The 144,179-nt window shown below is 42.7% G+C and overlaps 3 protein-coding genes across 4 annotated transcripts; 2 read left to right on the top strand and 1 right to left on the bottom strand.

The window, feature by feature from the left end:
• The first annotated feature begins 13,791 nt into the window (after positions 1-13,791).
• On the top strand, positions 13,792-45,667 carry LOC115139883 (nuclear receptor subfamily 6 group A member 1-A-like). 2 transcript variants are annotated; one of them, XM_029677725.2, is made up of 9 exons: positions 13,792-14,762; positions 32,364-32,594; positions 33,257-33,312; positions 35,546-35,715; positions 36,249-36,482; positions 36,757-37,011; positions 38,265-38,386; positions 38,603-38,755; positions 38,890-45,667. In XM_029677725.2, the coding sequence occupies exons 1-9, from the start codon at positions 14,747-14,749 to the stop codon at positions 39,027-39,029; spliced, it is 1,377 nt and encodes a 458-aa protein (XP_029533585.1). In that variant the 5' UTR covers positions 13,792-14,746; the 3' UTR covers positions 39,030-45,667. The 2 variants fall into 2 exon arrangements, with proteins under 2 accessions (XP_029533585.1, XP_064882627.1); XM_065026555.1 differs by having other exon boundaries at positions 38,603-38,981.
• A 10,049-nt stretch (positions 45,668-55,716) lies between these two features.
• On the top strand, positions 55,717-85,658 carry LOC115139882 (nuclear receptor subfamily 5 group A member 2-like). The gene is given in 8 exon segments (XM_029677722.2): positions 55,717-55,906; positions 57,939-58,057; positions 58,158-58,299; positions 63,329-63,783; positions 63,786-63,986; positions 68,610-68,729; positions 69,698-69,845; positions 83,114-85,658. Coding segments are annotated over 8 exon segments (1,461 nt in total). The 5' UTR covers positions 55,717-55,884; the 3' UTR covers positions 83,368-85,658.
• Positions 85,603-110,517, bottom strand: LOC115140556 (adhesion G-protein coupled receptor D2-like). Its single transcript, XM_029678886.2, has 25 exons — positions 110,473-110,517; positions 110,150-110,210; positions 109,710-109,955; positions 108,669-109,298; positions 107,507-107,632; positions 107,161-107,255; positions 106,647-106,946; positions 105,477-105,588; positions 104,932-105,066; positions 101,791-101,899; positions 101,429-101,534; positions 101,204-101,259; positions 100,730-100,856; positions 99,210-99,313; positions 98,859-98,961; positions 98,402-98,555; positions 97,793-97,926; positions 97,422-97,537; positions 91,845-91,965; positions 90,997-91,038; positions 90,801-90,854; positions 90,504-90,651; positions 89,621-89,682; positions 89,456-89,486; positions 85,603-87,705 (listed from the first exon to the last, which is right to left on the bottom strand). Exons 1-25 carry the CDS (start codon positions 110,515-110,517, stop codon positions 87,698-87,700), a joined length of 3,225 nt encoding a protein of 1,074 aa, XP_029534746.2. The 3' UTR covers positions 85,603-87,697.
• Between the last annotated feature and the right edge of the window lie 33,662 nt (positions 110,518-144,179).

The raw sequence follows: 144,179 nt of genomic DNA, 5'->3' as shown, positions 1-144,179 counted from the left end.
TTACTGTAACAGGATATGAATGTCTCTCACTCAGTACTGTTCAGTATTGCAGTGTACCCAAAGCCAGGGTGTTACCACTTTACTTGCGTTAGCTAGAATTACACTGATAAATAATGTGCGAGTTTCACCACCCTGGACTGACTGCCAGCTGGAGACTGTGGAATGTGTGTGTGTGTGTGTCTGTGTGTGTCTCTCTCTCTACAAGACAAGCCTTCTACTGTATGTTCTATGAGGGCCCAGTTGGCTAGGAAGTTAGGGGTAGTGTATCTTCATCCAGTACTTGTGTGACACCAAATGGTTGTGTCCTGTGACTTTACAGGTAGAAACAGAGAAAGAGTTACAGTATGTTGGCAGTGGTGTATGAACTCACAAAGTCCTGTTTTGTCAAATGCCCTGTGTTCTGTCATTGGTTTGATGTTTTTGCTTGGGATGAAAAACAGAATATATTGGAGATATTAGCATAAGTCTTGTCAAATGGATCACAAATGGATTCTAAAGATTCTCTGTTTTTACTGTTCAGTCACGTTGACACTGGCCAGTTCAGTTTTACAGTGTCTTCATGTAAGATACTGTACATCTTCATGTAAGACACTGCAAATATTCATGTAAGACACTGTAAATCGTCATGTAAGACACTGTAAATCGTCATGTAAGACACTGTAAATCGTCATGTAAGACACTGTAAATCTTCATGTAAGACACTGTAAATATTCATGTAAGACACTGTAAATCTTCATGTAAGACACTGTAAATCTTCATGTAAGATACTGTAAATCGTCATGTAAGACACTGTAAATCTTCATGTAAGACACTGTAAATCTTCATGTAAGACACTGTAAATCTTCATGTAAGACACTGTAAATCGTCATGTAAGACACTGTAAATCTTCATGTAAGACACTGTAAATCGTCATGTAAGACACTGTAAATCTTCATGTAAGATACTGTAAATCTTCATGTAAGACACTGTAAATCGTCATGTAAGACACTGTAAATCTTCATGTAAGGCACTGTAAATCTTCATGTAAGACACTGTAAATCGTCATGTAAGACACTGTAAATCTTCATGTAAGACACTGTAAATCTTCATGTAAGACACTGTAAATCGTCATGTAAGACACTGTAAATCTTCATGTAAGACACTGTAAATCTTCATGTAAGACACTGTAAATCTTCATGTAAGACACTGCAAAAGTTCAGTGACTTTTTCCACATTTTGTTGTGTTACAGCCTGAATTTCAAATGGATTAAATTGAGATTTTGTGTCACTCGCCTACACACAATACCCCATAATGTCAAAGTGGAATTATGTTTTTAGACATTTTAACAAATTAATAAAAAATGAACGCTGAAATGTATTGCGTCAATAAATATTCAACCCTTTTTTTATTGCAAGCCTAAATAGGTTCAGGAGTAAAATGTACTTAATAAGTAGCATGGACTCAATAGTTAGTGTTTGAGATGATTTTTTAATGACTACTTAATCTCTGTACCCCACATATACAAGTATCTGTAAGGTCTGTAAGGTCTGAATTTCAAGCACAGATTCAACCACAAAGACTGGGGAGGTTTTCCAATGCCTCGTAAAGAAGGGCACCTATTGGTAGATGGGTCAAAAAATAGAAGCAGACATTGAATATCCCTTTGGGCATGATGAAGTTATTAATTACACCATGGATGGTGTATCAATTACACCCAGTCACTACAAAGATACAGGCATCCTTCTTAACCTCTTGAAGCTAGGGGGCACTAAGTCACCAGCAATTTTAATTCTGTGTCGTTAACACACCTGATGCCCAACTTCCATCATGTCTCCTTCACCACTAGGGGCAATAGAGTCCTAGACCATTGTTACTCTACCCCATAAGCAAGCATACAAGGCCCTCCCTCGACCGCCTTTCGGAAAATGAGATCATGACTCTGTACTCCTGCTTCCTGTTTACAAGCAGAAGCTCAAACAAGAAGTACCCGTGACTCTCTCTGTTGAGAAATGATCATCAGAATCAGAGATCATGCTACAGGACTGCTTTGCTAGCACTGATTGGAATATGTTCCAAGACTCCGCCGATAACATCGACTAGTTAACCACCTCCGTCACTGGTTTCATAAGGAAATTCATCGGCGACATTGTTCCCACAGTGAAGGTTTTCTGCTTCCCCAATCAAAAGCCCTGGATTAACAGAGGTTGGCGCTAAACTTAAGCACAGGGCTACCGCACTCAGGGCTATCGCAGACAACCCTGAGGCTACGGCTGAGGACAGGAACAAGTACAAGAAGTCCCACTACGACCTCTGCGGAGTCATCAAATTAGAAAAAAGACAATATAGGAATACATTGAAATCATATTACACATGCTCCAAAACGTGGCAGGGCAGTCCATTATGGATTACAAAGGAAGGACCCAGCCATGATCTGCCCAGTGCTGCCTCTCTACCAGACCAACTTAACGTATTATATGCACGCTTCGACAATAACAACACCATACCGTGCGTTAGGGCCCTCACCGAACCAAAGGACTGGATGTGAGGCCAACGTGTGTAAGGTCTTTAACTCGCAAGGCCGTGAGGCCGGCCGGAATTCCAGGGCGTGTTTTCAGAGTATGCGCAGATCACCTGGCAGTCAGCTGGCAGTCATTTTCAACCTCTCCTTGTCCCAGTCTGTAATCCCCACATGTTTTAAGATGACCACCATCATTCCTGTTCCCAAGAACTCTTAAGGCTTCATGCCACAATGACTACCGCCCTGGAGCACTCACATCTGTATTCATGAAGTGCTTTGAGAGGCTGGTTATGGCACACATTAACTCCATCATCCCAGACACCCTAGACCCACTCCAATTTGCATTCCGTCCCACAGATCCATAGAAAAAAACGCAATCTCAATTGCACTCCACACTGCCCTCCGACCTGTATAAGAGGAATACCTATGTGAAAATGTTGTTCATTGACTATAGCTCAGGGTTCAACACCATAGTGCCCTCCAACTCATCACTAAGCACAGGACCCTGGGACTGAACACCTCCCTCTGCAACTGGATCCTGGACTTCCTGACGAGCCGACCCCAGGTAGTGAGGGTAGGCAACATCCTCTCCCCCACACTGACCCTCCGCACGGCGGCCCCACAGGGTTGTGTGTTTAGTCCCCTCCTGTTCACCCACTGTTGTGGGCCATGCACGAATCTAACACAATCATCAAGTTTGCTGACGAAACGACAGTAGTAGGCCTGATCACCTGCGATGATGAGACAGGTCAGTGACCTGGCAGTGTGGTGGCGGGACAACAACCTCTCCCTTAACGTCAGTAAGACCAACGATCTGAATGTGGACTATATGAAATTGGGGGCGAGCACACCCCCATCCACATCGACAGGGCTGCAGTGGAGTGGGTCGAGAGCTTCAAGTTCCTCATTGTCCACATCACTTAAAATGGTCCTCACACACACACACACAGTCGTGTCAGGAGGTTGTCATGGGCCATCAAATCCTTAAAAAGTTCTACAGCTGCACCATTGAGAGCTTCTTGACTGGCTGCATCACTGATTGGTATGGCAACAGCACCACCCTCGATTACATGGTGCTACAGAGGGTGGTGCAGACAGCCCAGTACATCCCTGGGGACGAGCTACCTGCCATCCATGACCTTTATATCAGGTGGTGTGATAGGAATTCCCTGAAAATCATTAAAGACTCTATCCACCCAAGCCATAGACTGTTCTCTCTGCTTCCGCACGACAAGAGCTACCGGTGCATCAGTTCTGACACCAACAGGCTCCTGACCAGTTTCTATGCTAAGACTGCTAAATGCACAATTCCAAGCGGCTGGAGTGGTATGAAGCTCGCCACCGTTGGACTCTGGAGCAGTGGAAATGCATTCTCTGGAGTGATGCTTCACGCTTCACCATCTGGCAGTCCAACAGACTAATATTTGTTTGGCAGATGCCAGGAGAATGCTACCTGCCCCAATGCATAGTGCCAACTGTAAAGTTTGGTGGAGGAGGAATAATTGTCTGGGTCTGTTTTTCATCGTTCAGGCTAGGCCCCTTAGTTCCAGTGAAGAGAAATCTTAATGCTACAGCATACAATGATATTCTAGATGATTCTGTGCTTCCAACTTTGTGGCAATAGTTTGGGGAAGGCCCTTTCCTGTTTCAGCATGACAATTCCCTCGTGCACAAAGCGAGGTCTGTACAGAAATGTTTTTTTTGAGATCGGTGTGGAAGAACTTGACTGGCCTGCACAGAGCCCTGACTTCAACCTCATCGAACACCTTTAGGATGAATTGGATCGCCGACTTCATGCCAGGCCTAATCACCCAACATCAGTGCCCGACCTCACTAACACTCTTGTGGCTGAATGGAAGCAATTCCCTGCAGCAATGTTCCAACATCTAGTGGAAAGCCTTCCCAGAAGAGTGGCGGCTGTTATAGCATCAATGGGGGGACCAACTCCATATTAATGTCCATGATTTTGGAATGAAATGTTCGATGAGCAGGTGTCCACATACTTTTGGCCATGTGGTGCATCTACCTCTGTCATGCACATTGTGAATAAGGTATTGGAACTGACCCTGTATATCACTTTTTACTTTCTCGTGTTCTTCTTATTTCTTATTTTTATTTATCGTGTTTTTGTTCTACCTCGTGTAATTTTTTTGTACTACAAAAAGGCATTTCACTGTACTTGTGCATGTGACATTAAAACTGGAAACTAATCTTTGGGGGTGGACGTGACCCCGGAGCCTGTTGGAGAGTGAGGACAACACTCATTAAGGCAAGCTCACTTCACACCCCTATCTTTCACCATCTATCTTACTGACTCACAATTTATATCACCATTATGCTGTATGCCATTGCTTAGAGAAGAAACATATTTGTTGTGTGTTTTAAAAGAGAGAGATTAACTGTAGATGTGTTTGCGGTGTAGAGTGGGTTATGTCTCATTGGTTGTGTCAACTTGCTCTATTAAAATGGGCTGTGACTTTTTGTGATACAGAATCTATAGTCTTCTCCATATGAATGTGGTTTGAAGTTGTGAATATTTTACATTGGGTGTTTGTGGTTTATGTGTAGATGTATGGGTTATTGAGAAAGAAAAGGGGGTATGTCTATTCCTGTTATACAGGATAGTCATTGCCTCCCAACTCAAAAGGAATTTGCCAGTATGCTTGGCCAAACAGGAAAGGGAGGGGGAGGGGAGGGAGGAGCAACAAACTAAATACTACCCGTTGTTACTCTGTTTAAGGAAATGCAAAAAAACGAACAATAAGCTCTTTCCAATTGACATTTGATTCAATTAACATTTCAGAAAACAGCTCTACATGATCACTATTGCTGTGTCCTGGCCTTTGTCTAGTGGGATCACCCCTAATGAATACACTTCTCATATATGTCTTGTGGTTATTTCTATTCATCTTAGATAAAGTTGTGAACATTCCCTCAAACATTTTAATCGTTTTTAAGAAATAAGCAAAAAAATGACACAAGTAGTCAACTGGGATTCAACTGATGTTTTGTGACAGAAAGCGCTGATGTCCCCCAGCCAGTGTTCTCTCTCTGTGTGCTCAGCCTGTTGTGCAAGAGCAGACAGTGGGCCACATATATAACCTCCCTCATTGTTTAACCAGATAAAGCAGGGCTGTTTGGGATTTAGATTAGCAGCGATACAGGGAACAGAAGCCATAAAGCAGGCCTGGGACATCCATGAGACATGTGGAGATAGCCTCTACCTGACCTGACCTGACCTGTTGAGGAACAGTCATACTGCCTCTCCACATCGCCCTAATAACTAGCCAAGTAAATTGCAGGCAACATTATCCCCGCCGTCTCCTGTGACTTCAAAGTTAAAGGCAAAATTGCTGATTATGCTGTTCATCTTCACCGTGTGCAGGGGGGGGGGGGGGGGGGGGTTGAAGGTACTAAGGTCAAGGGTGACATATGGCCAGTTCCCATGGCCGAGCTCCCCACTCATCATCATCAGGCTTGGTTTCCTACTAGCATTGACAAACTGAGGTTATGCCCTTCAAAACATGTAAACAGAGGACATTTCCTTCAGAAGTACAGATTTGCCAAAAACATGTAGTATGGCATCTGCCTGTGCCAAGTATATCCTATTAAAGTGTAGAATGGTGCATTGACGGCATGACTAACAATCTCTGTATTTCTATCATATGAAATCAAAGTGCAATAACACAAGCAACCAACATTTGACCTAATAGCAGTTGTGAGTAGTGCATATAGACATATATTTAATATACAGTAAAGTCCCTGTGGGGTAACCTTGACATAGTGACATATGGTGTGAGACTCTTTAGGGTATTACTGTAAAGTAATCTTGGAGATGGCGAGACTTGTCTTTGGCTATTGCACTACTAGAGCAGGTCTGTTGATGGATCAGCAATCTGCTATATTACCAATGGTGTAAAGTGCTTAAGTAAGAAGACATTAAAGACGACCAGAATCCATTGGATTCTCAAATGACATTGGATGAGCTACAGGACAAAATACAAACCTTCCAACCCCAAAAGGCCTGCGGTGTTGACGGTATACAAAACAAAATGATACAGACCACAAATTCAAATAGGCTATTCTTAAACTCTTCAACATTATCCTCAGTTCAGGTATACACCCTGCACACCCTTATTGACAAACAAACGAGCCAAAACAAAAACAAAGTCATGTTTTGTTGATTTCAAAAAAGCTTTTGACTCAATTTGGCATGAGGGTCTTCTATACAAATTGATGGAAAGTGGTGTTGGCAACAAATATATACAGTTGAAGTTGGAAGTTTACATACACTTAGGTTGGAGTCTTTAAAACTCGTTTTTCAACTACTCCACAAATTTCTTGTTAACAAACTATAGTTTTGGCAAGTCGGTTAGGAAATCTACTTTGTGCATGACACACAAACAATTGTTTACAGACAGATTATTTCACTTATCATACACTGTATCACAATTCCAGGTGGTCAGAAGTTTACATACACTAAGTTGACTGTGCCTTCAAACAGCTTGGAAAATTCCAGAAAATGATGTCATGGCTTTAGAAGTTTCTGATAGGCTAATTGACATAATTTGAGTGTACCTGTGAATGTATATCAAGGCCTAGTTTCAAACTCAAGGCCTCAAGGCCTTGCTTGACATCATGACAAAATCTAAAGAAATCAGCCAAGACCTCAGAAAAGAAATGTAGACCTGGTTCATCCTTGGGAGCAATTTCCAAATGCCTGAAGGTACCACGTTCATCTGTACAAACAATAGTGCGCCAGTATAAACACCATGGGATCACATAGCCGTCATACCGCTCAGGAAGGAGACAAGTTCTGTCTCCTAGAGGTGAACGTACTTTGGTGCGAAAAGTGCAAATCAATCGCAGAACAACAGCAAAGGACCTTGTGAAAATTCTGGAGTAAACAGATACAAAAGTATATATATCCACAGTAAAACGGGTCCTATATCGACATAACCTGAAAGGACGCTCTACAAAGAAGAAGCCACTGCTCCAAAACCGCCATAAAAAAGCCAGACTACGGTTTGCAACTGCACATGGGGACAAAGATCATACTTTTTGGAGAAATTTCCTCTGGTCTGATGAAACAAAAATAGAACTGTTTGGCCATAATGACCATCGTTATGTTTGGAGGAAAAAGGGGGAGGCTTGCAAGCCAAAGAACAACATCCCAACCGTGAAGCACAGGGGTGGCAGCATCATGTTGTGGGGGTAGTTTGCTGCAGGAGGGACTGGTTCTCTTCAAAAAATAGATGGCATCATGAGGAGGGACAATTATGTGGATATATTGAAGCAACATCTCAAGACATCAGTCAGGAAGTTAAGGCTTGGTCGCAAATGGGTCTTCAAAATGGACAATGACCCCAAGCATACTTCCAAAGTTTTGGAAAAATGGCTTAATTTGTGACTAGGGGGCAGTATTTTCATTTTTGGAGAAAAAAACATTCCCGTAGTAAAACGGGATATTTTGTCAGGACAAGATGCTAGAATATGCATATAATTGACAGCTTAGGATAGAAAACACTCTAAAGTTTCCAAAACTGTAAAAATATTGTCTGTGAGTATAACAGAACTGATGTTGCAGGCGAAAGCCTGAGAAAAATCCAATCCGGAAGTGCCTCATGTTTTGAAAGCGCTGCGTTCCAATGCATTCCTATTGAGCAGTGAATGGGCTATCAACCAGATTACTCTTTTTCCGTATTCCCAAAGGTGTCTACAGCATTGTGACGTAATTTTACGCATTTATGTTGAAGAATACCCGTAGGCGGCTACATTGTACAAGTGGTCACCTGATGGCTCCCAGGGTGACTCTCGCGTAAAATACAGAGGTAGCCATTACTCCAATCGGTCCTACTGAAAAACGAATTGTCCTGATGGATATATTATCGAATAGATATTTGCAAAACACCTTGAGGATTGATTATAAACAACATTTGCCATGTTTCTGTCAATATTATGGAGCTAATTTGGAATATTTTTCACCGTTTTCGTGACTGCAATTTCCGGCGATTTCTCAGCCAAACGTGAAGAACAAACGGAGCTATTTCGCCTACAAAAATAATATTTTTGGAAAAAAGGAACATTTGCTATCTAACTGGGAGTCTCGTGAGTGAAAACATCCGAAGCTCATCAAAGGTAAACGATTTAATTTGATTGCTTTTCTGATTTCCGTGACCAAGTTACCTGCTGCTAGCTGGACAAAATGCTATGCTAGGCTATCGATAAACTTACACAAATGCTTGTCTAGCTTTGGCTGTAAAGCATATTTTGAAAATCTGAGATGACAGGGTGATTAACAAAAGGCTAAGCTGTGTCTCAATATATTTCATTTGTGAGTTTCATGAATAGGAATATTTTCTAGGAATATTTATGTCCGTTGCGTTATGCTAATTAGTGTCAGATGATGACAACGGTCCCGTTCACGGGATGGGGTGTCACTATAGGTTAAGGGCAACAAAGTCAAGCTATTGGAGTGGCCATCACAAAGCCCTGACCTCCATCCTATAGAAAATGATGTGGGCAGAACTGAAAAAGCGGGTGTGAGCGAAGAGGCCTACAAACCTGACTCAGTTACACCAGCTCTGTCAGGAGGAATGGGCCAAAATTCACCCAACTTATTGTTGTGCTCAGTGTCCACAAAATGAGGTGGAAACTGACCTGCACTTCCTAACCTCCTGCCAAAGGTATGACCACATTAGAGACCACATTTCCCACAGATCAAACAGACCCACAAACAATTTGAAAACGAATCCAACATTGATAAACTCCCATATCTATTAGGCGAAATACCACAATGTGCAATCACAGCAGAAAGATTTGTGGCCCATTCCCATGAGAAAAGAGCAACCAGTTGAGCACAAACAACATTGTAAATACCACCAATACTTATCTGTTTATTTATCTTCCCCCACTATTCGTACTACAATTATTTGCATATTGCTTAAACACTGTACATTGCTGATAACATAACACTAGAATGGTTTTTATATTTTTTAAATATTTTTACTCTAATTGTTTCTTGTTGTTGTTCAATTTGTTTGTTTATTTCACTTGCTTTGACAATGTAAACACATTTTCCATTACAATAAAGCCAATAAAGAGACAGAGAGAGAGAGAGAGAGAGAGAGAGAGAGAGAGAGAGAGAGACACACAGCGAGAGCAAGAGAGAGCGAGAGAGAGAGAGCTGTTACAGGCTTTGGTTTTGGTTTTTCCAATTATATTTTGAGGTTGGATGTTAGGTTGGGTGCAACGATTGCTGTCAACTCGTTAGTCAGTATGTGTTACACCTGAGCTGGCTTGTCATCTCATTAGTCAGAAGGTGTTTCACCTATTTAAGAGCGGCTGGCCCAGTGCTCCAGTTGGCTTGAGCTATTTGGAGGGTTAACACCTTTAGTTGGCGTTTTCTATTTTGATTTGTAAAAAACAATCCTTTATCTGATTGTCCTCGTTTTAATTTTGCTCCACTTTTTAGTTTGTTGCCCGTCTTTAAATTTGGTGTTGATTTTATTTTGTTTGCCTTTTCTTTGGCAAATTTAGTGGGCGTTCATGGTGGGTGTTTTTTAGGGCCCAGATATTTGAGTGTTCAAAATACACTTTTATGGTAGAGTTTCTTTCACTGACATCCACCCAAAGGGATTATAAGATTGGTGGAATCATTTTGAAAATTGCATAAACACACAGGCTAATAACATTTTAAAAAGCCATTGACTTTAAGTTGGAAGCGTTTGTGGACACCCCCATTAATGTCTTTCAGAACCCCTCCTAGAATCCCACCCGTTTCATTTTGATTGTTGTTATTTACTCTTTGTTAGTTCCCCCTTCTGTTTGAGTGACAATTTTTGGTTTCTTGCTGAAGAACATAACAGGTGGAATACAAGGACAGAGAAATGTAGATGTTATCATGTGTAGATGGGGTTGTCAGTGACCATTGTTACTCCCTAGTAGTAGTATCAGTCATGGTAGTAGTTCTAGTAGTAGTATAAGTATAGTAATAGTACTAGTATCAGTTATAGTAGTAGTAGTAGTAGTACGTCGTCGTATCAGTCAGTATCAAGAACTTACTTGAATCATCTACCCTGGGCTCTTTCTAAAATTCCGACCCAATTTTCAGGCTACTCAAGTGGAAATGCCGGCGTTACAGAGACAGGCAGGCAGGGAGGGGGGGGAATCCTGGCAAAACCGGCCACCTCTTCCCTCCATTCTACTGACCAACATACAGTCACTTGATAATAAGATGGATAACCTCTGATCGCGGATTTGCTACCTACTAATGGGACTCTAGGAACTGCCATATTCTCTGCTTTTCTGAAACATGGCTTTTGGACAAGATACACATGGCTATCAAACTCGATTAAGTCTTCATTCACCATGCGGACAGGACAGTGGAGTCAGGGAAATCGAGAGGGGGAGGAGTTTGCCTTTTCATCAACAACAACTGCTGTGCTGACTCGAGCGTTGTGGAAGTGTCATTGTTCACCCGTTTTGGAATACCTGATGGTCAAATGCCGACCCTTCTAACCTACCAAGGGAGTTTTCAGCTGTTATCGTGACTGTTGTATACATTCCACCCCAGGACAAGAAAAATAACAAGCTGGCATTAAGAAATGTATTGGCATTGTCTCCACAGTGAAGGGCCGCTGCTTCCCCAATCAAAAGCCCTGGATTAACACTGAGGTTGGCGCTAAACTAAAGCACAGGGCTACCGGACTCAGGGCTATCGCAGACCACCCTGAGGCTACGGCTGAGGACAGGAACAAGCACAAGACGTCCGACTATGACCTCCGCAGAGTCATCAAACGAGCAAAAGGACAATATAGGAATAAGGTGGAATCATATTACACAGGCTCCAACACCCACCGCATGTGGCAGGGGCTGCGGTCTATTACCGATTACAAAGGAAGACCCAGCCGTGATCTGCCCAATGACGCCTCTCTACCAGACGAAATCAATGCATTTATGCACGCTTCGACAATAACAACACTGTGCTGGGTGTGAGGGCCGCCACCGACCCAGAAGACTGGGTGTTCCCGCCCTGTGAGGCCGACATGAGTAAGGTCTTTAATCAGGTCAACAGCCGCAAAGCCCGACGGTCTTCCAGGGCTCGTTCTCAGAGCATGCGCAGAACAGCTGGCAGGCACATTCACTGTAACTTTCAACCTCTCCTTGACCCAGTCTGTAATCCCCACATCTTTTAAGATCACCACCATCTACCACCCTCTAGCACTCACATCCGTAATTATTAAGCCGTAATTATTAAGTGCTTTGAGAGGCTGGTTATGGCACACATCAACTCCATCATCCCAGCCCCCCTAGACCCACTCCAATTTGCATACCGCCCCAACAGATCCATAGACGACGCAATTTCAATTGCACTCCACACTGCCTTCACCCACCTGTATAAAATTCCTTACATCAAGCAAAGCAGTCGGCACCGGTGCATCAATTCTGTCACCAACAGGCTCCTGAACAGCTTCGATCCCCAAAGCCAGAAGTCTGCTAAATAGCTAACAAAATGGCTACACGGACTATCTGAGTTGACCCTTGTATTTTATTTTATCTTTATGCACACTCACTCACGCACACAAACACTCAGTTCATCACTTGCTCACACACACACACACATAATATGCACATACATTGACACTGACTCTACACACAAGCACAACCACAAACATACAGTCATCATATACGCTGCTGCTACTCGGTTCATCATATATCTCGATTCCCAGTCACCATATCTATCTCCATCACTCCAGGATCCCTGCACATTGTAAATATGGTACTGGAACAGACTGACCCTGTATATAGTATGCTTACTTACTTACTTTCTCGTGTTCTTCCTATTTCTTATTTTTATTTCCTGTGTGTTTTAGTTCTACCTTATAAGTTTTATATTACATTGTTATTGATTACTGTATTGTTGGGTTTAGAGCTTGCAAGGCATTTCACTGTACCTGTGCATGTGACATTAAAACTTCAAACTTGAAATCAGTCGTAGTAATAAAATACAGTGGTGGAAAAAGTATACAATTGTTATACTTCAGTAAAAGTATAGATACCTTAGTGGAAAGTTACTCAAGTAAAAGTGAAAGTCAGCTAGTAAAATACTACTTGAGTAAAAGTCTAAAAGTATTTGGTTTTAAATATACTTAAGTATCAAAAGTAAATGTAATTGCTAAAATATACTCAAGTATCAAATGTAAAAATCACTTAAAGTTCCTTATATTAAGCAAAGCAGATGGCACCATTTTCTTGTTTTTAAAATGTACGGATAGCCAGGGGAACACTCCAACACTCAGAGATTATTTACAAAAGATGCATTTGTGCTTAGTGAGTCCGCCAAGCCAGAGGCAGTAGGGATGACCACGAGTTATCTTGATAAGTGTGTGAATTTGACTATTGTCCTGTCCTGCTAAGCACTCAAAATGTAACATTTGGTTGACAGAGAAAATGTATGGAGTAAAAAGTACAATATTCTCTTTAGGAACGTAGTGAAGTAAAAGTAAAAGTTGTCAAAAATATAAATAGCAAAGTACAGATACCCCAAAAAATTACTTAAGTAGTACTTTAATAACTGACTCTCTAAGTTTTGTAAATGATCATGTATTTGTTTTTATTCTTGGTTCTTTGTTATATGGCCGAAAAGGTTTGAGAAGTGGTTTATCCATACATCTCCATTTTGGATAGGTAGCTCTTCATGTTGTTGTTTGTTTAGTGTTTTCCCAGTGATTTGATTCTATGGATTCTTCAATCACATTGAGCACTTTTCTGTCATGCTATTACTTATTTTTTTCTTAGTGTATTTTTGTACTGTTTTAGAGTTTCCACATAGCCAATATTTTCTGTGTCTCTGTGTTTTTGGTTGGATATGTTTCTCAATTTATTTTTAAGGTTTTTGCATTCTTCATTAAAGCATTTCTCATTGTTGTTAGTTTTCTTTTAGGTTTCTACTTGAATTTTAATGTGATATGTTAGCTGATGGGTCAGTTATACTGTTCATTTCTCATTGTTGTTAGTTTTCTTTTAGGTTTCTACTTGAATTTTAATGTGATATGTTAGCTGATGGGTCAGTTATACTGTTCATGCTTCCTACTGCAAAGTTTACACCTTCACTATTGCAGCGCTCTCTCTTGGTCTCTCCCTCTCCTCCATGGCATTTGAATGTGAAAAGCCTCTTATGTGTGACTTACTTAGGTAGGTCATTAGCATTGGCATGGGGGGTGGGCTGTGTGACTGTGGGGCTGTGGGAGAGTGAACAAGTGGCTGCGGCATTAGCAGGGTGGAGCTCAGGAGGGTGGGCTGAGACCTGACTGGACAGGACAAGGGTGATCCTAGGAGAAGAGGGTAATGGGTATAGAATCATTAGGGTAGCAGGGTACAGGGTAGTAGGATAGCAGTAGAGTACGTGGTCCACTGGTTCAGAACTGGATCATTCATAACATGGCTACTTAGAGAGGACACTGGAGGGAATGAAGGAGGAAACCCCAGTGGATTTGTAAGGCACGACCAAAGAATTCACAAAACTACTTCTAGGAGTACACTATACCAAGCAATTCATTGGGGAACTGTATGAGTGGCTGAATGTTGTGATGTTGCTCTGTGGGCTCATTTTCTGGGGTATATCTGTGACATGAAATGTTGGATCATTATTGTGGACGGAAACTTATCTTATCTTGTACTTTTTAAGCCATTTCTAGAGGCTTTGTTTTATTTCTTCCTTTGCACTGTTCCTGGTTTGATACCTAAGCACTGACACATTGGTTAACTCTATTTGTTTCCTATTGACAAAATGACTCAATTAGTTAATGTCTGTGTATGTTGTCAGCTTGAACCTGTTTATGCTTGAACGTGCACTTTGGTCCTCTGTGAAAAGTGCCAGAGGCAGAGGGAGGGGAGGCTAATTTGGTCAGGGAAAGCATTGTTCATCAACAGAGAAAATAGTACTATCAGTTCCACTCAGATAACCCCTAGTCGTCATTGGACCTCAAGCCAAGCCGTGACCCCATGGCTTGAACTCTGTGGTCATGTGACCAGGCAGTAAAGTGGCCAGTGGTGCTGGCTTAAAGACTATGCTCAGAGAGAGGGCAGGCTGTGGAGGGAGGAGGTTGTATGTCAGAGCGAGAGAGAGCAAGAGGGAGAACAAGAGAGAGAGAAGAGTCATGAGGCCAAGGCTCCCATGCCCTGTGGCTTTTTTTTAGCTGAATCTGTGCTTGAATGGCGTCCTGGCAAACTGGGAGAAGCATGAAATGGATACATGGGAAGGTAAGGGAAGATGCGAGAGTGAAAGGGGTTGGGTCTGTTGCCTTTATGGCTCATACTCTATGCACCCCTAAATATGCATGTATGAATGAGAGAACAGGCTAGCATTTGGTCGGTGCGAATCATTTTGGTTTCCTTTTTTTTTGCCATCATCAGATTCGCTAGCATTCTGGCTAAGCACTTTGTTTTCATTCCATATGTTTAGCAATAGATGAGGATCATTCTGGAGTGGAACAAATAATAAATCAATGAAATATGTTGTTGTTCCACGGAGGATTTTAAACAACATGATATTGAGAAAAATACAATGAACATAATGTTTCTTTTGTTAAATGAAATGTAGACAATGGTTGTGTCAAATTATTTTCTTTGTTTGCTATTTTCTTCTTGGAAAAAAGGACTGGTTACAAACCCACTATGTAATTATATTTTGACCAGTTTGTTACTTTTGTTGCAGCTATACTTGCCAAGGTATACATGTGATATATTTGTTATTTCAAATATGTTTTTGTATTTTGTTGAATAATCAATGAATTTCTATGAATTAGTGAATACAATATTGTACAATATTGTTCAAAGTCTTTTCAGAGTATTTCAATATATTTCATTATGTGTGTTAATTTGGGTGTAGTAGAGTATTTGTGTGTATTGGTATGTATATAGTTGATTGTGTTGTTGTGTCCTGCTGAGTGAAGTTACATATGTATTGATCTGTGGTATGTGTCTGTGGCCCATCTGGAAAAGGTTTTGTCCCCAGTCAGCATTGTTTATGTGATAGAGGAGAGGTTAGGATTGCTTCACTGGGCAGTTTTAACCCCCAGGGTTAGCCCAGCTGTGACTACCTTCCCAAACCTAACACAGTTTCACTTTATTTCACTTCATGTCAGGGTATAATAAGTAGCTAATGTACTGCCTCTCACTGACTTTTGGAGTTTTTACAATATTTTAAGTTGATACAAATAAGTTAATGGAAATTGCTCATTTACAGTCAAAACCAATCCACTCAGTCAGTCCTACTAACTATCATGTCCTTAGACTTTGCAGATGACTCAGACCTCTGCAATGTTCTCATGTCTCTTTCCCAGGTAAGTCAATGTAGTGTTTGTTGGGACACAGTGAGGAGATTTTTTTTGGTATGGAACATCTTTTCAATGTGGAATCAGTCATATTATTTCATACATGAGTAGTATATGACTTGTAACTCAGTGTTACCACAGTTTCCACCAGGAGTTGTTCTAGAGACACCATGTTGAATGGACAACCAGATCAAGAGCTCTTTGCTGGGCATTACTTGTTTGATAATGGTTATACATTTTAGCAGACACTCTCATCCAGAGCACAGTAGTGAGCACATACATTTTCATACTTTCTTTCTGTACTGGTCCCCCGTGGGAGTTGAACCCACAACCCTGGCTTTGCAAGCGCCATGCTCGACCAACTGAGCCACATGGGTATGTGATAGTCATTGTAATCATTAATCTAGTGGTTTAACTATCAGCAAGCTTCATCTGAATTGTTCCCTTTACGAATTCTCTGGGAACATTTCTCTCATGTTTCCTATAGTCTCTTAAAGATGCACTATGCAGAAATCGCTCAGCCATTTCCTGGTTGCAACAATTTGAATAGTTCCCCTAATTTCATTTCATGTGACCAAACAAGCAAGTATAGTGTAGAGAATAATTGTGCCATCTAAACCACTGTGAAGCATATTTTCCAAACATTTTGTATTTGAAGCTAGTGCACCAAAATTAAAAGACACAAAAACAAAATTTAAGAACGGGAAGCATAGAAAGTGCACACATAGAACAGATCTACCGCTCCTTAGACTTGCTTTCATTGAGAATGACAGGCTAATAACTCATATTTCCATGTGAATTTGGTCGGATCGCCCAAAAAGTTACATATTGCAGCTTAAAGAGTTGTATTTTCTGGGAAGGGAGGGGTTACTGTATCTGCTCCCTCCCCCATGCTAATCCTATCCAGTCAGCCTTAGAGGTTGTGTTTCTTCTGCAGCTGAAGGAGGGTTAAATCCAATCAGTCTTTTATAATGCTAAGTAGCCCGCTGATGCCTTTCCTGTCTCTCAACACACCACGTCACTCTGGACTTGCCAGGAAGTCCTTTTTCTTACAAATTCTGGTTGGGGGGAGTGTGTGTGTGTGTGGGGATGAGGGGGTAGGGGGATAGAGGCTGTGTGTGTGAAGATCAATAAGAGTGGGGGAGGTCAGGAATCGTGGCTTCTGTAATGCAGGCTAAATATAGCTAATGCCAAAGCCTCTTATTATGGCCGTCTAGGGCCTTTTCGATCATTCCATTCAAACCTTTATGTGAGTTCTGATCCAGACAAACCAAACCATCAAGTCCACCATATCTCAGACTTTTGTCTTCAAGGGAAGTGTTATTTAAACTACCAGTACCCATCCCCCGATGCATACGCACTTTAAATCTAACACAAACACCATCTGATACCCGTTATGAACAAAGGACCTAGTTTGACCTGATAACTTTGTTGATTTTTGAAATCTTACTACAACACACACACACACACACACACACAGAGATAATATAAAGTGCTTGATTGCATTATACAGTGTATTTCCCAATACAGGAAGAGTCTGGTCATAGGAAAGATGGGTGGGAGTTAGCCTGCTGAACCTGTTAGCCTGCTTATTCTGCCTCTAGCAAGCCTCAAGTCATACTGAGGAGTTTTGGGGGAAACAGACTTTTATTAAAGAGGGAGTTTATATGGCCCAGTGTTACAAGGTCCTGTGTTGTTAAATACCACCATGTGGTTCATATTGGGTTGTGCTGACTGTTTAGGCTCCACATTAACAAGCACACTGTCAAACTGCTGCACTGGAGCTCTGCAAGCATACTTATGTTTGACAACAAAGAAATAGATAGTATTTAAATATGCACAATGTCCTACTTTTGTCACCGGTTGGTTGAAACATTACATTTGGACTTTTATTGAACACTATAGTAATTATATAATCGCTCCGACATAGTGTGCTCCATTCTGTGAAGAGAATCAATTAGATATGTGTCAATGGTCATGTTGAATTTAAAGATTGTGATGAGTGGCCTTTTCTTGATGTATTTTAGGGAATGATTTGTAACTGTTGCCACTGCTGAGAACCCAAGGAGCTATGATGCAGAGAAATAGCCAAACATGTCAATGAATATTGATTACATTCCAATAATGAGATCAAAGACCTTCAAATGTACCTTTAGGAAATCAATGGCCCTCTCAAAAGTGGTTATGTTAGGGCAGAATGTAGAAGTTGACAGGAGAAAACATAGTGAGCTCTCTCTTCTATCTGTTGTCTCAAGACTTGTTGCTGTTTAGGACAAAAGAGAATTCAAGACAGCATTACCCTTCATTCTGTTACTGATTCACTTGTGAACTTAATAAATGTTTTGGAATGAGCTGGATTATGGAAATCAGAAACAACATTTACTTTAATGGAATCTCTGAAATATCTAACAAACTAGTGACTAATACAGTATTAATTAGCATATAATTAACATTTACATTTACATTTAAGTCATTTAGCAGACGCTCTTATCCAGAGCGACTTACAAATTGGTGCATTCACCTTATGACATCCAGTGGAGCAGCCACTTTACAATAGTGCATCTAAATCTTTTAAGGGGGGGGAGAAGGATTACTTTATCCTATCCTAGGTATTCCTTAAAGAGGTGGGGTTTCAGGTGTCTCCGGAAGGTGGTGATTGACTCCGCTGTCCTGGCGTCGTGAGGGAGTTTGTTCCACCATTGGGGGGCCAGAGCAGCGAACAGTTTTGACTGGGCTGAGCGGGAACTGTACTTCCTCAGTGGTAGGGAGGCGAGCAGGCCAGAGGTGGATGAACGCAGTGCCCTTGTTTGGGTGTAGGGCCTGATCAGAGCCTGGAGGTACTGAGGTGCCGTTCCCCTCACAGCTCCGTGGTATCTGGCTGGAGTCTAATTACCCAAATGCTAATGGCCCAGGCTATAATCCCTGGTAAAATCTCAGCCCTCCGCCCTGAGACAGTACTGTGTGAGAGGGGTACATTTTATCCAGTATGCGATGTCAACAGGCCAACATTGACATGACAATGAGCCAAATCTTCAACAGCATAGAAGTAAAAAATATTAACATAACACTATGGAGACAGAGAGAGACCAAACAGCATGGTGACTGACTGTTGGAAAGGTGTATCTCTGGCCCATATTGGTTCTATCTTCCTACTATCTCACCACCGGCGGAGAAGAGGTATTCGGAGTGGGCTTCTAGTCCGACTCAGGAGGCGTGCACACCATCCACGCGCTTCCTAGTATATTACTCGCTAATGTAGACAAACTCATGGCGAGGATCTCCTTCCAGAGAAACATCAGGGACTGTTTCACAGAATCATGGCTCTCTCGGGATATACTGTTACCGTCCATACAGGCAGCTGGCTTCTCAGTTTATTGAGCAGACAGAGATAAAGAGTTCTCTGGGAAGAAGAAAAGCGGTGATGTATGTTTCATGATTAACTACTCATGGTGTGATTGTGATAACATACAGAAACTCAAGTAATTTTGTTCACCTGACCTAGAATACCTCACAATCAAATACAGACCATACTACCTCCCAAGAGAATTCTCTTCGATTATAGTCACAGCCGTGTATATTCCCCCTCAAGCCGATACCACGACGGCCCTCAACTACACTGGACTTTATGCAAACTGGAACCCACATATCCTGAGGCCACATTTATTGTAGCTGGGGATTTTAACAAAGCAAATTTGAGGAAAATGCTACAAAAGTTCTATCAACACATTGACTGTAGTACTCACTTAGGAAAAACACTAGACCACTAGTGAGATGCCTACAAGGCCCTTCCCTGCCCTCCCTTCGGGAAATCAGATCACGACTCCCATTTAGCTCATCCCTTCCTATTGGCTAGTCTGACAAATCGGAATCCATGCTCCAAGATTGTTTTGATCACGCGGACTGGGATATGTTCCGGGTAGCCTCTGAGAATAACTTTGACATAAACACGGACCCGGTGACTGAGTTAATCAGGAAGTGTATAGGGGATGCTGTTCCCACGGTGACTATTAAAACCTACCCAAACCAGAAACCGTGGATAGCATTTGTGTAAAACTGAAAGCGCAAACCACCGCATTTAACTATGGCAAGGTGACTGGGAATATGGTTGAATACAAACAGTGTAGTTATTCCCTCCGTAAGGCAATCAAATAGGCAAAACGTCAATACAGAGACAAAGAGTCGCAATTCAACGGCTCAGACACGAGACATATGTGGCAAGGTCTACAGACAATCAGGAGGGTAACACAGTGCCACCGATAAGGCCCGCTCCCAAGGACTGTGAGCTCTCGTTCTCCATGGCCGACGTGAGTAAGACATTTAAGCATGTTAACCCTCACAAGGCTGACGGCCCAGACGGCATCCCTATCCGCGTCCTCAGAGCATGTACAGACCAGCTGGCTGGAGTGTTTACGGACATATTCAATCTCTCCCTATCCCAGTCTGCTGTCCCCACTTGCTTCAAGATGTCCACCATTGTTCCTGTACCCAATAAAGCAAAGGTAACTGAACTAAATAACCATTTCTATGAAATGCTTTGAGTGGCTAGTTAAGGATCATATCACCTCTACCTTACCTGACACCCTAGACCCACTGCACACTTCCCTATCCCATCTGGGCAAGACATCAGAATGCTGTTCATTGAGTATAGCTCAGCCTCCAACACCATAGTACCTTTCAAGCTCATCATTAAGGTCGGGGCTCTGCGTCTGAACCCCGCCCTGTGAAACTGGGTCCTGGACTTCCTGACCGTTCGCCCCCAGGTGGTGAAGGTAGGAAACAACACCTCAACTTCGCTGATCCTCAACACAGGGGCCCTACAAGGGTGTGTGTTCAGCCCCCTCCTGTACTCCCTGTTCACCCATGATTGCGTGGTCATGCATGTCTCCAACTCAATCATCAAGTTTGCAGACAGCACAACAGTAGTAGGCCTTATTACCAACAATGACAAGACAGCCTACAGTGAGGAGGTGAGGGCCCTGGCGGAGTGGTGATATGAAAGTAAACCCTCCCTCAATGTCAACAAAACGAAGGAGCTGATCATGGACTTCAGGAAACAGAAGAGGGAGCACACCCCTATCCACATCAACGGGACCGCAAGTTCCCTGGTGTACACATCTCTGACAATCTGCAATGGTCCACCCACACAGACAGTGTGGTGAAGAACTCGCAACAGGGCCTCTTCAACCTCAGGAGGCTGAAGAAATTTGGCTTGGCCCCTAAGACCTTCACAAACTTTTACAGATGCACAATTGAGAGCATCCTGTCGGGCTGTATCACCGCCTGGTACGGCAACTGCACCACCCGCAACCGCAGGGCTCTCCAGAGGATGGTGCGCTGCCCAACGCATCACCGGGGGCACACTGCCTGCCCTTCAGGGCACCTACAGCACCCGGTGTCACAGGAAGGCCAAAAAGATCAAGGATATCAACAGCCTGAGCCACGGCCTGATCACTGTGTTCTTTCCTCCTGTATTTTAGTCAATGCCACTCCGACATTGCTCGTTCTAATATTTATACAGTTCTTAATTCCATTCTTTTACTTTTAGATTTGCGTATTGTTGTGCATTTTTAGATACCACTGAACTGTTGGAACTAAGAACACAAGCATTTTGCTACATCTGCAATAACATCTGCTAAATATGTGTGTGACCAATTTGATTTGATTTGAGACAGATAGAAAGAGCGGTCGAGAGAGTCATCATGTACTGCACTTAATTAGGAGAAAGTATGCACCCTTTCCTCCCATAAAGGATTGAGTATGGATAGAGAGAGATGTAAAGAAGGGAGGGAGGGAGGAGGGAAATTAATAGTGGAAAAGTACAGCAGATCCCTTCAACCCCCGCTGCCTTTCAGCTGGGGATGATTGTGATGGAAACACAAGACAAAACCGCTGAGTGAAATACCCTTCAGCAGGCCTTGTGGTGAGGTGGAAGAGGGAGGAACCGAGGGAGAGGAGGCAGTCACAGGACCCAGACTATAGAGAGAGAGAGAGGGTAGAGTTCAAGATGAAGCAAAGGCTTGACTTTACAACTCTCCCACATGTCCCGTCACTTTGGATTTATCACCCCCATCACATGATCCATGAGAAGCTGGGGGAGGGGAGGTGACCAGAACCAGGACAGAACCAGTTTGATGGACTGGACCACTGACTGCCATACAGGGAGGGGTTGGTGAGGTGGAGTCAGAGTTTGATGTGACACATTGAGATCAAGTGTTGGTGATTATATGGTGGCCATGCACTTGAAAGAGAGGGTGACAGATTTGGCAAATAAGCCTCTGCCGGTGTGAATGAAGGAAACTAACGATCATTGTGTTTTTCTCATTGAAGGAAGTCAGGCATTTCACATGGGATGCTCAATTAAATATATGGTTTTGATGCCTTCTTTGAATTACCACATGTGCTGAAATAAAACAGACAAATGGCTCAAGGCGTCAGCGTTCTTCAGTTCGGCTGTCGGCTAGCCAAAGTCGGGTAGTCGAACCGAACGAGTGGGCTCGCATGCTTCCGAAAAACACGTTCACTTCAATAATGAAGAAAGGGGGGGAAAGCAGCAATATTACCCCAGGACAGTAGAGGGCGATGAGCTGGTAATAGCCATCTACGCCAAACAAGGAAGTGATGACACACCCAAACACACTCGAGAATAAAATAGTGTACAGAGAGACAGTTGATTGGATGTGTGATTTGCCAGGGATCTACTAAAACCTGATGTACCTAGCAACTCATAGAGATCAGGAGACAGAGAAGATGTCCGCTACAGGTTCACAATGGTTGATATAGAGGCATACGGCTGAGAGAGCTATGGTGGAGTGTTTCAAGAGAGTTATTTTGGGTCCAAACTGCTGAAGAAGACCCTTTACCACCGCCAGCTGTCCTGTCAGGTACCACAACGTCAAGTCCTCATGTTTTCCTGGGTGATGCAGCTTTCCCCCTACATGAGAACCTCATGCGCCCTTATTCGGGTATGAAATAATTCAACTTTTTCTGTTTCTAATTCCCCTTGTTGCTGTATATATGTATGCATCTCTATATGAGAAGTGCAATTTTATCAAAGCTTTTGGAACACGGTTCCTGGAAAATGGTATTGTGTTTTTGTTGACCAAATTTATATATCTGACATTCTCTTGTTACCTCTTATTCACAGGTGTCCGTCTCAATAAACCTGGCTGTACCTGGAACTACCACCACTCGTCGGAGAGTCAGAGAATGCTGAGAACACGGAGTTTCGAGCTGAATTGCATCACCCCTACAGTTGACCAATCATGGACGAAGGGGCGTAGACTTCGCCTTCAGAACTTCGGCTGGCCCTTGAGAATGTATTTTGTGTGCGCGAACAGTCGACAAAACCCCAACCAAACTCCAAAATGAACAAAAACATCACAAAATGTTGTCATAATATATGCACTGAGGAGGAGAGGATCCATAGTGTAAAGCAGGGCTCTCCCATCCTGTTCCTGGACTGCTTTTAAATTATACATTTTTTTATTGAACCTTTATTTTTTTTTGACAAGTCAGTTGAGATCAAATTCTTATTTACACTGACGGCCTACACCGGCCAAATCCACACGACGCTGGGCCAATTGTGCACCGCCCTATGGGACTCCCAATCATGTCCAGTTGTGATACAGCCTGGAATAGAACCGGGGTGTTTGTAGTGATGCCTCAAGCACTGAGATGCAGTGCCTTAGACCACTGCGCCACTATTAATTAGCTGGTTAATCAGGTCAGTTAAAACGGGGGTTGAATTGAAACCCCCCAAGCAGACACATTGACTCACATTTGACTCTTTGCAAACTGGAATCCATACATCCTGAGGCTGCATTCATTGTAGCTGGGGATTTTAACAAGGCTAATCTGAAAACAAGACTCCCTAAATTGTATCAGCATATCGATTGCGCAACCAGGGCGGGAAAAACCTTGGATCATTGTTATTCTAACTTCCGCGACGCATATAAGGCCCTGCCCCGCCCTCCTTTCGGGAAAAGCTGACCACGACTCCATTTTGTTGATCCCTGCCTACAGACAGAAACTAAAACAAGAAGCTCCCACGCTGAGGTCTGTCCAACGCTGGTCCGACCAAGCTGATTCCATACTCCAAGACTGCTTCCATCACGTGGACTGGGATATGTTTCGTATTGCGTCAGATAACAACATTGACGAATACGCTGATTCGGTGTGCGAGTTCATTAGAACGTGCGTTGAAGATGTCATTCCCATAGCAACGATTAAAACATTCCCTAACCAGAAACCGTGGATTGATGGCAGCATTCGCGTGAAACTGAAAGCGCGAACCACTGCTTTTAATCAGGGCAAGGTGACTGGTAACATGACCGAATACAAACAGTGCAGCTATTCCCTCCGCAAGGCTATCAAACAAGCTAAGCGTCAGTATAGAGACAAAGTAGAATCTCAATTCAACGGCTCAGACACAAGAGGTATGTGGCAGGGTCTACAGTCAATCACGGACTACAAGAAGAAAACCAGCCCAGTCACGGACCAGGATGTCTTGCTCCCAGGCAGACTAAATAACTTTTTTGCCTGCTTTGAGGACAATACAGTGCCACTGATACAGCCTGCAACGAAAACATGCGGACTCTCCTTCACTGCAGCCGAGGTGAGTAAAACATTTAAACGTGTTAACCCTCGCAAGGCTGCAGGCCCAGACGGCATCCCCAGCCACGCCCTCAGAGCATGCGCAGACCAGCTGGCCGGTGTGTTTACGGACATATTCAATCAATCCCTATACCAGTCTGCTATTCCCACATGCTTCAAGAGGGCCACCATTGTTCCTGTTCCCAAGAAAGCTAAGGTAACTGAGCTAAACGACTACCGCCCCGTAGCACTCACTTCCGTCATCATGAAGTGCTTTGAGAGACTAGTCAAGGACCATATCACCTCCACCCTACCTGACACCCTAGACCCACTCCAATTTGCTTACCGCCCAAATAGGTCCACAGACGATGCAATCTTAACCACACTGCCCTAACCCATCTGGACAAGAGGAATACCTATGTGAGAATGCTGTTCATTGACTACAGCTCGGCATTCAACACCATAGTACCCTCCAAGCTCGTCATCAAGCTCGAGACCCTGGGTCTCGACCCCGCCCTGTGCAACTGGGTACTGGACTTCCTGACGGGCCGCCCCCAGGTGGTGAGGGTAGGCAACAACATCTCCACCCCGCTGATCCTCAACCCTGGGGCCCCACAAGGGTGCGTTCTGAGCCCTCTCCTGTACTCCCTGTTCACCCACGACTGCGTGGCCACGCACGCCTCCAACTCAATTATCAAGTTTTCGGACGACACAACAGTGGTAGGCTTGATTACCAACAACGACGAGACGGCCTACAGGGAGGAGGTGAGGGCCCTCGGAGTGTGGTGTCAGGAAAATAACCTCACACTCAACGTCAACAAAACTAAGGAGATGATTGTGGACTTCAGGAAACCTCAGGAGGCTGAAGAAATTCGGCTTGTCACCAAAAGCACAAACTTCTACAGAAGCACAATCGAGAGCATCCTGGCGGGCTGTATCACCGCCTGGTACGGCAACTGCTCCGCCCACAACCGTAAGGCTCTCCAGAGGGTAGTGAAGTCTGCACAACGCATCACTGGGGGCAAACTACCTGCCCTCCAGGACACCTACACCACCCGATGTTACAGGAAGGCCATAAAGATCATCAAGGACAACAACCACCCGAGCCACTGCCTGTTCACCCCGCTATCATCCAGAAGGCGAGGTCAGTACAGGTGCATCAAAGCTGGGACCGAGAGACTGAAAAACAGCTTCTATCTCAAGGCCATCAGACTGTTAAACAGCCACCACTAACATTGAGTGGCTGCTGCCAACACACTGACTCAACTCCAGCCACTTTAATAATGGGAATTGATGGGAAATGATGTAAAATATATCACTAGCCACTTTAAACAATGCTACCTAATATAATGTTTACATACCCTACATTATTCATCTCATATGTATACGTATATACTGTACTCTATATCATCTACTGCATCCTTATGTAATACATGTATCACTAGCCACTTTAACTATGCCACTTTGTTTACATACTCATCTCATATGTATATACTGTACTCGATACCATCTACTGTATCTTGCCTATGCTGCTCTGTACCATCACTCATTCATATATCTTTATGTACATACAGTGCCTTGCGAAAGTATTCGGCCCCCTTGAACTTTGCGACCTTTTGCCACATTTCAGGCTTCAAACATAAAGATATAAAACTGTATTTTTTTTGTGAAGAATCAACAACAAGTGGGACACAATCATGAAGTGGAACGACATTTATTTGATATTTCAAACTTTTTTAACAAATCAAAAACTGAAAAATTGGGCGTGGAGAATTATTCAGCCCCTTTACTTTCAGTGCAGCAAACTCTCTCCAGAAGTTCAGTGAGGATCTCTGAATGATCCAATGTTGACCTAAATGACTAATGATGATAAATACAATCCACCTGTGTGTAATCAAGTCTCCGTATAAATGCACCTGCACTGTGATAGTCTCAGAGGTCCGTTAAAAGCGCAGAGAGCATCATGAAGAACAAGGAACACACCAGGCAGGTCCGAGATACTGTTGTGAAGAAGTTTAAAGCCAGATTTGGATACAAAAAGATTTCCCAAGCTTTAAACATCCCAAGGAGCACTGTGCAAGCAATAATATTGAAATGGAAGGAGTATCAGACCACTGCAAATCTACCAAGACCTGGCCGTCCCTCTAAACTTTCAGCTCATACAAGGAGAAGACTGATCAGAGATGCAGCCAAGAGGCCCATGATCACTCTGGATGAACTGCAGAGATCTACAGCTGAGGTGGGAGACTCTGTCCATAGGACAACAATCAGTCGTATATTGCACAAATCTGGCCTTTATGGAAGAGTGGCAAGAAGAAAGCCATTTCTTAAAGATCTCCATAAAAAGTGTTTAAAGTTTGCCACAAGCCACCTGGGAGACACACCAAACATGTGGAAGAAGGTGCTCTGGTCAGATGAAACTAAAATTGAACTTTTTGGCAACAATGCAAAACGTTATGTTTGGCGTAAAAGCAACACAGCTCATCACTCTGAACACACCATCCCCACTGTCAAACATGGTGGTGGCAGCATCATGGTTTGGGCCTGCTTTTCTTCAGCAGGGACAGGGAAGATGGTTAAAGACAGTAGTTTTGGAATTGTTAGTTAGATTACTTGTTGGTTATTACTGCATTGTCGGAACTAGAAGCACAAGCATTTCGCTACACTCGCATTAACATCTGCTACCCATGTGTATGTGACAAATACATTTGATTTGATTTGATTTGGAGGGTAGTTCTCCAGGCTCGCGTGCTCTCACAGCTTGTGTTTGAAGTAAAATATCAAAACAGAGCAGGGTTTTGGGCAGTCTATAACATATGCAAGACAATGCAGAGGGTGGAGCACCTTTTTAGGTGGCCATTTTGAGAAAGAGAATGAGGAGAGCTCTGAGTTCAAATAAAGGGGGAAAGTATGTGGGTCCTGTCCTCTTTTCTGGCAGACTTAATAGAGGTGTTATTCTATTACACACAGAACAGGGGCTTTAATGACCGAAAGGCTTTTGATTTAGACCTTAAGGTGAATCTTCACAGATACCTCCGCCCTTCCTTCAGCATCAAGCTTTGTCCTCATTGTGCTCCGAGAGCCCACTTTAATCGGGCTAAAGTCACTTTATACGGAACCATTATAATAGAGTACTACAGGACATCAAGTTCTTACTGTAGTAGTGTGTGAAAGCATACTGATGACACTTCTATATTTGTTACTGCACTCTGGAGTTGCTTCTGGCAGGACGTTTCTCCATTACGTTGTTAACTGTATGGCAGTGCGAAAGACCCTCGTGACATGAGTGTTCCTTATGGAAGAACAAAAATAGGCCTCGGGGTCAAAACATAATCTATTACAAACCTCAACAAGTTTGTTTTGAGTAAGAGCTCCTCATTGTTCTCAGGCTGGGTGGGATGTTCACGTTAATGACCAAGGATTACATTTGAATCCATTGGCCGGACCCGAGTGAGCCTTTTGTGTGTGTACAGTATGACGACCCCAGAAGAGCGTCCCGAGGAGACAGGACTTAAGCCTCATAGGTAATCCCATTGGGCTTTAGAGGTCTTCCATTCCCCATTCAGTAGATCTGGGAGAGGCTTTATGCTCCTTAACATTTCTCCTGCTCTGGCTAATTGCCTCTAGTAAGAGGAACCATACCCTGGGCTCTGAAAGCTCACTCTGCTCCTTCTAGTAAGAGGAACCATACCCTGGGCTCTGAAAGCCCACTCTGCTCCTTCTAGTAACAGGAACCTTACCCTGTGCTTTGAAAGCACACTGCTGCTTCTAGTATACTTAGAGCAGGGATGGACATATAGGACCTCTGTCATCTCTTTGACAGGATGTCTGATTCGGTTGCAGCTCTATTTAAGTTCTAAAGAAGATGAGATTAGTAGTAGTAGTTTAGTGTTTTATCAGTCCACAAGTGTGCCCTTGTGGATAATACCTGAGGTGTAAAAGTTACTATCTGCCATTTTATTCGCTTTTGGCCAATCTTATACGTTCACGATAATCAGTACTTGGTTTGGACTGAAATAGGTTCCGGGACTCATTTTGGGGGCCTGTACTGTTTATATTTAGGTGCAGGAGCTCCACAAGCTAAGTACATTTGAACAGGAGCTCAAGCGGTAGCCCAAGTCAAGCACTGATGACAGTGAATGTGTAAGGTAAAGGAAGCCTTTGCACAGTATGGGTTGGCATGGGTTTGATGACCTTGTTGCTTTAGATCACTGCACCCATGTCTCCCTCTTATATATCTGATGGGTTAGTCCATGCCTGGATGAGGGGAAAGTTCATGGCTATGTGAACTACTGGTTGACCAAAGGCTGTCAGTAAGAGACATACCTCAGATCAGTTAGGGTTCATTTATGGGTTCAGGAGAAGGTAGCATTAACCATGACCACTATAGCTGAGTTCTCACCAGTCTCCTTCAGGACTGGGTTATGGGACCAACAACCCAGTGGTCATTATTTACTTTTGGTAGAATCCAGTGACAGCAGTTCAGTCTGCTCTCAGTTTGCTCACTAACTATGGGAGCACATCACAGGAGGCTGTTGAGGGGGAGGACGGCTCATAATAATGGCTGGAAGGTAGTGAATGGAATGGCATCAAACACATAGAAACAATGTGTTTGATGTGTTCGATACCATTCCATTTATTCCATTCCAGCCATTACTATGAGCCCATCCTCACCAATCAAGGTGCCACCGGCCACCTGTGGAGAGCACAAACGGCACCGGATCTCCATCTAACGTTCATCTGACATTCGCACCGCCGTTCGTTCGGTGGGGTGTGTTTTCGGGACCACCTGCCGCCGGTGGGCGTCTGACTGCCGACATTTGAGTGTAAATCTACATGTAGAATCGGTTTGAACTCAGTTTGTACCCCAGTTCTAGTCCTGGTGTACTAGGTGAGAATGGAGGTGAAAACCGGGGTTCTGGATGTCTCTCTCTGTATATTAACGAAATCTCCCAATGCAGTCTCCCATGTTGATCTGTAAACCTTCACTGTTTATATTTTCTCAGTTAGTGGTCACCTGTTTTTCAGGATGAACCAGTTCACGGTACTTTATTTTGGGAGTGCTGTTTGAAGCACACTCCCTACTTTAATGTTTGCATATTTTGCATTACTCATTATATATGTATATACTATATTCTACTGTATTTTAGTTTATGCCGCTCCGACATTGGTGTCAGGTATTTATATATTCTTAATTCTATTCCTTTACTTTAGATTTGTGTTTATTGTTTTTGAAATTGTTAGATATAAAATGTTAGATATTACTGCGCTGTTGGAGCTATAAACACAAGCATTTCACTACACCCGCAATAACATCTGCTAAACATGTGTATGTGACCAATAATCGCAGTGCAAGAGGCGTCACTACAGTCCCTGGTTCGAAACCAGGCTGTATCACATCCAGACGGGATTGGGAGTCCCATAGGGCGGCGCACAATTGGCCCAGCGTCGGCCGGGTTTGGCCGGGGTTGGCCGTCATTGTAAAGAAGAATTTGTTCTGACTGATATATCATTTTTTAAAAACATTTTTATTATACTTAGTCATGGATGATGTTGGTAGAGCGGGGACAACAAACCCCATGTAATTGCTGATTGACCAACAGAAACTGGGATGGGATGCCTTGTTAACTGATATCATAATTAGAAAGCTAAGCCAGTAAGGTTGGGGTTGTTCTGTGTTATCTCTTCTTCTGGCAGCCGTTGCTTCACTGGGCTATTCACTGTAACCATGGCGTCAACCCATCTGTTCAGAGCTTTTATGAGGGGGGATGGTGCGGGGGTTGAGGGTGTGTGTGTGTGTGTGTGTGTTTGTGTGTTGGTGGACGGGGTTGATCGATAGGGTAGCACTAACACGGTGGACAGCAGAGAGTAGGGAAATAGGTATTTCCGGTCTAATTCATTCTCTGCCTGCATAGTGTTTTATTATCTAACCTAGAGGTAGATGGGGATTATGCCAGCTAAGATTTTAAACAGCTTTTTTGAAGTTTGGTGTCCTCAAAGTGTGCTGGTCTGCAGATTGTGCCGTTTCTGTGGGGATTAGTAAAGTAACTAAGAATGTCAGGAGTTCACAGAGGATTGTAAGTCTTCAATTTAAATCCTTAGTTGCTTCGTCTCTTTTTGAATTTATAAGTGAATAACCCCTTGATTCTTGAAGAATGTTAACCATAAATGCCGTAATCAAATCAAACTTTATTTGTCACATGCGCCAAATAACAGGTATTTCACCTTACCGTGAAAGGCTTACTTTACAAGCCCTTAACCAACAGTGCAGTTCAAGAAGAGTTAAACAAATATTTAATATATTTAAAAAATAATTGAAGATAGTAACACCTTATGCACTTAGTTCAAGCCAAAAATATAAGATTGGAGTAAAACAATGTTTGTAATCAACATACATCTAAACTGTATAGCCTCAAAACATGGTTAAAACGATACATTTGGGATCATGTTTGGTCAGTCCTGGCATCCGTAGCTCTAGTAGTTACATTTCTCCAGCCCAATCCCTTAGCTTTTTTAGTAAAACAGGAGATAACACATTATTGTTTCCATTGAGGACTCTAGCTTTAAGTACATCTCTCTATGATTCCAAACTCCAACACACGCAATGGAACGTGTGCACACACAGACACATGAAAGCAAGAAATGTCACTCTATAGAGATGAATGTAAAGCCAAAAGCTATTTAGCATCAGCGATATTGTCATTTGGGGATAAGGGCTACCGTAGTAAGCTAGGTGTTTTGAGCTCTATTCTGTTTTCACATCTGGGTCTCTCGTGGCCACCACATGTTGTTAATCTGCTGGCTAACCTTAAACTCAGAGCACTGTGTAATTTAACCAACTATTTTTGAATGTGCTTCATTTGGAACATCCTGTTCCACTACTTCCTCAACGGCAGCCCTTCCCTCGCCTTTACCAAAGGCCCCCGAATATCCCCTAACATGTGTTCCAAGTTACTGCCCCCACTTGCTCTTAACAACATTTCACATTTTGAAACTCTCAGAGGAAAAGCTGCACCATATACCCTTTGAGGAAACGAGGTTTAGGCTACAATGTAAAGACTCTGGTCGGCACTGTGTTTGCCTTCCAAAGAAGATAGCTGTGATATGAACCTACCAGTTGGACACTGGGGGCTGCTGAGGGGAAGACGTCTCATAAGAATGGCCTGATTTGGGTGGATGGAATGGTGTCAAGCATATGGAAACCATGTGTTTGATGTGTTCGATAACATTCCATTTGTTCCATTCCAGCCATTACTATGAGCCCATCCTCCCCAATTAAGGTGTCACTGCACGCCTGTGGAGTTAGAGAATCGTCAACTGTTAGTTAACTGTTAGTTGGTCTGATATATTTTCACAAATATAAATTCCCTTGTCACACCAGCGTGTCATGCTCACAGTGAGAGATTTAGATCTTATGCGGGCTTGCGTTTCAATGTACTCTATATCTATGAAAAGGGGAGTGAATCTAGTCAGGTTTCACCGAGTGGTGTTAGACTATAGTCACACTGAAGAGTTGAAATGATGCTGCCACTGTGTCTAAGGGAAAGGAGAGCCTGTAAACAAATCACCAGGCAGCCCAGCGTGTGTCGTTTAGCCTGGCCCTTTCTCTGCTCAGACCTACTGAATAAAACATTCAAGATGTCTGCTCTCTCTGCCCATTCCTCCTCCTAACATTCAGCTGGTTACACGGGTTGGCTACCCTAAGTTCCACGACGATGGTTAGAGCTGTAGGGTACAAATGCTTGGTGAGGACTTATGGCAACGGGTTTCTTTTCAGATCTGAGAGCAATTTTGATCATGCTGCATTTTCTCCGTAGATATTTGTCTTTATTATGTCCAATTTGTCATTGATGTTACTTGAATGTTGTGATATGTGGCAGGCGTCTCTCGGTTTTCTGTCTCCTGTTCTAACAAGTCATTCTGTCTCTTCTGTCAGATGTTGCAGCTGACCCACGTGTTTGCCTCATCTGTGGAGACCGCGCCACAGGCCTGCACTATGGCATCATCTCCTGCGAGGGCTGCAAGGGCTTCTTCAAGCGCAGCATCTGCAACAAGCGCGTGTACCGCTGCAGCCGCGACAAGAACTGTGAGATGTCGCGCAAGCAGCGCAACCGCTGCCAATACTGCCGCCTGCTCAAGTGTCTACAGATGGGAATGAACCGCAAAGGTAAGAGGAGACCAAAGAGGCAAGAGTGACGAGCAGACAAGAGCCACGTATGCAGAGGCCTAGAATTCTGAGCTGAATATACTGTACTAGAACCATAGTATATTGTTCTAGAATCACAGATTTCATTGGATAAGCTCCATGGGGGTTTCCACTAGATAGCACAGCCACAAAGTCAAAATTGGCTATATATCGTAAAAAATTCTGGAAAACCAAAACAATGTAATTTAAGGTTAGGCATAAGATTATCTGTGTGGTTAGGGTTAATGCTAAGGTTTAACATGTGATTATAAGAAGATAAATGGTATAAATTCTTAGGGGGGGGGGGGCGACTTTGTGGCAGTGTTAACTAGTGATGACCCCACCCTCTTGTCAGCTCGCAGCTAGGCCCAGCTCTGTTGTTATGCAGCTAGTGCTCTCTGCTGGATTGACTGTGTAGATGAAGTTTCACATTTTGCTGTACTCTTTCCTGATGATCTGCTGTGGCACAATCATAGCAGCCACCAGGTGGAGCCATAGTACCAATGTTGCTATCACTACTCCTCTAGGAATTGTTCTGTACTTTTGTGTTTTTTATGTCTTGAAACCCAAACATAGTATTTTTTTAAACCATACAGATTGTTTCTCTTATTGTGGTGCTTATGGCTGTTCTGTGTGTTTTCCAGCAATCAGGGAAGATGGCATGCCAGGAGGGAGAAACAAAAGCATTGGGCCTGTACAGGTAAATATTCACTATGCACTCTACCACCGCTAATTACAGCTAGTTTCCCACAGTGACTTTGACATTGCCGAACTGTCCTGAATTCTTTTAATGTATATTTAAATTGCTTACTAAGAATTGTTATGTAAAATACTGCTAATTTCTAACCCATTGCCCTGAACTGTGATTATTGTAAATTAAATTGAACCCATCCTTGACAGTGATTTCATTAGCTGGCTTTAAACAAGGTAATTGGGCAAATTAGCATCCCTAATTGCTTGCAGCACCAGTCATTATTTACAGTGTTCAATTCAATCTATGTCATTAACTCCTCCCGAGTTGAAGTGATGAGAGAAGATCGAAAATTAGGGGGTAAAAAAACACACACAAAAAAAACAATAAACAAATCTGTCATTAACAATAGATGAAGGATTAGCCATGCTTTTCAAATATAATTTTGGCATGTGGGTCATTCCATGTCATTTCAGCAAGCCATGACACCCACCCTCTCAGATTGTTCTGAAATCGTGTCTGTAGTTAAAAACAGATAAGATATGCCTTCCGGAAGCATTATTTTGTTGAAATACAATTTGATCTCTTAGAAATTAAGCTAATTAATTGCACACAAATTGGATATTTTAATTTATAGGATTCATATAATATTCAATAATTATTGTACCTAACATCCGATTTGGACCAAACTTTTTTGTAACCATGAGTAAGACATGAGGAATCCAAAGAAGCGGTCAAAAGCTACCCACAGACCCCCCTCCCCCACACCCCACATCAATCCCACTCCAAAAATAAGTATATAGTATCGGTTCCCTATGTTTGAGAAATATTATGGAGCTGAGGCTCTGAGTATTGTTTCTTCATCCTTTGTAATGTATTCTCAATGAATTTGGCAAAAATAAAAAATGTTCTCCTGTTCATAGAAATTAGTCATTGAAGTTATTGGGTTTGTGTCCTATCCTATTGTACATCCCAATTAACAAGTTCTGACCACTAGATTGTGCTGTTCCTGCTAATAGGTGATCTTTTTTTAAATATTCCCCCCAACCACCATTATTAAAGTGATAGTTCACCTAAATTACAAATGAAATATTGCTTCTTACTCTGTAAGCAGGATGGGACATAAACACTTCAAAGAATTACACATTTTTCAGAACAGGGGAAAGAAAACATCAACAAATTCACAAATTCATACATTACATAGGATGAAGAAACAATACTCCAAGCCACGGCTCCATACTACTTGTCAAACATAGGGAACTGATACTATATACTCATTGTTGGGGTGGGATTGGTGTGGGGTTTGGGGGGCTTTGACAGTTTCTTTGGATTCCTCATGTCTAACTCATTGTTAGAAAAACGTTTGGTCCAAATCAGATGTTAGGTACTATAGTTATTAAATATATGAATCCTATATATTAAAATGGCCAATTTGGGTGCAATCAATAAGCTTAATATTTTAGAGATCAAGTTATATGTCAACATTATAATGTTGCAGGAATACGTATCTGTTTCTATCAACAAAAACTATTTCAGAACAATTTGAGATGGTGGGTGTTGAAATCCTCTTTCTTGTGTTTTTTTGAAGTGGAACGACCCCTGTATGTGTGGGTGCGTGCGCATGTGCATGATGTGGCCTTGTGCCTCTGTGGAACAAGCTGTCCTAGGATAATTATACCCTGGATAACAGTGCTATGTTAATCCATTCAGATGCTTGAAAACAATGCTGTGGTATTAACAGCTAAAGACTTGAAGTACCCAGGGGAGTGAATTATAATAGTTAATGGGCTTGCCAATGCCATGACTCTTTACATATTCTCTCTCTCTCTCTCTCTCTCTCTCTCTTCTCTTTCTGCTCTCTCTTTCATCTTTCTCTATTCTCTCTCTCTTCTCTCTCACTTCTCTTTCTGCTCTCTCTTTCTTCTCTCTCTCTCTCTCTCTCTCTCTTTCTTCTCTCTCTCTCTCTCTCTCACTTCTCTTTCTGCTCTCTCTTTCTTCTCTCTCTCTCTCTCTCTTTCTTCTCTCTCTCTCTCTCTCTCTCACTTCTCTTTCTGCTCTCTCTTTCATCTTTCTCTCTATCCTCTCTCTCTCTCTCTCTCACTTCTCTTTCTGCTCTCTCTTTCTTCTCTCTCTCTGTCTCTCTCTCTCTTCTCTTTCTGCTCTCTCTTTCATCTTTCTCTCTATCCTCTCTCTTCTCTTCTCTCTCTCTCTCTCTCTCTCTCTCTCTGTCTCTGTGTCACAGATCACAGATGAGGAGATTGAGCGGATCATGTCAGGACAGGAGTTTAAGGAGGAAGCCAGTCTCCCGGAGCACACCTGGAGCAACAATGGTGACAGTAGTGACCACAGTTCCCCTAGCAACGGCGCCTCCGAGGGCAACCAGCCATCACCCGCATCCACTCTGTCATCCAAGTGAGTTAGCAACTCCTCTACATTAGGGAGCATCGTAGCCATTGTCAGCAGTTTGTCCATTTACGAAATAATGAACTGCCTCTGACATCTCATTGCCAAGTTAGTAAGGTGTTTGCCACTAGAAGAATGCCTAAATGCAATCTATTCAGACTTAGCAGTGATATCTGTAGAATGAATTCGTACCAGTGTCTGCTGTTCTGGCTATGGAGACATGCATAGTGTCTATCAACAAGCAGCAAGGCCAAATATAGTCTATGTAGTGTGGTGGTATCTATTTGAATCTCTCTCTGTGTCAACATCCACATATCTATATCAGCCATGTACTCTGATTATGTTAGAAATGCACAGAAATAGTTATTTATCAAATCTCAACAACATGAGCACACTTAACAATTTCTGGCATTTAGTGTAAGTACAGTATGTAGTTGAACCACTACTGTGAGTAAATTATCTCGCGGCAGTGACAGTTCTACTGTGTTTCCCATCATGTCTGAGGTGTGAGTGTGTTTGACCATTGTGTTTTCTCTGTCCAGTCGCTCTGTAGAGATGAATGGCGGCTACACGGCAGCTCTCAGGGACCAGTACATGAACACCCCCATGAACACCCCCTACCAGCTTCTACCTCACCTCTTCAGCTACCATGCCCAGTCAGGCCTGCTGGCCCCACAGCCCCGCAGCCTCTACCCTCAGTCACACCCCCTGGTGCTGCAGCTAGTGGCTGCAGAGGACCTGGCCCCACTGACCACCCCCATGCTGATAGAGGATGGGTGAGTATGCCTGCTTAACCGGAAATATCTGCTGAGCACTCAAACCGTGGCATGTTTTTTTGACATAACAATTCCAGCAGACATCTATCTGCAGCAGACATCTATCTGCAGCAGACATCTATCTGGAAATATGTTTTACAATATGAATTGTTCAACCATGTGACCAGGTCAGCTACAACTCCTGGCCCAATACAATAACATGAACACTTTGCTGTTATGAAGCCTGTCGATGTTCACATCCGCGTCTCTCTGTCTCCCCTGTTATGTGTGTCAGGTACAAGGTGACTCAGGTGGAGTTGTTTGCGCTGCTGTGTCGTCTGGCCGACGAGCTGCTGTTTCGTCAGATCTCGTGGATCAAGAAACTGCCGTTCTTCTGCGAGCTGTCCATCGAGGACTACACCTGTCTGCTCAGCTCCACCTGGCAGGAGCTCATCCTGCTCTCCTGCCTCACCATCTACAGTGCGCAGATCTTTGGAGACCTGGCCGACGTCACCGCCAAGTACACGCCCTCTGAGGACGAGATGCAGGGGTGAGTATTGCCCGACAGTGGGAACACTGTCAGGTTTAAACAATGATACTAGGTTGTGTTCATAGGTTTATTTTGGAATCATTGTATGGAAAGAGACCATTTAGCTGGGACACCCTCCTCTTCTGCCGAGTGGCGCAGCGGTCTAAGACACTGCATTTCAGTGCTTGAGGCGTCACTACAGACACCCTGGTTCGATTCCAGGCTGTATCACAACCGGCCATGATTGGGAGTCCCATAGGGTGGCGCACAATTGGCCCAGTGTCTTCCAGGTTTGGCCGGTGTAGGCCGTCATTTAAAAAATGTAAATAAAATTCTCCTTTTGTGTTGGCATTCAGGCATCAGATGTTAGAAGGCAATAGTGTTTGCTTACCTGGACTACTGTTATTGTAGTATTTTTGGGAGGTGTGGTGGCTGAATACGGCTCTTAAGAGAAGGGATGATGTCAACATTTGAGTTGTGTTTCCTTCTGCAACAACAGTCTCCTACAGAGACCACCGTTCCACTCTGTGAGTTCACCATCTCTAAAGGCTGTGATATTTCGACCATTACATCGGGGTATATTGGTTTTGGAAGTGTGCCAGTGAACTGTCCTGTGAGGTGGATGACTCCTCAGGACTGTGGCTAGCACTGTCTGGGCCATTATGAAATACAGGTCTGTCCCTCTGTCCCAGATTGGCCATAATACTGTGGGGGCTTTTGGCTGTGTGTAAATCAGACCAGAATTATCAGCCCTTTTGGCACACTTCTTCCTCATTTTCTATTGGATTTACGACTGGGTTGTGTTGCAAAGGCCCATTTGCCTGCAGTTTGCACATTCAAGGAGAAGGTGTCTGATTTACTAAGCTAGTGCTAAGCGGTGTGTAGGCACATGTACTAAAGAGATCAAGATTTAAGGGGAGCTGCAGAGACGGGTATAGAGATTGATGAGTACAGTTGTTCAGTTTGCCGTGTTTAAGTACATGCTGCTTCCTTAAAGCTAAAGGAAATGTTTAGTCAGCGAGATGAATGTCCTTAATCACTTCTAGTGGATCAGCCCCCCCCCCTCCTGCTCATCATCTTATTACGGTCATGATTGAATCAACTATTATAAATCTACTCTCCCTTAACTTTGTTATTTCTTTGTGATTTTCCACTTCTGTAGCTGTGTGTACAAGAGCTGGTAGTCTTGTTGATTTTGTGGGTTGTTGGCGAGTGAGCGGGCGTGCGTATCACATTTCACAATCTCACCATGTTTTTGTATGCTTCCTCTCCAGGTTCAGTGAGAATGGCATGGAGGTGATGGAGAGGCTGATCTATCTGTTCCGCAAGTTCCACCAGTTGAAGGTCAGCAACGAGGAGTACGCCTGCATGAAAGCCATCAACTTCTTGAACCAAGGTGACACACACACACACACACACACACACACACACACACACACACACACACACACACACACACACACACACAGTCAGACACAGCACTGATCCTTCAGGGATTTTCTGAACTGCTCTGCTGCTCAGATGCTTTATTGAATAAAAAGAATGCAAATGTCACACATACATGAACAGTAGCTAAGGTCCTCTCCTCAATGTGTCCCTGTCTGTCGTGCAGATATCCGTGGTCTGACCAACGTCTCCCAGTTGGAGCAGCTAAACAAGCGCTACTGGTACGTGTGTCAGGACTACACTGAGTACAAGTACCCTCACCAGCCCAAACGCTTCCCCGAGATCATGATGTGTCTGCCAGAGATCCGTTTCATGGCAGGTAAGTTGGGGCATCTATCAGGGATTGGCATGGCGGGTGGTGTATTACGAAATGCTAATATAAAGGTCCATAACAAGGTAGGCGAAAGGATAATTGCTCTGTACTCACACCCTGTGAAACATGTTTCTTTCCAGGCAAGCTGGTGAATGTTCCCCTGGAACAGCTCCCCCTTTTGTTCAAAGCAGTCTTGCACTCCTGCAAATCCAGCCTAATCAGCTACAGGACAGGAAGTTCCCCCTGTCTGACTTCTACGGGTACCTCCCCTGGGAACTGAGCCCTGCCCTGCTGGCTCTAGGACCGCCCCTTTACTCAGAGCTGGCCTAGGGGGCAGGGCAAGGGACTGGTCCTCCTTCCTGTGAATGTGACAAGCAGCTAGTTTTATCAAGCTTTTTTTTTTCTCTATATATTTATTACATGACAGAGCTGAATGTATGCTGATTTATGCTGTGCACATGCTTCTGTACAAACTAAATGCACATTGATGCATTGGTCTTTGGAGTTTACAAGTGTGTATCCGATTGCTCAATGTGTGGGTGTTGCCATTGTTAGAACTTGATTTTAAACATTTATTTTATTCGGATGGGGCCGGATATAAATGAGTTGACAAGTGTTTTGAGACTACCTCAGGAAGATGTCGTTTCTATTTTCAGGTACCTTTTTCCCGCCGTTTTGAAATGAAGAGTTGCCCAGTCTAAATCCAATCCCTGTAAATGCTTTAAACTCCTGAATCATAGATTGATAAGTAGGCCTTTACCACGAAATTGACCAAAGGCATTTAGTACGTTGAACCAAAGATTTTTAAAAAAAGCGTTCACCCCTGCAATCAACAAATGAATGTTCACTACAGGTGTATTGTCTCCCTTCTTGTCGTATTTTTCTATACTGTGTTACACACACTATCTCTTACAGAACCCACAGACAGACTTCCTGTAAGGGATGGGCTGGTCTGTTTTGAACATTCCTAGACTTTCGGTGAGGTGACACTTAGCTGGATTGTGGGATCTTGGTAGAAAACGAGCATACGGGTATTTTCTACAATCATTGACTGCGGAACAAATGAAAGGGGGACGTTTGCTGTTAGCTGTATTGATTTTTGTTGTTGTTGACCAAAGTGTTATGCAAAGCTTTTTCAAGCAGAACCCATAGATGGGCAATGAGCCGATAGCTCAATGTAATGATTTCTTATCAATGAAGGACCCGAATAAGAAATGAATCAATGTGCGTCGGAGCTGGAGGGGAGACCTTCTGCTGACAGACAGACACACACACAGTGCAGCTGGTTCCCATCCTAACCCCTAACGATGAGACACCACAGACAAAGGCCCCACTGTCTTCCCTCCTAGTCCCTGTAGCACCCATCTGTTGCTCCAGACATACAACTTTTAGCCCTCCACTGGTACTCCCTTGCCCAATCCTTAGCCTCTGCACATGCTCATTGGGTTGGTGGTCCGGTCCGCACAGTTAGGCTAGAAGGAAATGCTGGCCTGCTCATTTTTACTACTACATCTTTAGACAGTGTTGGGTTCGGAATGCTCAGGTGACTACTTTTTGGGCTGTAAAAGAGGAGAGACGGAGGAGACATTAGGGGCTTGTCTATTAATCTGGAAGGACTAGAGGTTACTTCCGGCTTGCACATCATCTAAGACTGATATGCACATTGTTAAAAAGAAAGAGAAAGAAACATACGGAGAAATAGGTTCTTTATTTTCTAAGTATGAGATGATAATTCTTCCCACTTTTTTGATCATTCAAGTTTGATCTGTTTCCTAGTAACCGTTGTTTGAACATTTGGGGCAATGCAGTCCTTAAAATGACTCTCTTTTATGCGTGCTGTGGTGAGGCAGGACACATTCTTTGACCATGAACTTGGCAAAGTCCCCACCCTGCATGCTCCTCTCTCTCAGGTCCTTGTGGACCTGTATTTAAACAGGGTAAAGTGAGTGTTGTGTATTGCATTCAGGAGTTATTCAGTGATCACAATGCTGATGTACTTGTAGGATTCGTAGTCGTAGGATTCAGGACATTGTAGGTCCTTCTTAGAAGGTGTTTTCTTTTTCAAATATTTTCCTGTTTTTATGAAAGTGAATGTGTTGGTTTTAAAGGGCATGTTTTGGAACAGATTGTTTTTGACCAGATTTTAAACGACTGGTGTACCAGTGCTCCCAGTTCAGTGTTGAGATGATTTGGCTGAAGGTGGCCTGAGACAGGGCCGAAATGCCAGGGATGTCCCCTTTCCAAACTGAGCATGCTCAAAATAACCTCAACTATCAGGTAGGCTTACTCTCTCCCTTCATCACTACTGTAAGTCCAGCCTCGTTTGTCTTGCTCAGCCTTAACACTACTACCTACCTGCCTTAAAGGAGTACTCCACCCCCCCCAAAAAAAATCAATGTTTTGTTATTTGTTTCACTTGTCCATTGTTGACATAGTGCCAAAAATGTTTTGCTGGTCAGCGATCAATTTTCAAGATATGTAACTTTTAAAATATAGAAATACTCCCCATATGATGCATCTCTGGGTGGAATGTTCCTTTAACACTGTGCTATCTTATGCCCTGAACCACCCGTTGAATACTTTCTCCAATGGTGTGTTCTTTGTTTCAGTAGTTTTCAAGTAGCCACCTTTCCATCTTTTGTTTTTATACATTTTCAATGTTATTGTTAAAACTAGAATCCTTAATTAGAACAATAACAAAGCGGACACCCCGCCTCTGTTTTGGTAAAAAAGCTTGAGGGATGTGGGCCTGGAGAAATGTAACCACTCTCAAATTCATAGACAGAGCTATGGATGCAAGGACTGACCATCCATGACATGAATTCTAGTTTCAACCATGTTTTGAGGCTATACAGCGTTTGTTTACATTGACATTACAATTCTTTCTGATGGATGTTGGATGTGATTCTATCAACTCTCTGCTGTAATTTAAGTTCCAAAAGAATATAGTGTTTATGGTATTGATATTGCAATTCAAAATTGTTTATGGATTGGTCACTCTTTACTATTACCAAAGACATGTTACAGAGTTGATGAGTAAAATGATATCTGCAGACAGTGAATTAACTCGGCAGAAGACAGGCACCTGTGAAACTGGTAAATATTATGCATGATCCTTCACATGCAAAGCCTTCACTGTATTCCCCAGTGTCATTTGGGCCTGAGGTGTGGAGTTTTCAACTCCGATATTAGAACGGAGTCGCACACCGTGGCTTCCTACTTTTCTTTCAGTTGACCATCTGTGAACAAAGCAGAGAACATTGAGGTGTGCCAGAAGTCACGGTGGAGAGTAACCAGCCACTGGTCTGGGGGGCTCAGTGCATATGGCACTCCTAAACTCAGGGATCAGACATTTTTAGGGTACTTGTGTTTGAGATCCTAGCCCAGTGCTGCTGCTGCCATACAGTGTCACTCTGGCCATCATACATGAATATAGGGACTCTAAGTGGCAGGTTCTTCGTTGCAGTCTCTTTTCAAATCAAACGTCACATTGCTACCTTGCTGCCAACACCTCTCATGTTTTGAAACACATGTAATACAAACTCATTACCATTCTCACTATTTTCTGGAATGTGTTTTTACAGATAATGGATATGTAATTTGCAATTTCTATACTGAAACTACCTCTTTTTGTGTGTCATCACGTTGCTTACTCACACAGGTAATGTTAAAAAAAAAAAATCATATTTATTGGTTTCATTGCACCAATGTTCTGTTATTTTGTGTCTCTTATTTCATCCAGTTACCTCACTGTTACCTATTTTGCATGTAAACGTTTCCTCATATGTTTTTCCGTGGTACCTCAGGACAAACTGCAGCCTCGCCCTTGGTGGATGGGAGTCAGTTTGACCACCGTGCGCCAGTTTACATTTACAACTTTTTTTCTGCGATCGATCATGCAGTTTACAACGTCACACCAAGTGATCAATGAAAACGGATCAGACTGATGACTTATCTACCACGTCATGACCGTACACTACCAATCATTAACACACCTGATTACTATACCTTTCTGTGGGAATCTCGGCATACTGTATGTAATCACGTCATTTGTTCACTTTTCTGCGGTCGTTTTATCAATACTTCCCATTTTACTGGTGAATCAGTGTTTCTTTGTACAGTTCATACAGCAACACAGTGCCTTGCGAAAGTATTCGGCCCCCTTGAACTTTGCGACCTTTTGCCACATTTCAGGCTTCAAACATAAAGATATAAAACTGTATTTTTTTTTGTGAAGAATCAACAAGTGGGACACAATCATGAAGTGGAACGACATTTATTGGACATTTCAAACTTTTTTAACAAATCAAAAACTGAAAAATTGGGCGTGGAGAATTATTCAGCCCCTTTACTTTCAGTGCAGCAAACTCTCCAGAAGTTTAGTGAGGATCTCTGAATGATCCAATGTTGACCTAAATGACTAATGATGATAAATACAATCCACCTGTGTGTAATCAAGTCTCCGTATAAATGCACCTGCACTGTGATAGTCTCAGAGGTCCGTTAAAAGTGCAGAGAGCATCATGAAGAACATGGAACACACCAGGCAGGTCTGAGATACTGTTGTGAAGAAGTTTAAAGCCAGATTTGGATACAAAAAGATTTCCCAAGCTTTAAACATCCCAAGGAGCACTGTGCAAGCGATAATATTGAAACGGAAGGAGTATCAGACCACTGCAAATCTACCAAGACCTGGCCGTCCCTCTAAACTTTCAGCTCATACAAGGAGAAGACTGATCAGAGATGCAGCCAAGAGGCCCAAGATCACTCTGGATGAACTGCAGAGATCTACAGCTGAGGTGGGAGACTCTGTCCATAGGACAACAATCAGTTGTATATTGCACAAATCTGGCCTTTATGGAAGAGTGGCAAGAAGAAAGCCATTTCTTAAAGATATCCATAAAAAGTGTCGTTTAAAAGTTGTCCACAAGCCACCTGGGAGACACACCAAACATGTGGAAGAAGGTGCTCTGGTCAGATGAAACCAAAATTGAACTTTTTGGCAACAATGCAAAACGTTATGTTTTGCGTAAAAGCAACACAGCTCATCACCCTGAACACACCATCCCCACTGTCAAACATGGTGGTGGCAGCATCATGGTTTGGGCCTGCTTTTCTTCAGCAGGGACAGGGAAGATGGTTAAAATTGATGGGAAGATGGATGGAGCCAAATACAGGACCATTCTGGAAGAAAACCTGATGGAGTCTGCAAAAGACCTGAGACTGGGACGGAGATTTGTCTTCCAACAAGACAATGATCCAAAACATAAAGCAAAATCTACAATGGAATGGTTCAAAAATAAACATATCCAGTTGTTAGAATGGCCAAGTCAAAGTCCAGACCTGAATCCAATCGAGAATCTGTGGAAAGAACTGAAAACTGCTGTTCACAAATGCTCTCCATCCAACCTCACTGAGCTCGAGCTGTTTTGCAAGGAGGAATGGGAAAAAATTTCAGTCTCTCGATGTGCAAAACTGATAGAGACATACCCCAAGCGACTTACAGCTGTAATCGCAGCAAAAGGTGGCGCTACAAAGTATTAACTTAAGGGGGCTGAATAATTTTGCACACCCAATTTTTCAGTTTTTGATTTGTTAAAAAAGTTTGAAATATCCAATAAATGTCCTTCCACTTCATGATTGTGTCCCACTTGTTGTTGATTCTTCACAAAGAAATACAGTTTTATATCTTTATGTTTGAAGCCTGAAATGTGGCAAAAGGTCGCAAAGTTCAAGGGGGCCGAATACTTTCGCAAGGCACTGTATCTATATAGTTGTCAAGATGGGGTGTACCAAACAATATATTGTGTTCCTTCACTATATCTATATAGTTGTCAAGATGGGGTGTACCAAACAATGTATTGTGTTCCTTCACTATATTTATATAGTTGTCAAGATGGGGTGTACCAAACAATGTATTGTGTTCCTTCACTATATCTATATAGTTGTCAAGATGGGGTGTACCAAACAATGTTAAGGCAAAGTGTAAAGACTTTAATAGGGTTAAATGATCAGTATCATGTTTGATATTTAGAATGCTGCTTGTGAGTGATTATTCATTGGAATGTAACTTTGGCCCTTTTGCCATTTCCTGTTAACATGCTTTTCTTCACTCATCGCAACAATGAATGGTTTTCTGTCATAACAGTGTTATTACAAGCTTATACATTGTTATTACAAGCTTATTCAGTGTTATTACAATTCATTCGTTGAAGCTCCTTATTAAGGAGCCCACAATGGGGCAACTAGAGCAGATAAAATCACAACATATCTCAGGGAACAACGTCTTAAAGTATTTCCATTGAATCTGCACCACTGGATACGCAGATGAAATGCATGACATTTGTATCTGCCATGTTTGTTTGTTTTCTCCTTAAAGGGATACTTTAAGGGATCCCCAGAGTCAGATGAACTTGTGAATACCATTTTTATGTCTCTGCATCCAGTATGAGGGAAGTTAGAGGTAGTTTCGCGAGCCAATGCTAAGTACCGTTAGCTCAATGAATGGAACTCAATGGCAACAACTAGCATGCTAGCTGTTACCATAGATTTCCAGTCATTGCGCTGATTCAGAGGGGTTGGGTTAAATGCGGAAGACACATTTCAGGTGAAGGCATTCAGTTGTACAACTGACTAATGCTAGTTAGAAGTTGCGCTGACGCTAGTTAGCAACTTCCTTCAAACTGCACACAGAGATATAAAATGGTATCCACAAGTTCATCTGACTCTGGGGAAGTAGATTAAGGGTTTCATTGCCAAAATCCCGAAGTATCCCTTTAAATCTTTTGAAAAACCTCTCTCCTCTGCTTTTCTTACTTGAACTACCTGTGACAAATGTGATCCATATGTGTTAAACGCATGTTTAGAATATGTTAGGACTTGAAACCAAATAAATGTGAACGTTATGCAACTGTGCAATTGTTGTCGTGTCTATTATTATTTAACAGGTAGTGACCGGTGTGAAGAGTCTCTACTCTTCCCTTTTGTTTGGTGCTTATTTAATGTACAAAAAAAGAACCGTTGCGATCTGATCATTCTATCGGATAGTATTACAGTTTTTCTCAATCGCTAAAACACCATTTCTGAAACCTTGCTCCATTTCCTGAAAACATTAAACACAAAACCTCATCTTCAAGCACTATTTACATAACCTCTGACTCCTCTTGCAAAATGAAACATTCGCCTCAAAACAGTTTTACCTGTGTTCAAAGTAATACACCGAAAAATAGAAAACACATTGTTCAAAACATACAATTCTCAGGGAGAAGTACATTTTTTTTTATCTAAATCTTTTTTTTCCCGTCATTGTCTTTTGATGAACGAAAACATGTTCTATCACAGTAGCTCAAAATGTATCAGAAATTACTACTCTGCTTTGCTCTTTGCAATTTAGTTTTTAGTTCTTTTTTTGTTTTGTTTGCTCTCTGAACTGGCTTATATTGGTTGTGTCGCATCATTTGAAACAGGTTAAATCAATTTTGAGTGGTTGTGTTCAATCAATGACATGTCTTCTCTATTTGTATTTGATTGTTGCCACTTGTGTTTACCAGTATGGATGACATGTGCATTAGAGTGCAGAATGTGTTTTGAGAATGAGAATGTGTTTAGAGTTTTGCTGAAAAGTCTAAGTGAGATCTGCAAATTGTGTTTTACCATGTGAAATGGTTTAAGGTATTGACAACAGACTGCATAATTAGCTAAATGAGTCCAGGCAACTGAGAACTTTGTTCAGCCAATGGGTTTTAGTGTTTTAGTCATTGAGAAAAACTGTAAGCTTACCAAGACATGTACATCTAGGGTTTAAGGGACACACTCTTTCTCTGTCATTTGAAGCCCGTCAGCAGATTTTGGATGGGCCTAATCTGTGTGTCCATGACCCATCCAGCCTAATTTGTTTTGCAGACTGAGAAAGCCTATCATTCACACATACACACAAAAACAAACCGTTCCTGCATTCGAGGGAGAAAGATCTGTATCTAGACAACATGAATTATGATCATCTACATTTAGGGTGTAACTAAAACGCAGGACCACAGTATACTGCACCTTTGGTAGAACCCGAATGCTAAATCTGAATGGAACTGCAATGCATATGGAAATGTAAAGCAATGAATGTCAATGTCGTCCTAAATATAGTCAAAGAAGAGGTGGAGATCGAGGCCAAACACACAATCGACAGTAACATTGTCCTGTTTAGGTTATCTGGAGATTGATCAGTGGAGCTGCTGCTTGCATCATGTCTGTGATCCGGCCCAGGAGTGGTCCATTGCCAGAGGGGGGCCTACTTATCTGCTCAAGGCTGAGCGAGGCGAGGGGATTTTGACCTGCTGTACTAACAGCAGCCCCTCTTCTCTCCCCTGACAGGATCCCCTCCTTCCACTGACTGACCTCCACTCTCAGGCCCACTCAAGGCTGGAGGTGGAGTCCCTTTCAATGGAGATGTACGATGCAGGGATAACAAAGGGTATGAAGGGGAAAATATATCTTGTGCATGGATTGTGTTGAATATGATGGTGTATGCCTGACATAATAGCAAAACCTATCAATACCACTATTTACTATCTACCACTCACAATAGAGAAATGGGCCATACCATGACAAATGCAGTATACACAATTCAATGCGTTATGATAACACTATAAAAGTCACAAAATCAATAACATTGTCAAGACCAACATTTTCAAAACCAAACATGGTTATAGTATGTGTTGTGCAGCTCCCAGTCAGGACAGGGTTGAGAGATCTTAATTGCAGGCCCCTGCAGCGTTAGGTTTTAGTTGGCCCACCATAGCAGGAGCTGCCCTTTAGAAATGCCACCCTCTGAGCCAGGTTTTCTTATCAGAACTAAAAGTCCAATATCCTATCTCTTTGATAACACAGAGTTGGAGCTGAGATATAAGAGCACAGTACCACAGACTTAGGGGAGGATTTGCTGCTTTGATTAAGATGTGAAGACAATCTAGAGGAAATGACATCTTTACTTGTCCTGCCAAGGGGTTTCGTCATAACAAGCCTTTGGGATTCACGCACGCATTCCTCCAACTGCACCATCATGTGTTCATTTTGTTCGCTCAATGCCTTGACGATGTATGCTGTAATGTGACTTTGTTGGTAGCAGTGGTGGTGTCGGTGTTTAATTGAACTAGCCCCGTGACACCTGCCTGTGCTTTAGGTTGAGCCCATTTACGTTGCTCTTGGAGACATGTCAAGGCTAGGCCTGACGCCCTCACCAAAATGAGAGAGATACAAGTGAAGAGAGAGAGAGAGAGAGAGAGAGAGGGGGATGGAGAAAGTGAGGTAGGAAAAAATCCTTAGAGAGGGTGGATAAAGACATAGAAGAGAGAGCGGGTGAGAGAAAGAGAGAGAGAGAGATAGAAAGAAAGAGAGAGCATTTCGGGAGCATGTAGCATGGACTGTAGGGAAATGGTGGTGGCATCAGAGAAATGTGAGGGAACAAGGTCAGATCCCTCTGAACGTGTGTCAGTTGGCGGAGGGTGAGGAATGGTGGGACTGTTATCGTAAGGCAGCGGGGCTGGAGTGCGCCAGGGTCAAGGGGAACAACATGATAGGGCTCCCCAAGGAGAGTGGGGAGATGTGGAGAGGGGGAGACAAGAGAGAGAGGGGGAGATGACCACACCTGGAGAAACCACGCTTCAGGAGCGTGGCAGAAAGGACACAGGCCAATAAATCCGAGAGGACACTGATAGCCCTGAACTGTCAAGGCTGAAAGACCCTTGAATCTCCAAAATGATCTTCTGGTTGTTAAAGGAGAAATCTGCAGTTTAAACAATAACACAGTTGGGCCTGGAGAAATGTAACCACTGTCAAATTCATAGACAGAGCAATGAATGCATTGACTGATCATCCATGATATTAAAATTAATAATTTTAACCATGTTTTGGGGCTATGTTGCTTACAAACAATGGAGTAGAGCAAGCTTATATTTTGAGTTCTTACTGTATATGCTATTCTTCAAGAATCAATGGGTATATAATGAATTTAAAAGTTTTAAAAGTAAAAAAAATATATATAATTAAATCAATGTACCAATGCCAGATTGCCCCTTTAAAGATGTACAACAGTGTCACGACTTCCACCGAAGTCGGTCCCTCTCCTTGTTCGGGCAGCGTTCGGCGGTCGAAGTCACCGACCTTCTAGCCATCGATGATCGTCTTCATTTTCCTTTGGTTTTGTCTTGTCTTCCCTCACACCTGGTTCCAATCCCATCAATTACATGTTGTGTATTTAACCCTCTGTTCCCCCTCATGTCCTTGTCAGTGATTGTTTGTTGTAAGAGCTTGTGCACGTCTGTCCTGGTGTGCGGCAGGTTATGTACCCATTATTTTATTGTTCTGTTTTCCGGTGGGGTTTTTGTTATGAAACTGTGCCGTTTGGAAACACTGTTTTTGCTCTCCTGCGTCTGACTTCTCTGCCACCAGTACACACCCCTTACAAACAGGAACAAATGACATGTCTGTTGAGTTTATAAGGAAATAACGATCGAAAATTGATTAAAATGTTTTGCCTTATAAATATACATATATTTTAAACATATATATTTTGTTCTTGTCTCCTCAAATTACCTGTCTGGTGTCAGAGATTTATAATGGACAAAAAGCTATAAATGCTACAATCTTACCTAATGAACAGCTACCAGGCTGTTGTAACCTTGAATGGGCTTCTGGCAGACGCCAACATTTGAACATCTGGTTGTCCAGTTAATCACTTCAATCTGATTCCCTTCACTAGAGCATGCTCATAAATGGAAACAACATTTTAATAAATGCTCATATCAAACATTGAGCGATATAACCCTGATTCTCAGGGCCAGGAAATGAAATTGAGGGAAAACAAATGAGAATTTGTTTAAAGTTTTGTTTTTGCGTCTATAACACTTTGGAGGCAAAAGAGATTGAGGACTTTTAGATCTGTCTCCAAATTTTGAGAGGAGAGTTTTGGTCAAGGACAGCCCCAGGAGGTTTGCCAGGCGGTAACAGTAATATCTGTACTGTACATGTTAAAGTGGCTGTACTGTCCAGAGAGTCCACATTGACAGATCCACCTCAAACGTGTATTATAGTACACTACTCTGTACGAGACAACTGGGTTGCTCCTGTCTTTCTCATTACTGAATGTTTTGCCAAACAAACATTTATAAATGCGGTTTCTGAAGATTTCTGACATGTTAAAATGTGGAGGACAGAGAATTTTTGGACTGAAGTGAAAGCGGAATAATATTCTGAAGAGAGATGTACCACAACAATGGACTATATAGGCCCTTTTGATGCATACCAAGTTGATACTGCATGAAATTACTTTGACTGCTATAATGGATTATCAAACCAAAATATAGTGATATGTTTAAGTGTGTGCAAGGTTTCATTTGAGGATGACCTTGTGAGGGCATGTTTCTATTGTTGTTGAACACAAAGCTGACTTCTCAAAAAAGCACTAACGGAAAGGGCTGTTAAATTTCAGTAATAAGTCAAGGCCAAGGAATGGTGTTAATGTATTGAGGTGCTCCATCTATGCTGTAGGCCTTGTCTTGCATCTCCCAGCTCTGAGCATCAATAAGGCTAAGCACAAATACTGAAAGGGCTGTATTGTTTTATTGGTTTCTCACAATTATTATTCAATACCGTCTCCTACTACCTTATTATTACTACTTACTTACTTACTACTTACTTACTTACTTACTTACTTACCTACTTACTTACTAATTACTTACTTACTTACTTACTAATTACTTACTTACTTACTAATTACTTACTTACTTACTTACTTACTTACTAATTACTTACTTACTTACTACTTACTTACTTACTTACTTACTTACTTACTTACCTACTTACTTACTAATTACTTACTTACTTACTTACTTATTTACTTACTTACTTACTTACTTACTAATTACTTACTTACTTACTAATTACTTACTTACTTACCTACTTACTTACTAATTACTTACTTACTTACTACTTACTTACTTACTTACTTACTTACATACTTACTTACTAATTACTTACTTACTTACTTACTAATTACTTACTTACTTACTAATTACTTACTTACTTACTCAGTGGTGTAAAGTACTTAAGTAAAAAATACTTTAAAGTACTACATAAGGAGCTTTTGGGGGTATCTGTATTTGACTATTTCTATGTTTGACAACTTTTACTTTTGCTTCACAACATTCCTAATAAAAATAAAGTACTTTTTACTCTATACATTTTCCCTGACACCCAAAAGTTCTTGTTACATTTTGAAATGCTTAGCAGGACAGAAAATGGTCCAATTCACACACTGATCAAGAGAACATCCCCAGTCATCCCTACGGACTCTTATCTGGCGGACTCACTAAGCACCAATGTTGTGTTTGTTAATTATGTCTGAGTGTTGGAGTGTGCCCCTGGCTGTCTGTGAATTTCAAAAATCAAGACAATTGTGCAGTCTGGTTTTAATATAAGTCATTTGAAATTATTTATACTTAAGTATACATACTTTTGACTTTTACTCAAGTAAAAAAAATTCTGGGTGACTATTAAAGTATCTTTACTTTAATAGTTTAAACACAAGTATGACATTTGGATACTTTTTCAACCACTGTACTTACTACTACTACTTACTTAGTACTTACTTCCTATGACAATGAATAGCTAATACAATCCCCAATGCTCACAGTAGGCCTGCTGTGCATGCTTCAACCACTACTGAAAGAGTGTTTGCTTTTGTCGTCCTTGGTAGTTTATATGCATTACGATGGTAGTCCATATACATAGAGTAGACCACCAGAGGGCATAACTCCAAAATAGTCATAACAGATACACATGTTCATCTTGTCCATCACATTTCATCAAACCCCATGGTCTATTGTAAATGTGACTAATATGGATATATGAAACTCTTTGAGGGGGAAAAAAAAATTTGAGTTCCAAAGTAATTCTAGCTCTTAGTTAAGAGTTTGTGGTTTTAATCTTTGACCTTGTGGGAAGACACTGGCGGAAACCCCTTGCACGTTTGCTTTCTTAAGATGCTATTGTAGTTTGACCATCTTTGCTCCTCCTCCAAGTGTTTTGTTTGGTTTAGTTTGTGCAGTACCCTTACCCAAAGGATAAACGGAAGACACTGACATGTGTATTGAGCCAGGGGTTATCGTATTGTTCATGCTTGCTTTGTGATTTGTTATTGACAAGTAGAAATGTAGTCTCTCCATATGCGTATACTCTTCTTCGAATGCAGTCTCCACTTTCTTCTGAGAAAGCAGTGTCCTTACACTTTCTTCTGAGAAAGCAGTGTCCTTACACTTTCTTCTGAGAAAGCAGTGTCCTTACACTTTCTTCTGAGAAAGCAGTGTCCTTACACTTTCTTCTGTATCATTTTGATAGCTCTTCTTTGAGGCACGATTGATCCAATCAATAACTGGTAAACGGTTGTTACACCTGGGTGAGATGGCTACACATAAACTGGCGGTCTAGATGTTGCATCCAGTCAGTCTGTTCTACTGTAATTCCATCCTTGTCTGAACCATCAGCATGTATTTTCTATTGCATAATTATATAATGAATGCATTCAATTAAATGTTCATAGAAAATAATAGGTACTTTTTGAATTACTTTTTTTGCGTGACATATTTACTCTTCTTTTTTGTTTTGTTGATGTGTCACATGTAAAAGAGATTAGCATAAATGCACTTTCACCTATAAAACAATTGTTTTCCGATAAAAAAAATGATCCCAGAGATTCTGCTGTTTTAGCAGAAAATAGCTGCAGAGGGCACAATGAGCAAAATATAAATGATGAAGTCAAAACAACATCGAAGCCCCAATCCTGCTCTTTATTTATTGTCTTAATATATCTCAGAGACAGAGACAGAGTGCTTCTGATGCTGGGGTACCATTGACCTGTAGCCACAGCACACTCGCAAAACAAAAGAGTGCTGGAAACAAACATTAGATAGGCCATATTTCTGGGATTCATTGACAAGAGGCCTAGCCTGGTGTCTGCCTCTGCAGGCCCTCTTCCTCCTCCTCACCCTGTCCTGACAGTAGGCTCAATGTTTGTTTTCTGCCTCTTAGATATAATAATAGGATGTGTTGATAGCCTAATCAGGGACCTTGTTTTTGCCTAAACTGAGACCTTGGAGGGTCACTGCCCCATACTAAGATCCTTCACTGCAGTGGGCTCAGGGAACTATAGGATACATACAACAGGGAATGTAGGATAGATGTCTCATTAGTCTTAGTCTCATAGAGCTAATGCCTCTGTTACAGTAACAGTTAATGTTGCTGGTGCAATAACAACCAATTAGAGGTTTCTTTTTCATTCCGTCTTTGCAACGGTGAACCGTATGTGAATAGTGTAATTCAAATGTAATAGTTTAAAACTCCTGCTTTGCACCACCTCATAGGATAATAATCATGTCCACAACCTGCAAACAATGGGCAGAATGGAGAATGGAGCTAATGTTTATCATGATTCATGAACAGGAATTCCAAAAGACATACCTTGTGGGTTTTGTATTTCTCCAGCTATGCAGACCAATTGATACAACTAGAATGACTAGATAACCAAATGCCTGGTGTAGACTTGCAATGTTTCACCACAAACGTTATTGAGCTTTTACACATTCAAATATGAGGTTGAATCGATCTTGGCCTTGATGTAATTATAATAGACAGGCACTTGAGCACAATATCTTAAAGGTTCAATACAGCCGTTTTATCTCAATATCAAGTAATTTCTGGCTAACAATTAAGTACTTTAATGTAATTTTCTTCAATTACAATGGTAATATATAACCCAAAATTTCTCAAGCAAGAATTTTGCTAGGACTGTCTGGGAGTGGTCTGGGTGAGGGGCCTAATTGGACGAGCCTAATGGGAGGGATATGTAACCTCATAGTGTGGAAATATATATAAAAAAAAAAGGAAAATTGCATTTTGGACTGCACTGGGCCTTTAAGAATATAGCATCTCTATACAATATCTCCCCTCACCGAACCTATGTTCTAAATCCACATCATAAACTGGGTGGTTCGAGCCCTGAATGCTGATTGGCTGAAAGCCGTGGTATATGTGTGTAACCACTTTATAATAGCAATAAGGCACCTCCGGGTATCCAGTCACTCTGTGTTGCGCCCGTAAGAACAGCCCTTAACCATGATATATTAGCCCCCCCCCCATGCCTTATTGCTTAATTATACAACGGGTGGGTCAAATCCAGAATGCTGATTGTTTAAAACTGCATTACAGTCAGTGTGTATTCCACAAGTAACCACCAGGCTAAATCTATTACATTAAAATGCCTATTTACTCTGTTCCATCTGACTGCGCAATCCACTGGCTCATCAGTGCAGCCAAGCGATTTATAAACTTGATCTCCACTATAAAAAGCATCTAGACATTATCTCACATTTCTTTTAGACTAACATTTAGTTTTTAACAGCGGAAGATGTGTATGAACTTCGCTGCCTGTCTCTCCGACATTTGGAACATTGTTTCAATATTCAAATTTGTTCATGGCTCTCATGAGGACCGACACAGGAATGGAAGACCCAAGAATGACCTCTGCTGCAGAGGATACGTTAATTAGAGTTTACCAGCCTCAGAAATTGCATCCAAAATAAATGCTTCACATAGTTCAAGTAACAGACACATCTCAACATCAACTGTTCAGAGGAGACTTGTGTGAAAAATATCCAGCTGTCCCATAGCAATGAACATGTTGGGAGTCAAGACGAGACAGACAGGCACACAGCCAATCGAAATCATGAATCAACTGGCATCATTTTTATGGATATATATATAAAGAAATGTAAATTGAAAAAATGTCAAACCCAACGAAGTGCAGCTAGTTTGCATTCTTTCCAGCTTCAGTTTGAAGTGATTGTGTTAGCTGTGTTGTTGGCTTGCTCCTCTGAACAATAGTGTCAGAGAGAGCCGAACAGATAGAATGAACCGAACAGATAGAATGAATCTAGCCGGCATGGGTAGCAACCCTCAATTTGTGTTGGCACTATCTATATCTTGTGGAAGGATGAAATAATATTTTTAATAAAAATATGTCAGTCATTATTCGATATGTTGGTAACCCGTTGTACAAAAGTGATAATGAACTCGAAGTCGGTGTTATTGTCATGGTTTGCCGGCCCTCGACTACCTCTCGAGCCCATTAATACCCATGCCAATATATCCTCCTAACACCGGCTTCCTTGGCATTATCACTTAATTGTGCACACCACTCTCATTAACACAGAACATACTGTATACAGAAGTGGTTATTTCAGACCTGATTCAACTGCAGATTTATTTCTTAGAACTCAAGAAAAACCTCGAGTTTTATTAATTAGACTAGGCTGCGCTGGTGGCAACAATATCATTGAATATGGACTCAGGTAATTATCATTCCTGATTTTATAAATGTACAATGTTTGGTTAAACCACTAAGTTCAAGTTCTCCCTTGGAGTTTATCCTCGGGAATTGTAGATAGATGGTAGTGGTTCAGATGATTATGTGTGCCTCTATGGTCACGGAGGGGCTTGCATTACACAATGCATTGACCTACTGTCATTAGATTTCTGAAGTATATTAATGACATATTTTCTACAATTGTAATGCGATTCCGTATTGTCTTTGTCATAGCCAAAGTATTGCAGTTTCACAGTAACATTACCTGATGGAACTGCCATACACAGTGCTCAATGATAGACAATACAATATGGATTGTTTGAAATATGTCCATTTTGTGGCATATATGATACCGATGAGGTTGAGGACACTGATAGCCCCGTACGATACACTGTGTCTGTATGTGTGCATCTCAGTTATTATATTGCTTGGATTGTGAGAAAGGGGCGCATCATCGTATCCGTAGTCGTCACATGACATGTCGATGACCAATAAGAACTTTAGTAACTTTTTTTGCTATTTAATAAAGAAGGAAGAGCAAAGACAAAGCTGGAAATGACTGCAGTTATTCGTGGAGATCCCCATTTTCCTAAATCATCTGTTTTTAGGCTAAGTATTTGTTTTGTATATTCGGATTTTATAGGCGATCTAAAGTGGCCAAAGCTTTGCTGCATCTTATTTAAGGTTTTATTATCGTCGACGTCTGGCCTACCTCATAGGCAATTAAATGTTGGGAGAAAAGGCACAAGGTAAGTCTAATAATCCGCTAGTTGAATCTGTACAATTGTCTTAAACTTTGGATATGCCAACATTAACTTTGTAAACCCACAGATAGGCTTATGCAATATTTTATACATATAGCAATATGCCTCTAATGTTTTGTTGTAGCAAGCCCATTTCGAATAGCCTATTTAAAGTCATTAAGAATGAGATTACAATTTTAATAAAGAAATTCTGTCTGCACTTCCCATATTTGTGGCTAGGCCGTAAAGCACAATGCATCCTGACAAATATGATATAAACCTTGCATAAGCCTTCAGTAGGCAATCTGGGAAATAAGCTATTCAAAATAATTTATCCTTGAACACTTTTATTTTTTGTTTGTTTGGCTTCTTCATGTCTCAGTAAGAAAAATAAGAAAAATATTACGCTAGCTACCTAGTTTGGCGCATTTGAAATAAAAGTGGTACAAAATGAAATGCTTCCTCTCCACATCTGAATTTGAGGTATAGAGTAGGCTAATAGATTTGCATAATTGCCAGAACGTCAAATAGAGTCAGTGTGAATCAGTGAATCTAATTTAATTCTACAAAATAGCTTATACCCGAACAAAATAATTAAGCCTACTTATCGAATATAACCTAATCTTCCTATTTTGTAATGAATTATTATTTAAAAAATAGTTAATAGACTAACACTCCTTGTTGAAATGTATTGTTGAAACAGCCTTGAAATATAATGCAAAGGGCCTGCGTTTCCTTGTATAAATCTCCCTAGCATATATCTAAGGCCTGTTGATGTGAAAGTATACGTCTATCATTTGATGCGTAGGCTATAGACCTACTAATTTCTTGTAAAAACAATATTGCTGTTCACATCAATATGGCCTAATTTAGTCACATAATTCAAATAACGAAAACTAAAACGACTGATGATTATGAGAGAGTAATATCAATAACAACAAAATCATGAATAATTAATAACAGTAATTGTAATAACGATCGATATAGCCTAACAATGCTACATAATGTTAATATAAATAGGATTATTATTCATCATCATGCTAATACGATTAATAAGAAAATAATACTAATAATAGGCCTGCTAACAATATTAATAGTAATGGCTAATATCACCTTCGGTCATCCTCTGTTCCTATTTGATGGTTCACGGCATTCTCCTTCAGATTTGACATCTCTAACCGTTTATTATGTTGCAAGAAAGAGTACACCGTACCGCTTCGGTTGTTTCCGAAAAATAGGTGGTCGCATCCACTGATCAATGACCAATCTCCCAATAGAAGAGCCTTGAGTACAGCACCTGTGTCGAAGGCTATGCGTGCGAGGTTTATACAGACAGAAGACTACTGAAGCTGGAGCGCGCGTGGCGGTGTTGTGTGTTTGGATTATACAACGCGTTATTCTATCCTGGTTTGGGGCATTTCATGATTTATAGGATTAAGTACTTGGAAGAAGGGGACAATAAAGGTATCCATCTATGCGTCTTATATTTGGTGTCTTTTGGGCTCAATGAATCTGTCTAATCATGTGCCTGTTTAATTTTAGGATGTTTGTTACCCCTAATAGACGTAACATAAAAATAAAATTCAATTGGATTTGTATAAACTATTAATATAAAAATGGTATGTATGCTCGCATACAGTATGGAATCATCGGTCTTATTTTTGTGAAATAGATCAGCTCTCATTATTAAAATGCGAATATCACTAGATCAACTATTTATCATGTTCAATGTGGAAATCAATAAACTTATGCATTCTTCGCCTATGTACATTATGATTTGTCAACCCATATTAAGATCGTAATTATTATCAGCCAAACTTGTTTTTGTTAGGTTTTAGGACTATTGGAATTACGTTTGATTTAAAACATACATTTTTGTCACAACTGCTATGAATCCTGCAATTTCGTCCTGCATTTTACAATGTGTCACGGGCAGTAAATGCATTCGATGAAGAAACGGTACATTATTTGAATGAATTGATTAATGACATCCCTGCGTCACCGTTTTTCTTGACCCTTGATTTTATTCGCTAACTAGGCGTCCCTTTGAAAGTAATGGACTACACCTATGACGCCGATTTGGAAGAATTGTGTCCTGTTTGTGGAGATAAGGTCTCAGGATACCACTATGGACTCCTTACATGTGAAAGTTGTAAGGTATTTTCATTTGGAATTACTCATGATTTAAAATGTCCTTTCCCCCCCTTGTGTTTGTGGGTATTGTGGCCCGTCAACCTAATGTAGATATTTTCTCCAGGGCTTCTTCAAGAGGACAGTCCAGAATAATAAGAGGTACACTTGTGCAGAAAACCAGGAGTGTAAAATAGACAAAACACAGCGGAAGAGATGTCCCTTCTGCCGATTCCAGAAATGCCTCAATGTTGGCATGAGATTAGAAGGTATGGTTCTCCTCATCATTTTACCCCTTAATTTGACGTTATCAGTGAGAGCATTTCAACATTATTGTCCAGAAGAAATATGCCCTTTATGTTGTGGCATATTTTTCCGTATGCAAATCAAATTTTATGACTGTAGATATATTTGCATTTTTTAAAATAATTTGCTATTCATCTAAAATATGTACATTTCTTCTTTATGGTCAGTAGGCCTACACTAAAAATAAAAGGTATCTGGAGCATCCTAGGGGTTCTTCAAATTGAAACTGTGGGGAACCCCTATAAGTTCTTCCAAGAACCCCATTTAATGGATCCTCAAATAACCTTTTGGGGTACATTTCTGAACTATCCCCCCTTCCCTATTATTATTATTAATAATAATATGCATAACAATAACACACTTTTTTGTTGTCAGTGTTTATTTAGATTTTAGTGGCAAAGCAGGATAAAATATCAAAATATGACGTAAACTCAGAGCAGAGCCCCAAGTTCAATGGGCATATCCTCTGGAGTGTTGATGTTAATGTGTTGATGTTCTCTGTATCTATTGCCAGACTGATTTTGCATTGCATGGGGATCGAACAGGTTTCCTGTTATATTCATCAGAGGTGTAGGGAGAGTGAAGTCTGTGAATCCAAAAAATAGTAATTACACAGATGATTAACAGAATATGCACACGATAGTATTCACCTTGCCCTATTTGGTAAAAGACCAAGTCCACATTATGGCAATAACAGCTCAAATAAGCAAAGAGAAATGACAGTCCATCATTACTTAAAGACATGAAGGTCAGTCAATACAGAACATTTCAAGAACTTTGAAAGTTTCTAGAAGTGCAGGCGCATAAACCATCAATGGCTATGATGAAACTGGTTCTCATGAGGACTGACACAGGACTGGAAGACCCAGTGTTACCTCTGCTGCAGAGGATAAGTTCATTAGAGTTAACTGGCTCTCATGAGGACTGACACAGGACTGGAAGACCCAGTGTTACCTCTGCTGCAGAGGATAAGTTCATTAGAGTTAACTGGTTCTCATGAGGACTGACACAGGACTGGAAGACCCAGAGTTACCTCTGCTGCAGAGGATACGTTCATTAGAGTTAACTGGCTCTCATGAGGACTGTCACAGGACTGGAAGACCCAGAGTTACCTCTGCTGCAGAGGATAAGTTCATTAGAGTTAACTGGCTCTCATGAGGACTGACACAGGACTGGAAGACCCAGTGTTACCTCTGCTGCAGAGGATACGTTCATTAGAGTTAACTGGCTCTCATGAGGACTGACACAGGACTGGAAGACCCAGAGTTACCTCTGCTGCAGAGGATACGTTCATTAGAGTTAACTGGTTCTCATGAGGACTGACACAGGACTGGAAGACCCAGAGTTACCTCTGCTGCAGAGGATACGTTCATTAGAGTTAACTGGTTCTCATGAGGACTGACACAGGACTGGAAGACCCAGAGTTACCTCTGCTGCAGAGGATACGTTCATTAGAGTTAACTGGCTCTCATGAGGACTGACACAGGACTGGAAGACCCAGTGTTACCTCTGCTGCAGAGGATACGTTCATTAGAGTTACCTGGTTCTCATGAGGACTGACACAGGACTGGAAGACCCAGTGTTACCTCTGCTGCAGAGGATATGTTCATTAGAGTTAACTGGCTCTCATGAGGACTGACACAGGACTGGAAGACCCAGAGTTACCTCTGCTGCAGAGGATAAGTTCATTAGAGTTACAAGCCTCAGAAATTTGCATCCAAAATAAATGCTTCACAGAGTTCAAGTAACAGACACATCTCAACATGTTCAGAGGAGACTTGTGTGAATCAGGCCTTCATGGTCGAATTGCTGCAAAGAAACCACTACTAAAGGGCACCAATGAGAAGAAGATTTTTTATGAATTGTTCAGCAGTCTAAAGGCTTGGGGTAGAAGTTGTTGAGGAACCTTTTGGTCCTAGACTTGACGCTCCGGTACCTGTGATTTATTTAGAATTCAAGGCACACTTAACCAGCATGGCTACTACAGCATTCTGCAGCGATACGCCATCCCATCTGGTTTGGGCTTAGTGGGACGATCATTTATTTTTCAACAGGACAATGACCCAACACACTAAGGGCTATTTTACCAAGAAGGAGAGTGATGGATTGCTGCATCAGATGACATGGCCTCCACAATCCCCCAACCTCAAACAATTTGAGATTGTTTGGGATGAGTCAGATCGCAGAGTGATGGAAAAGCAGCCAACAAGTGCTCAGCATATGTGGGAACTCCTTCAAGACTGCTGGAAAAGCATTCCAGGTGAAGCTGGTTGAGAGAATGACAGGTGTTCAAAAACTTTTGACCGGTAGTGTATGCCTCCTCCTCTGTATACCTGCAGACACAGACACAAAATTGAGCAGTTCAGTCATCCGCACCCAATACAGCCAGCCTTCAAAGTATTCTTATAGCATACAGTTGAAGTCGGAAGTTAACATACACTTAGCTTGAAGTCATTAGAACTCGTTTTTCAAACACTCCCCAAATGTCTTGTTAACAAACTATAGTTTTGGCAAATCGGTAAGGACATCTACTTTGTGCATTACACAAGTAATCTTTCCAACAATTGTTTACAGACAGATTATTTCACTTATAATTCACTGTATCATAATTCCAGTGGGTCAGAAATGTACATACACTAAATTGACTGTGCCTTTAAACAGCTTGGAAAATCCCAGAAAATGATGTCAATGCGTTTGAAGCTTCTGATAGGCTAATTGACATCATTTGAGTGAATTGGAGGTGTACCTGTGGATGTATTTCAAGGCCTACCTTCAAACTCAGTGCCTTTTTGCTTGAGATCATGGGAAAATCAAAAGAAATCAGCCAAGATCTCAGAAAAAAAAGCCAGACTACGGTTTGCAACTGCACATGAGGACAAAGATCGTACTTTTTGGAGAAAAGTCCTCTGGTCTGATGAAACAAAAATAGAACTGTTTGGCCATAATGACCATCGTTATGTTTGGAGGAAAAAAGGGGAAGCTTGCAAGCCGAAGAACACCCACCCCAACTGTGAAGCACGGGGGTGGCAGCATCATTTTGTGGGGGTGCTTTGCTGCAGGAGTGACTGGTGCACTTCACAAAATAGATGGCATCATGAGGAGGAAGATTATGTGGATATATTGAAGCAACATCTCAAGACATCAGTCAGGAAGTTAAAACTTGGTGGCAAATGGATCTTCCAAATGGACAATGACCCCAAGCATACTTCCAAAGTTGTGGCAAATGGCTTAAGGTCAACAAAGTCAAGGTATTGGAGTGGCTATTACAAAGCCCTGACCTCAATCCTAAAGAAAATCTGTGGGCAGAACTGAAAAAGCATGTGTGAGCAAGGAGGCCTACAAACCTGACTCAGTTACACCAGCTCTGTCAGGAGGAATGGGCCAACATTCACCCAACTTATTGTGGGAAGCTTGTGGAAGGCTACCCGAAACATTTGACCCAAGTTAAACAATTTATAGGCAATGCTACCAAATACTAATTGACTGTATGTAAACTTCTGTCCCACTGGGAATGTGATGAAAGAAATAAAAGCTGGAATTAGTCATTCTCTCGACTATTATTGTGACATTTCACATTCTTAAAATAAAGTGGTGATCCTAACTGACCTACGACAGGGAATTTTTACTAGGATTAAATGTCAGGAATTGTGAAAAACTGGGTTTAAATGTATTTGGCTAAGGTGTATGTAAACTTCTGACTTCAACTCTACATATTCTTACCCCTGTTGATTGATTTCCTTTGAATTGTGTCCATTTTCTGTTTTACAAAGATTTGCACAAATATGAAAGATAGATGGTATCATCATGAAATAATACCAATATAGATCATATAAGGGACATATAAGGGACAAACCTTAAATTAAGGAGATCTTTACATTTTTCAGTTAAGTGCCTGCACCTACTGTCCTTTCACATTCAAATGTTTCAGTTCGGCAGTTAGGTTCATGCAAGAAACCCCACCAACTAAGGAGGTTCCTCCATGAACCCCACCTCCAATGGGGTTCTTGGAAGAACCTTTTGGGGACAATTTTCAGTGTCAAGAATCCAAAGTTTCTTCAAAGAACATTGAGGATATTAGAAGAACCCTTGTTGAACACCTACATTTTCGAGTATAGAATGGATTTTATAGCCTGTCTTAGCAATCAGTTGCATCTGTATTGTCAAATGTTTGTGCAAAAGTTGTTGTGGTAGCTTTGCATTAGGGACAGACAACATACAGACTAGAGTGTCCGTGTGCTTTTGTGAGGGGACAGAGCATGCAAAACATGACGGTGACCAGAGCGCCGATTTCACCAGTGATTCCCAGGCATGTGATGCGAGAAAGCACCTGTTTCCGTGGAGAAATGACACATTCTTGACTTGCTGATAAAACTCTGGGCTTCTCGCTGATGGTTTTAAGCGTTCTTTTTACATCAACAAGCTTAGTGTTACGTAACGTCAAAGGCATTAGCTTCTGTTGTGTATAGTAAATTGTCAAAAAGATCATTCAAATGTGTAGTAGAATAAAGGAGAATGGGTCACACGTTCAACAAACGATCTGTTGATGAGCAACTGCTTGCTACAGTTAGGGTTAAGGTTAGGGTAAGGTTTCGAATAAGGGTAAGGGTTAAGGTTAGGGTTACAGCTAGGGTTAGTAGATCGTTAGCTGAAATGCTACTGATAATGTAGTCTATCCAAATAAAGTGTTACCGGAGTATGATACCCTGGCGGTTGTTTTACATTGCTTTTTCAAAAAATGTGTTCAGGAAACTGCCAAACATTCCTGACTAAATTAGGATATTTTCCTGTGCACTTGTTATGGCTGTATTTTCAATGATAGACGTTTGACTGAGTTTCTCTTTATAAGGACTTACATAAGGAGTTATTTTACATGAGTGACATTTTTCCATGATATCTTTCTGGCTAAAGGAGCCTAGTATCAAATGGCATATAACAGATCCACTGTTGTCGATAGCGGTTCTGTTTCTCAACGTGATGTCTCTTCTTTGACAGCGGTGCGTGCAGACCGCATGCGTGGGGGCAGGAATAAGTTTGGCCCTATGTACAAGCGGGACAGAGCCATGAAGCAGCAGAAGAAGGCTTTGATCCGTTCCACAGGCTTCAAGCTGGATTCTGCTCCTCCACAGCTCTCGCCTGTACAGACTAACTATGGCTTCACCGGCACCCTGCACAGCCTCCCATCCCTCCCCAAAGGCCTTATGCCCTCCATCCCAGCCTCCATCAACCCCACAGACTACGAGGCCAGCCTCTACGGACCCCCCTCCCTGGGGGTGGCCATGCAACCCCATGGGCCCCTGCCCACCCAGTACCAGTACACAGCATTCCCCAGCAGGGCCATCAAGTCTGAGTACCCTGACCCCTACACAAGCTCCCCAGAGTCTCTGGTGGGGTACCCCTTACCGGACGGATACCCCTCCGGTGGCTCCCCGCAGCTTCCCAGCCAGCCCCGCTCGTGCTGGAGCTGCTGCGCTGCGACCCAGATGAGATGCAGGTGCAGAGTAAGATCATGGCCTTCTTGCAGCAGGAGCAGAGTGGCCGGGGCCGGCAGGAAAAGCTCAGCACCTTCAGCCTCATGTGTCGCATGGCCGACCAGACTCTGTTCTCCATAGTGGAGTGGGCCAGGAGCTGCATCTTCTTCAAGGAGCTCAAGGTAAGCTCCCAGGCTCCAGTCCACAGGGAAACAATAGGCAAGAGATGCACATTGGGAAATTATCCTTATAATCATGATCGCATTATCATATCTTATCATTGTAATGATCGTACTTAATAGATAAGCAATATCAAGAATATTCAAGAAAAAATGATAGAGGTAGATCTTTATCTTTTGGTTACCTGATGTTCTTTCTAAAACGTTGCACCCGTACACAGATATTGGCAGTAAAGAATGAAGGCCTGTGTAAAATGATCTATTTATTATGACAGATTGCTGTCATTGTTTCTGTATCTCCTTGTTCCTGGTGGAGGCACTCAAACAGCAACAGTTAAAGAGGTGACGCCATAACCCATTCTGTTTCCCTCTGGGTAATGATTTGAGATGCATCACTGTCCAAGCCAGATAGGCCTTGTACTTTAATTCCCTTTGTCAACTGAATGGTGCATTTGAGTTGTGCCATACGGTACAGCACAAGTTATGGCCCCAGTCAAATGTTACTCCCGGCCCCAAAGGAGAAAGACATCAATACTGTTGTCGGACACTGTGGTGGCTGACCTGGATATGTTACAAAATACTTTTCTATTTACATTTTTTTTTAGAGCGGTTCACCATAATTAGTATCAGAAGTCTGATGGCACTACGTTGTGATAAGAGCATCTGCTAAATTAAGTAAATATAATTGCAAATTAAAAAATTACAATTGCAAAGCACGCTGAGAATTATTCTAATGAGCTCCGCCCGACACAAGGCCATTAATAATACCCAGTGTGCTTTGCAGTTAATTTTGGGATGTGTATTTTCATGTATACATTTACATTTTGATCATTTGGTAGACACTCTTATCCAGAGTGACTTACAGTGCGTTCAACTAAGGTAGATAAACAACAACATATCTTGCTATCAGTTATAGCAAGTAAAATGTTTCGGTATCAGTTACTGAGAATATTGTTGTTGTTTTGGGCCAGTTACTTGCAAACTAAATTCTGTACTTTAAAATAGAAAATACATGTATAAATGCATTTGAAAATATAAGTATTTTGTAGTCTATTTTGATACATTGATCTTAATGGTATTTTGTAATTGTATTTTGTACTTTTTGCCCATCCATAATGAATGCTGACCAGTGCTATTGCTCAATGTTCACTGTGCTAATTGTTCATGATGTCCTCAGCCAGAGAATGGTTTGCGACAGGAACTTACTAATGGATTGTTGGTTCTTGTAGCACCAGATCTGAATTGAAGCGTACATTTAGAAGCAACTTTTTGCCACGTTATTGTTATTTCTCTCAGTCTAGTCTTCGTGACAGTGAGGTATTGTGTGGATTATCTGATGGGCCACACCCCCTGAATGAGAACGGAACATGGTACAGTGCTTTCAGAAAGCATTCATATCCCTTAACATATTTCACACATTGTTACATTTACATTACATTTAAGTCATTTAGCAGACGCTCTTATCCAGAGCGACTTACAAATTGGTGCTTTCACCTTATGACATCCAGTGGAACAGCCACTTTACAATAGTGCATCTAGGTCTTTTAAGGGGGGAGGGGGAGAAGGATTACTTTATCCTATCCTAGGTATTCCTTAAAGAGGTGGGGTTTCAGGTGTCTCCGGAAGGTGGTGATTGACTCCGCTGTCCTGGCGTCGTGAGGGAGTTTGTTCCACCATTGGGGGGCCAGAGCAGCGAACAGTTTTGTTCTGGGCTGAGCGGGAACTGTACTTCCTCAGTGGTAGGGAGGCGAGCAGGCCAGAGGTGGATGAACGCAGTGCCCTTGTTTGGGTGTAGGGCCTGATCAGAGCCTGGAGGTACTGAGGTGCCGTTCCCCTCACAGCTCCGTAGGCAAGCACCATGGTCTTGTAGCGGATGCGAGCTTCAACTGGAAGCCAGTGGAGAGAGCGGAGGAGCGGGGTGACGTGAGAGAACTTGGGAAGGTTGTGTTGTGTTACAGCCTGAAATCAAAATGGATTAAATATTTTTTTGAATCCTCACCCATTTACACACAAAACCCTATAATGACAAAAACATTTTTTAAGACATTTTTGCAAATGTATTGAAAATGTAATACAGAAATGTCTATTTTACATAAGTATTCACACCCCTGAGCCAATACTTTTTACAAACACCTTTGCCGGCGATTATAGCTTTGAGTCATAGGTATGTCTGTATCAGCTTTGGATTTTCTCCCATTTCTCCCATTCTTCCGTTCTCAAGCTCTGTTAAATTAGATGGGGAGTGTCAGTGAACAGCAATCTTCAAGTCTTTCCACAGATTTTCATTGGGATTCAAGCCTGGGCTTGGGTTTGGCCACTCAAGGGCTTTCACATTCTTGTTCTGAAGCCAGTCCAGCGTTACTTTGGCTGTATGCTTGGGGTCATTGTCCTGTTGGAACGTAAATCTTCTCCCCAGTCTAAGGTCGTTTTCACTCTGAAGCAGGTTCTCATCAAGGATTGGCCTGTATTTGGCTCCATTCATTATTCCCTCGATCCTTACCAGTTTCCCAGTCCCTGCCGCTGAAAAGCATCTCCACAGCATGATGCTACCATCACCATGTTTCACGGAAGGGATGATGTTAAATGGGTGATGAGCTGTGCCTGGTTTTCTTGCATTCAGGCCAAAGATCTATTTTTATCTCATCAAACCACAGAATCTATTGCCTCAAGCTCTGAGTCTTTCACGTGCCTTTTTGTATTAAACTCCAGGCGTGCTGTCATGTGACTTTTTCTCGGGAGTGGCTTCAAGGAACTATGTAGTTCTTTCAGAGTGGTCATTGGGATCTTGGTCACCTCCCTGACCACGGTCCATCTTGCCCGGTTGCTCAGTTTGGTCGGACGGCCAGCTCTAGGCAGTCTGGGTAGTTCCATATTTTTTCAATTTCCCAATGATGGAGATGACTGTGCTCTTGGAAACTTTTGACACTCTAGAAATGGTTTTTATACCCTTCATCAGATATATGCCGCATCACAATTCTATAGTATAGTTTCTGCTCTGACACACTGTCAACTGTGGGACCTTATATATACAGGTGTGTTTCTTTTTAAATAATGTCCAAACAATTGAAATGACCATAGGTGAACTCCAGTCAAGTTGTAGTGACATCTCAAGGATGATCAAAGGAAATTGGATGTACCTGAGGTCAATTTAGAGTGTCATAGCAAAGGGGTTTGAATACTTACGTAAATGATACCCCAGTAGACTCAAAAATACCCAAGACAACTCAAAGCTATAATCACCGCCAAAGGTTCTTCTACAAATTAGCAAAAATGTCTAAAAACATGTTTTCATTTTGTAATTATGGGGTATTGTGTGTAGATGGGTGAGAACAAAATCTATTTAATCCATTTTGAATTCAGGCTGTAGCACTACAATATGTGAAATGAGTCAAGGGGTATGAATACTTTCTGAAGGCACTGTATCTTTGTATAGGCTGTGTCAGAGGGATACACACATGGGCCCGTGACCCCTCACTTTAGTCTTTCAACTGGGTTATTTTAAGGCTGGTAGGCCTATATGCCTCTGAGGACCCATGTTCTGATGTAGTGATCAGTGGTCAGGAGTTACTGCAGTATCATCAGTACTATGGTGTAAGACCTGACTGGGGAGGAGAATTCTGCCCCGGACTCACAATGGTCTGAGACATAACATCAATGATAGTAATGGGGCTTTTGTTTTAAAATAATATCAGATTAAATGGTCATCATATCTGATTTTATAAAATGTTATGTAATCTCATCTAGCTATGGGATTATGCTTATCGAAAATGTGAGAGCCTGTGTGTATCTGTGTGTATGTGAGTGTGTGTGTGTGAAATGTTGTATCTGTTTCCTCCTTGAGAGAAAGTACGGTAGGTTGCTGTGCCCTTCAGCTTCCCCCCCATGACCCCCCCTGATGAATCAAGACGTTTTGTGTTGGTCCTGTAGCTCCATCCGGGAGCAAGATTGGACTTCTCCTCTGGACAGATATATAGTTTCATTCAAGTGGTAGTAATTCTGTCATCCCCGTGCCAGATGAATGTGTGTCCGGGTGCGGGACAACGCTATTAGGGGGCTACAGCAACACTCTGTGTGACACCAGCTGCAGAGCTGCAGAATTACTGACTGAGGCGTCCTTCGGCTCCCAGAGTCATATGTACTAGAAGTGAGGAGTGTCCAATCACCTCCCCCTGGCCAGCCCCTCACACACCACACGCTACCGTCAGCTTTAATGGGCTAGCTAGGGGGGTGACGGAGGACACGGAGAGGTGAGGAGGTTGGAGAGGTCATCTCTGTGTCTCGTAAATGCAGCGTGATGAGTTGCGAGACACTGACACCAGACCCAGACGCTGGAAATATGGCACAAGGACCCTCATCTTCCTCCCTGGGTTTTATAGTCACCCCATTTATCTGTCCATGTAGCTATGTGTGTTTCAGGTGGAACCACACAATCCCATGTGGATGCTAGCTTTTAAGGGGGTTGATGTTAGATTGATGCCCGCTTGAGTTTGTAATATCAGTGTAGGCTGTTTTATTTGACATTGGGTTTGACATTAGATTGGTTCTCCACTACCACCAAGTTTTGCCGTCTGTGTGGAATGAGTTTAAGCTTTGAGGTGACCTGCTGTTTTCTGTCTCTTCTTTGAGGTTGGGGATCAGATGAAGCTTCTTCACAACTGCTGGTCTGAGCTGCTGGTTCTGGACCATGTCTTCAGACAAGTGCAGCACGGGAAGGAGAGCAGCCTGTTGCTGGTTACTGGCCAGGAGGTAAGCAGCCTCACAGTTCCAATATAAAACTAATACAATGCTCATGTATTCATGAATACCAGAAATACATACACAGTCATACACACATGCACATTCATCATGTAGTCATGACAAATATACAGCCTTTATGGATAGCAATACATATTTGTGTAGCTAGATGTATTTTGCAATAACTTGAATCTATACCGTAATTACTGTCATTACACTGTTCCAATGTAATTACCACACATTATTTCAGTGACACAATATAAAGTGGGACTATATCCACAAGTAGATAGATAGCCTACTACTGTATGTGGAGACCCTGTGAGTGTAAGGAGTGCCTATCCCTGACCAAATGATGACCCACACAGATGCCTGCTCTTGTTTTTCCACATTTGGTCATGTTTTGGAGATGCAGAACAGAACAGGAAAAAACAACCATCAGCTGACAGGCTTCAGCTTGTCTCTGCAGCTTGTAACTGACGCCTGGGTTTGGGGAAGAGAGGGGAAATATTTGTTTTTATTTTTCTCTTGTTAAAATTGCATTATTTATTTCTCATAAGACAGCAATGGAAAATGTTTACTATTTCTAGAAGCTACTATGGGAATTGGAGGATTTGACGTCCAATATGTTACATAACACAAAATCTCATTAATTTAGAAAGTGGTGAGAAACTACAGCTACGGCCATGATTGGGTGTCCCATAGGGCTGCGCACAATTGGCCCAGCGTCATCCGGGTTAGGGTTTGGCCGGGGTAGGCCGTCATTGCAAATAAGAATTTGTTCTTAACTGACTTGCTTAGTTAAATAAAGGCTAAATATTTGTAATTTTTAAATACAGCTGACTCACTGTATGGCATCTATGTATCTGTACTGAAGCTGTACTGTAATTCAGTAAATTTGTACTGTATGTGGTGTGTTTCCGGCACAATTTAAAGCCTGTATACAGCAAAACATCATGTTGTCCTCCGGTGTTGTGTTGCAGATGGATCTGTCATCCATGGGGTCCCAGGCAGGGGTGACTCTTTCAGGACTGGTCCAGAGAGGACAGGTGCTGGCTGGGAGGCTGCTGACCCTGCAGGTGGACAGGAGAGAGGTTGCCTGCCTTAAGTTCCTCCTTCTCTTCAATCCCAGTGAGTAGACCACATGGATACACACATATATATATATATATACACACAGTTCCAGTCAAAAGTTTGGACACCCCTAATCATTCCAAGGTTTTTCTTTATTTTGACTAACATTGTAGAATAATAGTGAAGACATCAACAGTATGAAATAACACACATGGAATCATGCAGTAACCTAAAGAGTGTTAAACAAATAAAAGTGTATTTTATATTTGAGTTTCTTAAAAGTAGCCACCCTTTGCCTTGATTACAGCTTTGCACACTCTTGGCATTCTCTCAACCAGCTTCATGAGGTAGTCACCTGGAATGCATTTCAATTAACAAGTTTGCCTTGTTAAAAGCTCATCTGTGGAATTTATTTCCTGGTATACAGAACATAGCCCTATTTGGTAAAAGACCAAGTCCATATTATGTCAAGAACAGCTCAAATAAGCAAAGAGAAAAAAATGACAGTCCATCATTACTTTAAGCCATGATGGTCAGTCAATCAACATTTATTTGAAAGTTTCTTCAAGTGCAGTCGCAAAAACCATCAAGCTCTTTGAATAAACTGGCTTTCGTGAGGGCCGTCACAGGAAAGGAAGACCCAGAGTCACCTCTGCTGCAGAGGATAAGTTCATTAGAGTTACCCGCCTCAGAAATTGCAGCCAAAATAAATGCTTCACAGAATTCAAGTAACAGACACATCCAAACAGGAACTGTTCAGAGGAGACTGCGTGAGTCAGGCCTTCATGATCTAATTACTGCAAAGAAACCACTACTAAAGGACACCAATCACAAGAAGAAACTTGCTTGGGTCAAGAAACACGAGCAATAGACAATAGACCGGTGGAAATCTGTCCTTTGGTCTGATGACATTTACATTTACATTTAAGTCATTTAGCAGACGCTCTTATCCAGAGCGACTTACAAATTGGTGCATTCACCTTATGACATCCAGTGGAACAGCCACTTTACAATAGTGCATCTATTGGATGACTCCAAATGTAAGATTTTTGGTTCCAACCGCTGTGTCTTTGTGAGACGCATAGTAGGTGAACAGATGATCTCCGCATGTGTGGTTCCCACCGTGAAACATGGAGGAGGAGGTGTGATTGTGTGGGGGTGCTTTGCTGGTGACACTGTCAGTGATTTATTTAGAATTCAAGGCACACTTAACCAGCATGGCTACTACAGCATTCTGCAGCGATACAACATCCCATCTGGTTTGAGCTTAGTGGGACGATCATTTGTTTTTCAACAGGACAATGACCCAACATACCTCCAGGCTGTGTAAGGGCTATTTGAGATGGTTTGGGATGAGTTGGACCACAGAGTGAAGGAAAAGCAGCCAAGAAGTACTCAGCATGTGTGGGAACTCCTTCAAGACTGTTGGAAAAGCATTCCAGGTGAAGCTGGTTGAGAGAATGCCAAGAGTTTGCAAAGCTGTCCTCAAAGCAAAGGATGGCTACTTGAATAATCTGTAATATGAAATATATTTAGATTTGTTTTGATGTCTTCACTATTATTCTACAATGTAGAAAATAGTAAAAAAAGAATGAAAACCCTTGAATGATTTGGTGTATCCAAACTTCTGACTGCTACTGTATATACACGGTGTACTCTACCATATTAGATTATGATTATTAGTCTTATAATATATATATTATTAATATGCCATTTAGAAGATGCTTTTATCTAATGCGACTTACAGTCATGCATGCATACTAGTGCCGTGCAGTGAGGTTGGTGGCTTGGTAAGCACGGGCTATTATCAAAGCCAGATTTACTCACAAATAAACCTTGAAGCCCAAGTTCACCATGCAACAGATAGCTCCGACAACCAGAGTGACATAGGCTATTAACTGAGATTGACAAACAATTCTCACCAAATGTAAATACCAATGTAGACATAATACAGAAGTGATAGCCTACAATGGCGACATGTTTGATATGATCTGACAAAATGACACTGAGCTCTGCCATAGACCGATGTAGCATCCACAGTTACAACGAATAGGTGGCACTGAAAGACCAATATATGGACACATTTCATCCGCAAACTCCATAGCCTTTCACAATGGATTTACAAATCTTTTTTACACCTACATATATACACTGAGGGCCAGTTTATTAGGCACAACCCCGTTCACAAAAATAGTTAGCTCCTACAGACAGTGAGTCATGTGGCGGTGGCTTGCTATATAGAACAGGCAGACAGGTATTGAGACATTCATTTACTGTCCGACTGAACGTTAAATTGGGCAACACAACTGACCTAATTGACTTTGAGTGTGATATAATCGACCGTACCAGGCACAGCAGTTCCAGTATCTCAGAAACGGCCTTTTCACACATGACAGTGTGCAGGGTTTCTCGAAGATGGTGCGGCAAAAAACAACATCCATTCAGCGGCTATCCTGTGGGCGAAAACAGCTCGCTGACGAGAGCAGTCGAAGGAGAATGGAAGCTAATAGGTGTGCCACAAACAGGCAAATAACGGCGCAGTACAACAGTGGTGTGCAGAACGGCATCTTGGAATGCCCAACCTGTCGGTCCTTGTCAAGGATGGGCTATTGCAGCAGACAATCACACCGGTTTCCACTACTATCAGCTAAAAACAAGAAGAAGTGGCTCCAGCGGATACACGATCACCAACCCTGGACAATTGAGGAGTGGAAAAACATTGCCCGGTCCGACAAATCCCGGTTCCTGTTGCGTCATGCTGATGGCAGAGTCAGGATTTGGCGTAAGCAGCATGAGTCCATGGCGAAATCCGGACTGGTGTCAACAGTACAGGCTGGGGGCGGTGGAGTGATGGTGTGGCGAATGCCCCGAAGAATTCCGGCTGTTCTGTATGCAGAAGGGGGGGGGGATCTGACCCAGTACTAGATGGGTGTAGCTAATAAACTGTAATTAAAAAGTGTAATTAAGTGTAATTAATAAGGTTCTAACTAAATTATCATGTCAAGAATCGAAATTACTGAAAAATGCCATTCAGAACGTCAAAAAAGTGTCTCATCGAAACAAAAAGGTTGCTTGATAAATCAAAGGCATTAAATGGATGTTGTCCGTAAATCCAAACCATAAACAGCTCGTCTACTTTAGGACATGAAATACATATTAAAGCCACTAAAGTATAGACAATGGTGGAAATGAGGAAGTAAGCTACAAAGTCACATTTTTTATAAAGATATCTGATAGGACAGCGCCCCGGGGGCTGTCCTATCATGTGATAGTCTACAGGTTAACTCCGTGGTGCTGAATGAACAGCAGCACTATTCTGATGTTCATTCAACAGTAGCCTAACTCACAAAAAAAAATATTGCATTGAAGTCTACCTTTACTTGTAAATGAAGTACAACAGGGTGAAACTGTTGGTAACAGCGTTGTATAAGTCTTATTTAATCCTTTGGAGTTTGAAAAGTCTCTCAGTCTCAATTGACATGAGGACCAAGGATGCTGCAGTTATACTTCCCCAACACTCCCAATACATCATCAGCAAAGGCCGTAGCTCGTTTGTCATGCTTACATCATCAAATCCCCAAAGTCACATAATGCAACATCACAGAGATCTGGGCTTTGTTTGTAACATCTTTGGTCTCATCTACTTCTACCTCATCAAATGGGCCTGTATTAGAAGGATGTCCTTTCGAATCACATCACTGACTGCTTCAATCAAATCATTCTGTATTCTGTTTGATGTACCCAAAAACACTGTGGAAGTCTCCAGGTGTCTAGCTAACCTTTCATCTTTTTCAGCAAAGGTATACAATCACGCCACATAGTTGCTACGATTACATGAGCTTGTACTCTAATCATTACCGTGAAATTCGAACTCGTTTCCCTCGGTAGCATGTTGCTCTAATAAGGTCCTTCAAAACGTTTTCCCGCTAATTGATTTCATTTTTGAACATTTGTGCTTATTGCCTTCTGCCATGTGCTAATTGCTGCGCTGATGTGAAAAAATTGCCTAATAGGTTATGAACAGTTTAAGCTAAACGATCAGCCTCGTTGCTTTTATTTTTTTTTATGCTAGTGGTTGTATTAATTTAGGATCTATCGCATCCCACAACTGGCCCAGAATATGTTTGGAATATTTATTTATTGCACAGAAGGACAAGTTGGCCAACAGAATAGGTCAACCTTTGTACTATGGGGGATAGTAGATTGACATAGGCTAGTGCTTTTGCTGTTCATCAGGCCTACTAGTCTTGTTGGCTGACTAACAGTAGGCTAAATGTGAACAGTTCTAACATCTTCAATATGCGCCTCGGAATTCGATAAGAGGGACCCGCGCAGTTACATCCCGAATGTGTCTGTCTTCATCCACTTGTAGCCTACTTCTTTGCTAAAATGCCTGTGAGAAAGGACCCGATTGATTACTTGACGGCATTGGCTACATCTGAGAGAGCAATGTGCGTGAGAGGTGCTTCGGAGCACCGCAGCCGGGAGAAGGGGATTATGGGCGGGCCTTAAGGGGCCTGGCCCGCCGTACTGCACCTTCTTGCCCGTCCAAATACAATACTGAAATATACACTACCGTTCAAAAGTTTGGGCTCACTTAGAAATGTCCTTGATTATTTAAAGAAAAACAATTTTTTTGTTCATTAAAATAACATCAAAGTGATCAGAAATACAGTGTAGACATTGTTAATGTTGTAAATGCTATTGTTGCTGGAAACTGCAGATTTTTTTTATGGAATATCTACATAGGTGAACAGAAGCCCATTAAACAGCAACCACCACTTCTGTGTTCCAATGGCATGTTCTGTTAGCTAACCAAAGTTTATCATTCTAAAAGGCTAATTGATCATTAGAAAACCCTTTTATAATTATGTCAGCACAGCTGAACAATGTTGTCCTGATTAAAGAAGCAATAACACTGGCCTTCTTGAGCATCAGCATTTGTGGGTTCGATTACAGGCTCAAAAAATGGCAAGAAACAAAGAAATTTCTCCTGAAATTCATCAGTCTATTCTTGTTCTGAGAAATGAAGGCTATTCCATGCGAGAAATTGCCAAATAACTGAAGATCTCGTACAATGCTGTGCACTACTCCCTTCACAGAACAGCGCAAACTGGCTCTAACCAGAATAGAAAGAGGAGTGGGAGGCCCCAGTGCACAATTGAGCAAGGGGAAAAGTACATTAGAGTGTCTAGTATGAGAAACAGACACCTCACAAGTCCTCAACTGGCAGCTTTATTAAATAGTACCCGCAAAAGAGTTGCAAAGAAAAAGCCATATCTCAGACTGGCCAATAAAAATAAAAGATTAAGATGGGCAAAGAACACAGACACCAGACAGAGGAAGATTGGAAAAAAGTGTTATGGACAGACAAATCTAAGTTTGAGGTGTTCGGATCACAAAGAAGAACATTCGTGAGACGCAGAAAAAACCAAAGATGCTGGAGGAGTGGTTGATGCCATCTGTCAAGCATGGTGGAGGCAATGTGATTGTCTGGGGGTGCTTTGGTGGTGGTAAAGTGGGAGATTTATACAGGGTAAAAGGGATATTGAAGAAGGAAGGCTATCACTCCATTTTGCAACATCATGCCATACCCTGTGGATGGAGCTTAATTGGAGCCCATTTCCTCCTACAACAGGACAATGACCCAAAGCACAGCTCCACACTATGCAATAACTATTTAGGGAAGAAGCAGTCAGCTGGTATACTGTCTATAATGGAGTGGCCATCAACCCATTGAGCTGTTGTGGGAGCAGCTTGACCGTTTTGTACGTGAGAAGTGCCCATCAAGCCAATCCAATTTGTGGGAGGTGCTTCAGGAAGCATGGGGTGAAATATCTTCAGATTACCTCAACAAATTGACAACTAGAAGCCAAAGGTCTGCAAGGCTGTAATTGCTGTAAATGGAGGATTCTTTGACGAATGCAAAGTTTGAAGGTCACAATTATTATTTCAATTAAAAATAATTATTTACAAACCTTGTCAATATCTTGACTATATTTCCTATTCCTTTTCCTAAACACAATTCCATGTATGTTTTCATGGAAAACAAAGACATTTCTAAGTGATCCCAAACTTTTGAATGGCAGTGTGTATATAATTTATTTCACTGAGACGCGCACCGACAAAAAGGCGCATCAATCTCAGATAAAGTGTCCGTGCGAGCAAAACAGCCACCCCCTGTTTTGGCAGGTGTATAGTCTATGGACAAAAATAGTATTGCAAGCTATATTTCTGGCCAGACAGCGTCAGATACATGTGCTACAGATAGCAAGACAGAGGGGCATGTAAAATATGTGGGAAGATCTTGAGTATAATTTAAAATGTTGATACAAGAAGAAGGGGAGGGGTGTGTGGCGAAGATATGCCACTCTCTCTCCTAAATACATGCACTCAGCTCTCCGGAATGTGCTTAGCTGTCCCCCGCCAATTCTTGCGCATAATTGTTTCATTGTGTGAATTGTTGCATATACTGTATTACATATGGTAGGCCTAGTAAATGTACCGTTAAACCCTGTAATTTGGGTACATTCATTTATGTTAATGAATGTAGTATCAGTTACAGTAATTGACTGTTCTTTAGAGTCCATGAAAAAGGGGTTCTTTAGAGTGCTACACTATAAAGAGAAAAGGTTCCTTGAGTATCCTTTAGGGGTTCTTCAAATTGAAACTGTGAGGGAACCCCTCTATATTCTTCAAAGATCCTTTTGAGCTACCCCCCTATTATTATTAATAATAATAATATGCACAACAATTACACAATATTTTAGTTCTCAGTGTTTATTATGACTTTAGTGGCAAAGCAGAATAAAAAAATATCAAATATGACGTAAACTCCGAGCAGAGCCCCAAGTTCAATTGGCATACCCTCTGGAGTGTTGATGTTCTCTGTATCTATTGCCAGACTGACTTTGCATTGCATGGGGATCGAACAGGTTTCCTGTTATATTCATCAGAGGTGTAGGGAGAGTGAAGTCTGTGAATCCAAAAAATGTTAATTATACAGATGATTAACAAAATGTGTACAGGACAGAATTCATACCTTGGTTTTTGTGGTTAATGTGAATGGGAAAAAAACAGTTTTGATAATGGTTTTAAAACACATACCTTGTCCATAATGTAGAGGCCAATGGATTTTCATTGAAGAGGTAAGGAAGGAGGATGGTAAATGTGATCTGCATAACATACCAATACCAATTGAAATATGGCTCCTCCTCTGTATACCTGCAGACACAGACACAAAAGTGAGCAGTTCAGTCATCTGTACCCAATACAGCTAGCCCAACATTCATATCGCCAAGTATCACACGGAACACATCCACAGCCAAACTCATTCCATAAACCAGTCTAAATAACAGGTTGCGCTGACAACAAAACAATTTAGCGACCTAACAGCTAGACTTGTTTACAACGTACCACATCTCTGGTGAGCACAAGAGACTAATGTAATGTTGTTTAGAAAATAAATGCGTGTCAGATATGCTAACAGCAACTAAATTCTTTATGATGGCAGACATGTTTGTTTATATTTGACTTGGCGAAAACTCCCTAATCCCAGAATGCCATTCACTATAAGATGCAAAGTCACAGATGGCTGCACTCATTGCCTGAAAAAAAAATGAATTTATTTGAGCCACTTTTCAGCATATTACAAATCGTCAATGTACTTGTTACAGTGTACAGTATACAAGAACCGGAGCACATTACTTGACAAGTCGTTTACTGTTTTTGACAAATCAAAAAACAAATCAAGTGTTTTCACCTCACAGATCATCGCACCAAATACAAGCCTACTGCCTGACCTAACCGTAGCGAGAACGCTAAACAGGGATAAAAACATTTTAGGGGGATTTATGGGGGGGTTCGTTTAATTTGTGCGTTTTTTTCAGGTCTGTGGGGTGTAGAAATAGGAGAAGGTATCATGGGGGGATATGATGCAGGAAATATTACTTTGATGGGGGATTTATCAATAAATGGGGGACAACCACAAGAGAAGTTTATGTCTGATGCAGTTCAAAACAACTGGGAACTGGGAAATCTCATACTTCCGACTTTAGTGCGTTCACGACAACTAGGAAAAAAAAAAATCCCTTTGACCGGTCATCCAACTCGGAATTCCAACCTGGGAACTCTTTCTAGAACTCCGACTTTCTGACCTGAAGGTCATTGATGTCATGATTTTACCTAGTATTCACAGTTGTCTTGAAAGCACCATAAGTCAGTTGAGTGGTCGATCCCTTGTTATAACATCTTTGGTCTGACAGACGCTTACATGACAACCAGAATGCATTGTATGATGTCAACAATAGCTGGCAAATAGCTTAGCAGTAGCTCATCATCATCAGTACAACATTCAAAGAAGTATTTTACACACATCATGTGTGTCCATTACAATCGATGCAAGAATCGTAATGCATGATTTGTCACCAGTACTTGAAAACATGTGAATAAAACAGTAAATACATTATGATCCATACATACATATGGTGTGCTACAGCAGAAACGACAACATGATATACAGAAAATAAGCAACTTACTATGATAGGATCGCACACATGTCCATAGCCCCATTGTAAGGAAAACAACTACGAAGGCAATGCGGGCGCCAGACAGAAAATGTGCTGGGGGAAAATGTTTGTGCAAGGCCTGTTCTGACTAGAGATGCGCAATGTACTTGATCTTGGGAAACACTAGGGAGGTGATTGGGCTCTTGTTGAAGAGAGAAGTTTGTCCGCTCAGTAAAGCCTCAAACATAAATGGTGCGCAACAGTGAAATTAGTGACTTTTTATGCGAATTAACGAGGAGGCAGGTCACACCTCAATTCAAACTATTGTTAGAAAAATAAACTTGTTTGAAAATAATTTGAAATTGACAAGTTGAAACATAGCCTATATATAATTAGCAGGCAGCGTGCCTTGGTTTGAGGGCAGCATGGGTAACTGTCCTGTTGTGTAACAATCACATTTTGGAACAGTGACAGCATTCTGACATCACCTGCATGAAAAAACTCAGGCAGGGGCGACGGTTAGAGATATTTGGAACTCGTGTGATAAGGTTAAATTGAGGAGATTTTTAACATTTTTCAGGTAAGTGCCTGCACCTGTTGTCCTTTCAAATTCAAAACTAAATGTTTCAGTTGGGCAACTAATGAAGCTCCTCGGTAAACCCCACCTCCTATGGGGTTCTTGGAACAATTTTCAGTGTCAAGAACCCTAAGGTTCTTTGAAGAACTTTGAGGATCTTAGAATAACCCTTCTTGAACCCCTAATTTTTAGAGTGCTACGTCATACGAGCCGGATTTCTGCCTGCTTGAACGCCAATAACTCAGATACACATGAAAACATGAAATTACCCAAGGAATCGATGGAACATCACTCATAGATGCACAAAAACAATATTACATCCAAAATGGGTGAACCTGTCCTTTAACTCATCACTTCCACCACGAATAAAGTGAGCTTCTCCTTCATTTTTTCTTCACCTCACACAGTAAGTGAACGAAGTCTGTTTTTTAAACATCCATTGAGAATGATAATAGTTCCTCACAGTATTTGAAAAATCTTTCCAACACTCTCCTGGCCTCGATAACACCAACCCTCGATGTGAAAGAGCAAAATATTGTGGTCTGATGATCCCGTATCCAGTGGAAATTTCATAAAAACAGCTGTCTGTCCCGAGCTCACTGGTGCAGGAAAGTCTGAAGGCTCAAAATAGGCTAGTTGATACAATGTTGCAAGTTTGCTAGTGACAGCTTTGGGCTTGACCCAGTTGAATGATTTGATACATCGCACTTCACCAGCATAGCTAAAGTCAAGACAGATAGAAAGGGAGGCAGATAGGCAGAGTAGATAGAGTAATGCGATTGAAAGAACGTGAACTTTAAACAGGGTATTTTCTACAGTTTATTTGTCGGCTTAGGCCTATGTATTTGATGATGGAAGTTATAGGACCACTGCTGCATTGACCTATAGGCTATCTCTGAGTTACATGCAGCCCCCCCCGCCATTGGATCAACAGTGTTTCATAGTGTCAATATAGCAGAGCCTGGTGCTCTCGCATTAGTTACATTTTTGTCATTTTAATTCAGATGTTTATGATTAATCACATGACAATGATTTTGAGAAATGAGAACATTATTATTGAAATGAAACTGTTCCCACGAAAAATAATCATAACTGGCATGCAGACCGGTAGAAATGGTAGGATAAATTGTAAACTTAAAAACCTACAGGCCGCCGATGGTCTTTACTATAACACCCATTAAAAGAAACTACGGAAATCTGCCTGCCCTGGCATACCCTGACGCCTTTCCTGAGGTTTTAAGGCAGTTTTAGCATAATATATTTTTTGCACATAAAAAAAACAACAGAATAGTTTCGAAAAAACATTAAATAACAGAACATAATGACAGTTTTATAAAATTTTATTTTCTATTTGTCTTTTCATAACAGCTTTTTAAATTAGATTATCACAGTGTAAGCACTGACTGCACAACATACAGCTCATGTATAGCTCATTACAGCTAGTCCAAGAATGGAATAGATTTGTGATAGACCACATAACAGGACTTTTTTTCTCATCCTTGAAAATGATTATGGCCTTTCAAGTTCTGAATTTGATTAGGTTTGAAGTACTTCTACACACTTTTTTGTAATGTTGCTGTGGTTTGGGCAAATAACTTTTTCAAAAGCTTTGTTGGAAATAGGTTTTAGTTGACAAGATGGTTCGGATCTATTCAACCCACGCTGTCCCATTTATTTTGAAAGGCAGTAGTGACATTTTAAATGGAAATGTCACAGCCATTGATATATTTTTCCAGAAGGATCCAACTGTTGTCTGAGCCAAGCCTTTATTCTCAGGTAAATTCACTTAATTAAATGCACGGCCTTATCAAAAGGCAACATTAACAAAGAAGACAACTCTACCCATTATTCCTTAATAGCACTCAATGGAACAATAATGGATGGGCCTATCATTGGATAGTCTGACTGACATTCATGCAGTGCCTTCTGTATATGTTGTGTTTTATAGACAGCAGTTGCCCAGATTCCCTTAAGTGACTGCTATTTAGAGCCAGCGAGTTGGGAACAAAAGGATTTAGAATAATGAGAGCACTCGTCACAGGCAGGAAATATTACCATCTCCGTTGAATGTTTCAGTCTCTCGCTCCCTCTCCCTCGTCTTTCAATCAATGAGTCAGGTTTATCAGGGCAATTTAGTTGCCCTTAAGCGTTTTGAAAAGATTATTCAAAATATTGAATTACTATATGAATACCTCTCCTGGCAAGACTCCAGCTATTGTCACACACACACACACACACACACACACACACACACACACACACACACACACACACACACACACACACACACACACACACACACACACACACACACACACACACACACACACACACACACACACACACACACACACACACACACAAAACATTGCTGGCCCACATCTCAACAAGATGCTGATGCTAAGACTTAACACTGGGATTTGAGGAGCAGTTTAAAATATATATATCAATATTCTCCCATTTATGTGATCATCTAGAGCAGTGGTTCGCAAACCTTTTATAGTCCGGTACCCCTTCAAATTTTCAGAAATCTGGCAGTGGCTACCGATTAAATAACATTTTCACAGAACCACTTGTTGCAATTTCGATGAGGCTCTCTTGTTCAGATATCAGTAAGTGGACTGGAGGCAGGGCATGAACGGGATAATGAATCCAGTTATTTGTGTAGTCCATTTCGGGAAAGTACCTGCGTAATTGCGCACCTAGCTCACTCAGGTGGTTCGCTATATAACATTTGACATTGTCCGTAAGCTTGAGTTCATTTGCACACAAAAAAAAATCATCCAATGATGGAAAGACCTGTGTGTTGTCCTTGTTAATGCAGACAGAGAAGAGCTCCAACTTCTTAATCATAGCCTCAATTTTGTCCCGCACATTGTATATAGTTGCGGAGAGTCCCTGTAATCCGAGATTCAGATCATTCAGTGTGAGAAACTCGTCAACATGCAAGCGGTCAGACAAGTGAAAACGATGGTCAGTAAAGAAAACTTTAAGCTCGTCTCTCAATTAAAAACAACGTGTCAATACTTTGCTCCTTGATAACCAGCGCACTTCTGTATGTTGTAAAAGCGTTACATGGTCGCTGCCCATATCATTGCATAATGCAGAAAATACATGAGAGTTCAGGGGCCTTGCTTTAACAAAGTTAACCATTTTCACTGTAGTGTCCAAAACGTCTTTCAAGCTGTCAGGCATTATCTTGGAAGCAAGAGCCTCTCGCTGGATGCTGCAGTGTACCCAAGTGGCGTCGGGAGCAACTGCTTGCACGCGCGTTTTCACTCCACTATGTCTCCCTGTCATGGCTTTTGCGCCATCAGTACAGACACCAACACATATTGACCACCAAAGTCCATTTGATGTCACAAAGCTGTCCAGTACTTAAAAAATATCCTCTCCTGTTGTCTTGGTTTCCAGTGGTTTGCAGAAGAGGATGTCTTCCTTAATTGACCCCCCATAAATGTAACGGACATATACCAGGAGCTGTGCCAGGCCCGCCACATCTGTTGACTCATCCACCTGTAACATACAATTCACTGGCTTGTATGCGAAGCAGTCATTGTTTCAAAACATCTCCTGCCATGTCACTGATGTGTTGTGAAACAGTGTTGTTTGATGAAGGCCTTGTCTGTATAGTTCTTTTGGCCTTTTCCCCCAGCATTGTCCCAGCCATATCCACGGCAGCAGGAAGAATTAAGTCCTCCACAGTAGTATGGGACTTGCTGTCCTAGCAATTCGGTAGCTCACCATATAAGACGCTTCTAGCCCCTTCTTATTAATGGTATCTGTTGCTTTTACATATTTATTACTACTTGAAAGTTGTCTTTATTCTCGCTCAAAAAACTGACATGGCTTTTTTTTCAAATGGTCATGTTTAGTTTCTAAATGTCTGCACAAGAGTGAAGGTTTCCCGCGAGTGAGTAACGATTAATGTGATTGGATGTTAATTATTTGACTAGGCTACTTGTATTTGACATTTCGCTGAACACTAGATGGTTTCATTTTATTTTTGGCAGTGAAACGAGGCTACTTAGGCGAGAAAATAACCTCACCCAAATGTATAGCCTCATCGGAAAATCTATATGTACTGTTTGAAAACGTGAAGAAAAAATCTAGATATTTTAAATGCGAATCACATATTTTTGCCGTACCCCCGATGGTATTGCACGTACCCAAGTTTGAGAATACCTGATCTAGAGAGTAATTAAATCCCCCTTAAAGCTCTTTCCTGTGTCCCTGTCCAGATGTAAAGCTGTTGGAGAATCAAGCGTTTGTGGAGAGTGTTCAGGAGCAGGTGAATGGGGCTCTGCTGGAATACACTCTGTGCACCTACCCCCTGTACCTGGACAAGTTCAGCCAGGTGGTGATGCGTCTGCCAGAGCTGCGAGCCCTCAGCACCCAGGCAGAGGACTACCTGTGCTACAAACACCTGAGTGGGGAGGTGCCCTGCAACAACCTGCTCATCGAGATGCTCCATGCCAAGAGGGCCTGTGTATGAGCACCACGCTACCATCACTATATACCAACAGACTGTCTGTGGGACTGACGCTGTGGAAGCCAGACATGGTTTACAATTACAGCCCAGAGAGAATGATGTGTGTGTTTCTGTGTGTGCGTGTGTGTGTGCATGCGTGTGTGGTGAGCAGCCCCTCTGTCCTAGGTGTGTGTAAACAGAATATGGACTTGTGTTTTTGGCAGTTCTTTAAATGTACATAGATTACAAAAGAAGCTTTGTTATGATACTGTACGTAAATGTAACTTTGCCCTTTTCTTGAATTCAGCAGAGTGAGGTGTTATATCAGAGCTAGTGGAGATATTTTAGATTCTTCAGATGAAAGAGGCACTATAACACACGTCATTCAGACTTGTCCTAGCCTTTCAAATATAGTGTAAACACTACATTTATTTGAGCACTTGTTCCTTTGTAAATTGTCACCAACTTTACCACAAAGAAATTGTTGTGTGAAAAATAAGTTATGTTCAATATATATTTTTTTCTATTAGATATTGATATTCTAATATATTAACTACACGTGTTTTCAAGAATCACATAAGCACACTCATATTCAGTTTAACCTTAGAGTTGATGTCTTTGCCCCCGTGGAAATCTAATTAGCATAATACAAAAATCGACATAAATACCTGTCAGTTTAAGCTAGAGATATATTTTTGTTGTTGCATTGGATGCGTCTCCATCCACCACATCCCCCGATGTCGCATCTGCGGTGAAAGGTGACAGAGCTAGAGCGCTGTTTGTCAGACCATGAGACATCCCGAAAATCAGTCTTCTCACAAAATCACCTCCATGGAAAGATGAGACTATCACAAACACAAACATGTCGGTCTGCTCTAGGACACCCACAGGCCTCACATGACATGTCTGAAGGTCCCCCGGTACCAGTTGAAAAAATGTACGGAAGTACACTATCTGTTGTTCCATGTAGTAAATCTGTTATTCAATGCTTTTAAGGCCAAAAATAGCAGTAAAGGCCAAAAATAATTTTTCATCAAATAATTTGTACATATTTTTTTGTGGATACTTCAAGGGGTCTTAAACTTCAAAAATCAAATAGCGAAATTATCCTTGGTATGACCTTCTTAAAACAATTCCATATAGCTTAGAACCCCCCGGGTGGGTTAATGACAGTCTGTTACTCCAATGAGATATTTGCTTAAAGTGATAGAAAGAGAGAGAGAAACAGTGGAGATGGAAAATGTGGCAGTGATGTGTGGGACAGAATGAAAGGAAGCCATCTTTGTCTGCAGCCATTTCTTATTAACAGATGACTGGAGGAGGGCCCCAGAAAGAGAAGCCCACATGTGAGGACAGAAAAATGAACAACAAAGAAAGCAATCTCTTATTAAGTAGACATGTTAAACATGAAGCTTTACGGTGTAAATCCTCTTACCAAAGACCTATCCACCCTGACAACAGAGCCAGGTCAAGGATATGGGGTCGTGCACTGTGGATGTTCTCCAGTCCTTTTGTAGTCACATAATGAATGAAAACATGCAATTGGCGATGTATGCAATGTTTGCTTTCCAAGCTAAACGTGAAGGTGATATAAGGAAATCCAATTGTATTGAAGTGTAAAGAGAATACAGACCAATCGTACTTGAGAAATGGCATATGAAGTGGAAAACAACAAGTATCAGAATTGCAAAGGTATGAGGAACAACATGTAACACGCACATATCTGTCATTTCAGCACATATCTGTCATTTCAGCACATATCTGTCATTTCAGCACATATCTGTCATTTCAGCACATATTGAAGCAACATGTTTGAATTGGTCACACAGACATGGCAGGGTTGGCTCTATTAACTTCTTCTAGACAATCATAACACTTGCCTTAAAAGATAACCCTGGCTTGTCTGTGTGTGAATATATGGACCATGGTTTAGTCACTGATGTGAGAGTCATCTGTACCTCTCCGCTGTAGTACATTTCAATTGGGAAACATGAGAAGATTAACACAGTGAGCTGTACCAAGCTCAGATGTTTCTAACAAACAGATGTCTCTGTTTGTAATTGGTTCTCTTGATGTTGCTTTTGCTTCTATTGTGTTTTTACCTTATTCCGTGAGGTCCCAGTCTTAGTCGTTTTTGGTGATGAGATCTGTTTATAGTCCTCATTCTCAAACTGTCTGTGCTGGTCCACTTTGTTTCCTCTCTCAGCAATTTGAAGGCTTTTCAAACACAAACAATCAAAATGTTTTTTTTCTTCTTGAAATATATTTTATTGTAATTAGCATCAAACCAATAAATGCTATTAAGTAAAGCTCTACTTATGTGTTGCCCATTTCTATTGAACCACCCTGCAATTGATCAATGACATTGGGGTCATATATACCTAATACATTCTTTTAAAATACCCGGGAGGCTATCCAGGATAGTGGCAGCAATTTATGAGTCATGATAATGTCATTCCTAGTAACGTGAAAGTTTGTGATTTTTGGCTGATAAGCCAGGGCTACTTCACAAATACATGTGTAAATGTACATTTCAGCCAATGACTACAAAGGGCACAAAGATTGGAGGCCATTAACAGTAATTAAACAATACTTTTGAGGAACAAAGTATAAGGGCTTCGGAAAACCTATCGTTTTCATACAAATCTTAAAATGTATTGTCACGAAACAGATGAACTAGCATGCTAATACTGTTGCACTCGCTAAGTCTTAGGTCTAGTCAACTGGTCTCTAACCTAATTTAAGATGTGTATATATGTGAGAAATCAGTGCATGAGGACAGTGTTGTATGTACATGTACCCAGGAGACAGCAACCTTAGATCCATGGGCAGCTCCTTCATGACCTCTTTGATTGTTCAAAGAGGTGATGAAAATAAATATATACAAAAAGGAAAAAACATTACCAAAAAAAAAAATTCTAAACAAAGTCAAGGGTGCACATGGCTACCAAGAAAACCCAGCAGCCTCACTGCTCTGCAAGCTGGCTCACTCTTGTTTCCAATCAACACTTAACAAGGATCCACAAGACTTCCTGGCTGAGCACTTGAGCCAGGGAGCTCCCGCCCCCTGGGCATGAGGTGTGGAAGTGATTGGTAGTGTGCTTATCTGTCCTAACACTAACCCCCCCCCCATATCATAACAGTATAAAATTACATCAAACGAGAAAGTACAGTATATTCCCTGTGGGATCTAAATCGTTTCATGCAACCATTTGAGCTGTAGTGAATAATGTGTCTCAGTTCAGAGCGCACCTTCCTGTAGTGGAGATAGGGAGAGGCCAGGATTTCTGCTGCTTGTTGTAAGGTAGGGGAGGCCAGGGGAGGGAGGAAAGACTTGGGGAGACAGCCAAGCTGCAACTAGCACAGTCTCAAATACACATAGTGGTTGTCTGGTGATAAAGTAGGTGGACAACAGGTGATAGGCTTCATAAAGTCTCTTTATGAGCTGCCCAGTCAGTCCACAGTAAGTCAGCAGCCGATCTCTACTATCTAATACTGTTGATCTATGAGATGATCTGTCATCCTACTATCCACGTTCTCACACTGACAACACAATCTTGTTGTCTGGTCATATGATTTCTTACAGTAGTAAAACCCTTTAATCCTAGATTCAAAGGTTTATATCCAGTTTACAGTGATAACTACTGTCTAGTTATGTCTGTAAAAACAAAAAGTACACGCACGCACACACACACACACACACACACACACACACACACACACACACACACACACACACACACACACACACACACACACACACACAAATATTATTGTAAAAAAGCCTGAAGGTGTGATCAGCCACTCTCCAACAGAAAATTAAACTGAAATCTACATGCACAAGACAAACGTTGTGTTGCCTCTGTAAAACAGCCATTTCATAAACAGCAGATGATTCCTGACCCTGGGGCACTGTGGAGGAGGAGCTGTCCTCCTAAAATACGCTTCCTGCATCACACACTCTGTGTGTGTGTGCGTGCTTGCGAGTACATATTTGAGTCTTTAATTCTGTATGTAGTGTGTGTGTGTGTGTGTGTGTGTGTGTGTGTGTGTGTGTGTGTGTGTGTGTGTGTGTGTGTGTGTGTGTGTGTGCGTGCGTGCGTGCGTGCGTGCGTGCGTGCGTGCGTGCGTGCGTGCGTGCGTGCGTGCGTGCGTGGGTGCGTGCGTGGGTGGGTGGGTGGGTGGGTGCGTGCGTGCGTGTGTGTGTGAATGTGTGTCTATTTACACTATCTACTACTATATATGTATGAGAGTAGATGCATCTATTGTGTGTATCTGTTTGTGATATTCACTGTGCAATTCTTCTTTCTTTCCACCAGTTTATATGATACATGTGCCTTGGTGTCCAATTCCATCAGCAGCCTGTAGTAACAGAAGAGTAACAAAACATGTATTATTCTATCATCGTATTATTTATGTCTAATATAATACATGTTCCTTTCTTTGCAAAAAGGAAACTACACAGAACATCTATAAACGGTTGAATCCTTACAGATTAGACCTCACAAAACCTTCAGTATTGTCCCAACACAGAACCTCTTGGGTGGATTGAATGTGTCTGTCTGTCTGTGTGCGTGTGCGTGCGTGCGAAACAGTCCCTCTGTGGGAGCAGGTGTTTGAGTGGATGATCGGCTGTAGTCTGATTGTCTAACTAATGAGGAAAATGAGGTTTCCCAATGTTCTGACAAACAAAAGGAACAGAGGAAAAAAAGCATTCAACCTTTCTGATGATCAGACACATGGTGAAGGGACCTGGCCCACTTCAACGAGCCAAAGAGAGCTGCCCATATGTTTACATAACTCACACCTGATGTTATTACATGTAGGGAAAGTAATAGTCCAGTCATACAATACGTTCAATCTGAAGAAAAGATACTAACTGAAGGGAATTCAATTACGACGGAATTGTCAGCAATGTAGCCTGGTTCCTAACTCTATGTGTGTCAGCCACATTATCTTTAATAAACCAAGCTGAATAACCCAAGAGTCAATTGACGCACCGGTGAGTAACATCACAATCTGCTTTTTTTTTTGTTGCATTGGTTGCGTCTCAATGGCAGAGCCAGAGCGGTGTTTCTCACCTGGTTACCGGTACTGGTTTAAAAGAATGAATAGAAGTATGACAATTGTTTTGTGACTACCCCAAATAAAGGGTTAAATATGAGTAAAAAACAAACTACAAATATTTATTGACCTTTCTTATATTTCCGAGATATAGGACAAACACATCAAAAGTTTGTTTGTTATGATACAGATTTGTTCTATTATGTATGTGTTATTCAATGCGTTTCTCTGGGCTATAGTATTAAAGGCCAAATTCAATATTTTATCAAATCATTTTTTATATATATTTTTTTAATACCTAAAGGGGTCCTAAAATTCTAAATCAAATAGCTAAATGATCCATAGTATGACCATCTTAAAACAATTCCATATGTCAGCTTAGAACCCCCTCCTCCCCCCAACAGTTTACATGCTGACGATCAGGACACGCAAATTGAAATATCAAAACTAACTCTGAACCAACTATATTAATTTGGGGACAGGTTGAAATGCATTAAACATTTATGGCAATTTAGCTAGCTAGCTTGCTGTTGCTCGTTAATTTGTCCTGGGATATAAACATTGGGTTGTTATTTTACCTGAAATGCACAAGGTTCACTACTCAGACAATTAATCCACAAATAAAAGTGTAAACTGATTTTGTTTCTAGTAATCTCTCCTCCTTCAGGATTCTTCTTCTTTGGACTTTATATAGTGGTTGGCAACCAACTTTAAGGTGCATTACCACTACCAACTGGACCGGAGTGTAGACCTCAGTTCATCTGTCAATCATCCACGTGGGTATATGCTCCTAAAAACCAGTGATGAGATGGGAGAGGCGGGACTTGCAGCGGATCAAGCGTCATAAATAGAAACAAGTTCTTTTTTAACGTCTGGCTACGCAGACGCTCGTTGACGCACGCGAGCAGTGTGGGTGAAATGACTGAATAACATGTACTGTATGTGTACATTTATTTTGCAAAGCACGCGATGCGAGCAGAGAGGTCAGCATGTTAGATTTTTAAGAATTTTTAAGTCAGATTCACTGTCAAGGAAATTGTGAAATTACCTGAAGGCTTGAAAGCAGTCAGTTGAACCACCTGGGAAAGTAAAACAGACATGTTGATGTGTTGGAGATGGAGCAGCATTCTCAAATACACAATGAACCATTTAGGAGTGATCATAGGCCTAATAGGTGGATATGGGCTCTTTAGATGCATAATACCAAACATACCTGGTTTCCTGATGCTGGTTTCAAGGAGAAGCTCACAAAACTACTTTCTTTTCCATAACTCTCTGAAAGACAAAAGGGCAAAATCCCACCAGTTATTCTCCTGGTATTAATGGAATTCATGTCAGGTGGTGTAGAACACCTGAGTGTAATATCCAGACTGCATGACTCAACTAACCGCCTTGCACCACAACCCACCACTACCCAATCCTAATCCACCACAACCCACCACTACCCAATCCAAATCCACCACAACCCACCACTACCCAATCCTAATCCACCACAACCCACCACTACCCAATCCTAATCCACCACAACCCACCACTACCCATTCCTAGTCCACCACAACCCACCACTACCCAATCCTAATCCACCACAACCCACCACTACCCAATCCTAATCCACCACAACCCACCACTACCCAATCCTAACCCACCACAACCCACCACTACCCAATCCTAACCAACCACAACCCACCACTACCCAATCCTAACCCAACCCACCACTACCCAATCCTAACCCAACCCACCACTACCCAATCCTAACCCACCACGACCCACCACTACCCAATCCTAACCCAACCCACCACTACCCAATCCTAACCCAACCCACTACTACCCAATTCTAACCCAACCCAGCCCAATACTACCCAATCCTAACCCACCCCAACCTGCCACTACCCAATCATTAACCCAACCCAACCCACTACTACCCAATCCTAACCCAACCCACCACTACCCAATCCCAACCCAACCCACCACTACCCAATCCTAACCCAATCCAATCCAACCCACCACTACCCAAACCCATCTAACCTGACCCAACCCACCACAGCCCGTGCCTCACTCCAGCCCCAGGCCCACCCACCCTATTCTGCCTCTCCTACCGTTCTTGATGACCAGTGAGGTAGAGGTGGTGCTGCCGGGGCCTGAGGTCTCGCTGGTCTCTGGGCTGGAGGGACGGGGCAGACTGTGTGTCCATGACTGGGCCGGACCCCTCTGGGATGGCAGGAAGCTGATTGGCTGGGAACAGTTCTACAACCAATAAAAATGTGTGGAACTGTTTAGATGAAGCTGTCTGATTGTGGATTCAAAGCATGTGCATACTGAATTAGCATAGTGTTTTTCTCCAGTTAGAACATGAAAATGTTAGTAAGGATGTCGCTGTATGCTTTTTGGCTCACCGTGAAAGACAAGGCTTTCCTCTTCTCTTTGATCCTCTTAATGGCATTCCTCACCTTTAAGAAAAGCAGACAATACCATCAATAGCTTGTACACCCACTGACGTATTTGGCAGCGTCAAGTGGTTGGCATGCCACAGATGGACAACTACATTCGGAGAGAAAGAAGCCTCGCTGAAAGAGTTCTTTGAAAACCTACCTCACTATTGTAAACCGCATACACCAAGAATATGTACAGGCCCTGCAGAAAGGGAAAGATAGACAATAATATATTACCCATGGCTGTAGACTACCTACAATATGTGCTTTATCCTGGCTTTAGTGAGTTAGACAACTTGTTGATGAGGCTGTGTAGATAGAAGTTCCTGATTGTACGATGATGACCAACTTCTTCCTGCTTGGTGAGAACAGTGGGTTGTTTCTATAAGTATATTTTCCGCTCTGAGGAAGACTGCGGTTTATCTCTTATCCCCTCTCTTCTGGATGAAACCTCAGTAAATCTAAATGAACTAGCATCTCTTTGAGGGGTACTCAGGGGCCAGCGGCCAGCTCATTCACATTAATTAACAACCGTGCTTGAAGTTCCTGAGAGAAAGAGAAAGTGAGAAAGCCAGGAACACAGAGAGAGAGATACAGAGAGAGAGAGAGAGATAGTGAAAGAGAGAGAGGCAGAGAGAGAGAGAGAGGAATAGAGGGGAAGTCCAGAGTACCTCCAGCTGATTTACAGGGCTTATCAGGGGTATGATGGGAAGGGAGGTGGAGGTAAATCTGGTGATGGGTCAGCCTGGAGAACCTCGGAGCCCTGCCATGACCTGTCCTTCAAAGGCCCACTCTGAGGCACCCTCTCCCCCACACAAACGCATACGCGCACTCACTCACTCACTCGCACACGCACGCCACACCACACCCACCACTCCATTGGACCTGCTGCAGCCCAACTCTGCATATCTACAGCAAGCCCACCTCCCTCCTCTCTGTGTCTCTCTCACTCTCAGTTTCTCTTGAAACAATTACATACAATGATCTTTATATGGGTGCTTTGCTCACCTGAAAGGCATTGAGAGCAATGAAGACGTACGCCACCACCATGGAGAGGTGCACCAGGACTCCACACAGCCAGGTCAGGCCCAGCACCGGCAGTAGAATAAGGACTGGTCGTGTCACAGCCCTACAGAAGTAATACTGTCAGTATAGTGAAAACACCCACACTCACGCACCAACCCATATGAACACACACACACTGATGTACCCATACCTGCACGCTTATATTAAATGAAAATCCTGCATAACTGCACACAATTAAATGGTTTGGAAAACCACAGCTATACTTGATTTGACTGGATTCAATTTAAATTCAGTATAAGTTTTTCAAAATGTCACATTAATATTATGTACACTGAGTGTATAAAACATTAGGAACAACTGCTCTTTCCATGACATAGACTGACCAGGTGAATCCAGGTGAAAACTATGATCCCTTATTGATGTCACTTGTTCAGTCCACTTCAATCAGTGTAGATGAAGGGGAGGAGACTGGTTAAAGAAGGATTTTGAAGCCTCGCGACAGTTGAGTCATGGATTGTGTCTGTGTGCCATTCAGAGGGTGAAACGGCAAGTCAAAAGATTGAAGTGCCTTTGAACGGGGTCTGGTAGTAGGTGCCAATCGCACCGGTTTGAGTGTGTCAAGAACTGCAATTCTGCTGGGTTTTTCACACTCAACAGTTTCCCGTGTGTATCAAGAATGGTCCACCACCCAAAGGACATCCTGCCAACTTGGCACAGCTGTGGGAAGCATTGGAGTCAACATGGGCCAGCATCCCTTTAGAACTCTTTCGACACTTTGTAGAGTCCATGCCCCGACGAATTGAGGCTGTTCCGAGGGCAAAAGGGATGGCATCTCAATTTGAGGAGGGTGTTCCTAATGTTTTGTCCACTCACTGTATATGCTCTGATTTGGAAGTTAGGACTTTAAATGTTTTTTCCCTTCTATAAATTCCTCTCAAGGAGTGTAAGAGCCATTTTGTCCTGCTTAAAGGACAGGTAAAACATGTATTTTGGAAGTAAAGGGCATGTTAAAGTGTCCAGATAAATGTTTTGGGTATTTTATTTAAAGAAAATGTATTTGGCTGATTTTGGAGCCTTTGGTCATGTTTTCTCTGTGCCCCTGCAACTGCTGGTGTCTGGAAAACGTCACGAAAACGATGGGGCACTTCAATGGGGCAAAAGGCTGTGTGTTGTTGGGATTTTGCATGGCCAGATAGCTAGCAACAATGACAAGAATCTTCCATGTGGAGAACCATAGGTGGCTCATTTCAGGTAGATTGTTCTTGACACCATGTAATGTTTTGAGGTGTTTTGACTGATGTCATGTCTATTCTAATATGGCTCAAATTCACTAGCTAGCTAACCAACAACTGTAACAATGTATTTGAGAGAAGTGCTCATTGTGCAAATATTTGTATGTTTTGTCAGAGACAAAATGTAGTTTACATGTTGTCAACAAACTAATAGTTATTAAACAACCAACCCGTCTATAACATACCATTTATATCCAAAATACAGATTTGGTTAAAAAAAAGTGAACCTGTCCTTTAATGTCAAAAGAAATGCAACAAAAAGCATAATACACAGAGGACCTTCGATGGCATTGGAGCACAAACATTACCATCATGTATTCATCCTCACATAGCCAGAAAAGTTCACAGGGCACTGCAGCCGTGCTCTTCGTTCTTTACAATCATCCCTTTAATCTGTTATATGCTTATACGTGAAATAACGTTAATGTTGCCTTGTGAGGTTGTTTGTTCAAACTGCTGTTGCCGTCGTCTTGCTGCACAGGGGCCAGGAGATTGAGTTGACACTGAACTATGTCCACAAGGTCAAAGTGAGCAGTTCCTCTTCTTTTCTTTTTCAATTGAGTCTTCCTTCTAATGTTGTGACATCATCACATTCTTACAGGGAACAGATCGACTGCGGAGGGGGCAGAGATGACTTGCTTACTCCTTCACTCTCTTTACAAGCAAATGAACAGGCGATGAATGAAACAGAAAATAGAATTTCATAAATCTATTATGACATACGCTCTTGGCGTTCATGGATCAGCAGGGTGTACAATACACATGTATTTATCTTGTCTCCGCAGGTAGCCAGGACTGAACCCTAGGCCCGGGTCCCTGTTTAGAGTCCACATTAAGCAGACAATAAGCTCAGTGAAAAGCTCTCTCTCTCTCTCTCTCTCTCTCTCTCTCTCTCTCTCTCTCGGACCAGGTGGCAGGCTGATAAGACCCATACAACTCCCACTACTTCAAACTCAAACTACCTCATTCTCACACAGTCACCGTCTCTCTGCTCAGTTTGTCTGTGTGGATCTGTCACTTGTGGATTTGAAAACCTCCTACTCCATTGCGCTTCAAAGGAAACTTATTCTGACTCACCCCTCACTGGAGTTGTCTCATTGTATCTCACACATATAAAGCATACCGTGAAAAGCCACCAAGGGTTGGATGTTGGGGTCGAGTCAGGCTCGAAATACAATTTATGTATTATTTATTATTTGATTTGATGTGTCCTACGTTTTCATGACACGTGTGTTTGTGAGTGAGAGAGCAGGAGAGTCAGGGAAAGAGAGGACAAGTGAGTGGATGAAAGAGATGATAAGATAGAGTATGGGAGAGTGGATGAGTGTCAATGAGAGAGTGGATGAGAGAGAGAGAACAGAGAGAGAGAGAGGGGAAGAGATACACTACAAGTATGTGGACACTCCTTCAAATTAGTGGATTAGGCTATTTCCGTCACACCCATTGCTGAAAGGTGCATAGAATATAGCACACAGCCATGCATTCTCCATAGACAAATATTGGCAGTAGAATGCTACCTTTCCAACAAGTCAGTTAGTCAAATATCTGCCCTGCTAGACAACTGTAAGTGCTGTTATTGTGAAGTGGAAATGTCTAGGAGCAACAACGGCTCAGCCGCAAAGTGGTAGGCCACACAAGCTCATAGAACAGGACCGCCGAGTGCTAAAGTGTGTAGGGTGTAAAAATTGTCTCTCCTCGGTTGCAACACTCACTACTGAGTTCCAAACTGCCTCTGGAAGCAACGTCAGCACAAGAACTGTTCATCGGGAGCTTCATGAAATGGTTTCCATGGCTAAGCAGCCGCCATGCGTAATGGCTGAGCAGCCTAAGATCACCATGCATAATGCCAAGCGTCGGCTGGAGTGGTGTAAAGCTTGCCACCATTGGACTCTGAAGCAGTGTTCTCTGGAGTGATGAATCCCTCTTCACCATCTGGCAGTCCGACAGACAAAACTGTGTTTGGTGGATGCCAGGAGAACGCTACCTGCCCCAATGCATAGTGCCAACTGTAAAGTTTGTTGGAGGAGGAATAATGGTCTGGGGCTGTTTTTATGTTTCCAGCTAGGACCTTTAGTCCTAGTGAAAGGAAATCTTAACTCTACAGCATACAGTGACATTCTAGACAATTCTGTGCTTCCAACTTTGTGGTAACAGTTTGGGGAAGGCCCTTTCCTGTTTCAGCATGACAATGCCCCCGTGCACAAAGCGAGGTCCATACAGAAATGGTTTGTCGAGATCGGTGTGGATGAACTTGACTGGCATGCACAGAGCCCTGACATCAACCCCATCGAACACCTTTGGGATGAATTGGAACGCCAACTGCGAGCCAGGCCTAATTGCCCAACATCAGTGCCTGACCTCACTAATGCTCTTGTGGCTGAATGGAAGCAAGTGTCCACAGCAATGTCTAATGGAAAGCCTTCCCAGAAAAGTGGAGGCTGTTACAGCAGCAAAGCCAACTCCATATTAATGTCCATGATTAGGTATCCACATACTTTTGGCCATGTAGTGTAGTGTACAGTATATACATATATATATAGTTGAAGTCGGAAGTTTACATACACTTAGGTTGGAGTCATTAAAACTCGCTTTTTAACCACTCCACAAAGTTCTTTTTAACAAACTAAACTTTTGCAAGTCGGTTAGGACATCTACTTTGTGCATGACACAAATAACTTTTCCAACAATTGTTTACAAACAGATTATTTCACTTATCATTCACCGTATCACAATTCCAGTGGGTCAGAAGTTTACATACACTAAGTTGACTGTGCCTTTAAACAGCTTGGAAAATTCCAGAAGATGATGTCATGGCTTTAGAAGCTTCTGATAGGCTAATTGACATAATTTGAGTCAATTGGAGGTGTACCTGTGGATGTATTTCAAGGCCTACCTTCAAACTCAGTGCCTCTTTGCTTGAGATCATGGAAAAAAACAAATAAATCAGCCAAGACCTCAGAAAAAAACTGTAGACCTCCACAAGTCTGGTTCCTCCTTGGGAGCAATTTTCAAATGCCTGAAGGTGCCATGTTCATCTGTACAAACAATAGAACGCAAGTATAAACACCATAGGACCAAGCAGCCGTCATACCACTCAGGAAGGAGAAGTCTCCTAGAGATGAACATACTTTGGTGCGAAAAGTGCAAATCAATCCCAGAACAACAGCAAAGGACCTTGTGAAGATGCTGGAGGTAACAGGTACAAAAGTATCTATATCCACAGTAAAACTTGTCCTATATCGACCTAACCTGAAAGGCCGCTCCTCAAGGAAGAAGCCACTGCTCCAAAACCGCCATAAAAAAGTCAGACTACGGTTTGCAACTGCACATGGGGACAAAGATCGTGTCCTCTGGTCTGATGAAACAAAAATAGAAATGTTTGGCCATAATGACCATCATTATGTTTGGAGGAAAAAGGGGGAGGCTTGCAAGCCGAAGAACACCATCCCAACCGTGAAGCACGGGGGTGGCAGCATCATGTTGTTGTGGTGCTTTGCTGCAGGAGGGACTGGTGCACTTCCCAAACTAGATGGCATCATGAGGATGGAAAATTATGTGGATATATTGAAGCAACATATCAAGACATCAGTCAGGAAGTTAAAGCTTGGTGGCAAATGGATCTTCCAAATGGACAATGACCCCAAGCATACTTCCAAAGTTGTGGCAAAATGGCTTAAGGACAACAAAGTCAAGCTATTGGAAGGGCCATCACAAAGCCCTGACCTCAAACCTACAGAACATTTGTGGGCAGAACTGAAAAAGCGTGTGCGAGGGAGGAGGCCTTACAAACCTGACTCAGTTACACCAGCTCTGTCAGGAGGAATGGGCCAAAATTCACCCAACTTATTGTGAGAAGCTTGTGGAAGGCTACCCGAAACGTTTGACCCAAGATAAACAATTTAAAGGCAATGCTACCAAATACTAATTGAGTGTATGTAAACTTCTGACCCACTGGGAATGTGATGAAATAAATAAAAGCTGAAATAAATCATTCTCTCTACTATTATTGTGACATTTCACATTCTTAAAATGAAGTGGTGATCCTAACTGACCTACGATATGGAATTCTTACTAGGATTAAATATCAGGAATAGTGAAAAACTTTTTTTGAGTTGAAATGTATTTGGCCAAGGTGTATGTCAAATTCCCACTTCAACTGTATATATATATATATGTATATTGAGAGAGAGAGAGAGAGAGAGAGAGAGAGAGAGAGAGAGAGAGAGAGAGAGAGAGAGAGAGAATGGGCTATAGCGTGGGGACTCACCAGGTCAGGTCAAAGGTGTGGAGTTTAGATGCTGAACTGGGAGTGTGCTTCTTTACGCGACGACGAGCGCTGGACACCGTCACCATGACAACACGGCACAGCACCACTGCATTGACCTAGGAGGACCCAAAGTCTCAGAACAACCGATGGACATGCCATATTGTTGCCGTATGACACATGTATGACACATTAGTAAACATCACACACACACACACACACACACACACACACACACACACACACACACACACACACACACACACACACACACACACACACACACACACACACACACACTCACACAGAAACGCACACACAGGCACGCACACACAGGCACGCACACAGTAAATAAGTAGAGTGAAGCTACATACGGCCAAGATTAAAAGAACAGGTCCCACAAAAGCCCAAATCATATCAGTCTCGACATTGAGCCAACAGTGACTGTCTGCTTTGTACTTGTCCAGGGATATCGTCAAGGTTACACCAACAATCACAACAGGCAGACCTGCAAAAATAACACAATATTTATTGCTTTTAATTCAACAGGTCTCTTATATTCATACAACACATGCATGTCTTTAGTGAAGAGAGTTTACATTGCTGTGGTACAGGGCCAGGGACTACAGAAGACACCAACTGTCCATTCCCCAGCCCTTCTATTTAGTCTGAACAGGTGAACACCTCAGACAGCTGGCTGGTGTATCTGGGCATCTTAGAAAACATCATCATGAGTGTGTTAAGCCTTTTCAATGCACACACTCTTCAATGGGGTCAGTAGGAGCACAACCTTTGGTCTAGATGAGTGGTGTTCCAGACAGCACCGTGTTCTTACCAAACAATACTTCTATGTACTATAGCATATAGGCCAAGGTCTTATGTGAGTGGATGAGTCCTGTGTGGAACGTATGGGAACATTGTATAGTATCATTTAATCATGAATATCTTAGCGGAGTGAGGTGTGATTCTGCATGGTGTTTTACCCCAGCCAATGCCGTAGTACATCTTCATCCGGCGGTCTTCGCTGATGTTGACAGACACCACCTTACTCCACAGCAGCAGCCCCTCCACCAGCATCCAGGAGAAGGAGGCCATGAAGAAGAGGTGCAGCAGGGCCGTCACCAGCAGACATGCCCCCTAGTGGACAGGAGGGACATGGCATTGACAGGGTTCCCATCGCCATAGATATCTGTCCACCACTTACTCTTCCATGGTGGCATGGGCTCAAAAACAATAGAAAGTAATGAACATATAGTACTCTAATCCAGAAAAGAGAATGGAGTCCTATCATACATTCAACGACAGAAGCAGCTAAAAGCCTACAGACTCCTGGATCACTGACACAACTGACCCTGTGCTCTCTTCTAATCCATAGTACCCATGACCATATACAGAGAGTGAGATGTTTAAAGACAGACACAGCCATGTAAAGAGTCCCACCTCGTTAGCAGAGGCCCAGTCACTGCACATCAGCAGCAGCTCAGCTATCCCCAGAGCCATGATCAGGTTCTTGTGGACAGTGGTGCGGTCAGACTTAGGAACTCTGCCCCCACAACACACCAGGCCAGACAGTGGAGAGGGACACAGAGAGATGATCAAGGTCAGACCAACATACAGACAAACCGACCGTGAGTCAGTCATTATACAGTCATAGGAAACACAGCAGCAGTTTGTCTGCTCAGCATAGTAAAGAGAAGTGATGTACGGGACAGAGTGAATCATTCAAACAGACAGATGTATTGTAGCCTCCACAAGCTAGTAGATTCTTCGCTGGAGCAGGGCACCACTCACCCCACAGCAAAGAAGAGGATGAAGGTGAAGAGTAAGCCACACAGGGACACTCCACAGCCGATGAACGTCATGACCTGGAGGGCTCTCTCACTCTCTGGACTCCTCTGACACACAGACACACATGGGTAGGTATTTATCAGAGATTAGAAACTGGGTGGTTCGAGCCCTGAATACTGATTGGCTGACAACCGTGGTATACCACGGGTATGACGAAACATTTTTTTTTTACTGCTCTGATTACGCTGGTAAACAGCAATGGTAGAAAAAGTACTGCGTCGTGCGTAACAACAGCCCTTAGCCGTGGTAAATTGGCCATATACCACACCCCCTCGGGCCTTATTGCTTAACTATAAAACAGGTTGTTTGGATCCTGGATGCTGATTGGCTGATATGCGGGAGTTGTGGGACAACAACTCCTGAAAAATACCACAACGTGTTAATGTCATATCTCCACTGTCCACAACACAGGCAGGAAATTCATAAACTATTTTTCCATGCTACTATCTATTTGGTTTGCAACAGTCGGGGGTTGTATAAACCTACATGGCTGCCTCCACGACCTGTTCAACAATGTATTATTTTACAAATGCAATCTCTCCCGTGCCAGGAAAGAAGAGGAATGCACTGGCTGTCACCAACCAGCGCCAGGACCATGGACAGTTCTTCCACTCATGTGCCATCAACGGAAATGTCACTATTAACATCCCCAACTATCTTGGTTAGCTCAGCTAGTGGCCTATTGGATATTTATTAAATCATTCTTTATTGAAGTTCTTCCCTCTCATCATCATTGAATCTCTGCTAGCTAGCTACATGCCAATAATTTGTTTAGCATAGCAACATTGAATGAATAGAATGATTAGAATTAACGACTGGGTCAAAACATAAGAAAATAACTCACGACCAGCCCACTTGTGTAGCAACTTCACAATGCAAAAACTAATTTACTCTTTAAAATAACATTTTTTATTTCATTTATTTTTTACCCCCTTTTCTCCCCAATTTCATGATATCCAATTGCTGGGCCAATTGTGGCCGCCTCATGGGTCTCCCAGTCGTGGCCAGCTGCGACACAGCCCGGGATCGAACCCGGGTCTGTAGTGATGCCTCTAGCACTGCCTTAGACCACTGTGCCACTCGAGAGGCCTTTATTTAAAACATTTAATTAATAACCGTTTTATAACAGCGATAATGCCCTCGAACCCGGGAATTATCGTGTGACAACTCCCTCCAAGACCTGTATTCAACTTATTGGCATGTAGAACGGTTTCCAAATCGTTTATCAAAATATGAATTCAATATTTTCATTAATAACATTATTTTAAAGAGTAAATTATTTTTTGCATTGTAAAGTTTCTTCCCAAGTTTTGACATGTTTTGGAGTTGTCACATGATAATTCTCGGGTTCCCAGGCATGACTACTGAACTATACAAACTATAAGTGTCTGTTGACTGTTCTCTATTGTACTATTTCACAATGTGGAATGTGAGGAATTGTGGAGGGTAGAATGGACTTTTACCTGGACTTCATAGACTTGCAGCAGCAGGGCAAAGTTGGTGGTGTGGTTGCAGAAGCAGACAGTGGAGTCGTAGTGTTTAGAGATGACCTCACAGCCTTTAGTAGACCACCACCCACCTGCCTCTGGCCTAGAGGGGTACAACAGTTTCATAACAATGTATGGTAACCATTACACTAATAAATCTGATTTCTATAGATATAAGCAGGTTACTGTTTTTTGTCATGAATGTTGTTCTGGAGGCAGCTCTGCAGAGTGGTATCTAGCAGCCACAGCCACAAAGTCATACAATCTGATTTGAACCCTAACCTTAACCACACTGCTAACCCTAATCTTAAATTAAATCCAAAAAGCACATTTTTCACTTTGCAGCTGGCCCTCTAGAGGAAATCGCTCAGTTCTGCCTCCAGGACAAGACTCATCCCAATAAACATCAACCTGCTGGACATAATGAGAATTTGCTGTCATTATACTCACATCAGATCAAAGTCCCAGAATGCACAGACTGGGTCATACACGGTCCCTGCAGAATTCTAAAGCAATCGATGGAAAAGGACAATTTCACACTTCACACGGTAAAGGACAGGCTTATGAAGGAGAACAAGGGGGATATTCAGTATCATATTCTCTGTGGAAGAGGCAGAGGTATATAGTGCATAGAGGAATATAGTCCATGTGAGTGTGAGACACTGAGGTCTTTACTTGAGATCTGTGTTGGAGCTGGAAGCGCACAGCCATGCTGACAGGCTGTCCGTCCCCCAGGACTGTAGTAGAGATGACAGAGGAGCCCAGGATGGTGCCCAGGTACCTGACACACATAGCACAGCACAGGCCATATGGTGGCAGTCACACATAAGACTGGATATCAACACTGGATCATGCTCGGTAGGCACTAATGGAAAAAAACAGTCTTCATGGAAAATGAAAATGCATGTTCTTAAGGGACTGATTCAAATCTACAGTCATTCATAAACAAAACTACTCGCCCTGTTTCAAATGATTTCTCCTGACTTCGTGCCTACTGAATGTGACCTTGGTCTGAAAGAAGTTCTCATCTTCCATACCTCTGGATGCCATCGGTGACGATGGGAATCATGGTGATGTTCTCCTCCGTGTTGAAAAGAGGCCGCAGGGAACTGTACCACGTGTTGACCACAGTCACCTTCTGGAAGCCTGCTCATACAACATCAACATCAACATCCATATCTCCACTAACCAAACTATGTGTCTCTCTCTTCTAAGAACACTAGACAGCTTAGCAATGCAGCAGTAAGTGGAAACACAGATCAACGTTATGTTTCACAATAGCCCGTTAATATAGATTGTAATGAGTAGTTGGGAGTGCAAATGGATGAATACATACTGTCTGTATTAGTACATATCCCACTGGGCATGAACTGGGTGAATCGATGTTGTTTCAACGTCATTTGTCAACTTATTGTGAAGTGGAATCTTCGTAGAAAATACATTACATTTAAAAAAAGTAAGGGTGAAATTTCAACCACAGGATTATGTCATCATGGTAACCAAATTTCAGCATAGACAAACCTTGTATAAAATATGCTGAATTTGTACCTTTCAACGAATGTCAGATCTTCAACATTATATTTGCTATCAAAAAATAAAATAATTGTCTGGGCAGCACCTCCTACTGGAAAATTGATCTATCTACCGACCCAGGATTTAAACCGGGCCAAGCCCTGCTTAGCTTTGATATTTTGTCACTGACTATTACCAATGTGCTATCGTGAGAATGAATGTTGAGAGATATCCACTTAAAAACTAAATAGATTCATTGTTGCTATGGAAATCATTCTAAAGGGTAGGTTTAACAGAGCAACTGAAATGTAAACATACTTAATCACTCATATATCATTAACAATGCTATTTAGGCCTATATAGAATTTTCTATTTTATTTATTTAACTAGGCAAGTCAGTTAAGAACAAATTGTTATTTACAATGATGGCCTAGGAACAATGGGTTAACTGCCTTATTCTGGGGCAGAACAACAGATTTTTACCTTATCAGCTCAGGGATTCGATCTAGCAGCCTTTCGGTTACTGGCCCAACACTCTAACCACTAGGATACCTGCTGTGCCAAATTCATAAACAGCTATTGTTTCAATTCAACACAGAATTCAACTTATACACTAGAGTTTCAGGTTCTGTTTGATTTCAAACATGTCCATTGTTCGTGTTTCTTGGCCCAAGAAAGTATCTTCTTTTCATTGGTGTCCTCTAGTAGTGTTTTCTTTACAGCAATTTGACCATGAAGGCCTGACTCATGCAGTCTCCTCTGAACAGTTGATGTTGAGATGTGTCTGTTACTTGAACTCTGTGAAGCATTTATTTGGGCTGCAATTTCTGAGGCTGGTAACTCTAATGAACTTCTGCAGCAGAGGTAACTCTGGGTCTTCCTTTCCTGTGTCGGTCCTCATGAGAGTCAGTTTCATACTAGCGCTTTATGGTTTCTTCAACTGCACTATCCGGATTAACTGACCTTCATGTCTTAAAGTAATGATGGACTGTCGTTTCTCTTTGATTATTTGAGCTGTTCTTGCCATAATATGGACTTGGTCTTTTACCAAATAGGGCTATCTTCTGTATACCACCCCTACCTTGTCACAACACAAGTGATTGACTCAAATGCATTAAGAAGGAAAGAAATTCCACAACTTAACTTTTAACAAGGCACACCTTTTAATTGAAATGCATTCCAGGTGACTACCTCATGATGCTGGTTGAGAGAATGCCAAGAGTGTGCAAAGCTGTGATCAAGGCAAAGGGTGGCTACTTTGAAGGATCTCAAATATAACATACATTTTGATTTGTTTAACACTTTCTAGGTTACTACATGATTCCATATGTGTTGTTTCATAGATTTGATGTGTTCAATATTATTCTAGAATGTAGAAAATAGTACAAATAAAGAAAAACCCTTGAATGAGTAGGTGTGTCCAAACGTTTTGACTGATACTTGATCTTCTGCTTGGATAGCTCCATCTGTGCCACTGACTTGGTCTGACTTTAATTCCACTTTGTAAACAAATGAATAATTGCTAGGTTGTATTCATGTCTCCATCAAACCTTATTCAAAGTGCATTTAATGTTTGATATGATTTAGTTCTTTGGTTGAGATGGAGTCGAATATTCAACATACCCATTATTAATTTGTAGACAAACTGGAATTCAAGCCAGTGGTACAGATGGAACTATCCAAGCAGAATATAAATATCCTTCAAAATGTTGATATTTGGTTGCGTTGACAACCAAACACAATTCAAAATCACTTTTGAAATCAAATAAATTGCCTATTAACTTCCTGACAACCAGTTTTTACATTGACAAAAAGGATCCGAACTTTAAAGAGGTTAAATGTTGATATTAGGTTAGGTTGTCGAACCAAACACAATTCAATATTACTTTTGTAATACAGTAAATAGCCTATATTACAAAGTAAAATAACATTCAACATTAAAATGAGTGACACCTCCATGGCCACATGTTGAAGTTACTGTAACTATAAATCTTCTTATGTCATCATATAAAGTGTGGGTGTTCAAGATAACACGGATAGTTTGTCGCAGGTCTGTGGAGATCTTCACAATTGCGGCAATAATCTGTGCAGAATCTCGAAAGGCATTGATCACTTGCACCATGTACTTTTAACGTCATCTCAAATGCAATCTCGGTCATTTAGTTTAGCTATTAGATGAGGCACAGTGATAACACATTAATCTGTTATATAAATAAACAAAATATCCGACATTGTATTCCCATTTGAACTTTGCTGTGATTTTACATGGTTGAAAGTGCAGTGGGTGACAAGTAACCCAATAACCTGACGTTGTTTTTCCATTGCAATTTGGTTGTGCTTTTAGATGGTTGAAAGCATGGTGACAACACACTGGAAATTGAACAAACTTTACGTTTTAGTTTTGAGTGGGTGAATGTAGGTTGTAATCTCATTGATCAACATCTCAACCAAAAATGACCCAGTTATCCACATTGAAATTACATGGTGTGCCCAGTGGGATGTGCTGATAAAACACTGCTTGATAAATGTGTGGTATTTCAAATAGAATCCTTCGTCACTAGGTGTTTATTGTTGGAATGCGGAATGCATGGTTGAGACTGTAAAGCACTAGGCCATGGCTGAAGGAGTGCAGATGAGATACGGACACTCTCAGGGTTGTCTCTCACCGTTGTCATGGAGATTCTGCATGTTCTGCGTGGGGACTGAGATACAGTCTATGTTGGTGACGCTCTCTACGTCTGCACCACAGAACTTAGGCCCGCTCGATCCCTCTCCCAGACTCTGCTGCTGAACCTCCAGTTCTGAATCACATAAAGACATATTCTCAGTGGAATGAACAGAATACTATTGTAAGAGGAATGGTTGTAGTAACAACAGCACATCCTACAAAAAAGTTCTAATGAGTAAACATGGAAAGGACAGAAAGGCCTGGACACTAAATGTTCCTATTTGCTATCAACCATCTGGGACCTGATGAAGAGCCACTGTGGATAGGAATGTTGTCATTAAAGGTGTGGTGTATGGCCAATATACCATGGCTAAGGCCTGTATCCGTAACAACAGCACTTAGCCGTGGAATACTGGCTACATACCACACCTCCTCGGGCCTTATTGCTTAATTCTATGGTCGGTCCGCTCTTTCAGCCTTTCAGCAGCTCACAGAACACACTAACATACTAGAGAATGCACTGTACTCTACTAAGTGACTCACTGATGTTGGACCTGTGGATAAGTAGATGGTCCGTTTCCGTCATCAGCTGAGTGCTCAGACTGGTCAACATGCGGTCAATGCTCTTGACCACAGCCATCGGTCCACTCACCACCTGGGGCACAGGGTGGGGATAAGGGAATGGGGTTTAATCATGGCGATACACTAGTCATTGGTAGGGCCAGGAGTTTCACCTGACCACGTGACCTAACCAGAATATTAAGCCCATAACTAGGACCCAGAGTTTGGTCAGTTGGTCAGGAGACTCCTGGCTGTGGTTATTGGATAGAGCAGAGACTGTGGGTGAAGCATTGCTATGTGGATGTTTCAGTCCTCTAGCTGCTCTAATACATTCAGCCTGGCTGTGCTCTACTGCTGTGACCTTGGAGGGTAGAAAGGCCTGGGGGAGGGGAGGTGGGTGAAATGGGGGAGGCAAAATCTCGGCAACAATATGAATGCTTCTCAAATGCCTAGCACTAGGATACATAGACTTGCAATACTTGCGGTTTATATGAAGTACAATGTTAGACATGTCTGAGTAATTGTTTTGGATGTGATATGTTAACCATAATAGCACAACACACTTCACTGTGCTCCTTTAAAGAACATTCAACCAAGACAATAATGGATATTATCTTCAAAATGTTCACACACATTTAAACATGACCAGAGAACATAATAGTCTGTGAAAAAGTGCTGCTTACAATATACAAATTTTACCTGTTTATTGTCATGACAGATTTTGATGCAATCTAGAGCAGATTAAATTGAGTGTATCTGCGATGAAGTTTGATCAAGATTCAACCCTATGTGCTCTGTACAAGTACACTTATCTAGCCAAGCTTAAGCATTCATTTGATAGTTTCTCATTCACAGTATCCACTTGATCTTACTGCCCTCTAGTGGAGATATGCTCAAATAATACTGCCATCCTCCGTATGATGTCATGTTTCATGTTTTGTGTGGACCTCAGGAAGAGTAGCTGCTGCTTTTGCAACAGCGAATGGGGATCCTAATAAAATAGCAAATACCAAACACTCCAGTAGTCATGTTTATATTCCCAACACCTTGGCGGCACTACCGCCACTGTATCCCAGACAATGTTTTAGTCTGCCTCTCTGGTACCTGATGTAAGAAGGGCTTTATAAATACATTTGAATAGTTGATTGGTACCTGTTTGATGGCCTGCCACTTGGGGGCGTTGTCCTGGCTGATGAGGCCATCAGCCACAGTGATAAAGGTGTGGCTGAGTTCCCCGGCGCTGACGGTGGCAAGGCTGTCGTTGCCTTCCGCGTCCGTGTCTGTGGGCACGTCTGCAGCCCGCGCTAGCAGCTGGACCAGGGACAGCATGTCCCCTGGCTGCAGACCCTCCCTGGTGTCCTCCAGGGCCTGCCTGGACATGTTGAGCAGACTGGACGCCTGACCCCAGCTCATCTGGATCCCTGGCTGCCCCCCCATCACACCCTCCATGCCCTAATACACACACACAGATAGATGCACGCGGGGACGCACGCATCCACACACACACAGCAGAGGATGGAGAGGGAATCCCAAACTGGGTTCAAGAATATTGAACTCACTGACAGAACAACGTTTATTACTGTGTCAAGTTGAGTAGGTTAGAGATAAATCCGTAAATGTCCTAATCCAGACAGGCAACCAATGATTTATAGTAATCAGTCTTTACCTGCGTTCCATTGGAGATCTGCATGAGGTGGTGCATGAAGGGACTAGGATGGGAGCGCTGAGACTCACTCAACTCCTTCATCTTAACATAGCTCTCTGTAAGAAACAGTCGTGTCAAAGACAGTCCCTGGTTCCTCTCTGATGTTTGGTGACGGTAGTTACTAGCATTGTACAAAGTCACAAATATTAATGTTCAGTCAGTTTCCCTCATGTGATGCAAAATGAATTTCACTAGTCTGTTCAGAAATAGACAACTTATGGGTGTACAGTAAAGAGCCATGTTCGTTACAGTATGTAAGTAATGGTCTGGTCGTAGGTCGTGGCAGTCTAGGTAGTGGTTGACTCACCCCTGCTGGTCCTGCAGATGAAGGGCAGTGTGGTGGAGCAGTCTGCAGAGTCATACAGGGGGAGCTGTTGGCTAGACCAGCCCTCCAGAGTCCTGCAGCCCTGCATCTCCCTCTGCCTGTGGACCGCTGCTCACACACACACACGCACGCACGCACGCACGCACGCACGCACGCACGCACGCACGCACGCACGCACGCACGCACGCACGCACACACACACACACACATTTTGTGATTTGTGACACCTCTGCTTGATCAGTATGCTGTAGCCTAACATAACTTTGTTGAAATCGATAGCAATTTACAAGTGCAATACTATTATACTTTCATATTCAACATATTCAACAACCTTTGAAAACGTAGACAATTCCTTCCAATTGATTTGACCGTGTTTTTACTGAGAATGTATGCTGGCAAAAAGCCCCTCCATTGTGAGTCAATTGCCTTGTTACACACAGTAATGAAATCCATTATTTTTCATGACGGTTAAACATTTGATTGGTTTTCACTATTGAGTAGAGCTCCATTCTCTTCGTAAAGCAGACCTCATACTTGCACGAATTCCCCTCCCTCTGCCCTCCACATGGCCGTTAGCCAGTGAATCACGCTAAAACAGTTTCCTCTCCCCCATGTATGTCTCTCAGACAGACATCCTGGATGTGTTAAGGCAGACAGCCACTGGGTTAACTGGCCTCTTTCGAGGTAAATCACCCAGAAGGATTCAAACAACCAACTGATGGGAGACTGGGAACAACCACCACTGCCTCAGTATTGGATGAGTAATAGAAACAGATTGGTCTGGAAGAAGGGCTGTAGGTTTGCCATAGAAAGTCCTATAAGATCATTGAAAGGCTATGTGAAAGAATCAAAAGACCAACATTCTGATCAAAACCTGCAGGAGGCAACCCAAATAACGTGAGCTGAATTTTATGTGTGAGCAAATCCTTCATAAATGGGAAGTACCTCGATAGGAGCAAGAGACCACAAAGGGGCAGGTGAAACAATATGGCTGACGGTAAGTTATGGCAAAGATTCAACTAAGTTGACAATTCAACCAAAACCTGGAATCAAAAGATCAACCAATAGAAAAGAGCTGATCAGATTATAGCTAGATTTTATGTAGGGGTATCTCAATGTTGTGTGACTGTAGGTGGAGTCTCACCTGGGCAGAACAGCATGGCTGGCACCTCTCTGACCACTGGGTGACGGGTCATATTATCTATACTCCAGGTAAAGATAGTGTCCTGGGTCAAAGATGAGCAGCCATTCAGGGCATGGAACTGCCTCTGCTCCAAGGCTGTGTCCCAGACATTCAGATCTGTGATATTCCCTACAAAGGGCTCGGTGAAGTTCCCTCCAAACGAGTCCTGATCCTGCCCCAGAATAAGTATGCCATCTCCATGTATGTCCCTGGGGGTGTCAGACCCGGAGCCCATGTCCCCCCTCTCCCCGTCCACATAGATGGCCCAGTGGCCGTCAGTCTTGCGCCAGGTGACACAGAGGTGGTGCCAGGCGCCATCGTTGGGGAAGGATGCCTTGTAGGGGCGGTGCTGCCCATGAACAATGAGCGCCAGCAGGATGCGTCCTGCCCCGTCCAACTGCCCGCGCAGCTGGAACTCGTTGGTGAAGACGGCCGCGGCGTAGGAGTACATGGTGGACACCTGGTACCACTGGGGGTCCCACTGCACGCGGACACACACGCTCACAGCTGGCAGGGCCGGGAATGTCATGTTGACACGGCCGTAGCCCTCCTGGGAGTCCCTGGGGAAGTTCAGGGCTTGGAACAACACATCTGGACAGGTAGAGACAGGAGGGGATCACTTTCAACGCTAACCCTAACCATAAGCCTAACCCACAACACCCAAGTACAGATCATCATGCAATATGGCATCAGGACATTAAAGATGTAAGATCTTAATTTGACCCAGTTTTCTACAGCAGGAAAACAATCCTGCAGCAATTGGAAATGTGAATTATTATGTGGATTATAATTAATGGACATTTTTGTAGGGGTTGATACATTTTTCCATTAGGGCAAATCAAGTCTGAAATTTCAAAGTGGAAATGACAAACTTTAGTAGCCTTTTTAAAAATCAAATACACTACAAGTTTGCGTTTCCTGCTGTGAAGGACAATTATCAGCAACAAAAGAGTGATCAAATTATGATCCTACATCTGTAGGTGTTTAAGTTGCTAAACTCACACTGTTTGGCAAGGGCCAGAGACCTGCTGATTGGCCTGTTGGGGTCTCTGACCCACATGGGTCCTTGCAGGCCTGCCTGCCTGATGAGCTCCAGGGTTCCCTCCTCGTCTTCAGGCTGGCCCAGGGTGGTGAGGGAGCTGAACTGGCCCCTGCAGAAGCTCCCTGCCTGGGAGAGGGCCAGGGACACATTGACCAGCTGGAACACCCAGTCTGATGTTTGATGGACCAGGCGCATACTGCTGCCCTCTGTCAATATGACACCAGGAACACACAACCACAAATAGGCATGGATCAGTCCACATGTGGATATTATACTTTACAGGAACACTTCTGTCATCTCTTTGAGCAAATCTCTATGGAAACAACATGGAATAGCCTTGGCATACAAAAGAGTTTCAAGCATTGTGCATCAGATTGTGATTGGCAGTTCCAGAACTCACCATCTGAGCCCCTCTCTCCTCTGTCTAGCCCTGGCTGAGTTGGCTCACATTCACACAGCACCTACCATAGAGGAAACATTTACTTTGCTTTATTCTGTTGGCTATGGCATAGACATGTAATATCCTTGATGTGTACTTATCCAATAATCTCAAAATAGAAACAAACAGAATAATCAGTCAAATGAATAGCTGTGTTAAGCCTTTGAAACGTATCAGGTCTACCAACAAAAGCATGAATTTCTCAAAAAGAACACTGAAAATGGTGACCTTGTTTTCAACTCCAGTTGATTTCCTAGTTTACATAAGAAAGGAATAGACATTACCACTATGCAACAGAGCAGAACCAGAGTCAGCAGGGTTCCAGTCATCTCTACTTCTCTGTGTTCCACAGCTGGAAGAAAACACAATGCTTAACTGGCCTCTGCCTTTCAGGGAACATTTAGGTTTACTTCAATGGATCCTACTGTCGTCTCTTTTCATATCAAAGACAAATTCAGCTCTGTTCAACAATAAAATGTCTAGCAAAGCGCAAACACATACCGTGTGGTTAAACAATATTTGAAAGATGATAGATACTATACTATATTTTTGGTATATTTCTAAGAGAACTATGTCAAATCAAATAGCTGTATGCTACTCCTTATCTAACACATATGAACGGTACCTCAGACCCAGACTGCAACATGTGGTGAGTAACTGGGCTTACTGTAGACTCAGCCTGCTCCCGTTCCAGGTCTTACTGCTCAGTGTTACTCCAAGGCTGCTGTAACTCTCCTTAAGTCCTGATGACCACTACTCCCATGTACTGTGTGTCCTCTGACATATGCCCAGTCCATTCATCCAGTGTCCAGCTCCAGTCTCCAGCATGTGCTGGCTAACTGGCCTCTGTGGAGAAGCCACTGCCATACATGGTGAGGAGCGTCTGTCTGTTGCTGCCAGCCAGGAGGGGCAAAATCACAGCCTTTCTGTCCAACAGTCCACCTCTGCCTCCAGCCAGCCTTCTCCCCCCTCTCCCTTCCTCAGCACCCATGAATCAGAAGCACACTTTGTCATGCAAATAGGGCCATAAAAAAAAGATCTCTACTAACGCAAGCAGTGTCAAGCGTTTGGCACAGAGAGTTCATCAAGACCAGCAGGGTGGCAGACATTTCAGCACCCCTCCTATTAATGTATTCTACTGCTGCTGAGTTCCTTTAAGTTGACTGTATACATACGGTATCAGTACATTAGTCAAGGAGATGCCATTTCACTACAGATGATAATAAATGCAACCAAAGTAAATGATTTGGCATCATCTATTTCAGGTAGTTTATTCCATATGTAGAACATACTTACACATACTTTCTTCTTAGATGTACATAGTGTACAGTATAGATTTGTACACATTTACAGCGAGTATACTGCATTCCTGCACTGTATATTAAATTAACAAAATAGTATGGACTGTCTGTTCGGGAGGATCGCACACACACACACACACACACACACACACACACACACACACACACACACACACACACACACACACACACACACACACACACACACACACACACACACACACACACACACACACACACACACACACACACACACAAGACAAAGAGCTGCATTATTTATTCCCCCGCGCTCCAACTAACCCACACTCTGAAAGCCACACCACAGACCCATATCCACAAAGCCTGTTGCTGCTGCATCAAGATGGCCAACACTCCCCTCCCTTTATCTGCTACCTGAACAGAAGCTGGCTGTCTCCCCTCATCCAGACCATACACACTGGTTTGACCACGTAACCATCTTTTGCGAGTTTGCATTTGGAACAATTGAAATGGATGCATGTCTCTCAGATGTATTGAAGGGTTGAAGATGTACAACAGGCTACGTCTTGCACCTTCAGATTGTTTCAAATTCCTCAGTTCATTGCAGAAAATCTATTGTCTGCATGGCCTATTAATCATCTCAACAGGCTTTATGAAGAGTATAAATGAGGTTCTAAGCATGTGTCTCTGTCCACCTTCTGTGTAAACAGTATAAGCCCAGTGTTGCTGACTCACTGCAGTAAAACACATTAGAGGTTGATGCATAAAACGTAACTACCGCCTGTTCGCTCTAGACACTGAGCTGACAAAAATAATGGGTATAGTTGTTTCCTCTGCTTCAGGATGGCAGCAAAAGGACACACAAGCAAATACTTGAAACTCATGATGATGTTTACTGGAGTATTGACGGCTCATGTCATTTGACTTTTCAAAAGGAGTTGTGCGTTTAACATGGGGGTTGAATTTTATGAATCAAGGGATTTGTCTTGTGTGTTGGTGTGAAAGGGGCATGAATTCAGGAAAGGTCTCTGTATGCATAGGACATTTTAAATCCCCATTCAAAAACATATTGATTTATGGTTTAATTCACTAACTGACAACACTCCGGGTTGCAATCCGGCTTGCAATCCTTATTAAACAAACTAGTTATTGTCAGGGATTTCTGCCCTAAGTTCATACAAGAGACCACAGGAACCTTCTTTGATCAGAGGTTAGTTTGTTTGATAAGGATTGCAACCCAGAGTATATACTTACAATAATTTTCAAGTAACACACTCAGTTCAAAAGATGGTGTTTTCCCTTTTTATCCCCTACTGAGGTTCACCCCGCCCAGGGTGATGTCCCTTAACCTTAATAGCATATAAGCTCATAATTAATAGTTGCCAATACAATGATGTTCCTGCTAGGCGGAGTTCAGCTTATTGTTATTTGCAGTTAGTGTCCCAATCCTTCCTCCTATTGCTATCATGTGCTAGCAGAAGTAAAACTGGAACACAGTATCAACAGGAACTGAAAGTATAGTTTTAACAAACAGGCACATGACTTTTGTACAGTTGACCTCTTCATGCACTTACAAAGTGTCTACCACTGATTCTTATTATCAAGATAAAGCAAAACCTTAATCCTTGTATAGGTGTTCCTATAATGTACAGATAAGACAACATTCATTTCACTCACCACTTTGGAGGTACTACCTCCAACACAAAAATTTCAATCAATTAATTTGGTTCACAAGGGAGTGTAGCACAAATACGACAATAATCTCTTTGGCACATAGCATAATGAAATGGTTCCATATGATGGTCATGTCTGGGTATGGCCACAATAATAAGGGTCAGCGTGGTGGAAATGACCATCGACTCTGGGACCACGGCTGCCCTTTAAACAACATCTACAGTTGCCCCTCTTAGGACAACGTTTACAAACCAAATGGGCCATCAGATCAATTTGTGCCCTGTGCTCAGGGTTTGGATCAATATCATCAAATTTTGAATTTGCTAATATAGGTCAAATAGATTAGGATCAGGTTCACTCTCAGGATCAGGGTTCAACCTCTCCATTCACCAGGGCATCCTGAGAATAGTGTCAACATCTTAAGTAAACAACTTCTTTACCCATGTCATACAGTTATTAACATACTAAGAACGTACTCAAATCAATCGGTCAGTTTTCAAAAATCTTTCAGTACCCAAATCATAATCAAAACCCAATTAATTATCCAACCCAAAATTAGAATGACAATGCTTTGGTGATTGGTCCTAGTACTCAATGTTAAAAACCCTCAACATAGCACATCGACACTGGCAGAATGTATATTTATATTAATATACAGCATAATTATCCATAATTATAGTATTCACTTTTTATCATGATTATAACCACAGATCAGTATCCCAATGCATCCTTAATCTAAATTATTAAATTTAGCAGTGTGTTAGACCTCTACGATCAACTTGATACCCCAAATTGAAGGCAAGCCTAGGTCAATTTTGGGCACAGTAGACCCCCCCCCCTTTCAGGCACTCAATCTTCTGGCATCTCTTCATAGTCTTCTTCAGATAGCTTCATAGTGCAAGTGGATGGCCCATGATAATGTCCCAATTTCAATGTCTCACCCTAGCCAACCAGCATACCAGCAACATGAGAGAAGTTTTGGAACGGATCTCTCTCCATGCTTACTCCACGTGTACTCATGTCGCACTCCTGAGAGAAAAGGCATGCGAGAAAAGCAGCTGATAGCTTTGATTGGATGCTGTACACCGGTTGCTGTACATCGGACTCAGGTCTCTCGGTAGAAGTGATGCGGACAGCGCCAAATTGAACGCCTTTGTTGCTCTTCTTCAGTCAGTTACAGGGGGTTTTGAGGTCCTATAACCTCAAGAGAGGACAGATCAGAAACACAGTTTAGTTCAGTTCATTTCTGATTCAGGAAATCCAGACAAGCATTGACAATATGACCATTAGTACTTTCACCAATTACTCTTAACACAAATCTCTAAACATATGTCAAAGAGAATTTACAAAAAACAATTTTTCCCAAAGTGGCTTATACCCCCCATCACACTGTCAACTTCACCGCATAGTCACAGGATCAGGAAGTTAGACCTCTAACCCCTCTAACCCAGCAGACCCAATCTCTGGTGAGATTTGTATTGAAACAGAACAGAACAAGCAACACGACAGTACACTCCTTCATCTATCACTCGATACACTCCTACATCTATCACTCGATACACTCCTACATCTATCACTCGATACACTCCTACATCTATCACTCGATACACTCCTACATATCACTATTCCCCATTTTTGACACAAGACTCACAATGTGAGGAATGTGTTAAAATAACAAAACACCACTACTGGTTAAAAATGAAACAAAACAATTTCAAATAATAAAATCGAATTAGAATCACTACCCATAATAACTGCATAAAGAAAGAAATTGTACCCATACAGTCATAGGAAAACAGAGTGAAGACAGCCTACCCTTATTCAAAGGCAACGCCCTCTTCTTCTTCCCGTTGTTCCAAATCACAAATATGGCCATGACCTATAAACTTCATCATCATTTTCAGTATTATAAACAACCTTGAAATCAGTATTTATTATAAAATGATTTTCACAACACTAATCAAACTTCAGCTATTCACTTCACTCCATCTTATCCTTAATGTGATTTGGGCTTACTGCAGGGCTTTCTGAAAAGGTACTGGGATTGAGACGTAGGGTGACAGGGTGACAGCCATGTTGAGGAGTGGGAGGAGTATGTGGTGTGTCGGTCCGAGGGACGAGATGTGGGATGCAGTGGAGACATGACTACCCAAACAGGTATTTCAACTACAGTGCAATGAATCACAGAGCGATGAAAGCAGTGCTGGTCAACACATGTGGAGGAGGCACCACAACATTGTCAAGGGGCTCCCAGAGAACAGCAGCAGCAAGGAGGTCAAAGTCTGGCTGAAAAAGCACCTATTTAACAGCTGCATGTTCATGGTAAAGAAAGAGGCCAGGACTTTTGGGGGAGGCTCTGACCTACTACATAACTTTGTGTGTCCTGGTCTTGATCCTATCCACACAAACAGAAGTAGATTAGCTACGATTAGTATGTCAGATCATAACTGTCATTGTAGATATGGGGAAGAGAGTGTCAATGGCTTGCTGACATGAGAAGGTCTGAAAATGGTGTTGCTGTTTTTGAGATACTGCAAATGGCAAGTACATGATGACTGCAGTGTTAAACCACTGGAGTGAGTGTGCAAAAATAGTGTGGAGTGTTTGTAAACTGGTTGCGTTGGGCTCACTGTAAACGCCTGCGTGGTCAGACGCCTTGTTTGGCCACAATGGATTTTTCCTCAGAGCAGCCTTGTTTCACCCAAAGTCAACAATCCCTAACAACAAAAAAAAACAATGAACAAATTTTCAGTTTTCAAATGTTAAGCTTAAATTTCACACATGAAACTGTATTTTCACGTGTATTACATTTAGAGTTCACATGTTAACACCACCTCTTCTCATGTGTGAAAATCTCATTTGCAGTTTTACATGTAAGAATATGGAATTGCAAGTTTACATGTACTGTGGTGGTGAAATAGTGTTATTCTCATCACATGTGAAAAGGTGGCGCTAACATGTTGCAGTGGCAATATTTCCACATGTGGAATTGCAAATTCTGTAATGCCATAATGTAAAAAGGTAACTTAGTCTACCTGAGTATAATAATTCATGTGTTTGAAAAAGTATTATTTCTTATTTCTGAGCCATCCACTCAGAGTGTTACTGCTGCTGGCTCACGCCTCTGTTGGTCAGTGGCCGTTTGAAGGAAACCAGTGAAAAGAACAGAGAAGCTAGCGCTCAATCTCTCCTTCTTCATCTTTTTGAACATGTTCAAATTAGGGCTGTCAGAGTTAATCAAGTTAAGCTTTTTTGGTTTGTTGCATTGTCTGAAAGCGTTCAAAAAGGCAATATTCTTGTAATGCTTTTTGTAATGCTTTTTGTAATGCTTTTTGTAATGCTTTTTGTAATGCTTTTTGTAATGCTTTTTTAATTAAAAAAATCTTAAATTACAGCTCAATTTGAGCAAAATATGAATTTACGATTAATTGTGTTTAATCACAGCAAATCCTGCAATAAATATATATATATATATATTTTGCCAGGACTAGTTGACATTAAAATGTGAAAATGCACGTGAAAGTTTAGCAGACATGAGTCGGTCATGAGTCTGTCATGGTTGCTCATGGTCACGTGATGAGGTAGCCCCGCCTGCGACTTCAAAATTAGTGTTGGCCCTCTTGGTCAAATGGTCAACACGTTAGCTTCTCCTGTGGGAGAATCCCTGCAGTTACAAAGCACACGTGGAACGTATAATATCACGTCGGAGTTTGTTCGCATATGAAAAAAGTGTGAAACATCCTAAGTGTCTGAAAACCACGTGTCTGACTCGTGAAAATGTCACAAGTAACATTTTTCACAGCATTTGTTCAAACGAGCAAGTATGTGTCCGAAAACCACATGCTTTTTCACACGTTCTTTTCACGTGATTTTGTCATGTGTTTTTTTTTTGTAAGGGCTGCTCTACTCAGATGGACAGAGTGAGAGAGGGATATTCATGTTTATTTGTTTTACACAGTCAAGAAGTCCATCTTTTACAAATGTGACTGAATCACATAAAACATTTACAGTCATTAACAAGACATCCATGTACTGTAAAACGAATAAAGTACAACATTTAGGCTTCTGAACTTCCTGAATATGGTCACACCTTCTTTAGCTTGGTGTCAACAAATATCCATGGTAAAGCAGTCAACAGCTTAAATTAATCAACATTTGGCCATGATGTCATGCAAATACAAAAGAGCCCAGGAGTAATTGAACCCCCCCCCCCCCCCTTTCACCCTCTTTTCTCTTCCCTTTCCTCCACTGTAACTTTGTGGCCTTTGCCAAGCAGTGTATTTCCATGACAACCTGGGGGTTGTAAGAACGGCATGGAAACGTCAAACACTTGCCTCCGCGGGCTCACATCAGAGGAGACAAAGGGCCAGTGAGCTACATGTGGGGAGTGGATGAACACTTTTCCCAGAAGCACCAGCCCACTGAAGGCTGCCCATACACCCTGGGATACTGACACCCCCATTGAATTTATCTTGTTCAACAACAAGATTCTACACTATATACAGTATATAAACGTAGGTGGACACCCCTTCAAATTAATCGATTTGTCTATTTCAGCCACACCCGTTGCTGACAGGTGTATGAAATCGAGCACACAGCCATGCAATCTACATACACAAACATTGCCTTACTGAAGAGCTCAGTTACTTTCAACGTGGCACCGTCACAGGATGCCACCTTTCTGCCCTGCTAGAGCTGCCCCGGTCAACTGTAAGTGCTGTTATTGTGAATTGGAAACTTCTAGGAGCAACAATGGCTCAACTGAGAAGTGGTAGGCCACAAAAGCTCACATAACGGGACCGCCGAGTGCTGAAACGTGTGGCGCGTAAAAATCGTCTGTCCTCATTTGCAACACTCACTACTGAGTTCCAAACTGCCTTTGGAATGCACGTCAACACAATAATTGTTTGTCGGGAGTTTCATGAAATGGGTTTCCATGGCCGAGCAGCTGCACACAAGCCTAAGATCACCATGTGCCATGACAAGTGTCGGCTGGAGTGGTGTAAAGTTTTCCATCATTGGACTCTGGAGCAGTGGAAAAGCGTTCTCTGGAGTGATGAATCACGCTTCACCATCTGGCAGTCCAATGGACAAATCTGGGTTTGGCAGATGCCAGGTATATGCTACCTGTCCGAATGCATAGTGCCAACTGCAAAGTTTGGTGGAGGAAGAATAATGCTCTGGGGTTGTTTTTTTAATGGTTCAGACTAGCCACCTTAGTTCCAGTGATGGGAAATCTGAATGCTACAGCATACAATGACATGCCAGATGATTCTGTGCTTCCAACTTTGTGGCAACAGTTTGGGGAAGGCCCTTTCCTGTTTGAGCATGACAATGCCCCCGTGCACAATGCGAAGTCCATGCAGTTTGTCGAGATCGGTGTGGAAGAACTTAACTGGCCTGCACAGAGCCCTGACCTCAACCCAATCGAACACCTTTGGGATGAATTGGAACGTCGACTGCGGGCCAGGCTTAATCGTCCAACATCAGTGCCCAACCTCACTAATGCTCTTGTGGCTGAATGAAGCAAGTCCCTGCAGCAATGTTCAAACATCAAGTGGAAAGCCTTCCCAGAAGAGTGGAGGCCGTTATAGCAGCAATGGGGGGGACCAACTCCATATTAATGCCCGTGATTTTGGAATGAGATGTTTGACGAGCAGGTATCCACATACTTTTGGTCATGTAGTGTATATGATGACGCTGAATGCTATATTACATACTGTACTACCTTAAGCAATCTGGAGTTGCAGCAAAGTGTCATATGACTACAGTGTAAAATGGGCAACAATGTTCTGAGAGTTGAGGGGATACCTGCACAGTTCTGCTATGTCACTCCATTACAGAGTGATCATTACTACACTGTACTTTGCTCAGTAATGTTTGACTCTGGACTGAACAAATGTAACTATCTAGAGTCCTGCGAATTCTCTACAAAGCAAATTCTACTCATATCGGCAAATCCTAATATGGCAAGACTCATAATTTACTCAAATTTGGTCAACATCGGGCCAGTGCTATCTGTGATATCGCATGTGACTAACGTACGAACGAGCGGACGGACAGAGACAGATCCACAGTCCCTTACCCGATTTCCTCGTGGGCACAACAAAGACTATGTGCGTCCTCTGACAGACAAGGCTAACCTGTAGTCAGATTAAGAGATGATTCAAAGAGATACAAATAATATAAGAATACACTCATAGATTCGATTTTATGGAATTATTAAAAGGGCAGGGGGTAAATCTGTAAATCTGGGGTTCAGAAAATGGCGGAATGTAGCATCGTAAACAAACATTCCTGCCTTGCTGGCCATTCGGGGCATGTTTGTCTGGCCTAATCTGGCAAGAGCAGATAATGTTTATGACCGCCCCTTGAACCATCAATCAGCACCTCTGCTGGGGAAAGGGTCACACCGTCGCTACGGAGACCGCCTTTAAATGCAGCGCCATAAATGTTGTAGGGCCGTTAGGACAATAGAAAAGACAGAAGAGGAGAGCGACCGAGCGAGAGAAAGAAAGAAACAAAAAATAGATGGTCTGATGCAGTCACAGCAGAGTGCAGTCTAACATTAGCTGTTAGCTGTATGTCATAGCACTGTGCTACTGCCAGGTCTGCGTCTGACCTTAGATACCCCATATACATCCTAAAACCACCTCCATATACATCCTAAAACCACCTCCATATACATCCTAAAACCACCTCCATATACATCCTAAAACCACCCCCATATACATCCTAAAACCACCTCCATATACATCCTAAAACCACCCACATATACATCCTAAAACCACCTCCATATACATCCTAAAACCACCCCCATATTACATCCTAAAACCACCTCCATATACATCCTAAAACCACCTCCATATACATCCCATATACATCCTAAAACCACCTCCATATACATCCTAAAACCACCCACATATACATCTTAAAACCACCTCCATATACATCCTAAAACCACCTCCATATACATCCTAAAACCACCTCCATATACATCCTAAAACCACCCCATATACATCCTAAAACCACCTCCATATACATCCTAAAACCACCTCCATATACATCCTAAAACCACCTCCATATACATCCTAAAACCACCTCCATCCTAAAACCATACATCCTAAAACCACCTCCATATACATCCTAAAACCACCCCATATACATCCTAAAACCATCCTCCATATACATCCTAAAACCACCTCCATATACATCCTAAAACCACCTCCATATACATCCTAAAACCACCTCCATATACATCCTAAAACCACCCCATATACATCCTAAAACCACCTCCATATACATCCTAAAACCACCTCCATATACATCCTAAAACTAAAACCCCCCATATATACATCCTAAAACCACCTCCATATACATCCTAAAACCACCTCCATATACATCCTAAAACCACCCCATATACATCCTAAAACCACCTCCATATACATCCTAAAGCCACCTCCATATACATCCTAAAACCACCTCCATATACATCCTAAAACCACCTCCATATACATCCTAAAACCACCTCCATATACATCCTAAAACCACCCCATATACATCCTAAAACCACTTCCATATACATCCTAAAACCACCTCCATATACATCCTAAAACCAGCTCCATATACATCCTAAAACCACCCCATATACATCCTAAAACCACCTCCATATACATCCTAAAACCACCTCCATATACATCCTAAAACCACCTCCATATACATCCTAAAACCACCCACATATACATCCTAAAACCACCCCCATATACATCCTAAAACCACCCCCATATACATCCTAAAACCACCTCCATATACATCCTAAAACCACCTCCATATACATCATAAAACCACCTCCATATACATCCTAAAACCACCCACATATACATCCTAAAACCACCTCCATATACATCCTAAAACCACCCCTATATTACATCCTAAAACCACCTCCATATACATCCTAAAACCACCTCCATATACATCCTAAAACCACCTCTCATTTCAGACCTCTTTCTCACTGAAAAGCACCAATGGATAAAACTGTGCTGGACATCTACTGTAAACTCGCTCTGTCAGTCATAAAGCCTCCCATGTCTGTTGATGGAGTCTACTGTATATTCTAAACTTAAATGTCCATTGTTCAAGTTTAAAACTGAACTCAAATGTCGGTCCTTCAGCAGTTCCTGAAATCGAAGAAATCATTCACATTTTGTGTGGCCAAAGAAAATGGCGAGCTTGTTCTGGTCCTCAGCAACTAATCATCGAGCACCATCTAGCATTGAAACATTATGTTTAGCCACTTCCTCCCCATGACACTTCAATACCAACCAATTATGATCGGGTTTAATTGGATTTCAAGGCGTAACAGGTGACATGCAGATACACAGTAGAGATGTGTGGTGAAGGGTCTGAAGAGAAGAATCAAAAGCCTGTCATCTGTTCCTCTGTAAGGTCTCTCTCTCATTATCTCTATCTGAAGGTGAACTATTGTCTCTTTCAGTCCACATCTATCATAGCCTTGGAGCTCTCTGCTGCTACAAATGAAAGGCTTTCCATTGGAAATTGCATTTGTGAAGAAAGTACAATTCCTGCAACGAAGAGGTGACTGTCACTGTGTGGATTCCTGGAGGATAATACGTTGAGTTGCAGTTAGAAAGGACAGATATGTGGATGTTATGTGTGAACGTCTGTCCCCTGATCCCACTTTTGAGGCACCCCAATCCCCCCACTTGAGAGAAACATATGGAACTGTGGATTTTGAATGAGTTAGTCAAGCGCAGGTACACCCATCAAATTGTGGGGATCTCTACAGCGGATAATGGAATTGTTTCGGGGCGTTTTAATAAAAATGATAATGCATCTAAAAATGAGAAAATGTGTCACTATAACTGCACCCTCGTTTTGAACTATTCTTCCTATTTATCCAGTTCAGTAATCTCTATTTTCAAATGAACAACATTTTGCTAAATGATTTCTTGTCACTGCAGGCTTGGTGGATTTCAACACATTTAATATGTAAAAAGCATGGTGAGATACAAAAGGCGATAAGGATATTACTAAACTCTGAGCTACAGTCCACTCACCCTCAGCGGGCTTTTTTTCAAGGGAAACGGAAAATAACCTGTGACAAGACTTCTGCTTTTCGACGTTAACCAGTGTTTCTGCATCAACAAGACAACACTCCATCTTAACTCCTCCTCCACATTTAATGGATTGGATTAACAGTGCAGAAGAGAAACTCCCACGACAACAACAAAAAATAGCGTCAGAACCAGAAAGTAGGAAACGCTGCTCAGGTGTTTTTTGTGTGACTGCTAAATTGGGTTTACAGTCCATTGCAGAGTCACAGAGCATGCCAGCTATTCCCACTGACACACTGACACCAAGTGGCAGGATTCTATATATCCTGCAAGTGACCACAAGACTAGCATCAGCCTCCTAACCTACACATGCACAATTCTAACTGAGAAATCCAAGTACACTGATGTGACTGCAATCGGACAGAAATTCCATTACCTTATGAAAGTTATGATTAACTGCACAACTTCCTTTTCATCAATATAGAACACTTACATGTAACTGCCAAAATAAAGGACACACCAACATAAAGTGTCATAATATGGAGTTGGGCCACCAAGAGCCGGAACAGATATTTTAGATTTTGGCCACTAGATTGCAGCAGTGTATGTGTAAAGTTTTCAGACTGATTCAATGAACCATTGTATTTCTGTTCAAAATGTTGTATCAAGACTGCCCAAATGTGCCTAATTGGTTTATTAATACATTTTCAAGTTCATAACTGTGCACTCTCCTCAAACAATAGCATGGTATTCTTTCACTGTAATAGCTACTGTAAATTGGACAGTGCAGTTAGATTAACAAGAATTTAAGTTTTTTGCACATATCAGATATGTCTATGTCCTGGGAAATGTTCTTGTTACTTACAACCTCATGCTAATCACATTAGCCTACGTTAGCTAAACCATCCTGTGGGCGGGGACCCCGATCCCGTAGAGTCTAATTGAGTTGAGATCTGGGGACTGAGACCAATAAACCATTCAGTGACCACTCGTGTCTTGTGGATGGGGGCATTGTCATGGTATCCAAAACAATGTACATGACCTTAAGCATGATGGGATGTTAATTTCTTAATTAATTCAGGACCCACACCCCTGTGTGGAAACACTTGATTTCAATATACACTACATGGACAAAAGAATGTGGACACCCCTTCAAATTAGTGGATTCGGTTATTTCAGCCACACCCGTTGCTGACAGGAGTATACAATCGAACATACAGCCATGAAATCTCCACAGACAAACATTGGCAGTAGAATGGCCTGTACTGAGGAGCTCAGTGACTTTCATCGTGGCACCGTCATAGGATGCCATCTTTCCAACAAGTCAGTTTGTAAGATTTCTGCCCTGCTAGAGTTGCCCCGGTCAACTGTAAGTGCTATTATTGTGAAGTGGAAACGTCTAGGAGCAACAACATTGGTAGGCCATACAAGCTCACAGAACGGGACCACAGAGTCCTCGGTTGCAACACTCACTACGAAGTTTCAAACTGCCTCTGGAAGCAACATCAGCACAAGAACTGTTAGTCGGGAGCTTCATGAAATGGGTTTCCATGGCCGAGCAGCCGCACACAAGCCTAAGACCACCATGCGCAATGCCAAGCGTCGGCCGGAGAGGTGTAAAGCTCACCGCCATTGGACTCTGGAGCAGTGACAACGCGTTCTCTGGAGTGATGAATCACGCTTCACCATCTGGCAATCTGACGGACAAATCTGGGTTTGGTGGATGCCAGGAGAATGCTACCAATGCATAGCGCCAACTGTAAAGTTTGGTGGAGGAGGAATAATGGTCTGGGGCTGTTTTTTATGGTTCGGGATAGGCCCATTAGTTCCAGTGAAGGGAAATCTTAATGCTACAGCATACAGTGACATTCTTGACAATTCTGTTCTTCCAACTTTGTTGCAACAGTTTGGGGAAGGCCCTTTCCTGTTTCAGCCTGACCAAGGACCCACATTTATTTAATTAAGCAAGTCAGTTAAGAACAAATTCTTATATACAATGACGGTCTACACCGACAATGCCCCCGTGCACAAAGCGAGGTCCATACAGAAATGGTTTGTCGAGATCGGTGTGGAAGAACTTGACTGGGCTGCACAGAGCCTTAACCTCAACCCCATCAAACACCTTTTTTTTTTTTTTCTTTTTTTTTTAAACCTTTATTTAACCAGGAAGGGCTCATTGAGATTTAAAATCTCTTTTTCAAGAGCGTCCTGTCCAAGATAGGCAGCACCAAGTCATTACAAAAATTACAGACAAACAGCATGAAAAACTACAAGTAATCTAGTAAAAACCATAGAACTCACAAGAGTATAACAAAAAGAAACAGCAAATTAAAAACATTGACAGGTCAGGGAATCAGTCTCAAGATCATTCATCAGTGATTTAAAAATACCAATCGGGACAAATTCTTCCAGTTTAAAAGTGTTTTGTAAGGCGTTCCAAGACAATGGCGCAGAGTACATAAAAGCCCTTTTACCAAACTCAGTTTGGACATTGAATTGGAACGTCGTCTGCAAGCCAGGCCTAATCGCCCAACATCAGTGCACTAATGCTCTTGTGGCTGAATGGAAGTCCCTGCAACAATGTTCAAACATCTAATGGAAAACCTTCCCAGAAGAGTTCAGGCTTCTATAGCAGAAAAAGGGGGACCAACTCCATATTAATGCCCATAATTTTGTGTTGAGATGTTCAACGAGCAGGTGAACACATACAGTGTACTTTGCATCCCTCATCTACTCAAGTGTTTCCTTTATTTCGGCAGTTACCTGCATGTGGGCTTACTTAAAGCCATCAATTCCCAGCTGAAATTCAAAAATGTCCACTAGGTGCTGCTGTTGGGTAAGGACTCAATGCTCAGTGGCACCAGCTTGTAAGTCAATAATGAGTTATTATTGTTCAGACGTCTCATTCACAGACAATTGTTCATCTGGGCTGCCGTTCTGTTGATTACTGGAGAGACAGGTTTCCCTGTTCTGGTTTACCTGCTCTGACTTTGTCACCTGCAGTCACAGACTACGGATATGAATGAGATGGGAAGGCAACAATTACCTCAGCCAACACTGTGAAACAGCTGTGCAATTACGGAGAACAGAGGTTTGCACTTAGCCCGCTCATTGCCCCAGCGACGTGGCTCACCTCACGCTGCAACCCACAGCACAGCAGCCATCACAAACAGCTAATTAAGGCCTCATCACACCTGGAGAGTAACATGCGGATCTCAATAGAAGACATGTCAGAATGAGAGATTTCAGTTCTGCAAACCTTGACAGGTCTCATGATGCCAAACATCTACCCCTCATTACTGTATACATTACAGAGGAAATCATATAATCTTAATAGCCCAGGTAAGCAATAGAATATGTACTGAGTGTACAAAACTGCTCTTCCATGACATAGACTGACCAGGTGAATCCAGGTGAAAGCTATGATCCCTTATTGATGTCGTCTTCAATCAGTGTAGATGAAGGGAAGGAGACTGGTTAATTAAATAATCATTTCAACCTCAAGACAATTGAGACATGGATTGCGTATGTGTGCCATTCAGAAGGGGAATGGGCAAGACAAACGATTTAAGTGCCTTTGAACGGGGTCTGGTAGTAGGTGCCAGGCGCACCGGTTTGTGGCAAGAACTGCAACGCTGCTGGGTTTTTCACGCTGAGCAGTTTCCCGTGTGCATCAAGAATGGTCTACCACCCAAAGGACATCCAGCCAATTTGACACAACTGTGGGAAGCATTGGAGTCAACATGGGCCAGCATCCCCGTGGAACGCTTTCGACACCTTGAGTCCATGCCACGACGAATTGAGGCTGTTCTGAATGTGAAAAAGGGGGAGCAACTCAATATTAGGAATGTGTTCCTAATGTTTTGTATGCTCAGTGTATATACATGATGTACTGTATGTGTGATGTAGGCTCTCTACCTCTCAGTGGCCGGTTCAGGTACAGTATAGTACGTTTGCTATTACATAGGAGCTGATTAGTATGTCCCCACCCTCAGTCACTCTCTGTGTGCCTGATATGAATAAAGCAGAGCAAGTGATTGGCTGTGGTTGACAGGCTGTGTGAGCGACGTGTGTGTGTGGCGGAGCTGTGTCGGACAGTGGCGCTGGCTATGTTCTGGCTGTGTCTAACAGGGCAGAGGGCCGTCAGTCAGAGGTGTCTGGGGCCTTGTCTGCTCAGTGTGCTGTGACTGAGGTTTATGAGGCACCGTGAGAGGGCTCCACGCCTGACCGACTGGCTGCTCCCCAGAGACTTGACTTCCGGGAGGATTCACTATGTACAGTACCATAAGCCCTCTGTGTGTGGATATACTGTGCATTGAACATGGTCCCAGATCAGTGGGTTAAAGAATGGTTCTGGCAAGTGGCAACACCGAGGCTGTGGGTTTGATTCCCACACGTGCTACACTCTAAATATACTGTCTGGATGGTCCGGATGTGTCAGTGTCTATTGTGGATCAAAGCGTCTGCTGAATGACCGAGTTTCAAAGGCATATGAGGTTCCAGTCATCAGTAGAACCACTACAGGGGGAAGGAAGGATGGGCAGAGAGCAGCTTCATGAACCAGATGACCTTCACTCTACCTGGGCTCCTCTCTGACTGCAGGTCATGACAGGGATCAACTCAGAGTATGGAGTGGGCTCACAGCTCAGTCATATATTTCCTGTCCTGAGAAAAAAAGAAATGTCTACAGCTCAGTCTTACTGTGATGAATGCAATCATTGTTACAATCAGTGCTGCATGGAAATGTATCCTAATCTAATTGTATAATAGAAGACATGATACACTACATGATTACTTTCATACTATCTTACAGTGTAGCATCCTGTATATTTTCAATGTCATTGTACACAGTAAGACTTAGCTATTTTGTGATGTGTGATGGTTTGTAGTTTTGGCCACTTGGAAAACTGACACACCTGCACTTTTCCCCTCTACAGTATTTCCACTTATACATGATTCAAATGATTTATAAAACATGGAGGCCATGTAGTATTAGGTGTGTTGCTGATGAGGTAGAGGAAAGGACCCACATGCATTTCCTGTGTCTCTGAGGGCTTCTGAGGAGATTTGCTGCTTACTCAGGAGTGAAAGCATCAAAAAAGTGTTTGTGCTGACAAAGGACAAATGGGATTTTTTTTCTAGCAAACGGTGCAGGATTGTGTCGAGTTGCTCAAAGTGTCAGGGAAAATGTCTCCTGGTCGACACCTCTAATGAAATGTGTGCATGAAATTAGAGCCCACGTTTGCTCGCTGTGTTTTTGGCTGTGCAAGCTGAGGCAAGAGAGAGAGAAAGTGAAGGGAAAGAGAGACCAAGAGAGGGAGAGAGAGAGGGGGGGGGGGAGAGGGAGAGAAAGAGAGAGGGATGTCTCTTCGCTCTATTGTGTATAAATATATCTTTTGTACCCTGTAAGTAGGAGCAAATTGAATATTCATGAGTAAGTATGAATAAGTGCTCTGTCAGCCAGTAGTGTCACTGATAGATGAGGGGAGGGCCAGGCTGGGGCTCCAATGGCAAGCCAGGCTTCTCCACAGAGGACCAGGGGGTAGGTAGGTAGGTACCGAGGAGGTTAACTCTGGAGATGGGATAGAGAGGTTAAGTTACTGCAACCCATTCTCCTTGCATACATTTAACTTTAATATAGCTCAGTGAATGGGTACTTGACAGTTTCTAGACTTCCTCTCAATTCGGCTGCAGTCTGCAGGTCTCATGATCAGTGAAGCTGAGAGGACAGGCCAGTGGACCCTGAACTGAAAGGTGTGTTTTTTTCCCCAGCCGGTTGGTCTGGAGTCTGAAGGCTCCTCTCATTCCTGTTTTCCGGGCAGTCTGTAGCCCAGAACCTTCTTTAATTCACTCTTACAAGTTCTCACAGTTGCTACTCAATCCCCAGTGCCCTCTCTCTCTCAGAGTTAAAGGCCGAGCCAGCTGACATAGACACAGCAACGGATCATTTCCACCACAGTCCATCTCAACCTCCCGTATTTTTATATGATAATTTTATTAATGAGGATTTTCTTCGGCCTAGCCTGCACAGCTTGTCTGTACAAGTGCAAATGGGGGATGTTCCAAATGTAAAATGTTCTGTTGAGGGGATCAACGGGCTCCCAGGCCAATACAGAGCGATGTGTTTGACACGCTGGCCCAATGGCTCCAGTTACCAGCCAACCAGACAGTTGCTGGGCCAGATGGCCTCCTCGGGCAGGCAGGCAGGGAGGGAGGGAGCACTGGTGCTGAACTCACACAGCCCAGGGGACTGAGAGAAAACGCCAGAGTTATTACATCCAAGACATTGCAGATGGGTCTTGATGCGTCTTGATGCATAGACAAACTGGAGGATTTTGCCAGTCATGTCAAGGGTCTTTGTAAAGTACCATGAGATCGAGTCCAGTAGCGTTTAGCTTGCGCTCACTCCCAGGTGTGGAACTTTGCCAATCCGCCAAACCATCCCTGACTGTCATCCCTAATTTGATATTAGATTAAATACAGTATGCTGTCATATACTCATGCAAATAAGATGCTAGAGACATAGTAAAGTATGCCCAGGAACAGCAGGCATTTTGGAACCCTTTAAAGTGAAGGAAATAGAGTTTCTGTGCTGCTATCAGGTTCCAAAAGAGCAGTCACAGCCCATAATATAGATGGTCCAGTGCTCCCTTCCTGCCTCCACACTGCTCTTTGTTTTCATTCCTGCCTTTTGGTGATAATGTATTGGATACAGGGTGTGTAATGGTCCTCAAGCTCTGCTATACCCACTAACAGGCATTTCTGTCAAACACATCACCATCACCGTGCTCATTGATTTGTGTTGCCTTTAAAACAGACCGTTTCCTCCACACGAAGCCCTGCCATAATTGGGTCTTTCTTAAATGATTCAAATAAGGCGGTCCGTTTCTCTCTCTCTCCCTCTCCTCCGTTGCTCCAGCCATCACTGTCATCCACGCTTATTTCATTACAGATTCAGCAGACTTGATAAAACAGCGGGGGGGGGCCCCATTCCACACCGCTTAACCAGCCAGCCCTCGTCCAGGCCCCAGACAAAGAAGTGGTCAAGCGAGGCAACAAATCACACCAAATGGAGCATTTGCTCTTTGTGCAGTCTAGTTATGGAAACTGATAGCGGTGTGCAGAATACTGAGTAGGTCTAATAAACGCTGCAGTGAGGATATCCTCTCCTAATTGGATAGAGGAACGGAAGCACACGTGTTCCCCCTTTTTGTAGCTCAAATGAGCTCTATGAAATAGCCTAATAGCATACACACATTGGGAGTCTGCTTTGCTGTCACAGATAAATATGTTCTCTCAGGGCTAATTGCTCTACCGATTCCAGCCCAGGCTCTAGGATCCAGTGACAGGACGCTGTTAGCGCCGGGCCTTCCGATCGCTTGGACTCCGTTGTGTTGAGGATGAGCTGTAATGCTGAAATGCACAGCGCGTTCGGCCATAGCCGTACTACTTCAGAGAGAATGGGGAGCTTGATATAACTCCAAACCTACAGTATAAATTCAACAGAGGTTCCTGTTTAGACACTTCTGACAGCTGTCAGGTGGGCATTGACGGATGAACTAACACATGAACAGATAGACAAGAAAATATGATAACATACACTGCGTGTCATACACTGAAAAAAAGCCAAGTGCAGCAACACCAAGCAGAGTCCATGATGAGAGACATAATTGAATGAGTGAGGAATGACAGCAATCGTACCATTACGTTAAAGATTTCTGTCTTATTTAAGAAAAGAAAGATGTGCCAATTTCCTTGTCTAAAATCCAATGCGCTATTAACATGCATGTGACGTGGGTCCCGTAACTATTCTATGGAAGTGTCTTTGTCTGGATTGGCCTCGAGTCGTCATGAAACATTAGGACCCCCTGCTGGACACGGATTCCCTCCTGACCGGTGAATAATAGTACAAAGGGCTGCTAAATCATTGAGATGACTGCAATTCTCTGTCCAGTCTGTTCTCCGTTTTCACCAGAGACAATAGATCAACGAAGAAGACATAAGAGCACAGCAACAGGCGTTCCCCACTGGGAGACGAGGCCTCAGTCTGCCTGCTAGCTCGTTGAGGAGCACCACGGCAGGGGGCTTGAGACCTGGGTGCCTGTGGAAAGATGCCTGATTATCAGCGGACCTCATAACCAACCCTGTGGGTGAGAGAAAAGACACGTTTAGCTGATCCAAATGGTCATGTCATTTGAATGAGTTGATAACTCAGCATGAGAAGGTGGAAGGGTTGGCCTCGCTGTCTTCTTTACTTCGGACCCCGGTGTCAACATCATGGGGAGAGGGAGGGCTTTCTGCTAGTCTGGTACTATTCAGGAAATGATCCAAATATGTGCCAAGGTCATCCCCCGGCTCACTTCATTGGAAGATTAGCCTGGGTGGGGGTGGGGGTGGTGGAAGGGGGACAGGGGTGGGTGTAGTTTAAGAAAAACCCTCAAGAACATTATGATTTATTTAAGTGAGGAGAGATAAATATGAATAATGTATTGGCTATAAGGAACATGAATCTCTTTTGTACTAATTGTCAGGAAGGCTCGCATCCAGTGTCTGAGGGTAGAGGGGCTGCAGGACCCACAGATCACAGGGGTGCGGCTCAAAGCCGGCTGTCCTACAGCCATGGCCATCGAATTGCAAATGAGCTCAAGGAGCCTAATTAATGGAGTGCTAATGAAAGAAGTAGCGTTTTGGTGCTGCCGCCCGCCGCCCGACGAGGAAATAATCTCCTCCCTCCCCCCTCTCTCTTTCTCTCTCTCAGCCGAGATGGCTCGTGCCATTGAAGTTGATTGCAGAACGCATCAATATGTGAACAAAGTTTGGAGGAGAGAGAAGGGGGAAAAAAATTTGCATTCATTTGAAGAACAGGCCTGTTATTTATTCTGTAGCTTTTGGCACATTTCTGGTTTTCCGCTCCCAGGAGGAGAGATGGAGTACGATATTTAAGATGTGTGACGGGCGATAATGGCAACTTCTTCAATTCCCTCTCTCTCCCTGTCTCTGTTGTTTGTACTGTAGAGAGGGATGTTGAGGAGAGTAAGGCAGCAGTGAACTGAGAACTTTCTCTTTCTTTCTCTCTGTGTCTCCATCTCTCTGTGCTGCGGTTGGAGGGTGGGGTGTGCGTGGCAGCTAGCAGTACAGATCAGAAGCGCTGCCCCAGATGCGGTGCCCTGCAGTTGTGTCTCCTCTCTTTGAAGCCTCTGTGCACCTCTAAACCCAACCCTGGGGCGCTGCCACCGTCTGCAGGGGCCTGGTGCCCCAGCCCTGAAGACGAGGGGCCCCGGACTCTGTCACCGCCACAGGCATTCACTACATACATACCCACACACATTCGCACGCACGCACGCACGCACGCACGCACGCACGCACGCACACACACACACACACACACACACACACACACACACACACACACACACACACACACACACACACACACAATAATTTTTTGCCCTGTAAGTTTGTGGTTATACCTCACCATCTAGCTATCTGTTCCCCTCTCATGCCTCAGTAACAGTGATGTGGTTATGCTTTACTGGTATCTTATTCAAATGCACCAGGTAGTGTGATCTGAGCTCCGGTTTTTCCTCAGCCTCTCTCCTGCTGTTCTCTCCTGCTGTTTTCCCATGCTGTTCTCCTCTCCTGTGGTTGTCCTGCCATAGGGTTACCATGTCATCAGGCTAGAAGAGACCCCCTGCCCTCTCCTACTCCTCAGCTCATCTGAAGATGCCCCTAACCCAGATCCTCCGCCCCCTGCCTCCTCCTTCAGGGAACAGGGCTGAGATGGATGACGGGGTACAGCCGAGTCCCCCAGACAGCCTGATTTATGGAGGCCTCTTTCCTCCTAGGCAGAGTGTCGGCACCTGAGGGCCCGCCTGGGGAGTGCTGGGGGATGCCCGCCGTCTCAGGCCTGACGGCCCCCAACTCCCGCTCAGCCGTGATGCCAAGTACCAAACGGCCACTCCAGAACGCTCACCATCCGTCATGTGGGCAGCCAGGGATCTTCCTTAAAGAGATGAAACACAGAGAGCAGGACAAATGAGAGCCGCTCCCGCCCTTTCCTTCCCTAGCTCTGTACCCACAGACGCTGATCTCCACTGCAACACTTCATTATATGAGCTCAGCTATCGTCTATTGTCAGGGGGAAGTTACAAGATACCTCCCTGCTTTTGTTTGAAAGCCCCATACTATCTCTAATAATATGTCACCATCACATGTACACAAAGCTACAGCGGTTGAAAGCTTATTGGAACATTATATGCTACTCTAATATTGTATTGCGTCTACATTGAAATGATATGGTATAGTCATGTGCCACTTCAATAGAACACAGACTGTATTCTAATATGGCATCAACGGTTTTGTGTTCTGTTGAATTTGAGACAGGACTCAGGACGTCTCAGCTTGTGGTGGACAACACAGAGTTAGGAATAGGATCTCTGTGGCGGACAACACCACGCTGTCGTAATGACAGGCTGGGACTGGGTAGTAATGTCTTGTCATCAGGACCCACTGTATCCACAGTACAATGTTATTACACTGACTGCTGCTGGTGGTGGGTCCAGCCTGTCTGGCTGGGTTTCAGGACAGTCTGGGAGGACATCTGTTGTCAGGCCAGAACCACACACTAAACACAAGTTTACCACTGAGGGCAATGGAGCCTGCGTAAGTGACTGGGGCAGGAGCCAGAGACTCAGGGCTGGAGGGTTCCACGTGTTAGGGAGGTCCATAATAATTCAGAGTTATAGAGGGGTAGGGGTGAGGGGCAGCAGTTGAAGGGGTTACAAGCCAAGGAAACTGTGCTGCCATCAGCCAATTGCCTCCTGTGGCCTCTGGCATACAAAGGAAATGAAACTATTACTATACAATATCTAATTTTATACACGTATATGATCATAGCAGTGTTTCTGTCCACCATCATGCGATCAGACATCATACTGTAGAGAACGGAACAAAAACCACATTTTCACACACCTACAAAACACAAACAGCTGAACGTATATATAAAAAAATCCTAGCTATTTCATGTAGCCAACACTATTTTGTGCACAAAGGAAATGTTGTCCCAAAACACAGTCTATTATTTTCCTTTCTTAGCTCTAACTGACGTCTAGCGCTAACCTAATGCCATGCTCCTTTGACTCTCAGCAGACCGTTTGCGAGCGCAGATGAAAATGGCAATATGAGGATGACAATATGAGAGGGAACAGTGGTGATGTTCACTGTGTAAGTGCTGTTTTTGAGTGTTATTTCAATTAAAAAGCAGATAAACTGCTGATTAATTCAGCACACTTCCCAATTACAGATCAAACGGGCCTCCTGGGGAAGCACAGACCCAAAGACGGCAGATGCCGAGCACACACTCAGGCATATTTCATACGGCGATGAAATATTAAGCTGGTCTGTGGCGTTGTGGCACCACTGGGTGTCTGTATTGTTGAGGGTGTGACACCAGTGAGACTGATATCTAGGACATGTTTGGGGACACTTTGGGGAGCGTGATGAAATATGATGCCAAGCTTAGACAACTGATAGAAACTCAGAGACTATTTTATATTCCATATCACAGCACCCAGGAGTGTTGCTTGTAACAGTCCAACTAGGGGACCTGTTTTGTTGTGTTAATAATCGTATTTTCCCTTTGAGAACTCGCGCTAAATGATCAAATAACTTCCACCACTAGTTCTCTGTTTCCTTGATGTAAGGAGTGATGAAGGCCTCCGCTTTGATCTTCAACGAATCCTGGTATGTTCTCCTGTGATATCAGAAACACGCTACACTGTCCCAGCCTTCCCTTCTCTCCCTCAACAGAGGGATGTGTCCACAACTCATGTGAGGGGGAGAGGAACAAAGCGCTGTAACTGCTCTCTGGACAGGACTTTGGTTGGTTCAGTCTCTCTCGCGGTGCCGCCTCCCAAATGAGGCTGCAGCACTTTGTAACCACCACTTTGTGTCCCAAAAGGCACCGTCCCAATAGCGCTGAAATTCAATGTGGCCATAACACATAAATCATCTTTTAAGCACTGGGAAGAGCAGGTGCATAAACAGTGTCGACGCTGCTTTCTCAATAATTGATCAAACCTACACAAGGGGCGCTGTTTATTCTGTCCCACTCAGATACCGTTTTAGTGGAGGGCCTGTCAGACAGACACACACACACGCACACACACACACACACGCAAACATGGTCAGTGTTTTAGAGGCGGCCGTGTCTGTCACCATAATGAATCCCACTGTGATCATTCTGGCTGCTGTGGTCATCATTCTCTGACCAACACACACACACACACACACACACACACACACACACACACACACACACACACACACAGCTTACTGCCTGCACATTCATCATGCGACCCCTCGTGGAGTTGCCTGTGGGAGTCTGGGGACAAGTGTGAGATGGAGGGAATGGAGAGAGGAGGGCTGGAAGGGGGAGTCTGAAAGAGAGGGGGTGTGGAAAGAGGGAGATGGGGGACAGTTTGGAGCCTTGAGCAGACAGACTCTTCGAAGGATGCGTCTGTATCTATACCGTCGAGGGATACTCAGCATTAAGGGGAGTCTCCACAGCCCTATACTGAGAGACTGCTATACAGAGAGAGGTGGATACCACAGTCCCCACTCTACAGATCAACTCCTCCCTCCTCCCTCTATACTGTCATTTGTCCTGCAGATTTCATTGGGTTCACATATTTTGTTGCTGCTACTGTTTATTGTTAGATTTTTTGGTACTTTTACCCCTTTTTTCTTCCCAATTGGTAGTTATAGTCTTGTCCCATTGCTGCGACTCCCATACGAACGGGCGAAGGTCGAAAGCCATGCATCCTCTGAAACACGACCCTGCCAAGACCCGTTGCTTCTTATACACTGCACACTTAACCCGCTGGCCAGCCACACCGAAGGAAACACCGTATAACTGGCGACCGAAGTCAGTGTGCAGGCGCCCGGCTCGCCACAGGAGTCGCTGGAGAGCGATAGGACAAGGAAATCCTGGCCGGCCAAACCCTCCCCTAACCCGGACAATGCTGGGCCAATTGTGGTCCGCCTCATAGGTCTCCCGGACACGACCGGCTGTGTCACAGCCCAGGATCGAACCCTGGTCTGTAGTGACGCCTCAAGCACTATGATGCCTTGCCACTGTACCACTCGGAAGGCCCCCCCTGCTACTGTTTATTATCTACCCTGTTGCCTGGTCTGTTTATTCCTAGTTATATGTACATATCTACCTCAATTACCTCGTACCCCTGCACATCAACTCGGTACTGGTACCCCGTGTATAAAACCAAGTTATCGTTACTCATTGTGTATTTATTACGTGTTTCACTTTTCTATTATTTCTCCCTGCATTGTAGGGAAGGGCCCCGTACGTAAGCATTTCACTGTTAGTCTACACCTGTTGTTTACGAAGCATGTGACAAATAACATTTTATTTGATTTGTTTAATGCACCAACAAAACATCTAACAAGCAACCAACTGCATGTTTCATTTACATCTTATCTCTGGTACCTGAGCACCTTCTCTACAGCCAGCCAGCCAGCCAGCCAGCCGGTAGCTAGATGTTTAGTTCCCCAGGAGCGTTAAGTGCATATCTAAATAGTTGATGAGCTATAAGCTGTTGGGGAAAGTGTCGCCAGCGGCGCCTCATTGAACAGTGCCTATGAGAAGCCCTGTGGGAGCGCTTTAAAGAGGATCCCCTGGATCCATCCCGCTGCTAGAGAACCTGGAATAGGAGACAATACTGGGCCCACATCCCTCCCGGCAGGCTGTTCACACACACAGAAATACACACACACGCACGTGCACACACACCTCATCCCTAAAGACGATTATCAGAGGAAGCTCTCTCGTTTCATTTCATTCAACCCAAATATCTACACTGGAGAATGAATGGGAACACTGGAGATACAATTGAGGAGCATTTAGGAGTTGAAAAAGTATGTGTTTTAGATGATTCACTAGTGCCTACTGTATTTATCAGAGAGCTTTGTCACTCGCCAAATGTCACTACCTTCTAACACTATTGGGCCCAGTGGCCACACTAAGGTGAAGAGTTACAGTACATGTCTGTCTGACAGTGACACTCAGATGCTACAGTTCCCAGCTGCTCTGCTGTGGCTGGCTGGTGTTGGTTGTGTTTCCTGTCTGCTACAGAGAGAGAGAGAGAGAGAGAGAGAGAGAGCTGGGGGTTCACGTCTGCTACCGTGGAGATGGAGGAGCTGGCTTGTCTAGAATGGATCCCACCCCCACCCCAGGGACCATTAAGCTGAAAATAATTGGCTCAGAATCTCCCCCTTTCATCGATCCTTTGGAGTCAGTGAACTCTCTGAGACATAGTGCACACGCACACACACACACACACACACACACGCACGCACGCACGCACGCACGCACGCACACACACACACACACACACACACACACACACACACACACACACACACACACACACACACACACACACACACACACACACACACACACACACACACACACACACACACACACACACACACACACCATCCCCACAAACAAATACATACACAAACACGTGGTTGCAAGTATCTGAGTGCACAGACGCATGTACTGTACTGTACTGTACTACACACACACACACACACAAGGGTGCACATACAAGTAAGCAGCCCAATAGAAGGAAACATTCTTTGTGTTACAGCAGCAGTCACTGGTTCTCAGTGGAGGTTAAATGAAGTCTATTTCTTTATCTCTAAAGATGTATTTTGTCTTTGACCCCAACACTTCTCTATCTCATGTGTCTCAGATGACAGTCACTGCACCAGTGTGTCTCTCCTACGACTACAACTGTAATGTTCTGTAGCAGGACCACTGCTTCTGAAGAGCCACCAACAGAGGGAGCCCATGCTTTTCCACAGACAGTGTAGAGTAACACTGTTCTTCATAAAAGGGCTGGGCTTGCATGGTGAGCATTCATCTTAAATTACCTCCCTCAATCTTAATATAGTCAACTCTGGATTTAATTCAATCTATATGCATCTGTCTTCATCATTCCAGAGGCTGCTGGAGGAATACATATCGCCATGACTCCCATCATCAATACTGGGTGATGAAGTGAGTCCACACCGTCTCCATGAACAATTGATGGCCACTGAGTATGAGAGAAGGGGGGGTGGGGGGTGTATCTCGCCAATATATCACTCATCAGTCTGACTGTGGCATTTTACAACATGTCTAGTTGTTAAATATGTCATCTATTTGTTATTCCATGTCTATCCAGGATGTGTCAAGGTAATTAGGGATCTTCATTTCCATCCTTAAAAAATGAAGTTAATAATCTCACGCCCAACCCTCCATAGAAATAGGTCAGAGATAATTGAATTTGTTTATCACATTTTCTCCCATTAAGAGTAATCAGATAAATACTGCACTAGGGCCTGTGACAGAGTAGTCCAGCCACTGATCAACCATCACATTAATTGAATTTAATGGGAGACGGGGAGCGGTGGGGGCGATGGAACGCAGCGAGGGCATGGACCACTGCGTCGCATGAGTGAAGATGAGCGGGGGTCAGATTAGTTCCTCTCATGTCCACACAGACTAGGGCACAACCAGGGGAGATGTCTGGACACACAGAGGAGAAATCACCACGGCAATCGAAGCAATGCAACTAGAACATTCCAACCACAGTCCATTTCCTAGAATCAGAATGCCAGCTTTGCTAGCAAAATGTCATCTGCAATGCTGTAGGCTAAGCTCCCTGACTGTGATATATCTTTACTGTACTATAGAATGTAAAATACATCTTTATCTCCCATAAATCAACATTCATATCAATCAAAATAAATGTTTACAGTACATAATGGAGTAATTCCTGCCACTCATAATCACAAGACTATCTAACCAACCCAGGAAACACTTACAGTAGATAGTAGAGCACTGGCTTCCCAGTTACCTGCAGTCCCCAGGCCCAGAGCCACATAGTGTTACTTCTTCCTAAGGCTTGATGTGGATCACAGGAAGCGACACACACAACAACCAATAGCCACGCCTCACAGGAAGAACATGGGGTGCAGAGACTTCACAACCTATCTACTCTGCAGGCAGCTTGATTTACTCCCTATCTCTCTCTCTACACTGGAGCATTCCTTCCTTCCCCTGGCTGTGAGAGGCAGTAAAGAGAAGCCCATGTTGACAGCAGAATGAACTGAGCTACAACTCTGACACAGCCTTTATGGAGCTGCTGCTGCTGCTCTGAAAAAGACATAGCTACTGTAGCCTCCTCTTCTCGCAGCAGTCTGGAAATGCTCCTGGTGTGTCTGTCACTTCCCCCCCAGGCTGTGTGTGTGAGTCTCTGTGTGTGTTTGTGTGTGTGTTTGTGTATGGCTACAGGCACTGTGTCTGTGTGGTGGCAGAGAGGGTTGGGGGGTGCCTGTGACATTGGGCGGCCAGCGTGGCTACAGCAGCCATGTCCTCTTGCTGACCTCTCCTGTATAATCACCCCTGTCACTCTGTCACCCCCCCCCCCCCCCATCCCCCTGAACAAGGACATCACTGTGACGAGACCTATGTTGATGCTACTAATCACACTCTGCTTTCTGATTAAAACTCCTCTTTACATCATTCTATATAATCATCATGGAAACGTACAATTAAATCTACCACAGCATTCTGTTTTGACTGTTACTGGAGTGAGTTAATCTTCATGATTCTGCCCCCTAATTTTGGTTCAAAATGATTAGACTGGAAATGGCTGCTGTGTCTGTCTCAGCCATTTTTAATGGGGAGACACCAGATCATGGCTGTGGCCTCTGACCTCTGCTCTGTGACTACAGCTCATTATTATAATCAGGGAGTGCCAGTCAGGAGGGGAACGGGGTGTGGGCCAGGGTGAGAGGACACCATCGCACTCGGCTCTGGAAAAGTCACATTCAACCCACATTTAGTTCTTTAAAGGTTTCTCTGAAAATAGCTATTCATTAGAATGAGTGAGTGGTCTGGGAATGTTAGATAATATGTTTCTAAAGACTCCTTTTTCACAATAGAAAATACGTTTCCAAAATGCACATTATATTTTTATGGCATACCCAGAATGTTCCATGTGGCATGCACAGTCCTGATTATGATCACAGACCGTCCTGATGATCTCTGACCCTGCCCTTATCCCTGCTGGCTCTGTCCCTACTCTAGTCTCCTCTGACACCACTGCTCCCTCCCCCTTCCCCTCTCTCTACACAGCCTCTCCAATCTCACACTAAGATCTTAATTAGCAGGTGCGCTGCTATCCTCAGACAGACATGGCTGAGCCAACACTGTGCCAAACATGCATCTGGTGACAAAACTACAACACTGCTCAACACACCAAAGCTCCATGCCATAGGGAGGAAATAGGACAAATTAATGGATGTTCAAACTGAACAGCTTTTTTTGGAACAAGTGAAGTCTTTTCAAAGCATGAGTCCCTCTCTTTCTTCAGTTGGAGATGTCTATTTTATCTGCTGTGGTGTAGCTACATGTAAGTAGTAAGTAACCACCTAAGTTCGGAATGCTTGGTTTGGGCCCAGAGTGCCAGTGGAAGTCATCAGAAACCATAATCCCCTTCTTTGATCAACCTGCCGGCGCTTCCCCTTCCCCCCGCTTGTCTGCCTGCTTGGGAGAGAGAGAGGAGAGACCCTCGGTGAAGAGATTACTGTGTTTTAACGTCTTTACAGAGTCGTAATGGGCTGATCTCAAGTCAGCAGCTGGCAATGAGAGGCAGACGAGATTGGCTGGGACATTGTGGAGCTGTTCCGGGATCAGCGTTCAGCTCCTCACTCATATGGATCTGGCAGAGCGTTGTAAAGCACACCAGAGGTATGGGTGACTCATATGGCGGACACTGTCCGTGTTAAACGGCAGAGAGACGCCACGGAGGGGTGAAGTGTGGTTATAACATTGTGTGGTAACCCAGGAACTTTTATTTCAAGATTCCGGTAAGATGCAACTTATCATTGATTAGAAGGTCTAAGAATGAAACACAGCCTTATACAGGCCAGCTTATGAAAAACACAGACTACTACACAGACCACAGAACAGAAATCAACAGCAGGAACCATCCCAACTTTCTAGACTGGAGATAAAGAGGGAGATTTTTGTTATAGGTATGCCACACACACACACACACACACACACACACACACACACACACACATGCACACACACATGCACACACACGCAAATACACACCAACCAACCAAACTGATTTAATAAAAGAGAACAGGGAGCGATGAGGAGGGGGGGGGGGGGGATCGATGTGGGCTCCCCCAGCCTCAGTCAGTGGAGAGTTAAAATGCTGTTAGACTCCAGCCGAGCGGACACACTCCCTAACCGGCCAACCTCCCTCTCATTGATTTTTTATTTAGCTCCAAGCAGTGATATGTGTTCCATGCACACAGAACATACCGCATAGCCTGTCAGAGCAGAAATCAGGCCCCATTGAGCCTGGCCAGCCCGGCCGGCGCAGAGCGCGGAGGGAGAGTAGTCTGTTAACAGAATTAAACTATTATTTAGTTGACTTTCCATAGAGGCCAACAGAGACAAGACAAGACGGCTTGACAGGAAATCCAATTCTCCTTACTGCAAGAACAACATGCTGCCTCAAATGAGAAGGTTTTGCATGTGTGTGTGTGTGTGTGTGTGTGTGTGTGTGTGTGTGTGTGTGAGAGAGAGTTTTGGGATATACTGTATAACAAAGTTGGTTTAAATATTCAGACATCAGTATTGTGATCACTTTCAGCCTCACAAGTGGACACTGATATTCTTTTTTATAGCAAGCATAAACCTACCTCACCGTCCTACCTCATCAAGCAGGCAGACCAGGGATCCCATGTCAGATTAGGAGACTGTACTGTCATGTCTCCTTTGAGAGTGTGGTTGGTTCCTAGAGAAACAAATGCATATCAGACCTAGTGATCATGACAGGTTAACAATAGCCATTCATGCCTGAAACATCTAACAACAAGGATAACATGTAAGGTAAGACAATACACTGAGTATACGAAACATTAACACCGGCTCTTAATAGCCCAGGTAAGATATACAATATACACTGAGTGTACAAAACTGCTCTTTCCATGACATAGACTGACCAGGTGAATCCAGGTGAAAGCTATGATGTCACTTGTTAAATCCACTTCAATCAGTGTAGATTAAGGGGGAGGAGACATGTTAAAGAAGGATTTTGAAGCCTTGAAACAATTGAGACATGGATAGTGTACAGAATGTGTGCCAGAGGGTTCAGAGGGTGAATGGGCAAGACAAAAGATTTAAGTGCCTTTGAACGGGGAATGGTAGTAGGTGCCAGGTGCACAGGTTTGTGGCAAGAACTGCAATGCTGCTGGGTTTTTCACGCTCAACAGTTTCCCTTTTGTATCAAGAATGGTTCACCACCCAAATGACATCCAGCCAACTTGACACAACTGTGGGAAGCAATGGAGTCAACATGGGCCAGCATCCCTGTGGAATGCTTTCGACACCTTGTAGAGTCCAAGCTATTTCAATATTAGGAAGTTGTTCCTAGTATTTGTTAAACTCTGATAGCATGGATGGAACTTCTGTGACTGCAGATCTGTAAACACTATCTAAACACATGCACAATGTCCATCTATTCACTCATCTTAGACATATCAGTATTTTATGTTGTCCTATAATTGTCTGACAGTGAATTGAACCCTTATGAAATAAGGGGTGAAAAGAGATAGCTAATTTAAAATACTGCGTATCACACCTTTTTTTGTCCTTGAGATGGAATACAATACAGTGGGCTATTCTGTATTAGTGTGTCTATTTACTAAGACACTTGAATGTGAGTACTAATTTAATCATAAAGCCCATTCTTTACAAAGGAGTCTGCGACTCAAAGACAATAGCGAGACAAAAACACCCTGGATAATTGGTTGGAAAGAGACACAAAGAAGGCGAGAATACAACAACTCTTTTATAAAACATTTGCTTATCTACACCACATTATCTACAAATGAATATGTCCATTTCATCACCACAATTCATTTCTCCTTTAACCAGGGTTATTCCGAGAGGACAAACCCCCCACATTAGCAGCCTGCAAGATTCAGTCAGACCAGAGCACCTGTCACACTTGCAATCACTAATAGACCCAGGGCTGATTCTGGGCTGATTCTGGGCTGCACAATTCACCTGTCATAGCAGCCACCTCGCCCACCTCTCTGCTTCCTGCCCTTCAGAGCAAGGGCACTGTTAGCACACATGTCAAGTCTTGGATGGAACAAGAAGGACACTGGAACGGATGAAAGAAGGTGGGAAAGGACTCGCAGTGGATTTGCATACTCCTGTGATCCTAATATATACAGGTTGCCAACCTCGGGGGTCAGAGTTCAGCGTGGTTGCTAGGGGAACGAGGCGGCTCTAGCCATCACTTGCTCGTTAGAGAGCTGCGGAGTAGGTCTGCCAACTGTCTTCATCACACTGTGGCCATGTCTGTACACTACCCTGGAGAATAATGAGACCTCTGCATACAGGGGCATACAGGGGCACGCACACACACACACACACACACACACACACACACACACACACACACACACACACACACACACACACACACACACACACACACACACACACACACACACACACACACACACACACACACTCGCACAGACAAGAATGCTCTCAGCAGACACACGCCATGGCACACAAAACACAGATGCAACACACACACATAAGACATCTTACACACGGATAAACCAAGACAACAGTATGTCTCTATTTTTGACAGACTGAAAATGTTTCTGCCTATTTTGAGAACTCATTCCCTTCTGCCTTAATCCCAAAATGCGAAGCCCAGAAATAAAGCTTGAATACTGTGCATCTCTCCATAGCTTCCATAGCATCAATTAGCTCTTTTTGTGCAGCTGAGCATTTCCTCCGGCGGGCTGAGGTAAACAAGGAGATGGAAATGAGGCCCAGCAGTATAATCCAGCCAGGGTGCAGGTCTGAGAGTAATCCCCCCCAGAGCTGCTCTGGCCTGGGGCATGCAGAGGGGTAATCCAACCCCTCGGGACCTCATCCACCAGCCCGCTTACACACACACACACACACACACACACACACACACACACACACACACACACACACACACACACACACACACACACACACACACACACACACACACACACACACACAGAAACAAGCATACACAAAAGAACACACACAAATATGCTCCCTGAAGTACTGAGCTACACACTTTGGTTGATAACAACACTTACAGTTGAGTAGCTGAGTAGTTGTACAGTTCCCATTGACTAATGTGATGATTTTATAACTTTCTATGTTATAAGTTACACACAAAACTATTCTTACCCATGTTATTCCCTCCATTACTCATTCATAGCCTGCCCGAATAATTTACTAGTCTTTTACAGTTTTTCTTTTCAATCACTTTGGCACATTTTTCGGATGTAAGTGGTTTATTAAAACAATTAAAACAAGAGTACAAAACTCTAAACTGATAACACTTGTAATTCCCCCTATCTTATGTTCAGAACCTTTGATTTGCATTCATTGGGGTTTCACACATCTTTCACCACTGAGTTATTCATTCAAAATTGAAGTTTCTTCCTTGAAAAACCATGTGAACATTTCATTTAGTCACCAATACATCAGATAATGATAGGCTCACCATTTAGTCATTTTAGTAAATACCATTTAATCCAATAGCAAAAAAATTTAACTTACACATTTCAAAACTGTTCTTTTTGAAGTGCCGAATAGAAAGAATAGTAGGTAAATGTCATTTTTCACAGTATTTTACTAGAACTTGACATGCATTCTTTTTTTTGATCATATGTTTCCAATGGGAGGTTGTTTGCATGTTGAAGAATATGTCAGTCTTACCGTTTCATTATCCTTATACACTACATATGTAGGACAAATCATCAGAAACAGGGGTAGTCTATTGTAAAGACGTTGGC

Source organism: Oncorhynchus nerka, linkage group LG13 (assembly GCF_034236695.1).
Source record: "Oncorhynchus nerka isolate Pitt River linkage group LG13, Oner_Uvic_2.0, whole genome shotgun sequence".
Taxonomy (NCBI): Eukaryota; Metazoa; Chordata; class Actinopteri; order Salmoniformes; family Salmonidae; genus Oncorhynchus; species Oncorhynchus nerka.
This window is presented reverse-complemented; position numbering and strand designations above follow the sequence as displayed.

Coding starts and splice junctions, on each gene's coding strand:
- LOC115139883 (XM_065026555.1), top strand. Junction 32,595..33,256: donor GATGGGAATGAACCGCAAAG/GTAAGAGGAGAC, acceptor TGTGTTTTCCAG/CAATCAGGGAAGATGGCATG. Junction 37,012..38,264: donor TCTGAGGACGAGATGCAGGG/GTGAGTATTGCC, acceptor CTTCCTCTCCAG/GTTCAGTGAGAATGGCATGG.
- LOC115140556 (XM_029678886.2), bottom strand. CDS start 110,517: ATGACTGGAACCCTGCTGACTCTGGTTCTGCTCTGTTGCATAGTG. Junction 98,962..99,209: donor ATCCTCTTCTTTGCTGTGGG/GTGAGTGGTGCC, acceptor TTGTGGGGGCAG/AGTTCCTAAGTCTGACCGCA. Junction 90,652..90,800: donor GGAAAGCCTTGTCTTTCACG/GTGAGCCAAAAA, acceptor TATTGGTTGTAG/AACTGTTCCCAGCCAATCAG.